The sequence below is a fragment of the Peromyscus maniculatus genome, chromosome 5 (assembly GCF_049852395.1).
Source record: "Peromyscus maniculatus bairdii isolate BWxNUB_F1_BW_parent chromosome 5, HU_Pman_BW_mat_3.1, whole genome shotgun sequence".
In the NCBI taxonomy this organism is placed as follows: Eukaryota; Metazoa; Chordata; class Mammalia; order Rodentia; family Cricetidae; genus Peromyscus; species Peromyscus maniculatus.
In genome coordinates, this window is record NC_134856.1 from 2,936,345 (window position 1) to 3,080,523 (window position 144,179).

The following is a 144,179-nucleotide window of genomic DNA, read 5'->3' on the forward strand; positions in this document are numbered from 1 at the left end:
TGTCATGACATGTACACAGACATACATACATGCTCATATTAAAAATGGTAGCATATAAACATATACACACACTTTCTGCTGTATTTGGGGCAGACATATGTACTATGGGTTTTTTGAAAAATTATTATGATTGAAATTGTGAACTCTAGCACATTTTGCTATTCAGTTTCCAGGGCCTTGCTTCCTATTGAGCTTCCTTGACATCCTAACTAGCTGATGTTTCACCCATGTTTGCAAATGAGATGTTCAGCTGCAGGAGCATAACCACTGACCTTCCATTCCACATTGTACTCCAATTTTCTAGAGACAAAAAGGCAAGGAATTTGCAAATGTTGTAGCACCAATGAGTATCTTAACGACCATAATTATTATATGTTGATGCCCACTATCCTTTTTTATTCTTTTCTACGGGAGTAGATTTTACTGTATTTACTTTACTTTTTTAAGGAAAGAAATGGTGTTCCAGATAGAGTAGGAATCATAAGAATTCTGAATGCCAAATGGGATTCAAAATATCTGTGAATAATCTCAGCTTAATACGCTCCTAGCTCTGGCTTAGATAAGAAACCCCAGCCATAAAATTGTACAAGAAAATTGATGTAAAAGTTGTTCAAAATATAAAGCCTATATCTTTTGCATTTGTAAGCCTTTGATTACACTTACCCTAGTAATTTCCAAAGATGCAATCTATTTTTGAAAGTTGAAGATAATGTCTAAAGAAATGTCTGCAATAATAGAACTCTGAAAATTTGAACACCAAACATACCAAGTGCCTGCTTTGAGTTTTCTGTATGACTTACTCAACCCAATTCAACCTTGATTTCAGAACATATATTACCTATTATGAGCCATTCAAAGTGTTAAAGCTTCAAGAATATTAAAAAGGAGAACAAGGAAAAAGAAACCATGATAAATGAAGACCCCCCGTGGGAATAGAAAGAAGCAAAGTGCTAGAGAGGTCCCCAGAAATCCAGAAAGATACCTCCACAATAGACTATTGGCAACAGTCAAGAGATAGCCCGAAATGACTTACTCTGGTGATGGAATGGCCAAACACCCTAACTGTCTTGCTAGAACTCTCATCCAGTGACTGATGGAAGCAGATGCGGAGATCCACGGCCAGCCCCCAGGTAGAGCTCCAGGAGTCCAATTGGTGAGAAAGAGGAGGGATTTTATGAGCAAGAATTGTTGAGACCATGATTGGAAAAAGCACAGGGACTAATAGCCAAACTAGTGGAAACGCATGAACTATGAACCAAAGACTGAGGAGCCCCCAAATGGATCAGGCCCTCTGGATAAGTGAGACAGTTGAATAACTTGAACTGTTTGGGAGGCCCCCAGGCAGTGGGACTGGGACCTGTCCTTAGTGCATGAACTGGCTGTTTGGAACCTGGGGGCTATACAGGAACACTTTGCTCAGCCTGGGTGAAGGCAGGAGGGGACTGGTCATGCCTGGACTGAATTTACCAGGTTGAGCTGAATTCCCAGGGGAGTCCTTGCCCTGGAGGAGATGGGAATCGGAAGTGGGCTGGAAGTAGGGGGGGGGGGGCGGGAGGAGGGAGGACAGGGGAATCTGTGGCTGATATGTAAACTTAAATTAAAATAAAATAAAAATAAATAAATAGAAAATGTCTGTTCCCTTTTCCTATGAACGTCATCTCTTTTTTTAGTTTTATATATTTATTTTTTTATTTTTAAAAATTTATTTTATTTTTTTTCCTTTTATTTTATTTTACAGTACCATTCAGTTCTACATATCAGCCACGGATTCCCTTGTTCTCCCCCCTCCTGCCCCCTCCCCTTCCTCCCAGCCCACCCCTCATTCTCACCTCCTCCAGGGCAAAGCCTCCCCCGAAGACTGAGATCGACCTGGTAGACTCAGTCCAGGCAGGTCCAGTTCCCTCTTTCCAGACTGAGCCAAGCGTCCCTGCATAAGGCCGAGGTTTCAAAGAGCCAACTCATGCAATGAGCACAGGACCCGGTACCACTCCCTAGATGCCTCCCAAACAGATCAAGCTAATCAAATGTCTCACCTATTCAGAGGGCCTGATCCATTTGGGGGCCCCTCAGCCTTTGGTTCATAGTTCATGTGTTTCCATTCATTTGGCTATTTGTCCCTGTGCTTTATCCAACCTTGGTTTCAACAATTCTTGCTCTTATAAACCCTCCTCTTTCTTGCTAATTAAACTCCCGGAGGTGCACCCGGGGCCTAGCCGTGAATGTCATCTCTTAATGAGAAAATAAGAAAGGCATGTAGATTGCTGGTACTATAACCATTATGCCATCACCAGTCACATTTTCATACTACTACCCCCATGATAATTCTCCTTTAAAATATCGTGTTATCCTATATAGAAAAATACAGAACTTCACGGGTTTTTTTTTCATTTCTTTTGTCATTTTGTTCAAAATTCTGGAAAAATCTTTTAATGTACATAATATTTTAGAACAATGTTCATGTGTTATTATGACAACAAATGGGCGAAAGACATCGAGCACTGTTTGAAAGTTTACTGTGAAGATGGCACTGCATGACGAAAGTAGAGTAAAATGTAGTGTGGCCAGAACAAAGCATTGTACAAAGTCTGGAGCCTGGAGGCAGGAAAAGAGCACGAGGTACGAGGATGTGTTGGAAAGTTCTGAAAAAGAAACCCAGGCTGTCCTTGCTTGTTTCTAGGACCTTGAAGGTCTCACCTAAGCTCTCACTAAGAAATTAGTGTCAGAAAGCTTCTCTGTCCATTTCCCTGAATGACAGTAAAATGGAGTCTCATATCTGCAGGAATGGAGCAGAGAGGGACATCAGGAAAAACAGTGAAAGCTAAGATACCCAACATCATGTGTAAGATACTTTGATGAAAGCAGTTGAGTCTAATGGAAGGACTATGTTCCCTAGGAGAACATTTCTTTGTAGAGTTGGATAGAAAGGAGAATTGTCATGATTTCTGTTCTCATTCTCTGTTCTGTTATTTCTTTTTCAAACAAGAAATTGAAGCCAGAGGCTATTTTTAGTTCTGTGACTGAGAGTGAGTGATAAAGTGCATTAGAATGTTGGTAGGGCTGCAGGTGAGTTTATGTGGAACCTTCATATGGCCCCACACAGCTGACTTGGGGCTGGAGATTGGCAGCATTATTACTGGGACAAACACAATATTTCCTAAATCCTCTGGGGCTATAATTTCAAGCATAGCCACCACTAGACTATATAAATAGAAAGGACAAATCATGATGAGGAAGCCAAACTCTGCCATTGATTTCTTTCTGGTTTCAATACACAGGTTCAAGGGACAGCATGGGTGTTCCATCAAGTTTACAGCTACTCTCACAGCAGTTGATAGGCTCAGACAGTCTTGGAGTTTGTTGGCATCTTTTGGGTTGAATCTCTTTTACAGATCAGGCTGAAGAATTAAAAACTATAGTTAATTCTGCACATTTTTTTTAAATCTTAACAAGTCTTAAACCTAAGGTCACACTCACTCAGACCCAAGAAAAGCTTACCTTTTCCATAGTAGTTACATTGATATTTACAATGACTCACACTACCAAAAATGTAATTTAATCATATGTGTTTTAATTTATCATCATTTAATATTAAAGGAATCTATGCACAGTGAACAATATCCGTGTGTTACCTAAGTGAGACATTCAAGGGTTATGAGACTCACCTTAGTTTATACAACTTACAAAGACCCAAGCAAGTATTTGACCCCTGATCTCTATGTTGGCATAGCCTATGGGATTTTATTTTGTTTGTTTGTTTGTTTTGTTTTTACACAATACTGCCTTTTCATTATGAGCAACTTGGGTGTCTAATGCCAGGGCTTGTTGATCAATCTGAGTTCAGAAAGATGCTTGGAGAATATCCAATAAGAAAGCCAATGCTTTGTGAGGAAATCTAAAAACATTCTCTGTAAATGGTTTGTACATTATCAGTCAAATTATAATCACTTCACTCTTTAATTAATGTATCAACAAAGATTGAGAAGGAAGCACAGAAAATAAACATTCACAAAATGTGATCAATTAACAGTTAAGTTACTAAGTAAACCCCCCAAATAGCCTCCAAGATGTGAACTCTAGAGAAGTCTGTAGCATGAATCTTAAAAGGTCTTGTTAATAAAATCAAACCCAGGGCCTGGTATTGGGGTAAATGCTGGAAGATCAGAGAAGCAGAAAAAGCCACAGCTTCCTCACCTCACCAATTCCTCAGGTGATCCTGTTTCCTCAGACTGGATGCCTCAGTTGAACTGCTGCTCAAAAGCCTAAAAGCTTAACCAATCTATAGTTCCTCGACCTGACCTCATGCCTTAAATACCTTTTTGCCTCCTGCTATTACTTCCTGGGATTAAAGGCATGAATCACCATGCTCGGCTGTTTCCAGTGCGGCCTTGAAATTACAGAGATCCAGGCAGATCTCTGCCTCTGAAATGCTAGGATTAAAGGTGTGTGCTACCACTGCCTAAAGTCTATGTTTAATATTGTGGCTGTTCTGTTCTCTGACCCCAGATAAGTACATTAGAGTGCACAATATTTTGGGGAACACAATACCACCACAAAAGTCTATTACGTTTAGCCAGCCAGTAATTATAGAATGATAGGATTCCTTTATTAGTGAGCTATGTTTTTCTAGGAAATTTTATATAAGGTAAGAAGGATAAAGAAGGAAAAATTAAGCCTTCTTGCTTTCCAGTGAAGGATATTTAGACACACAAATATAGAAAACATGAACTGCGAAGTGGTCCCATATTTCCAAATAATTTTGTTAAGAGAAAATATTCCTCAAAACAAATGATGATGGAGTGAGCTCTTAAGTTTTTCAGAGAATCGCTTGAAGCCAAACTCAGGGAAGATTTTTAGTCAAATCCTAAGGAATAAATCAGATGTCAATCAGGATAGAAAGAATAAAGCTCAGAAATAGACAATGCCCATCATTTAGCAGTGAAGTAGACTGGGCCACGCTACTGGCAAAGGCAACAGTGGGCTGGCAGACAGGCCTTTGGCAGAGTTAGAGAGAATGAGATTTTGAGCTCCTGGTATTTTGCAAAGGATTCCTGAAGCAAGCCCCAAGATCTGCCCCCAGGGTGTACTCTCAAAAGTCTTCACAGCACACAGTGAACTTGAAGCATAACAGCTCTCCCTGGATAATGGACACTCTTAGAAGTCAAAGCCTCCTAGCACCTCCTCAATAATGGCATGCATATAAGACATCAAGAAACTCTCTTCTTAGAGTTTACGGTCAAGCTAAACTTGAAGTAATCATCATATGCTAATTGTCATGAGCACAATTAGTGAATAAATGAGCAGAAATAGAAAGAACCCTGGGACTGCTCTCTCTCTCTCTCTCTCTCTCTCTCTCTCTCTCTCTCTCTCTCTCTCTCTCTCTCTCTCTCTGTGTGTGTGAAAAGGTCTAATAATAATATCCCCCTATACTTAAAGAGATGCTGCATGTAGTAATAAACAATGCAATATTTCTTGAAGAATAAGAAGTAGAATGTAAACATGCAAGGACACCCCTAAGTTTCAATTAACTCACAGTAATGGCAAATCATTCTACTCTGGAATCTGGGGTGATAGTATTAATAGCAACACTTAGAGGTAAGGCAATAGAAAGCCAGTTGTGAGTTCCCATTTGGTACCAAGTGTTGTGTGATGTACTCCACATCCAGTGTGTGAATTTCTCAGTTCACACACTGGATTCAGATCAGGTACTACTATAAGCCCTTTTTACTGATGTAATCATAGGTTGAATGTCTTTACAAAGTCACTTACTGTAGTATATACTGAATCCAGACATCCATCCCATTCAAGCTAACATCAAATTTTGAGAGAGGCTGAAGATTAGACAAGGCAAATATTAGGAGCATTCCCTTTTATCTCCCCTGTTAAATAGTAGAATAGACAGGGGTTGTGTAAAAATTCTGTTTCTGTAGTCTAGGTGAATTCTGTCCTCTATTATTATTTGTGGAAGATGTGTATTATTATTATTTGTGGAAGATGTGTATTATGTTCATTAAATCTTCCAGAACTTATAAAGTGGGCAGCTGTAAGGGAAAACACTGAGTTGAGTAAATAGTGACTACTTTAAGATATTGCCATTACCAAGGCAGGTGTGATTGTCTTCCCCATTCCTCCTTGATTGCCAGAGGTAAGTCATGTGCACACCGAAGACAGGTTTTACTATAGGATCCACACTGGAGATGAGATGTATGTTCATTTTTGTTAAGTCAAATGTCTTGCAGCCGTTTGAGGGAGACAGAAGTTGCATATGAGAAGTGACTGTTGAACACTAATAATCATCAAACAGTCCTCCCCATCCAAACCTGAGACTAAGTTGATTAGCAACTAATGCAGTTCCTAGAGGTTATATGAATCCTGCAGAGAAAGATGGGGGTTCTTCTTCCTTTCTGACCTCATCATGACATCTTGAATACCTTCAGCTGATCACCTAGACAAAGAATTAAGAAACACATGTACACATATTCCACAGTAGGTTTACAGGTTTGCTCTTTGGCTTTCTGTAGAATCCAAGAGTTAATATTCCAGAAAATGTGGGCACATATTCAAATTAAAATACGTCCCCTGGATGAATTTTAGCTGTAGAGATTTGGACTGATCCTTCCTTCTGTTGGAGAAGATGAAGGAAACTTCCCAAAAATGGCTTTAAAAGTTTGATATTTTGACCTTGAAAATTGCAATGAATTGTTTTGCATTTTATCTTAATAAGAAAGAAAAATACCCTAAAGTTTATATTTCTTCCATACTCACCCACAGCAGGGACTCATAAATGCCTGCTAATGAAATTAAAGAGAACTATGTGCTTAGGCACTATTAGCCTCAAGCACTGAAAAATAATTAAATTAAATACTTAATGAGAAGCTTAAAAAAAAACTTAGTTCTGAAAGATTTGGGCTATGGAAACATTTTTGACCTTACCATATCAGACTCACTTGAACAGAAACTTTTGCAGTGTGTTTCCTCAACAAATATGATGCAATGAAAGACAAAGGGTTTGGAGGATTTAACAGCACCATTCACTTGTGCACATTCTGTTTTTATGTCCTTGCAGTGTTATCCCAGAAAGCATGGTGAACAGCGAAAGTAAGCCTTCTTCATTTTGTCCTAATGACTATTTGGCAATATTTTGAGAGCAGTATCAATTTATTAACTATTAGAATCTATATTTGTAAGTATGCTTTCTGTGTTCCCTTGGGATTTAAGATAGTTCTGTAAATTCCATAGGAAAATGTTTGTCTCTTTACAGAAGTCCTCCAACATCAGTTTCAACCCTCAGCTTTAGTACAGTTCCTGATGATCATTGTACTCTGTATTTCCCAAATAACAAGAGTGAAGGTGGTACACAAGAGCAGCATGTTACTGGCCCATTTGGTTTTTAAAAAATTGCATTGTTTACTCATGGAGACAAAACTTAGACAAAATTCTAAAGGATTGGAAGGTCTGGAACAATGGGTGCATAGCATACTCTTGCATGGCTCAGACACCTGAAACAGGAGTAAATAGTGTAGAACGGGGCACATTTTCCTATGTGTCACAGTCTCTACTGCTCTTGATTGCCTCCTCTCTAGTACATTTTCTACTTTACAGTATATATTTGGTCACTAGAGGCATTTGAGTATGTCCCTCCTTCTTGCTCTTATTTATAGTCCCCTTTGGCCTACTTTTTGCTTTTCTCTTTCCTATCTGTTGTAAATAATTTTGTAACCTCTTTCAAAACTTCCTTTTTGTGTATGTGTGTGTGTGTGTTTTATACAGTTATCTTTAGCCCATGGATAGCATTTAATATGCCCTTACCTGCCTTTGGTCATTCTGTGAATATTCCGTGACTATAAACCATATGTCTGCTATCCCAGCAAACACTAGGACTTTAGGGGTAGGTGAAATTGGTCGATCTATCAATATTTGGTGCACCATTTGATTACATTCTGTTGAAGTGCCAAGATAGGCATATAGGTGTGAATTCAAATGGATGGATCTAGCTGTGCCCTTCCTTGATAATTGAGTTATTTCAGGAAAAGGTAGGTTTTTATGAAATTTCCTCAATGGAGTCCAGTGTGCTTGTTTACTGGCTCTGGGTGATGAGATGGGAGGTATTCTGATGAATCTCACATTTACTGGTAAATATTTATATATGGTGAGTGTTCATCACATTCTCTTTTCTGTCACAGTGAATCCTCTGATGACTTAGATCCTATAATAAGATCAACCTGGACAGACTCCCATAAAAACCATGATCAGCATGATTGAGAGGGGCAATACAATTTGATAATTTTTTAAAAAAATTGTTCTTCTTTAATATAATACATTCTTACTGCAGCCTCCTCTCATTCCACACCTTCCAGCTTCCTCTGTTTCCATTTAGAAAAGAAGAATACTCCCAGTGATATCAATCAGACACAGCATAACAAAATGCAGTAAGATTAGGAACAAAACCTAATATCAAGGCTGGACAAGGCAACCTAGTTGGAGGAAAAGGATCCCAAGGTCAGGAAAAAAGGGTCAGAGACAGCCTCACTCCTACTGTTAGGAGTCCCACAAAAAACCCAAGCTAAACAATCACATTACATATGTAGAGGACCTAGCAGAAACCCATACAAGCTCCATGATTGTCATGTTAGTCTCTGTGAGTCCATAAGACTCCTGCTCTAGTTGATACTGTGGGCCATGTTCTCCTAGTGCAGTGGACCGTCCTCGCTCCAACAGTCCTTCCCCACTCTCTTCTGTGAGGCTCCCCAAGCTCCACCTAATGTTTGGCTCTGGGCATGTATATTTGCTCCCATCAGCTGCTGCTGGAAGTCTCTCTGATGACGGGTAGGCTCTGGTATACAAGTATAGTCGAATATTTTTAGGAATCATTTTGTTGACTTTTTTTTTTGTTTATTTGTCAGTATTGTTTGGTTCTACCCTAGGTCTCCGAGTCATCCAGTTTCGGTGTCTGGCATGGGTTCCCTCTTGTGGCTTGGGATTCATGTTAGGCCAGTCATTGGTTTAAAGTCTTGAGAATTTAGTTCTCCATGGCACTTCCCAATCTTAGTTGACTGCTATATTTAGTGCTTTTCCAACTACATGCAAAGAGAAGAAATGTCTTACAAAATACAAATAATCTAAACAAAACCACATTTTAGGATTATAAATTTACTTTTTCAATAACTATACTTCAGCAATTAAAAGTAGGTTTAATTTAAGGAGTCCTTATTTTGTTACATATCACTCAGAGGCATCTAAAGTGAATTGTTAGGACTTTATTTAATGAAAAATATTATATTTGCAGAATTGTTCATTTTAAGAGCTATTTATCTCATTGCTGTAGTTAAATAATTGACAAAAGGAGAGAGGGTGGTTTTATCCTACAGTTTGAGGATACAGTCTGTGCTGGTAGGAAAAGCATGGAGAAGGAGATCGGGGCTGCTAATCACATTGTGTCTATAGTCAGGAAGAAGAGGATGCTTGCTGATCAGCGAATTTTCTTCTTCTGATTCAGTCTAGAGACCTAGCCCATAGAATGGTTGTACTTGCTTGGAGATGTAACAATTTGGGTCTTCCTGTTTCAGTTAACCTAATCTAGAAATTCACAAGCATGTCTAGACATTTATTTGCACATAATTTTAAATAGCATCGATTTAATAGTATTAGCCATTATTCCCCTTAATGCTAAAGATACAGAAATTACTCCTCATGGTTAAAACATTTTCTTTCATGTTTATTTTTGGGCTAAGTTCCTAGGAAAGAAAATAAGCACAGAGAATTATATTAATTATAAGTCAACTTTTTAAGTCCAATGAGCCAAGTTTTTACTCCCATAAAGATTAAAAGACAAGTAATTCTCAACAATCAAAGCTTAATGAAATCTACTCTTTACCCCTCCCTCAACAATGTTAACCTTGTCTAGCACTTCCTCTAGACTTCCTGAACAGAGGATGTCATTACTCATTTTGTTCCTTTATGTAAACAGAATCCTTATTAATGTACTCCTTGTTTTAAAAGATCCTTCCTTCAGTAGCTGTTTATAAAATTGATTCACTTTGACTTGTACAGCTAGAATTCCTTTAGTTATTCACAGATCCCACACAACTTGCAGAACAGACTTTACTAGGATGGTGAAGAAGTTACAAAAGTTAGACAGATGGACACACAGACAGAAGAGCTGGTGTTGCTGGGCAGTGGTGGTGGCCGGGCAGTGGTGGTGCATGTCTTTATTCCCAGCACTTGGGAGGCAGACCCAGGCAGATCTCTATGAGTTCGAAGCCAGCCTGGTCTACAGAGTGAGATCCAGGACAGGCACCAAAACTACACAGTGAAAACCTATCTCAAAAAAAAAAAAAAAGAAAAGAAAAGAAAAGAAAAAGAAAATGAAAATGAAACAAATTCTGTCATTGGGAAGACTGAGTTCTCCAATGGAGAAACATCAGCATCACAGAAGCTTAGTATATTTAATATAGAGAGTTAACAAAGAACCAGAGAACCTTGTTGTAAATAAACAAGGAGGTGGGGTTAATATTATACAGTGGGAATGGGAGTCAGGTTTATCTAATCTTGTTAGAAGTGGTCTTTGTAGAGTATCAGTATTCATGCAGAAAATTATGGCAGACATTTAATACCTATACTGTCAGTATCTACATACAGACCAGAGGAAGGCATTGTCATTTTCCTCTGAGCTCCACCCTAGGGGGAAGGATTTGCCATTCCTTCATGTGTCTGAGGCTCTGAGGTCTTTGACATACCCATACCCATGCCAATAGTACAAATTCACTCAGGACTTCATTCACTCAAGACCCTCTGCTCCCTTTAAGTCTTCTTATTGTATTTCATACTAGTGTGTACATAGTCCATATTTCATTTTTATGTATTATTGCTGATAGATATTTAGGTTATTATTAGCTATTACTACCAAAATTGTGTTCCTGTGAACATTTTGAAATGTATTTTTATTTAGTAATTTTGATGAATTTTTTTATAGGTACTTTTCAGTGTGCAATGAATCCTTCAGGAAAAGAGTATAAGGCATTCTACATTAGAACATATCACAAATCGGTTTTAAAAGTCATGTTTCCATATTATATTCCTGCATAAGACTATTAGTTACAACGTCTTTTATTATGGACTACTCCCTTTCCATATTTTCTTCCTTCCCTCCCTTCTCATGGTGGTTTGAATGAGATGTTCCCCATTGTCTCTTGAATTTCAGCACTTAGTCCCCAGTTGGTAGTGCTGTTTGGTTCCAATAAGAGGTGTGGCCTCATTGGAGGAAGTATGTCACTGGGGGTGGGATTTGAGGTTTTAAAAGTTCATGCAATTCCAAGTTCACTCTCTGCTTCCTGTATGTGGTTCAATATTTGACCCCTCAACCTCCTGCTTTTACTTCTCTGTCATGGACTCCTGTCCCTCTGGAACCATAAGGCCAAATATACCACTTCTTTTATAAACTGGCTTGTCATGGTGTTTAATGGCAGCAATCAAAAAGCAACTAGCATACCCCCCTTTACTACTCCACTATGCTCCTCTCTCTTTATTTTGGTCCATCTCTTTCCCCTTCCTTCCTTCTGTATCTCCTATTGCTTTAGGTATTCCATAGTATTACATTATCTTTTATTATTTCTGTATCATTGATTATTAATGAATTTAAGAAACTATACCCTTTGCTCATTTATACATACTCTTTATGTTCTTACTAATTTTAAAGAAATACTTATATGTTGTCAGTAAGAGTCCCTCATTTTATACATATATGTATATATATATATATATATATATATATATACATATACCTTTACAAATATATATCTCTATCTATATAAAGGAAAATATTAAACAGATTACCCTTTCTATGCTTTCTCCAATATTAGTGGGGTAGTAGAAATGTTAATTTCTCCCTTTCCTCTTGTAAACAAATATAGAGAGAATTTTTCATGAGTGAGAACCATTTTATAACTCTACTCATTTGTTTCTTTATGTGGTTAAAGTTTTAATGTCCTATTTAAGTAAACCTTAGTTTTCCCAGAAGCCTAAGATATGCTTTTGTTTTTTAACTTCACTCCATCTCTTAAGGTTGGATCACATCCAGCAATACCATTTTTTACATATGCATCTCTGGGGAGCACTTTTGAGGCAAGATATAATGTTAGGTTTGCCTATATCTAGACCATAGGCCTATTTATTAATCACCACAGGGTTGAATATTATGTCATTCTAATCTTTCTATTATGTGTGTGATGGTCATCTTTAATTGTCAAGCTGACACAGCTAGGCTCAACTAGGAAGTGAATCTTAATGAAAAACTATCTACATTGGGCTCATGCATAGGTAGGCTTGGGAGGGAATTGTTTAGATAAAGGTTATTTATATGGGAAGACTGAGACAAATGTGGGCAGTGCTGTTTCCTAAGCAGGGGTTCCTGAACTGCATAAAAGTAGAGAAATGAAACAGGACACAAGCAATCAAGTGAGCATGTATGTGTCCATTTATCTTTGTTCCTGGCTGTGGAAATGATGGGACTTGCTACTTCAAATTCTTGTCTCTGAACTTCATCTGGGATAATTTAGTTCTGTTTTTGCTTATACTTGCTGTAGTTTAATACGCTTATGTCATATTTGCAATTTACATATTTACAAGGATTCCACATGGACAATAATAATACCACTAAGCTGACAAACATCACCCACAGATCAGCTTTGGACTACAAACTGCTCAGAACAATTTCGAGATAGCTAGCTGGGATGATCCAGTTTCACAGACTACTTGAACAAGGACTTGAGATAAGCCCTAACCTTTGATATTATGCAGAGACTGGACAACAAATCAAATAGCTACCTTTCCTTGAACTTGACAATTTACCCAAGATCTTTCTTTTTAGAATCCCCTAAAAATGCCTTCACCTAGAACCAGCAGAAAACAATTTTAAGAACATGATGCCCACATTCCCAAAGAGGTGGTGTGGAGCAGCAGGTGGTTTTTGGTCTTTCAATGGGTTTGGGGTTTGGGATAATTTTTATTGTTTAGGAGGGTTAGTTACAAGTTGTTGTTATTGTTAGTGGTTAGGAAAGGGGCTATACAAAGGAGATCAGATTTAAGGTTCTTGTTTGAAAAAAATAAAATAGAAATGATAGAATAGAAGGTGTATTATTGAATCTACTCTGAAAAGTAAAGATACAGATACAAAATAGATAAAAAGAAATAGATTATTGAATCTACCTCCAAAAGACAATGACTAGTTTTAAATACTTTACATTGGGTTGGATTTTTATATATTGTATACAAATATATATATATATATATATATACACACAAATATATAATACAAATATACATATATATAAAACAAATATATAATACAAATATACATATTTATATATATATACAGAGAGAGAGAGAGATTGATATTGTTAGCAAATGCTGTACCTGTATTTCTAATCTTGTTCAGGATATTGTACTGACACAGTTCATTTAACAATGTAATGTAATTTGCTAATCCTTAAATGTTATTATTACCAACTATTAGGATATAAAGAAATGAATGTTAGTAGTTAGACATTACAATGGAACTTGTTATATTAGGTAAGTTTTCAAGGCTGAGCAGAGATATTTTAGATAGACAGGTCATCTTCAAACCTGTAGATGTAACCAATCGTCTTTTTAAAATAAGAAACACAGAGCCAATGTAAAAAAGAAAGCCGAGAGGTCAGAGCTCAGAGATAAAATCTTACCTCCTGCAGTGCTCCTAGCTTCCCCGAGAGAGAGAGGTATTTCCTGTGTCTCTGTTTAAATAATCTTTCTGTTCTGCCTTCTCATTGGTTGTAAACCCAACCACATGACTGCCTCATCACTGCCTGTAAGTACCGCCCTCCAGGTCTTAAAGGCGTATGTCTCCAATACTGGCTGTATCCCTGAACACACAGAAATCTACCTAGCTCTTCTAACCACCACGCTCTTACTATGGCTCTAATAGCTCTGACCCCAGGGCAACTTTATTTATTAACATAAAATTAAAATTACACTTCAGTACAAATAAAATATCACCATATTTCCCCTTTTCTATTTTAATAAAAAGAAAAAAGGCAAAAGGTTATAACTAACAAAAGAAAAACTATATACAAAAGTACAATAACTATATACAATATATACAAGTAACAAATACCTAAACGATGTCTAGTCCATTTGTATTTGACAAATCAGAGAAAATAATTCCCTTATCTATCCTATTTTAGTAAGTCCAAAATGTATCTAATTCACTTTCTATCCTAATTAATCTTCAACTATAACTAACTAATCTTCAACTCCCTCAGAGACCCAAGAAGGAAATAATATTAGCTAACAAAAATAAAAACAGGAAGTGAACAAAAGCAACTTCCAAAAATTTTGTGAGTCGACAGAAACAGCCAGCTGCCTGGACAGTCACCTGAGGTTTCTCTGCAGTGTTGGGGCATCATCTTCAGCCTATAGGCTTAGCGTATCTGACAGACTCATTTGTGAAGTAGGTTGTACACAAGGTCAACAGTTCAACCTCACACTGGGTGAGAGCAGTCCATGTACCAGAAACACCTGAATTCCACTAGTGTCATGTCATGATTCAGGATTTTAAATTCTGGAAATTGTTGATGGTTTTTGAATTCAGCTGTCCATTCTTCTTGGCTGTGTATATATGGCTTCATCTAAGCATCCCCTTCTCCACATCCCTCTATTAAATGCCAGTCTACTATTGAGAGGCGTGAGCTTTCAGTTGCTGTTCCATTGCACAACAGAAGCCATCGGCCCACTGCCTGTTCAGCTGCCTTCGAAGAAAAGGACACTGTACCTTTTCCAGATTGTGAAGGCGACTTCAGGGATGGTGCCATATTGTCCTGGCCTCAGAAGATGCCTTTTGATAAAGCCATAACCACACTTGTTTTGGCAGGAATTGGTAGTCCTTTGTTTCATGTTCTGTCTGTCCATTTTTTCTGTTGATTTGAGGATACTTTGTTATCCAGTGGCTAACTTTTGCCACAATGAAAATTAACTCCATATGCAGTTTCTTCAATGCCCATATTTTCTCTGAAGTAGATTGGTACTGCCAGGAGCCGACATGTCTCAAAAAAGAAAAATTTCTAAGTTATTAAAACATTTTAAATGCCATATTCTGTAGATCTCTGAAGGGTTTGAAGATGACCTGTCTAAAATACATCTGCTCAATTTTTAAAACATATCTAATATGACTACAATTTCTATTGTAATGTCTAACTACTAACTTTCATTTCTTTATATCCTAATAATTGGTAATAATGTAAAGTATTTAAAACTAGTAATTATCTTTTTCTTTTCTTTCTTTCTTTTTTTTTTAAGCAAGAACCTTAAATCTAATCTCCTTTGCCTTTTTCCTAACCCTTGACAACAACTTGTAACCAACCCCCCTAAACAATGAAAATTATCCCAGACCCAAAACCCATTAAAAGAACCAAAAAACCACCCGCCCCACACCACTTCTTTGGCAATGTGGGTGTCATATTCTTAAAATTGCTTCCTGCTGGGTATGGGCGAAGTTATCTTTATCCTGAAAGAAAATTTTTTAGGTTAATTGTCAAATTCTAGGAAAGATAACTATATCCTTCATTATTATCCAGTCTATGTATAAAGCCAAAGTTCAGGGTTTATCTCAAGTCCTTATTCAAGTAGTCTTGGAGACTGGATCATCTCAGCTAGTCATCTCAAAATTGCTCTGAGCACCTTGTAGTTCAAAGCTGATCTGTAGATGATGTTTGTCAGTTCAGTGATATTATTATTGTCCACGTGGAATTGTTGTTGTTGTTGTGGTGGGGCCCCATTTTCTTCCTGGAGACTTCAGTTGATGTTAGGCCTGGCCATGATTTCCTGCAGAAAACTGATAAGAGACTCGAACACAAAGACATATATATGCAGCTAATTGAAGCCTTTTTTTCTAGAATTAGTTAGTACTCTATATGACCATTCCTATCTTAACAAAGTTTAAAATGTATATGTATCTATTAATCTTGTAAATTTTGATATAAAATTTATACTTTAAGAAAAGTTTAAAGAATCAGAATAGAATCAAAGAGTTGAGATTAGTAATAGAATAGTCCCTTAATTAATTTGGCTTTTGTCTTGTCCCATAGCAGAAAATGGCTCTTTCTGGCATGATACAGGGAGTTTGCATTTTCCTTTTAACAACATGCTTGAGTTTGAAGAAGGAGAGAGCCATTTTCCAACTCCAAAGTCAGCTTTAAATTTTAATTGAACTGGGACTATTAGAAAACCAATAGTGTTAAATCTTTAGAGAAAAGCAGAAACAAACATTTAAGAAGACATAAATTTTTTTTTTTTTTTTTTTTTTTTTTTAGATTATATATACCCATACGCCGTTTCACTTTGTTTCCTGGGATAGATGATTTGTCCCTTTTCTTCAGTTGTCTCATTTGTCTTGTGTTCTTCAGATTCCTTAACCTTCATTCTCCTAAAAGACAAAAACAAAAACCTTCCCCCAAGACTAATTTTGGGGATGTTCCTTTTTGGCAAGTTATTATCTGATTAAATGAAAAGACATGTGTTACTGGTACAAGTTAGTTTAAATTGGATGTTCATGCTGGTTGATGAACTATCACCTCCTCTAATTAAGAGGTTTCTCTTGTTCAAATCGAACCTTTATCAATTTTGATGGTACCCACAGCTTATCTTCTCCTGTAGAAACAAAAGCAAAACCTCGTCCCCAACGTAATACATACCCTGGCTTCCATTCTGAGGTCAGCACATCCTTAAAGTATATAGGCTGATTTAATTCTGTAGTTTTTTCTATTACCCCATGTCTCTCTGCAGCTGTTGTTCCTTTCTCATTGGCATTCAGAAAATTCAAAGTTAATAGAGCATTATGCAATCTATTTCTGGGGGTTTTTGTTACTCCTTTCTGTTTATTTAGCATATCCTTTAGAGTTCTGTTTGACCTTTCTATAACTGCTTGACCTGTAGGATTATGAGGTATACCTGTAATATGCTTTATATTGTAATAAGCAAAAAAACTGTTTCATTTTAACAGAGACATATGATGGAGCATTGTCAGTTTTGATTTGTGCAGGTATACCCATAATGGCCATAACTTCTAGCAAATGAGTGATTACAGAATCAGCTTTTTCAGAACTCAGAGCAGTTGCCCATTGAAATCCTGAATAAGTATCGATAGTGTGGTGTACATATTTCAGTTTTCCAAATTCTGCAAAGTGAAACACGTCCATCTGCCAGATTTCATTCCTCTGAGTACCCTTTGGGTTACATCCTGCTGGTAATGGTGTTTGATTATAGAAGGAACAAGTAGGACATTTCTTTACTATTTCTTTGGCTTGTTGCCAGGTTATGGAAAATCCTTTTTTAAACCTTTACTATTGACGTGATGTTTTTTATGAAAGTCTGAGGCCTCCAGCACATTTCCTATCAATAATTTATCAATCTCATCATTGCCTTGTGCTAAAGGGCCTGGCAGACCAGTATGAGATCGGATGTGAGTTATATATAAAGGATGACTCCTTTTCCTGATTGTATCTTGTAATTGAATAAATAGTGAAGTTAATTCTGAAGCATCAGGGATAAATTCTGCAGTCTCAATATGTAACACCACTCTTTCAGCATACTGAGAGTCAGTTACTATGTTGAGAGGTTCTGAAAAATCCATTAATACCAACAGAATAGCATACAATTCTGATTTTTGCACTGAATTATAAGGACTTTGTACCACTTTACTTAAATTTTCTGATTTGTAACCTGCCTTTCCTTGTTTATTGGCATCTGTATAAAATGTACGAACTAGAGATATGGGTTTTTGCCGTACAATTCGAGGCAAGATCCAATCAGCTCTCTTTATAAAATCAATTCTGTTGCTTTTGGGATATTTGCTGTTAATTTCTCCCAAAAAATTACTGCAAGCTCTTTGCCAAGGTTCACTTTCTGTCCATAATTTTTCAATGTCCTCCTTAGTTAAAGGTACAACAATTTCTGCTGGGTCTATTCCTGCTAATTGACGAAGTCTCAATTTTCCTTTCCAAATCAAGTCAGAGATTTTTTCCCCATAAGTTTTTAATTTTTTATTTGGTTTATTTGGTAAAAATATCCATTCCAATATAATATCTTCCCTCTGCATTAATATTCCAGTAGGGGAATGCCTAGAAGGTAAAATAACCAAAATGCAATCCAGCTTTGGATCAATACGATCCACGTGCCCTTCATGTACTTTCTTTTCTACCAAGGCCAATTCTTTCTCAGCTTCAGGTGATAATTCTCTTGGACTATTTAAGTCCTTGTCACCTTCTAAGGTTTTGAACAAATTAGTCAGTTCATCATTTTTTACCCCAACAATAGTTCGTAGATGAGAAATATCTCCAAATAATCTTTGAAAGTCATTAAGAGTCTGTAGTCTATCTCTCCGAATTTGCACCTTTTGGGGTCTAATTTTTTGTAGCTCTATTTTATATCCTAAATAATTAATAGAATCTCCTCTTTGTATTTTTTCAGGAGCAATTTGTAATCCCCAGCAAGGCAAAATTTTCTTTACTTCTTCAAACATTCTTTCTAAAGTATCTGCATTTGAGTCAGCTAGTAAAATATCATCCATATAATGATAAATTATAGATTTAGGAAATTTTTTACGTATCACTTCCAATGGCTGTTGTACAAAATATTGGCACAGAGTTGGGCTATTTAACATTCCCTGTGGGAGGACCCTCCATTGAAATCTTTTAACCGGTTGAGAATTATTATAAGTAGGCACTGTGAAAGCAAATCTTTCTTTGTCTTTTTCTTGTAAGGGTATTGAAAAGAAACAGTCTTTTAAATCAATAACTATGAGAGGCCATCCTTTTGGTAACAGAGTAGGCAAAGGAATTCCAGATTGTAGAGAGCCCATCGGCTGAATTACTTTGTTAATTGCTCTAAGGTCTGTTACCATTCTCCATTTACCAGATTTCTTTTTAATAACAAATACAGGAGAATTCCAAGGGCTGGTTGACTGTTCAATATGCTGAGCATTTAACTGTTCTTCTACCAGCTCTTCTAAAGCCTGGAGTTTCTCTGTTGTTAAAGGCCATTGATGAACCCATACAGGCTTGTCTGTTAACCATTTTAAAGGTAGAGCTGTTGGTATTTTTGGAGGATTATCAGTTGTTGTGCCCTGTTCCTGTATAATATGGATGGCTGGTGACCACTCAAAATAATGCCTTCTAATATTTCTCTCAGAAACATGTGCTAGTTTATGATTTGTTTCTGAGATTGGAGGGATTTTAATCTGAGTATTCCATTGTTGCAACAAGTCTCGACCCCACAGGTTCATAGCTATGTTAGCGACATATGGTTTTAATTTTCCTCTCTGTCCTTCTGGACCTATACATTCCAGCCATCTTGCACTCTGTTTCACTCCAGATAATGTCCCAATTCCTAACAGTTGAACGTTTACCTCCTGAAGAGGCCAAGCTGGATGCCAAAATTCTGGTGCAATTATGGTAATGTCCGCACCTGTGTCTACCAGACCAGACAACAAAACACCATTTATTTTTATCGTTAATTTTGGTCTCTGTTCATTAATAGAAGTTTGCCAAAAAATTTTCTTTATGTTTTCTCCTGAATTTTCTATTCTCTCTTTTTCATCATCCTGACCAGCATGATTTATTCCAATAGTCATTTGGTTATTTAATCGCTCAGAGCAGGGATTTCCTCTACAGCTGCAGGAAAGGTTTGAACTGGTTTTGCTATGGGGGCCTGCATGAGGCCCCTCCGGGAGTTTCCCGAAAACTGAGGCAAAGGATTACCCTGTCTGTCCTTTGTTGATCTACATTCGTTGGTCCAGTGTTTTCCCTTACCACACCTTCTGCATACTCCAGAAGGAAGGGGCCTTCTGTTGTCATTGTTCCTTGAAGAAACATTGCTTCTAGGAATGACCTGTTTACAGTCCCTTTTAAAATGTCCTTGCTGTCCACACCCAAAACATCTAACACTCCTCAAACCTTTTGAAATTACTTCTCCTACCCACGTATCATGCTCATCAACCTCAACATTAATTGTTTCTCTAATCCAATCTTCCAAAGGTGCAGATCTTGCCCTTAACGGCCTGATTATTCTTTTACATGCTGCATTTGCATTCTCAAATGCCAAAGCTTCAATTATTGCCTTACTAGCTTCTGATCCTGAGACCATTCTGTTTACTGCTGAAGCCAGTCTTTCTAAAAAATCTGTGAAAGATTCTTTTGGGCCTTGCATAACCTTTGTGAATGACTCAGGTTTTTTTCCTGGTTCATCAACTCTGTCCCATGCATTCAAGGCTGCCATTCGACATAAAATTACGGTTTGAACATCATATAAACATTGTGTTTGTATTGAAGCATATTGGCCTTCTCCAATAAGCTGATCCTGACAAACTTGTATTCCTTTATCCCTCCATTGTGTTTCTACGTTTCTAGCTTCCTCCTTAAACCACGTTAGAAATTGAATTCTCTGGCTGGGTTCCAGAACAGCTTGTGCAAGGTCCCGCCAGTCCTGTGGTATAATCCTATTATATGTTGACCAAGAGTTTAACATTTGCTTTACATATGGGGAATGCATGCCATAAGATACTATTGCCTCCTTAAACCTTTTAAAATCCATCAGTTCAATTGGAGCCCAGATATTTTGTGTAGCCATTTGATCAGGCATCTGCTGTACGGTTACAGGATAAATTAAGGATGACTGTGTGAAAACAGGCTTTCTTTCTGTAACCTTATGATCCAAACTTGAACCAACTTCACTGTTAAAATTAACAGGTTTTTCTAAAGCTGTTATCCTGGCACTTAAATCGACTATCTTTTTGAATAGTAAAATGAGAATAAGCATGGTGATAAACTGCATAATTCCCATAATACTAATCTTTTCATATAGTTGTTCCATTGTCAGACTGCCTAAAATTTCAAAAACCCAATTTTCTTCCAATGTACACAGAAAACCCATTTTTTCCTTTATGACTTACCAAATCTGCGTAGAACAGTAGAAATCCGAGCGAATTTCAAAAGAGCCACCTAGTGTCCTAGGTGTGAATCCAGAGAGAGAGAGAGAGAGAGAGAGAGAGAGAGAGAGAGAGAGAGAGAGAGAAACAGAGAGACAGAGAGAAAGCAAGAAAGAAAGCGAAAATGAAAGTGAAAGTGAAAGCGAAGGGGTAGCCGGCTAAAGCTTAAAGCCAGCCACTTGTTCCCTCTTGAGCCGAGTCAAGGCTTGGCTTTACAGGCAGGGGCCCTGTTTAGCAGGGCAGGCCTGAGCTGTTTGTAGCACTGGCTTTAAGCAAGCAGCTCACAGTCCAGCCTGAGCCCAAGCAGACCTGGGCTGGGGCTAGGGAGCCGGCTGCTCCGGCTAGGGAGCCAGCCCCAAGCAGTTTTTAATGGATTCTTGTCACGTTGGGTGCCAGATGTAGATGTAACCAATCGTCTTTTTAAAATAAGAAACACAGAGCCAATGTAAAAAAGAAAGCCGAGAGGTCAGAGCTCAGAGATAAAATCTTACCTCCTGCAGTGCTCCTAGCTTCCCCGAGAGAGAGAGGTATTTCCTGTGTCTCTGTTTAAATAATCTTTCTGTTCTGCCTTCTCATTGGTTGTAAACCCAACCACATGACTGCCTCATCACTGCCTGTAAGTACCGCCCTCCAGGTCTTAAAGGCGTATGTCTCCAATACTGGCTGTATCCCTGAACACACAGAAATCTACCTAGCTCTTCTAACCACCACGCTCTTACTATGGCTCTAATAGCTCTGACCCCAGGGCAACTTTATTTATTAACATAAAATTAAAATTACACTTCAGTACAAATAAAATATCACCATACAAACCTTCAGAAATCTACAGAATATTGCATTTAAAATGTTTTAATAAATTAGATTTTTTTATAACTATGAGACATGCCATCTCCTGTTAGTAAAAATCTACTTAAGAGAAGATATGGGCATTGAAGAAACTACATATGGAGTTAACTTTCATTGTGGCAAATTTAGCCACTGGGCAACAATGTGCCCTCGAATAGACTGCTGACAGTATGCTATCCTAAATGGACAGACAGGACACAAAGGCCTACTGATCATTTCCAAGACAAGTGTGATGTGGCTTTAGCTACAGGCGTCCTCTGAGGCCAGGACAATATGGCACCATCGCTGATGAGGCTTTGCAATCCAGAAAAGGTACAGTGCCCTTTTCTTTGAAGGCAAGGGAACAGGCAATGGACTGATGGCTTCTGCTATGCAGTGGAACATTAGTTGAAACAGTTATTCTTGAAAGAGTAACTAGATTGATGGAGTCTATCCTCTCAATGATAGACTGCCATTTAAAACAAGAGATGGAGCCCCCCACAAGCCAAGAAAAATGGACAGCCCAATTCTGAAAACATCAGCAATTTCCAGAATTTAAAATCCTGAATCCTAGCAGGACACTGGTGGAAGTCAGGTTTATCTGGTGCATGGACTATTCTCTCCAAATGTGAGGTTGAACTGTAGGCTGTGTGTACATCCTACTTCACAAATGAGTCTGTCAGACACACTAAGCCCATAGGCTGAAGATGATGCCCCAACATTTCAGAGAAACCTTTCTGTCAACTCACTAAAGAGTTGTAAAGTGTATAAATGTGAAAGAACTTATAAGATAGTTTTCTGTTAGTAATGTAAGTTAGGATAGAAAGTGATTCAGGTACATTTTGGACTTACCAAAACAGGATAATAATAGAATATTTTCTCTGAGTTTGTCAAATGCAAATGGACTAGACATTGTTGAGGCATTTATTGCTTATATATATTGTATATAGTTATTGTACTTATTATATATAGTTTTTCTTATATTAGTTATAACCTTTTTTCTTTTTTATTAGAATAGAAAGGGGAAATGCAGTGATATTTTATTTGTGCTGAAATGTGACATTTTATTTGTATGTTAATAAATAAAGTTTGCCTGGAGATCAGAGGTCATAGTGAGTCATAAACAGAAGTCAGGCGATGGTGGCACATGTCCTTAATCCAATCACATGGCAGGCAGAGTTTCTATGTGGTCAAGAACACAGCCAAGTGTGGTGACACACACCTTTAATCCCAGTCCCAACCACAGAGACCTGGAGGTCTGTATAGACAGGCGGTGGTGAGGAAGTGAAGTGGCTGGGTTTAGAGGCAATGAAAAGGCAGAACAGGAAGGCAATAAAAGCTCAGGTCAGACAGGAAGATGCTCTCTCTTGGAAAGCTCCAGTGTGGTGGTAAGCTAAAGTTAGTAAGTGGCTATTCGCTATTTCTCTGATCTCTTTGGCTATTACTCCTGTATTTGGCTCTGTGTTTCTTATTTAATAAGACTGTTTAGAGATTCATCTATAAATGGTGCAAACTCTAAGATGGCAGTTTGAGTTTGAGGAATAGGCAATGTTTTTAAAGTTTCAAGCCTTAGCAAAAGAATTGTTTCGCCCATAACCCAGCTCAATTTACTAAGCTTATGAGTGATAGACATTTGCAAAGTTACACTTAGTCTGTCTTTGTCTTCTTTTTTGTCTATGCATACTTATCCCTTACTTATAATTAATGGGGGCTAATTATAGTCATAGTGCTGGTGTAGTTAGGATTTCTTTCATGATACCAAACTAGTGCTCTTTATTAGCCTCCATAATTCAAGTTAAAAAGATTATTTTAATGTTCCAGTGACTTTTCTGGTGAACCAAAAAAAAAGTAAGAAAAATACAAATAATTTTAGCTGGATTGAATAAAAATGTACTTAATGTTGAAAAAAGAAAGAATTGAATGAAGGGAAAGGAAAGGAATAGTATCCATTGGGAATAATTGTAAACCAGCAAGTCCATGGGAATTAAAAGAGCTAAACTCAACAGCCATCTCTTTCTAACACAGTCATGAAGAACTGCTTTATCTTTCACTCGGACAAAGACTTCCTGAAGGAAGCCTAAATATTTACTTTCCCATTTTGAGCATTTGAACTCATCTGACATTTTCTAGAAGCCTCAGAGCATCCATTTAAACCCAACTGCTCACTTCTGCCTTTTAATTTCTATACATTGTAATTTAACACTAGAGTTACTTTTCTGATGTGTTTGGTATGAATAAATTACATTCTACAAATGTTTTAAGCGTTCAATAGGCTCTAACCAGTCATCATTTATCCATGAGTACCCTTTAGAAAAGAACAAAATGATCTTCATTTTTCTGATTTGCACAATTTAAGTCTCAAAAATGTGCAGTTATGTAAGTGCAAGATTAAGGACTTCTCTCCTCGAGTTTCCAATCCTGCTGTGGGATTATAAACTCCCATACTCTTCTGAAGTTTCTCTCTACACCAGGGCCTTATAACTGACTGCAAGATTGAATGCTATATTCCTTTTTCTTTTTATATACGTTTGAATCATGGGAGTCCATTAGAAAAATGCAGTTTCGCTGAAATTAGGAGAACATACGCCCTTTGTTCAACATCCAATATTACATTTCCAATTCACATATAATTGCTTATACAATTTTCCATCTCCCACAACCCAAATAAAAAAGGTTTTATATTCTATAGCCGTAAATTTCTAAAGACAACGTCAAAACATTCAGCAGAACAGAACTTTCTTATCGCTCCCGGCAGACTCTCTGCTCCAACATGGCAGTGGGAGAGAGAGGCTTAATTATAACAGCTCCCCATAACAAAGCCTATGTCATTACCACATGTTGCAAAGTTAGTAGAAAGGGAAAACATGGATCTTGTTTCTTTCTGCTTATATTTTCAAGATGTTTAGGAAGGGAGTTGTTCTAGTGGGCAGCATTTTGGCCTTTGGGGCAATCCTTGGCCATCACCAAATTTACATTTGAATAAACAAAACCCATCCTGGGTGTGCCTCTATTAGGCTGTTCTGTAGACCTCAGGTCTTACTTTAAGTCAAGACATATGTGTGAATAGAAAAGAGAGTAGGGTTTTCCTGTTATTTTCAATGTAATAGTGAAAGCATGAGAAGAGGAGAAAGAAAATTATTATCCTTTTTTTTTCATCAGTTTCTTGGGAGAAATATGGTGCTAGTGATCATAAAAAAAGTGCTGATGCCCAGGCTTGTCAAAATATGTAAAATACACAAGAGGAAAGAAAGCCAGTATATCCACAGACCTGTGAGTCTAGCTATGAGAAAGGATGAAATGGCAGGAAGATTACGTATTCACAGGCATCATGAGCTACAGAGTAGGTTGAAATCCACCCAAGCCAATTAAAGAGACTCACTCAAAAATAAAACTAAAGGAGGTAATTTTCTTGGATTGGCTATAACTCAATGGCAGGGTATTTATTTAGAGTAGTCAAGGTTCTAGGTTCAATCCCAGGTATAAGATGGGGGAGAAGGGAAGTAGACAGGGAGGGAAGGAACACTGGGGACAGCCAGTGAGAGGGCAGAGGACTGGGATGAAAGGGGGAAGGGGGCAAGGGAAAGATAAAGAGTGATTGATTGATAACAACTCACAATGGAATTTAAGACTCAAGCTGGTGTTATATGGATCGAGATTTAGCCCTACCATAGTGTGACATAATAGCAATTCCTCTAGCTACACCATAGTTATTATATAAAATGGGTCGAAGGGCACCAAGAACGTTATTCAGTTGGTAAAGTGTTTATCACATAAGCATGAGGGTCTCAGTGTGAATTCTGAACCATTCTGTAAAATTCAGGCATAGTGCTCCATCTCTGCAACCGCACCACTTGTTGAGAGTCAGATCCCTGAAACTCACTGGCCAGCCAGACTATCTGAGTTGATGAGCTCCTGCTTCAGTATGGTTCTTAATATTGCCACTTGACCAAAGTTCAGGGAAACTAGCTCTGAGCATGTTGTGAGGGATAACCTTGGTGAGGTTGATCTCTGGCCATTGCTGTAAGGAATTATCTCCATTAGGTTAACAGAGGTGGAAAGATCCACCTAATGTTGTTGGCACCATTCCCAGGGTATGGATCCTGGGCTGCATAAAAATGAAGTTAGCTGGGCTGAGACATTCATCACACTCTACTTCCTGACTGCAGATTCAATGTGATCAGATGGTTCCTCAAAATCCTGCCACCATTCCTTTACCACTGTACCTTTCAACTGTGACTCAGAAACAACCTTTTCTAACTGACGTTGTTTTGTCAGAGTATTTTATCACAGCAATTAAAAAAGTAACTGAGACACCTGTCTCAAAAAATAAGGAAGAAACTATCAAGGAAGACAGATATGGACCTCTGACTCCCACATGCACACCTACATACGTACATGTGTTCAATAATATTTCCCGCAAAGATTGAAACATTCCATACTACAGGAAGCCTCTTAAGCAGGAAGGTAAACAGGGACATGACAAAAAGATGAGAAGGCATGATTGCATGGCCCTAGTTATAGCTAGCAAGGCATGCAACAGAGGTTGAGCAGCCTGAGGGGGAAACATCCACGGAGGAAATTCTGATATATTTGCCCTTTTCTTTCTGGTATGTGTTAATGTGCCTTTGTGTTATGATGATGAGTTCATGATTCTTGCTGTGAGTAGCAAGACAAGCAACAAAGCCTGAGTCATTAATATGTGCTGGGGTAGAGATGGTTTGCCCATCCGTGGCACTGTGAATGGATAGGCAATAGCTGTGATTACAGCCACAGTGCCAACCCAGAGACACTATGACCCAGGGAGCCACCAGGTTCAGTGGGAGAGACCAGGGTCATAATTGTTCATCTTTGGCCCTCAGTAGGTCTGAGAAGATTAATTCTGGGTCACTATATTCATCAAGAGTAGAGGAATAAAGGAAGACTCCTAGAAGAGTTCTAAGATGGGTGTAAATGTAGTGACTCAGAGAGAAGACACTGTCACATTACAGGGAGCTAATTAAGTTAGCACCTCCTAGGCATGCTTTGTACCCAACCTTGATATGTGGAGGAAGCACTTGCTACAAATATGGAACCTTTCCATGCTGTTTTAGACCTTGTTAATGTTCAACTTTAGTATCTTAGGTATAAACCTCTGGGATCAACTGAGACTACTAAGAACAGATGACAATAGACTTTCAGAGTACTTCGCCAAGATTTTCTTTGTTATGGGTTTCTGTTTCAGGATGTTACCTTGTCTGCTCATCCTCTGGAAAAGGTTTTCTTCTACTACCAAATGCTAATCCCTGAGTGGTTTGCAGGTTTGGAAAACCAGGAGAGAGACAACTAGGTACAATGCTACTTCCACCAACCTTTCAGTCTAAATGGGGTTGACTTAGTTAAAAGAAAAAAATGGGTTATCAGAACCATAGATACAGAGTGTAAATCCAAAAGGTACCCTACATAGGTGTACATTATTGAATGAAAATCCCAGTGCCAGGAGAGGGCTGCCTTCTGGTGAGTTGTTGACCAAGGAAGTCCCTAAGGCCCCACAAATCATTAAAGCTATTTCTACTGCTGTTGCTGTTGGTTGTATGTCAGGACTAGATGGCAAGACCCTACTGCTGCAGACACTACATGTACATGCTTTGGCAAAAGGATTTAGAGAAATTAAGCTGGGACAGTAGTAGAGAATAACACACTGGTGTCTGGCTTTTGTATTGCCAGAGAGGCCATGCAGGATGCTAATGGAAAATTACCATAGCATTCCTGGTTGGCTATAGACCCTGTGTGCTGGAATATGGCACACAAAGGATGTGCCTGCTTGCGCAATAGTGACTTGGCTATCAAGGGTAAGACCAACAGCCTTCTGATTGTACTTGGTCCACTACACAAGGAGAGTTTACATCTGGCACTGTAAGTCAAGACAAATCTTTGTGGCTTGGAAGGTCATAGGTCTCAATGGGAAAACAGCTTCTATTGTTTCACTAGATGTGTCTGCCAAATGGCCTTCTAAACATGTGTGTTTATGCCCATAGATCACTGTTGTTATCACCACAAGTGAAGTTCCTGAGAACAAGTGATGGTTACAGTAACATGGAGGCCTATTTCTTAGCTATAGGATGGACATCCACAATAACCCCCTTCAAGGCTCAGGAGTTGTTGTATAAGAGGAGGCAGAAAGAATGTAAGAGCCAGAGGAAAATGTAGAATGTTGTGTAACAGATTCCTTTGAGATTAAATTATTCCATCTTGCAGGAAGCTGCTTAAGCAGGAACACAAAATACTCAGAATAGCTTCCGAAGTCTTTGAAACTGACCAGATTCACTAGCCACATTCTCTGCCCCATCTTCTGCCAGACTAAGCTTCAAAAGCTGACAGTCACCCTTGGTGACTTGCAGGCTAAGCTGCAAAGAAAACTTTCAGACCAGCTAAGCAGCCAAGAGGACCCAGAATATCAACTTGTAAAGAAGACTCTTAGACAAACAAAGCTGCATTGAAGACTCAGATATGACTGCCTGGAAAAAATCAGAAAGCAGCTGAGCTGCCTGGAAGAGGTTTAGACTCACTGAGGCACATGGAAACGACACTCCCCGACCTGCTGAGCTGCTTGCAGGCTGTGCAGTGTGCTCCAGATTCCCACTTTGTGAGCTGTCACCCATGCTGGAGTGGGCTTTGGTGATGCAGCTGTTTTTGAGTCATTGCAGCTCCTGTAAGTGACCTTTCACCCATAAAAGCAATAAAAGTCATTGGTTCACCAAGTTGGACTTTGATGGTATCTCTGCTTTAGTCCGTTGTGGGTCTCTGTCTGGGGTGAGCAGACATGTATGTCTTGTGTCTCCCAGGATAAGTTTTATCACACAAAATGCACAAGTAAAACACACACACACACACACACACACACACACACACACACACACACACACACTGAATGACTGAATACGGTATAGGGCCTGAGTTGGTGCAATATTCCTGTAAACTCAGAACTTGAGAAGCTGGAGGATCATGAGCTGGAGTCCAGTTTTGGCTACAAAGCAATATCTTTCCTCAAAATAAAAATGAAGATTAGAAAAGGGAAAATGATAGAAATGGGAAAGCAGAATCATGATTCTGTCTCTGGGTTCCTTTTAACTATATTCTGGGTACTAATGAAATAGTCCCTAGAACAAGTTGGACTCTGCTTGGAAATCAGAAATGGAAGTTGAGCTGGACTAGCAGACAGGATCTTGTGGACAACATCTGCAAGAGGAAAGACTGGGTGAGAAAACAAAGGAAGTTGGGAAACAGTCAATCCTAGAGAAAGTTTCACTTTCAGTTTTCTGTAAAGATGTGCTTGGTTAAAAAAAACAAACAAACAAACAAACAAACAAAAAAACAGATCAAGTCTTTAACCTAGTTGATAGCCAAGGTTAATAATGAATAAAACAGATTATAAATCTACTAGCATAAGATCTACCAAGCTTATTGCCTTCATCCCTCAACTGTACCTGATTTGGGTTTTCTAAAAGTGTGCTGACAACCACAGCACCACAGGCCACCAACATCACTGCCCATGTTTAAAAGCGTTAGTGTCATTGCACATCCAACCAAACAATAATACTTTTGGGGACCTTCTAAGAGGCAAGTTCTACATCAAACCTCTTTTTGATTAAAGTGGCTCCTTTACTGATCTTTCAGCATTTACCCTGATATCTGGCTCCCAGTTTTTATTATTAAGGCCAATTAAGATTCATGCTACACTTGACTTGTCCTGAGGACAGTGTACATAAGGACATTATTTGGGAGAGCCATGCTTGCTGGGAACACCTGCTCTCCCTACTAGGGGACTTAGGATAAATCTCTTTGTTCAGCCTCCTTAAGAGAGTGACATATATTAACTGGAGCTGTAAAATTAAAGAATTTAAGTTTCCTATACTCAATAGAAGTTGTTAAACATTGGTATTATTTGGTACCTCTATATCATGCCCACCCTAAAATATATGTTTTTTATTGTTACATCAAAGGTATCAAGAAAGTGTTGGCTACAGGAAGTGGCTGAAGACGGACACAGAATGTGGCCCAATTCTTCCTTATTCCTAAGTTCAGAAAAAGACATAGCTAAAACATCATACATTTAGCTTGGCTCTAGCTAATTTTGTGACCCTTTTGGAAATCATATTCCATTCTTGTTGCCACTTTTCCCCTTCCCTATAAAGTTCCAGGTCTCAATTGGGTAATAAGAATGTTTCTTCAGACTCTAGAGTGTGAGGAGTGAAAAACCGAGAGTTTTTTTTTTTCCCCAAGAGCAACTGGCAGAGATTTTAGGGTTTCAAGACTCAGGTAAATTGGAGCAGTGACCTGGAGGTATAAAGGGAAGCTCCAGGTGTGTTACATCCATTGCACAGGATGGAAACTGTAGTTTCAAGGATACCAACAGCAGTGTTCTGTTTGTTATTTTAGTATCTCATGAATTTTTTTTTGGCCAGTGTATTTGCCAAGCCTCAGAAATATTTATGTCATTCTTTGTTCTATTCCAGAACCAAAGCCTTAGATTCTAAAACAACATATGCAGATTTTTTTCATACTGGGGCTTGATAAACAACAGGTTATGCTAATAATAATCATTATGGGGATTTTTTTTATGATAAAAGTATATCCATGCCAAATTCTCTAGGCACCTACGAATGCCAAACTGAATATATTGCCTAATAAAAGGGCAGCCTAGCTCCATAAATCTCAAGCATACTGAAGAAAAATTTTCTATAACCACCACCACTACATAATAAATAAAGCAACTATTCACCCATGTAAAACAGGGAAAATTCTGGGTTTAAAAAGCACCAGCATTTGTATCTGAGGACTTTAAGGCAGAAGCCAAAAGCTTAGGAAAATGTATGCACTGGAATGGTCTACTATTCCCTCAAAAGTTTAACTAAACTTTCCCTTAGGTTGAAGAGTAGAGAAGATAGCCATTGACAACTTTACAGTTGTTGATTCATATAGAACTGGGTATATCCTCCACGGTTCCACATATTCCTTCAATTTTACTGGCTGGATAAATCAGTCATAATTTTATATTTTCAGAGACTTCTGTGTATGCGCCTCTTTCTTGGTCTTATGTCCTATGTAAAGTTGAAGTTTGCTCCCTCCGTGCGATGTTAACTTGTGAATCTCAGCTTGACTTTTCTCCATTCCCTCTAGTAACTCTGATACAAGAGTCAAATTCTTTTACAATTAATTTGGTCTTAGAAGTCAACATGCCAGTTCTCCTCATAGCCCAGTTTACAGATCCAGATTTGTCCCCACCATTGCTAGATAAGAAACTAAAACAAGCAGGATTGCATAATTAATACCACCATATAGGAAATCTCTTTTGTTCATTGTGGTATGAATGCTGAGTTTGTGGTTTATAATTTTTGTTAGTATGACAAATACTTGATTAAAACAATTCAGGAGAAAGAGTCCCTTTAGCTGTTGCTTTACGAGGTTTCTGTGTATGATTAGTGGTTCTATTGTGTTTGAGTTCTGTGAGGCAGACCATTCTAGCAAGTAACATGTGTTAGGGTAGAGCGTCAAGTCAAAGGCAAGCCATGAGCAGGGAGAAAGGCCCAGATGTATCCTCAGAAGCATGGCTTACTGAGCAACTTACTCTCTCTATTCAGGATTTACTTACAAACAACAAATCCAAATATTAACTAATTCATACAATAACCCACAGATGAAGTTAGTTTAATTGATTAGATCTACTAGGCTTTTAACCACTAATTCTTTGGAGATAATACTTAATATTCAGACATTAAATAGCATGTATCTCAGCTCAAGGTACTGTAAGGAAAATGTCCTTCTATTCTTGTAGTTATGGAGGATGACTTTTAAGATCAGGGACATTCTTAGAAAGGCCCTCTTTTAGATGTCAGAATATCTATCCCTTTATTGTATTTTAGACTGGTGGATAGAAGAAAGAGAAAGCCAACACTCTTCTAGGTCCTGTATAAGCAGGAATACCATTCACCAGCTTCACTCACAATGAGACCAAGAGTAGACTAATGTGAAGGCCTTTAATGATCCAAGTTTACATCATCATATCATATTTATGTCCTCAACTGAGAAGACAGAGGATTCCAACTGTTTAAACTGTCATATTCATACAAAAGAAACATTAAGAGGAGAAGAGGGAGATGACTTACTGGTTTTCTTTCTTCACCATGAAGATTCAGCCTTCTCATTAAGGAAAAAATTCTCTCAAAACTTATTTTGATATGTTTATTTCAAAACTTAGTCACTGGCAAGTTATCTGATACTGTTTGAATTACATTGGATCAAATCTGTTACATGGGATTCAGGATGTTAATAAAATAAATAGCACATTATCTTTGTTTACACTCTTGTTAAGTCTTCTTATACCATTTCTTCCTTGGAGGAAGGATTTCCTATTCTCTTGTCCTCTGTACTTTATTATTTTTACTTGTCATAAGATGATGATGTATGATATGCTTCAATTTCCTCTTGGGTTTTTTGCCTAGCATACAATAGGAACCCAACCCCTGCCATTACTGGCCACATCATACATTTTATTGTCAGTATAAAGAGGACAGAAAAAAATACTTTGTGTATTATCTGATATTCCATTTCTCCTGATCACTGAAGGTGTATTTTATTTTGTATTTTTAAACTGTTTATACATAATTCTCATTATCTATGAGAATGTATTTTAAACTAGGCATGGTAGTACACATCTATATCCCAGAACTTGGAAAGGATGTATGTATGTATGTATGTACTTGTATATATGTACTTGTATGTATGTATGTATGTGTGTATATATATGCATCAGAGACTGGCCTTCAAATTTAGATCTTGCATAGACATACATACATACATACATACATACATATTTTTTCAGGCAGGATGATCACAATTTCAAGGTCAGCCTCAGCTATATGTATGCATATATGTATACTTTTTCAAGATCATTCTGTACTACAAAATACCTTGTTCACAAAAGTCATAAAAGGAAACTATCTTGACAATAAAAAACATGTTTTTCATCTTTTTAGACAAATAGTAGGATTCTAAAGTAAATAAATTAGGGAAAGATTGCATGATGTAAAGTCAACAAAACTTTAAATTTATGATATCGTTTACTTCTCTAGAGGCAGTGGGACCTGAAAGAATGAAACCATAAATAAAGCAGAATAAAGTCTCATGCAGTAGTCAACTTTATTCAGCTTTATTCAGAACATCAGACAATTTATACTCTCAGGATTAACAGAACAACTAAAAGCTCTAGAACAAAAAGAAGCAAACTCACCCGGGGGGAATAGACAGCAGGAAATAATCAAATTGAGAGCTGAAAGCAATAAAATAGAAGCAAAGAAAACAATACAAAGAATCAATGAAACAAGAGTTGTTTCTTTGAGAAAATAAACAAGATAGACAAGACCATATCCAAACTAACCAAAAGTCAGAGAGAACATCCAACTTAACAAAATCAGAAATGAAAAGGGAGACATAAGAACAGGCAAGGAGGAAATTCAGAGAATCATCAGGCCATACTTCAAAAACTTGTACTCAAAAAAATTGGAAAATCTAAAAGGAATGGACAATTTTCTGGATGAGGCTATAGTTACCCTGATACACACAAAGATGCCACAAAGAAAGAGAATTACAGGTATAAATTACAAAGTCCAAACCTTGTATTCCAGTTCTACCAGCTTGGTTTTACCTCCTACAAGGTTCCACAGCATCGAAGAAGAGCACCCACATCGAAGGAATGATTATAAAAACCATAACACTTAGGGATGAACATCATGAGAAACCACAGTTGACATTTTAACTTTCTTGTTTATAATTCTGTATCAGCACAGGAGGCACTTCTAATTTTCAGGGATAATATTATATTTAACCTCCAGGTCTGTCAATTACAATTTATGAATGCTCTTGAATTTCTATCTACACTTCAATGATTGGTAAATGAGTGTCAACACTAACTTTTCTTGGGATGGGAGACATAGGTGATTAGTATGAAAGCCAAATTACTAAAAATATAAATTATCTTTAGCCACAAACTTAAGTCGTAAACTCACCAGTGATGCCTTTAAGTCAAGACAAAATTTGTGATGACATTTTTAGTGCCCTAGTGACTTTCTAAAACATCTTTTAGTGTTGAGCTATGAGAGACAAGTTTCAAGATTCAGATTATGCTGTCATAGCTAAATCTAATCTTCTGTAGATTTGTGAATACATTAATGTGCATCAATATGATGGTTTGGCTGTACAAAGTTTTTCTTTAAATTCATTTATATCTTGGCTATGTGAATTAGGTATCCAACACTCTCATACAGATATGACCAGAAAACACCCACACCCACAGACATACATACACACACAAGGAAAACACACCATTTTGATTATATTTATAAATTTCATATCTGTCATGTTGAAGAAAATTAAATATAAAGACTATATGTGTAATATATATCTTTAGATGTAGATGTAACCAACCCTCTTATTAAAATAAGAAACACAGAACCAATGTAAAAGAGAAAGCCGAGAGGTCAGAGCTCAGAGCTAAAATCTTACCTCCTGCAGTGCTCCTAGCTTCCCCAATAGAGAGCTACTTCCTGTGTGTCTGTCTTTAAATAGTCTTTCTGAAGTGAGTCCCAGGAAAGGCACAAAGCTACACAGAGAAACTCTGTCTCGAAAAACCAAAATAAATAAATAAATAAATAAATAAATAAATAAATAAATAAATAAATAAATAAATAAATAGTCTTTCTGTTCTGCCTTCTCATTGGTTGTAAACCCAAACACATGACTGCCTCGTCACTGCCTGTAAGTACCACCCTCCAGGTCTTAAAGGCGTATGTCTCCAATGCTGGCTGTATCCCTGAACACACAGAGATCTACCTAGCTCTTCTACCAAGTGCTGGGATTAAAGGCGTGCACCACTACCACCACGATCTTGCTATGGCTCTAATAGCTCTGACCCCCTGCGCAACTTTATTTATTAACATACAATGAAAATCACATTTCAGTACAAATAAAATACCACCATATTTAGATGCCACAAAATAGACATAATTGAGCAATGGCCATGTGTACTGTGCAGTAACAAATTATTTTTAATATCAATCTCAAGTTTAATCATTGTGCAGATTGAAGTACGATTTGAGGATGGAGTTGGATATAATCTCTATATACTGTAATCCAACAGATCATAACAATGGCAGCAGAACACCAAAGAAGGTGTTTCATTTCTTATCATTAGAGAAGTGTTTATAGTATACAGTTAACCTTAAATAGGACACTCATTTTGTCTATCCACTTATCATCTGGTCAATTATTTTTCTAGCAAGAATAACCTGTTTCTAGAGGCACTTTTCCCTTGTGAGTATGATATAGACAACTCCAGTTTAATTGTTAGAAGTAAATTACATAGCAATGCCAACCAGGCTCCTGGGGCTTGTTTGAGGGATTTGGGACCAGCCAAGAGTCACTGAGTATTCTTGTATAGACTATTTTTGCTATAGGTTGTAGTGGTGACATTTTCTGTTCATATTACTAATCAGAGAATATTACAGAGAATATTGGTGTTCAGTTGCTGACGAGCAGAGAGTCAGTATGTAGAAATTTTTCCTTATAATGAAAAGAGCACAGAAGAAAACCAAGAAAAAGAAATCTAATAAAAGCTATTTTATCAAATATATAAATAACGATAATATACTGATTCAAATCTGAACTCATATTCATCTGGACCCTTTAATTAAAGTGTATACAAATTATTTCCAATTAATTTGCTATATTACAGCAAAAGACAGTAATTTGCATCTGTGGCAAATTTTATAACTCTATGTGCATATATGTATGTGGATATTTATGCACATACACTTGTATCACACATTTTCTGAATAGGAATTGTGTTTGGGAACATTGTATTAGAGTTGAATAATTGATCTTTACAGAGACAAAAGATGTTACTGGAACTCATACATAAAATAATATGAAGTTCCATTGTCAAATATTAAGCTGATAGTTTTAGAATGAATAAAAGTATCTTGAATATTTTACTACAGGTTATATAAAATCAAAAGGGTTTTTTCCTTGAAAGTAGATATTCAACTTGATGAATCAATAATAGCTAATGAATATACTTAGCTACCAGTGTGTCAGTGTGTGTCATTCAAAAAGAAAAAGTGATCACTGATGAAATCTTGGGTTAGTAGCTGATGTATTAAGGAAATACAGGCAACTGACAAGCTTATCAGAAACTCCTGTTACAAGCAAAATACACTGCTTTGTGAGGAGAGATATTGTTCCACTGGTGACCCCCTTAAGCCTCAGTGTATCCTAGAAGTATTCTGTAAGAAAGGAGTGCTCTTTATGATTCATTAAAGACTATATATTGTGTGGTCATCAAGAAACCACAAAACCCACTCATTATGAAGGCCATGCTCCTCACCATGTAGACTCTCTCAACTCTAAAGGAAGGTATGTATGTACTTAGTTGTCATTAATTATACTTTGATTGTTATGTGGATGTAGATCATTTTGTGAAGAATTGAGCAGTTTTCCTTTTTCCCTAGACATATAGTTGCTTGTATTTCATTTGTATTAAGAATATCTGTTTCTTTACCACAAAACAGCAGCCTAATTATGACTTGGAAATAAGTCTGTATATTAGATACACATAAATACTAAAGAAAAATATGTTTAAATTAGATATGACCAGGGTAAACACCATGGTACTATACTCAAATTACATATCTTGTTCTTTTTGTGTGTTTGTGTGTGTGTGTGTGTGTGTGTGTGTGTGTGTGTGTGTGTGTGTTTTCATGTCTACATGTTGAGTCTAGAATTCATTGTGGTATGTCTTCCACTGTCAGCATCTAGTGTATCATTGAGAAATGTTCTCTCACTGAAACTGAAGCTCCTTGTTTCAGTGAGGCTGGCTGCCTAGTAGGACCCCGGAATTCTCCTGTCTCCTAGTGCCTCAAATGTGGGGTTTAATTATGTGCTCTTCGATTTAAGCATTTTACATGTGTTCTGAGGATCTGAACTCAATTCCCCAAGCTGTGTAACAAGCACTTTATTCAGTAGAGCCCTCCCCCAAACCTAAAGTTATACCATGATTTTTGAAAAAAATCAAGGTTATGAAGGGCTTGGATGAGGTTATCATTTCTTTGTTGTTGTGCTTTACTGAATGAAATCAGAGCTGTTATCAGAAGTGAAGGAATAATCTTTACACAGAATGCAAAAGTGCATTTGGGTAATGTGTTTTCTGGGTATTTTGCAAATATTGTTTTTCTCTTTCTCTCTCTGCTTCTTTTGTATATGTGTTAGGAATCACCTATACATTGATTTGCTTGAGAACTCACTAAAATATTTTGTGTATCTATAATAGGTGACTGATTTCACTGATTTGTAGTTAACTATTAATTGTACAAAATATAACTGCAATAATTCATCTTAACTTGATGACATCACATTGAAAGCATGACTTAAAACTTTCTAATCCATACTTCTGACATTTTTTGATATAAAAAGTACATAACCTTATATTGCAAATTCTGTAACCAATTGTTCTTATTATTTAGTTTTTTCCTTTTAACCATCATAACAAACTTCTAAGTAGATGATTTACACACTGTTGTAATACTTGAGAATTTTGTGTTTGTATTCAGTTTACTCACTCAGTTTACTAGTAATATTTCCTCTTTTCAGATTACTAATCACTGGTTTTTGTTTGTTCAGTTGGAAAAAAAAACTTGACTTTTCTGTTTTTTAAACAGATCTGGTAGTGATATGCAAGGAGCATCTTCACAACTTACTTGGGATATTTTTTATCTGTTTTGTTTCTAAGGATGACTTTACCAGGTAAGCTATTCTTGGTCCACAGTTTCAATTCACTCTTTCTCAATTTCAATCTTTCTATCCACTCTCCCCTGGTCTACAAAGCTTCTACTGAGATGTCTGCTCCCCTCATTAATATCCACTTTTGTGAATTACTTGTCTCATTGCTGTAGTGAAATAAATATCATGGCATAGGGCATGAATCTGAACCACAGTTGTTATGCCTAATGTAATAATTGATGACCTGGTGCTTAGGAAGGCATAAAACCTGGAACGATGTGAGCCTATTTGGTTCTCTGTTGTGATGTGGGCCCACTCGTTTTGTGTGTTCTGCCTTAAAGTGAATCTGAAGACTGGGAGTGATGATTTATATCATTGAGAGTGCGGAGAATCAAGGCCTACATGGTAAGTTGTGGCTGGATACAGACAATCTACTAAAGTCAAGGACACATTTGGGGGTTCAATTTAAAAAATCTAGTGGTTGTTTCCCCTCACCTATTATCCAAGTATGTGTTTTTCTACCTTGGTACTGTCTGGTACTGGGAGAAATGTAGAGTGAGTAGGATCTGTGTCTTCTCTTATTTTGTGATTCATTTGGGTAATATAATCTCTCACTTGATTTCTTTAATTATTGTAAAATCTACTTTTTTGTGCATGGATAGTTGTGTATATTCATGTCTCTGTGAAAAGATGAGTCCTGGAAAGTCCTACCATTTTGCTAATATCTGACTTGAAGTTAAATTAACTGTCAACATTTTTTTGGGGGCGGGGGTTGAGACAGGGTTTCTCTGTGTAACTTTGCGCCTTTCCTAGAACTCACTCTGTAGCCCAGATTGGCCACGAACTCACAAAGATCTGCCTGGCTCTGTCTCCCGAGTGCTGGGATTAAAGGTGTTCACCACCACTGCCCGCCCTAAACTGTCAACATTTTAAAGAGGTCTTTTACTTGACTATTTCTACCATGGAGCTCTTGATGTGAAAATAATCAAATAAAATTGATCATTTAGTTCTTATCAAATATTGATGTCAAGAGAAGTACATTAACAGCAATTAAATATAACTTCATGTCCTGAGAAAAATTTGCAGCCACAGCAGTACCTGGTGAATAATAGGAACTCTAAATATTTGGGAATGAAAGTAAGATACAAGAGAGAGCTGTTGCAAATAAAGACTGTGATATTAAATTCTGAAAATGTTTGATGTATTCATAAAGTCAGGTTTTATCTTTTCTCACCATCATAAAGACAGAGCTGCAGCCCCAGGTGCTAGACAGAATTATCATCACTCTTTGCACATTCAAGCAGAGACCTGGAGCCATTTAAATGTGAATGATGGCGTGCACATATCTACTTCAACAAAAGTTCCTTAATGTTTTTCAAAGATCTAGAAAAAAACATCACATCAGAAAAGTGATTGGAAAAATAAGTCATTAAAAATAATCCAGAAATAGAGGGTTTGAAATATGTCATGTGTTATTAGGACCCTTGAAAATAAACAAAATATAATAAACCTTCATACTCACGATGTATAGAAAATTGTAGTCACTATCAAGCGGTTTTTAATCAGAGGTTTAAGAGTATATTTAGTAGCAAATGACATAGGTGTGAAGGAGGCAGTGAGGTTGAGAGCACTAGTGTGTAATGAGAAAGTACCATGGCATGAAACACACAGAAGTTGTCAGAAATGACTCTCAGGTTATGCCAGGGAGACTTCTTGCATCAACCTCTGACCCTGCCCAGCCAATTTGAAGGAGGCAAGAGACTGTATATTTAGCCTCTGTTCTGTGCCTTGTCATTTCCTTCTTGTTGTTAAGACCTCACTTAACCTTGGGTTCTCATTCACTGGACTCCTTGAGGATAAGTAGCAGAGGAAACAAACCTACTATAGGTACCAAGGATTCTAGGCAGCAACTGTAGGCTGGGCATCTGTTTGATAGTGAATCTCAGAGGGAAGCCAGAAAGCAGAAATATTCATCTACAGAAAATATTAAACAATGAAAATATTTTCATATGTTTGTTAACTCTTATTTCATAGTCCATTGCGAGCCTTAGAGACAGGCAGAGATAATCCCAATGCTAGAGTTCACAAAAATCAAGGTAAACAATCACTTTTTGCTTGATTTAATCTCCTTAGCCCGATATTGTTGGAGAAGTAATCCTGTGGGCATTCCTGCTATTTCTCCATCCTTCTCATGGGGAACACAAAGCATGTGACACTAAAGAACAGGATAGAGCCATAGTTCTACTAATGAAAGTATCAAACTTGTACAAAGATAAGGGTGCAAATATTCTTCTGAAATTCAAATTCTTCTACACAAACACGCTGAGGTCCTGGCCTCTTTACTCTTAGGTTTAATTTACCTACCTTCTGCCAAACTTTTATGTCAAAAACAAGTTACTCTACATTTAACACATATGTATGTCTGCAAGTTTGTACAGGAGTGCTCATAGGAAGGCCAGAGGAGGATTTCAGCATCTTCCTCTTACTCTCTGCACTTAAACTTTGGAAAGGGTAACTCAGTAAACCTGGAGCTTCTCCTTTTTAATGAGGCTGGTGGCTAGCAAGGCTAAGGAAGGTCCTCTTCTTTCCAAATCTTTCCACCAGTGTTGGGGGTGTAGGCATATATGGCTTTTAATGTAGGTTCTGGGGATCCAAACAGGTTTTCATGATTGTGCAGCAAGCACTCTTATTCATTTGAACTGTCTCCCAAGCCCACAAGATATATTTATTCTCTCCTTTTAAACCTCCATTTTAAATTATTCTCTCAAATTGTAATTGATTGATTGCTCAGGGTTTGTCAGATGGTAGCTTTATGAATGAGCCAAAATAAAAACCAGATCTATAATAAGAGGGATGGATGTCTCCTTCATGTGGTAGTGGCCCTTCTACACTTTGCAGTATTTTTTTTATACCACTTACTGTACTAAATGAAGTCTCACAAATGAACTGTGCTCAGAGGAATTGGCAGAAATGGAACTAAAAATGTACTGTTTATATATGTATAATTGAAGAACCAGTTCCCAGTAAAGAAAATGAACATTAGAATGCGGGGCAAAATTGAATTAATTGGTAAAAGCAAAGCTTCTATCATTTTAAGACAACTCTGAAAATGTTTTTATTCAAGTAGATGAAATTTATAATGTAAAGAACAGATATGCATTCAGCTTTTAAAATATTACAATACACAATGAACTCTTGTCTCCAGGTGGTACAAAGACTTGTGAAAATTTCTGAATATAATATTAAATTTGTAATAGGAGTCCGTAAAATATGTCCTCTGCTAAATTCTTTTGACTGGGACTGTTTCTTCTGTCATCTATCTATCTATCTATCTATCTATCTATCTATCTATCTATCTATCTATCTATCTATAGTCATCTATCTATAATCTATTATCTATCATCTATACATCACATATCACCTATTATTTGTTTATCAACTGTCTATAAATCTAATGTCCCTAGCATCTAACTATTTACTCTCTCTACCTCAATAAATCAGGGTTCATTATTTCTAACAGACTGTGTATCTTGAACATTTTAATATTTGACATAATGAATTTATTGTTGTTATTGTTGTTTCTGCTAATCTCTGCTTTATAGGAAACATAGATCCACAATATGAGACCTGGGGAGGTTTAATTTTCTGCTTTACTTTTTTTAATGAAAAATCTCCATTTAGAAGTATTGAAAAGAAAATTTAATTTCTAAAATTATGTTGTGGAAATACACTCTGATAAATAATTGTTACAAGCAAAATTATAGCTTGATGGAGAATTTATAAATTACTTCATTAAAACAATCATGAGTGGGAGACATTAGTATTATGAGTCTAATAATTTCCAAAAGCTACTGCAGAGTCATCTTCATGATTATCAATAATATATTAGTACCTATTTAAGTACATAGAAGGATATCACTCTTCAATTGTTACATAAAAGATATATTTGTGGAAAAGCAAGACAGAAAGAATACCATTTTCAAAGATGTAAGTGATAATTCTATATAACAATGAATGCTCTAACTTTCAAAAACCTTATTCATAGTCTTTGATTCCTTTGGAAGGTGAAGGCATGCTTTTACTGTACCTGAAGTCAAGTGTGTCTTTTAATTGCAAATATTATGTTCATTTCCATATGCTCATAATTTCAAATGTGGTGAATAGCAGGCATTCTGCAAGATTTACTGGAGTGTTATTTCCTGTAGGCACTCATTAGGTGATGTTTTAATGTGATGAATGTATCTCTAGTTGGTATTATTTACATAGGCACCTGGTTCCTATCTTAGGGACTCAGTAGAGGGACAGGGAGAGTGAGGCTTCTCTATAGGTACCTTTAACATTTTCCCCAGAAGAGGGACAAGGTTGATGTCATGCAATTTTTGCCAAGGGTTTGCCATGGCATCACTGACTGTCATAGTCCCTTCTATTTTCTGAGACTATAGTTCTGTATCCTCACAACTTTATCTTAATACCACCTGTGATACATGTACAAGGGTTAAAAAAAGAACAACTGAATAAAAGAACAACATGTAACCCAAATTTAGACTGAGGATTTGTTGATTTTGTTTGTTGGGTCAGGATAGAATGGAAGTAGAAGTCTCCAAAAATATGGAGATAATCTTTTCCTCTTTAAATGTTGGCTGTATGCTCAGTCAAATGGGCCCTGTGGATAAAACTAAAATTAAAAAAAAAAATAAAAAGATGTTCTTAAATAGATTTTGTTCTTGAAAATGTTTTGGCTCATTCATAATATAAGGCATGTCCCACTTTAGATATCTATTAAAATTATTTAAATGTTGTTAATCTGGATAGCTAGCTTTCCCATAAGCCATTTGGCAAACTTACATTAGTTACTTTTCGTGGTGATGTGACGAAAACACTGAAGTCAAGTTAAGAAAAGAAGAGTTTATTTGAGGTCACAGTTTGCAGAGGCAATAAACCATGTAAAGACGATATGGTGCCAGGAGTGTGAACTACGTGGTCACAGTGTATCCACTATCAGGAAGCAGGGAATGATGAATGCTGGTACTCAGATCATTTCTCCTTTTAATGTAGCCCAGGATTCTGGCAGATAAAATGGCTTGTATTCACATTTAAGATGGATATTCCTACCTCAGTTAGCTCCATCTAGAAAATCCTATAAACATCCCCTGAGATTATTTCCTTTGTCAGGTTGAACACCAGTATTAACCATTATTAGACTTAAGGCAAAATCAAGAATAGCAATAATAATATCAGTGCTTGTACATGCTTAAGTCTTCAAAGTGCTATTTAGTTCTCATTTATTTTAACCGGTGCTTAACTCATATCAAAGTGATATAACTGTTTGATAGGAGGGTTATGGTTTGGCTGGGAAGAGACAAAAACAAGAATAAAGATGGAACCCTGGGAAGCTCAAATTCTTCTGACTGGTAAATGTGCATTGAAGAGTAGTTTAGGATTAATATAAGACAACCATATTATATCATAAAAGTTTAGTTTAGCTTCCAGAAGCAACCTCTCTCATGATCATGCGATCCACAAACCCTTGAACTTGTGCTTTTCTACTATTTAGTACACTCTACCCCAAAAGACAACCCAATTTGTAACTTTAGGGACTTTCTTCTGTTCATTCCTGTTTTAAGAGAGAACTATGTAATTTGTCTATTTTAATATACCAAATAACCTTAATATATAGTGGCATAAAACAACACAGTTCTTGTTGGTTATGATGCCGAGTGTTGGCTAGGTGGTTCTTCTCAATGTAATATTGGCTAAGGTTACTCATATGATTCATTTAGCTGAAAAAATTAGACCTAAATCATTTAAAATGGCCTCACTTGCAGTCTGGCCTCCTTGGTTCTGGTGTTTGGCTGAATGGTCATGATTTTCTCCCTATAGCCTCTTACTGGCTGTGTGGTGCCTCCTTATTAAGTAGCTTATATGCTAATTATCTCATAAGAAAACAAAAAGTGATGCTAAACGTATCTCTGAAGGTCTAGTCACAGATTTGGTATAATGGTATTTCTGTCATATTTTATTTGGCCTTTCAGGCCAAGGAAAATGGACACAAGGATTTGATAGACAGATCTACAGATACCTATAGCTTTTACATTATGCACTGTTGCCTTTTGACATAATTGGCCACACTCCAATTAGTGGAACTGCTCAGAAAATATAAATTTAGCATCATGGAAAGAATGACTATATCCTATTCAGCGAACTGATGAAATATTAGGTATATATCCAGAATACTGATGAAGAAACTTGATTCTATAGGGTCTAGATAATGATCTTGGGAGAAAGATAAAAAAATTGACTATAAGAATATAAGTTTAGAAAATTCATGTATGAATCTATTTAAGCAGGTTTCACCATGCAGGTCTCCTGAGAAATTTTGCTAACCTAATGTTTATTGTTAATATCAAGGTAATAGATATATGCTACAGTGTTCTCAAAAGGATGATTATTTATACATGTTATATGTATATGTATATATATATATAATAAAATTATATTATATAACATCCATTGTATATAACATATAGTATATATGTTAAGTATATTTATGCATGTATGTTAATGACATGTCCTCAGAGATTTCATAGAAGCAAAGAAAAAAATAGTGGACCAGATGTAATGGTATCCTGCATGAAATGCCCATTTATAGAATTGGAACACCAACTCATTATTTCCAGGTTGCTGGTGTAAGTGACCATTTCTCAAGAGGCTCAGACACATGGCATGGAAGTAGCAAAGCTATCCTAGGTCCAATTACAAAATGAAGCAATGTCCAATATTTTCATATTCTAAACCCTTTTGTTTCCCAGTTGCTCTTAAGATCTGTATTGTGTTACTCTCATAATTTCTTTTCCTATTGGTATGATAAAATACTCTGACAAAAAGAACTTAAGGGAGACAGGCTTTATTCTAGCTCACAGTTCAAAAGTACTTTATAACCTGATTTAGATAAGGTAGTGGGGGTTTAAAGCAGGTGGTCATGTTGCATCCTTAATCAGGAAGCAGAAAACAGGAATGCATGCTAATGTTCAGCTCACTTTCTCCCCTACCTAGAGGTAGAACAGAGGACAGTGAAGAGGAAACATGAGAAACCTACTGTGGAGAATCACAGAATTATTCAATTTCTAAACTCTATACAGTTACACTTGGGCAGAAACTTTTCATTAATTTGGCTTATTGACACTTAATGATATGCAAATTTTATAACAATGAAATTCTCTGACCTTGATTTTATTTTCTAGAATGTAAGCTATAATTCCATAAAAGGTGTTTTCAAAGTGTTCAGTATCAAAATACTTTATTACATTTTCAATCAACCATATATCTAACTTTGTTTACTAAACAAATTGTTCATTAATAGCTCATCTGCTTTTTATACCTATTAATCCGAACCATGTCCTTCCACCAGAATACCACAACAACATGTACTATTCATAATGACTTCATATCATTTGAACCATAAAATGGAGAGATTTTTGTTTTTTTCACTTAATTTTTATAGTCCAATTAAGAGTAGATTAAAATATATAATACAACTAAATTTGTGCAGCAGAAGTATCTATTATCTACAAGGGTGGTTCTCATTCTTGCAGAGGAATCAACTGAAGATCGTTGACTACAAAAATGCCGGACCATCAACGCAGTGCATGTAAATCTGCATCTCTGTAATAGGCCTGGACTCTATTTATTTATGACCCCAATATCATTCTCAGTTGCGATTGCATGTTGAGAATTATACCCCCTGTATTACTAAACTTATCAAACCATAGAGATGAGAAACATTGTGGGGAGGTGTGTAATATACATTTTACTGGTAATTTGTCATGATCTCTTTGAGCTCAATGAGAAGATGACTCTGGAAACAGGGTTTCCCCACCCTACATTTCAGAGCCAAAACATCCAACTGTGTGTCAAGTGTCTTCCAAGAAACATAGCATCCCTAGAGTGAAAACCTTTTGCCCTTGAGGAAGGCTAGAGGTAAACTATTTCCAACAGATCTTGTTCTTGCCTAGGCCATGATATAAAAGTGCCTGCTGTAAGAAGGAGGAGCTGGAAGTGCAGCCAGGAGTGTCTTCTCCAGGGAGTGAAAGCTCAGTCCGGGATGCCCGGTGACTGACACCTTCCCAAGTAGGTTTCTGCTGGATCCTGTGAGTGCCTGAATTGATGTCCTTTTCTTTATCCCTTTAAGGTTTCCCTTTATTTGGACAATTTACTCAATGTGACACTCTGCTATTTTTGAATCTTTCGCTTTTATCAGGAACTTCAGCTAACTGCCCCAATGGGTTCTCCAGCTTGTTTCTATCACATGTTTTAAGCCCGCTGATTTCACAGTGTTACCTTTCTGCTATCATTTGTGTTTTCACTAGGAAACTTCACCTGAGGAGACATGTTACTCTGACAGAGAACCTCTTGGTCAATTGAATATTCCATCTGACTGTTTTGGTTTCTCAAATTTTCCCAGTCATGTTCTTTTGCATGATTATAAGTGTCCAATCCAAAACTCTCCCATCTTTCTTTTGATGGCTGTTTTATTCTTTAAGTCATCCTTGTTGTATATTTTACAAACTCACTTAATACCAAAAGCATGGATAGATAGGCCATCATCCTCACAGAACAAGGTAGAATTTAAAGTATAATATAGAAAGTGAGTATATTACTTAATAATTAAAAAAAATCAATCAGTGTCATTGCACGTATTGAAAGGAAAGATTTTGGATTTTAGTTTATTGCATTTTCAATGCCCTCTGGAAGGTATTTTTCAGGGCAATTGTGTGGGGTATAAATGGACATTATAATTTAGGATTAGAGTAGGAATCCATAAGAAGTTTGCCAGCTACAATATGAATTTGACTTCATCTCTATAACTTTGAGTTTATTCCCCTCTATTCCAATAAAAAATAATTTGTGTTATGAGCTTCAATATGCATTAAATAATGAAAGGGAAGCCATTTGTGTATTCTTGGTACACAGTTGGTACTCAATAAATACTGAAAAATCTAGGATCATTAATTTGAATTCCCTCTCCATCCCTCTCCACAACTCTTGAAATGGATAGCCCAATAAGCTTCAAGTTAAACAAAGTAGTGTAAACAGAAAACTGGCTATAATTACATGCCTGAGATCATTATGTCATGTTTAACAAGCATGCAGTGACTCAGCCTGCCCTACCAAATGTTATTAGTTAAATGTCCTGACAAATATTGCTGGAGAAACATCTTAGAGAAATGTATTTCTGGCCTTCTTCATGGAGCATTTGCAGAATTTGTCCTAAAAATTAACACTTGCTCCAATGGCTCCCCATAACGTTGGGCTAGCAAGGTATTAGTGATCTTCCTATTTGCATTGAATTCATACCTGAAGGAAAAACTCAGGCTGAGGAACACCGTACAAAAGCTATTAATACTACATAAAATACTACATAACTATAATGTCATTCAGTTTGCTTTTCAATTTTTGCTTTACAGTATAGAAAATAATTTCAATATTTTGAAGTTAAATCTCTTGGTTTTACACTAATTTGTTTTGTTGTTTAAAGAATAACAAATTCTTGCCTGTGCTGGATTTAATATTTGCCAACATTTGTGTCTTAGTTTAAATATCTTTTTTTGTGGTTAATTTTTGAGATTGTCTTTTAATTACATTTCTCCATTCCCTTTCTTCCATCCAAACCCTCCCAAATACATCTGCTTGCTCCTTTTCGAATTCATGCTCTCTTTTTTCATTAATTGATATTGCATGCATATATGTATCTGAATATGCATAATATAACCCGTTCTTTTAAAATTTATATTTAGAAATTCAAACTAATATATAATAGACTGCAATATATAGTATATATATTATAGTGTATATATACTATATTCATAGTATATATGCTATATATAATGTATATATAACAATTTTAAGGTTGGTAGTATGAAATTTTAGCTTACAGGGCTCAATTAGTAAAGTACTTTTCAGCAATATCATAATGACCTGAGTCCCATGACCAGACCCTAAGTAAAAATGCCAGGCATGGTTCCACATTCTTGTGATCTCAGCTCTGTAGAGGCTGACATATCCAGTACACTGGAGCTTGCTGGCCAGCCAGTCTAGCCTAGTTAATGAGCTCCTGGCCAGTCAGAGACAATGTCTCAAAGGAGGTAAATATTACTCATAAGGATGACAGGGTTGTTCTTTGAATTACACATGCACATGAACACAAGTGTACACAGACCTATATTAGTGCACACAGACCTGCACACATGTGCACACATACATGCACACACACACGTACACAAACACACACACACACACCAAGCATGCATATATACACATAAAAAAGAAAAAAATTAATATGTGAGTAATTTTTAATCATTTCTATCAATGCAGTAAGGGTAAACTTATTAACATAATATGAAATCAGAATTATATAAAGGAGAACACAAAATTGCCTTGGGACTCTTACACTGACCCCTTCTCAAGTCTACCGCAGTCATACTATCTCCTCTATTGGCTCTGAGGAAATGTGTCCACCAATTCCAGAAACATCTGAACAGTTCTCTACCCTGCCACCGAGACACCTAAGATGTGAAATATTAAGATTATGCCCAATTTTATAATTGGCCAATAGGCCAAATGTATTTTCATAAGCAAGATCTATCTCCCATCCTTTTATTTAGAAGAAATTTGTTTCTCATTTTAACAAATTTAGATCTGGTAGCCAGCAGGGACATCTCTAGTGAGCTGCACTTCAAATCTCTAAACACATTTCTACACATCACTTACTTCTCATACATTATATCAGGATTGCTAATATGTATGTCCATTCATTTATATAAAGTTTTTTTAAATATGGTAGAATTCAAGTTTGTTCCTTGAACATAGGACCGGGCTCAAAAACAGTAGATGAATGGATGAATGCAATTTGAATACACTGTGTTCACTACTCTCAGCTTTTGCTTCTTGTTTTAGTTACATCACATCTTTCAGAATGAAATTCCATCCTCATGAATGTGCTGTACAGAGTGGCTTAGGATAGAGCATTTTAGATAAATATATAGCATTATAGTTGTGAGAGTGCTATCATACTTGTCTGTGTGGAACAATTTCTGTTCTCTTAAACTATATACTGGAGAATTTACATAAGAATTGTTTCAAATCCATAAAACTATTTACCACTGCTGTGAAGAGAAAACAAAATCAATTTCCCTCCAAAAGTTTGTGAGTGGTTGAGCTAGGGCTTTAGTTAATTCACCCCAAGGGGGTCTATGTGATATACCTTCATAGCTGCTCTGTCTCTTTCAAACTACAATACTTGCACCTTAATCATATGTATCCAGACATTATGATAAAATAGAAAAGTTGGAGGCCTTTAGTGTCATATCATTCATTTGAATAAAATACTCTGAAAAATTACTCAAAAGTTCATTTCCCTCATTAGCCATTTCTTTTCAATTTTTTATGAGTCAAAACTTTTTTTGTATTTTATTTTGTCAAATATAAGAAACAAATAAAAAAAGCTTGTTGCTAGTATTCTTCGTTGTGAACGGATTGATTATTCTAATTCTGAGAAGAGAAATTGGAAAAATGTTTTATTAGCATTATCATTCAACATCAGAAATTTGACCAAATAATATTTTTATATGCTAGTGAAAACTATTTTAATCATTTATTCTGAGTATGGATAGTATACCATAAAGAAACACATTTTACAAATAAACATAAATTGTATGTATATATGCACACATATGCAAAAATATATGTACATCTCCATGCTGAGTAATGTATGCATATGTGGATAATATAATCTGTTATTGTGATAATATATTCCTGAAAAAAGTAGCTTAAAGGAGAAAGGATTTGAATTTCAATTATATGGCACAGTCTATCATGGTAGGGAAGGAAGTGCAGGAATTTGAGATGCCTGAAAATGTTGAATGCTGGTACTTAGTTCATTTTCTTCTTTTAATTCAGTCTAGGACTCCAGCCCATGGAATGGTGTTGCCTACCATTAAGGTTGATCCTTCTGCCTCAATAGACTTAATCTACATAATCCTTCAAAAGCATGTCCAGGGCTAACTAACTTAGCTTATACTTAAAGGCATACCAGTGGCTTGTCTCCCAGGAGAATCTAATTCCATAAAATTGAAATATATATATTCTTTTTTTTTTTTTTTTTTAAAAGATTTTTACTTTATTTTTGGCGCATTGGTATTTTACCTGCATGCAAGTCTGTGTGAGGGAGTTACAGACAGTTGTGAGCTGCTATGTAGGTGCTGGGAATTGAACCTGGGTCCTCTGGAAGAGCAGCCAGTGCTCTTAACCATTGAGCCATCTCTCCGGGGGGCGAAATATATATATTCTTATGCATAAAATGATTATTTAGTTCAGAAGAATGATGAATGCCACCTTTGAAACCTGAATGGAAACTCCCAAGCCACCATCATCAACTATTTCTTGAACCTTTTCCAAGAAACACTTGAATGGACCAATTTGAAGTAATTGCTGCCATTGGAGTAATAACAACAATTGCCCAAGAGTGATGGCAGCTGATGGTGTTTTAAATAATTTCTCAACATACTTACTATGTATAAACAAAATCATTATAGTGGTAAGTGTAGTTTCACAAGCAATTCGTAGAGCCAGGAATGTGCCTGTTTTTTTTTTGTTGTTGTTGTTGTTGTGGTGGAATATTATTTTAAGATACATTATATTCATTAATGCTGTGGAGTATTTGTTTAATAATGCAAAGATATACTGCATTATTTTATGTTGCATTTGTTTAACTCTATAAAACTGTGTTACTTTGCCTGCCTAAAATACCTGAATGATCTAATAAAGAGCTGAACTTCCAATAGCTAGGCAGGAGAGAGAAATAGGTGGGGATGGCATGCAGAGACAATAAATAGGAGGATAAATATAGAGAAGAGATTGAGGAGGCAGAAAAAGGGAGGAGAAGAGAATGCCATTGGCCAGCCATTCAGCCACACAGCCAGCGGTGGAATAAGAAAGAAATAAGGATATATGGAATAAAGAAAGGTACAAAGCCCAGAGGCAAAGTGTAGTTAAAGAGAGATGGGATAATTTAATTTAGAAACCTAGCTAGAAACAAGCCAACTGAAGACTGAGCTTCAAAAGAATAAGCCTCCATGTATTTATTTGGAAACTGGGTGGCAGGCCCCTAAAGGGTTAAAAAAAAAAAACCTACACTTCCAGATTAGTTTGAGACAAACTGCATTATTCTGGTTAAACGGAGTCATTTTTTTTTCCTGATTGATATGCGTGTCCCTAATTTTTTCTTTCTCTTCTTTTTGTTTATTCTTCTTTCATACAATACTCCCCAACCATGGCCACTTCCTCCTCTCCTCCAGGTCTACTCCCATATCCTGTCTCTCCCAGATCCACTGCTCCTTTGTTTCCCTTCAAAAAACAGCAGTCCTCCCAGGGTTGTCAACTGAACACGGCAGATCAAGATGCAATAAGACTAGGCACAAACCCTCACATCAAGGCTGGATGCGGTAAGTCAGTAGGAGGAAGAGTCCCAAGAGAAGCAAAAGTGTCAGAGACACCCCACTCCCCTGTTAGGCATCCCACAAAACACCAAGCTAAACAACTACAATGTATATTCAGCGGACTTAGTGCAGACCTATGCAGGCTCTGTGATTGCCACTTCAGTTTCTGTGAGCCCTTATGAGCCCTGCTTAGTTGATGCCACTTTGTGTGCTACAATCCTTCCTTCTCCTCATCTATGGGGTTCCCTGAGCTCTGCCTAATATTGGGCTGGGGACTCTGCATCTGCTCCGGTCAGCTAGGCTTCCTCCAGCATCCCCTAATTTTGTCCCAACTTACCGTGCTCCACTTGATCCTGCTACCACACAGCAGCTTTCTTTAACAATCAGAAATTAGCCCCAGTACTCAGAACTCGGTGTTATCTGGATACTTCTTGCCTCTCTTCCGCATTCACATGGCACCTTCAAGATGGGCTTCATGTACTGTCGTGGAAGCCCACAGAGGTTTTCTAGTAAGACCTGAGCTTGCTTCACCCAGCAGGGTTGCATTAGAGGATTATTTGACCACCTGTGTGGTTATCAGTGCTTGGAAGGGGCTGCACTTGGCTGTGCTAGGAAAGGTCTTTTGCTCTTCGTTTCCTATAAAGGGCCCTCTAGAAGACACAGGAGGGGCTGGTGGATATTGATCCAGGCCCTCTGGAGACTATCCTGTGTTTCTATCTGTTTCTCTCCCCTCTGTCTTTCTACCTAATATCTCTTCTTTTTTTTTTTTTTTTTTTTTTTTTTGGTTTTTCGAGACAGGGTTTCTTTGTGTAGCTTTGCGCCTTTCCTGGAACTCACTTGGTAGACCAGGCTGGCCTCGAACTCACAGAGATCCGCCTGGCTCTGCCTCCCGAGTGCTGGGATTAAAGGCGTGCGCCACCACCGCCCGGCTCTACCTAATATCTCTTATCCCTCTCTCCTCAAGAGTACCCTAGGATAAAAGTAGGGGCGGGCTCCCACACAGTGTGAACAAGTTGTCCTGAATTTTTTCCTCAACTTTAGAGATGACTATGAAAAGTCACCAATAAAGCCCTTTTGCTGTCATTTAAAGTTGTGGAAATGTGGTGCAAGGGAAGTTAATGAACCGTCCCCAAATAAGAGTCATTCTTCTGTAAGAGACAAGTCAAATCTGTGTAGTTAAGCTTCCAATTTAAGACTTTGAAAGTGAAAATTAAAATATTATTGCAGTGGAAATAAAATGTGTGCATGGCAGTTATACAACTCTGTATCACCTGAAGAAGTTTAAGAAGGAAAGAGAGGTCACATTTGTTTTAACATTTTCATTTCAGTACAAAAAGCCCCCTTTCATATTAAAATTTATGGTTGCCTCCTGACCACAAAACATGGGATAAGTTCACATATTCTAAATAAGTAATCCATGTGTTTAAAAGATTGAGGGAAATGATAAGTCTCTTACCTTAAAACCATGTGATGGAGGCAACATCTATTTCTTGCCCTTGAAAAGATTGCTGGACTTAATGTAATGATACAAGTAGCATTGATACATACAAGTATTGAATGATGTAACCTATTTGCTTCTAAAGTTTCTAGGGTTTCCTGGTTGACCTCAACAGATAAACTGAGATGATAGTCTTAGTTCAGAAATGATCTGAATGTAGATTTACAGTCTACGTGTACAGCTGGCTAAGTGAGATCACTTTCACAGTTCTGCATGTATCCCATTGGCTCCCCATTAGTCACTGAACTCTTAAAACTGGTATTGTAACATTATCACAATGTTTTGTGCCAATTTTATAAACTTTACAGTGCAATATGTGTTCCTTTTCTGAGGCAAACCAAAGGTATATTTCTCAAGGTTCTGCTGCTATCAGCAGCGTTGGTGGAGGATTTTTTATACATTTGTAATAAATAGAAATAAACCAGAAAAAAAGAAGAAAAAAAGTGGTGGAGGAAAAAGTGAACAATGCAAGAATACTCAAAAGGGCTGAGAGTTGCAAACACCAAGAATGGCTTTGCATAGTAAATAGAATAGAACAGCTCTGAACTATAGCTTACTTTTCCTGGTTTGGTCTGACAGAATGATTGAATGCTTTTGTACAAAAATCAGAGCCTTAAAAACAAGGATTTGGTGAGATTGTAAAATGGTGTGCCACTTTGGCAAAACAGTTTGGTGGTTGGTCAAAATGCAAAACATTGTTACTCTGTTACTCAACAATTCTACCCTTAGGGATATATCCTCAAACTACTGAAAATGTGCACCTATGAAACATGTACATGAAGGTTTACAGCAGTGTGTTGCTAATAGTAAAAAAGGTAAAACAATTCAAATAGCTATGAAATACTGGAGAGAAATAAAATGTGGCTTATTCATACAATAGAATATTATTAAGACATAAAAATGAATGAGAAACTGACAGATTAAATGACTTTGGTGAACCTTCATAATTTCATTTGTAGATCTTTCCATTTCTAATTTATAAATACATTTGGGGTTATAAATTATAAATGTACTGTCTCCTGTCAACATTGTATACTTCTATTTGATAATTTCTGTGTCAAACATTATATGGAATTGTTTCCAAGTATTTTCTGTATTAACTGTGAATGAATAGAACAAAATAAATTGCCTGTGACCTTAAAACAAGGGATGACCTTCATGTCAGAGCTACTCAGGCCAACTTCTTTCTTCATTCTTGCAGACCTGTGCAGACGCCATGGTATTTAACTTTCTATACCTCTCTAACACTTTTTTTTTTTTTAAATTTGGGTATATGTGCTTATGTATTTGGGCCTCATTCTTAAGTCCAGAGCTGAGCATGCTAACATCTAAAGTCCCTGGAATCGCTTCCCTTTGCAGGACTTATCTTTGCCAGTGCTAAATGTGCCCAGTATCTGTTTTCTAATGCTCTACATAAGTGAACATTTGGACTTAGCTCAACTATGGGAAGTATTTTCCTCACCTAATTATAATGGCTTGACTATCTACAATGATATCATTACTGAGCAGCCATATTGTTTCTTACTTCATTGAACATATTGGGTTTTTTAAAAACTATATTTGATAGAGAAAATAGAATCTTAAATAAAAGAAAGAAGATTTTTTAAAATTTTTGATTTTTGTTTTATGTGTTTTGATGTTGGCCCATATGCACACATTCATACCATGTTTGTGCCTGGTAGCCATAGTGGCCAGAAGAGTGTTATACATCCCCTGGAACTGGAGTTACTGAAGGTTGTGAGCATCCTCAGTGCTAAAGAATAAATCTGTTCTATATAAGATCTTTTAAACACTGAGCCATCACAACAGCCCCAGGAAAGGGGATTACAAGGACACTTGGTGAAAACAGACCATTGAGTAGTCATTTTCACACACACACACACACACACACACACACACACACACACACACACACACACTCATCTGACAACTGTCTGGTGTTCGATGTTAGGTGCAAGATGAGAAGCAGCATGTCCAACTTCTGACATCTAACCTATGATAAACTGTGAATTAAGGACCAATTCCTGGATAAAGTAATTAGGAAACGCCTTATTACTCTATGGGGAAAATAACATTATATAAACCCAGTGATTTTTCAGTTTTTCCATTTAAGATTTGAGTCCTTGGACATTCCTTTAAAATTTGGTCATAAAATAGAAAGGAGTGTGTACTTTCTCAGAGATATGAATTCCCACATTTCCTCGTGTCTTCATAGGTATTTTGACAGAAAGATGGGAAGTGTACTCATCAAAGGCAATCATAAGACAACTTTACAACTCTTTTTTGATAAAGGATGGGCAGAAGAATATTCTAGGCTTAGCTTCAGAGCACTTTATTTCCCTCTTATGTATGCCACTCCATGTCAGCCTAAGAGTTTAGGTAAAATTAATGTGTTCTCTATACCAAGCCTAAATGACTTAATTTTGAATATATAGACATTTTCAATGATTAAATATTAGTATGTAAAAATTGAAGGGCCTCTCAGGAATGAGAGAGGTCCCAACCCTCTTTTATGTTTTGTCTAAGGCAAAATTTAGAAGGTTTTAATAGACTTCAGAAGGGCTAGAAATCTCCATATATACTGTCTAGCTAGGCCTGATTTATTGTTAAGTTTCCTGTGGAAATTTTATGTGATACTTTATTGTCCCTGGTGGGGATTTGTTAACTCTTGATTGGGTAATGTAAATTTAGGCAAAATTAAGCACAAAAAAAGCTGAAATTCATTTATTTTAATAAGGAGAATTAAAGTTTTGATGACCTGTATTTTCTTTTGCAAATAAACTAGTCCACCAGATAACTTCTTAAAATATTTGGAAGGAACTGAAGCAGACAAAATAAGTGTAATTCTTTAACCTCTGGCTTATTCATAAAAGTTCTGAGGTGGAACAGGAGTCAAGTATCAGTTGGAATAACCCCTATTTCTCATTTTGTGACTCATAGGAAAAACAGTTGGGAGATGTATTAATTTCTTCCCTTCCTTGGGATTTAGTTCTTTCTGCTCCAAATGACTTACTATACTTATAATCCTCATAAAAATGAATTTAGATTTCCTAGCCACAGAAAAATTAGTAATATATGTGTACTGGACACTGCATGTTCTACTTTAATATTGTCATCCTTTATATCTCCCACAAAGATTTCTGATTTAATATTGCAGTCTCTTGCAGTAAAATGAAGTTATGTGATTCATAGTAAAGAATTTTTGAAAGAGATCAGAAACATTTATGAGTTAAATATGACACTGAGAGAAAGTGAACTGTAACAAAGAGGAAATAATCGCCATTCCAGATTTCTTGCTGGAGTTAGCTGAAGACAGATTTACAGGTGAGGAAAATAGAAAGGGGAGTAGATAAATTGTTGGTTCAAAGGTGAAATACCTGACAAATAAACTTAGGATGTGTTCCTTTACAATGCTGTTGGAACATTGAAGTGACCGTATTATCAATTTGTGCTATAGTTCCAGAACCTCATAGACAATCTGAGGATGTATGTAAAGAATTTGGGACAGTATGCTGAACAATTTACTAAAAACTCCAGCTATTGAGATTAAAAAATACATAATTATTTCTTGCTAACATCCTGGTACACTAATGTCTATATAGATAAATTGTGTGTTTTTGACAAATTTGTGAATAAAACATGGATGATCAGTAATTCAATTTAAAGAGATACAATTAAAAATAGAATTATATTATGATGAATATAGTCATGTTTTAAAACAAATAGTTCATGACTTTATCATTACATATATTCTTGCAATTTTTTCTTTACATTTTACAAGTCCATTAAAAATTGTATGGTGTGTGTGTGTGTGTGTGTGTGTGTGTGTGTGTGTGTGTGTGTGTGTGAAGGAGTGTACATTTGATATTGTTCATATATGCAGGTCAGAGAACAATTTGTGGGAAGTCAGTTATATCTTTCTATCATTTGTGTCATTGTGATCAAAGTTATGGTTGGCTTTTATGATAGGGACCCTTTATTTGCTGAGTCATCTTTCTCACATCTTCAGTTCTTTTAAAGGTTTCAACTCTTCATATTTTTGGATGATTGTATCAATAAGATCTTGCCACAATGCTGCTTAAAAATTATGCCAGAAGTCATCATCATAAAAGAATAATTAATATATTAGTTCTCATTTGTCTTCTTGTTGGTTGGTGCTCAATTGGCCTAACTGGCTAAAAGTGGGTTGGGCATCAGGCTGAGTTTATAGCCAATTTCCTTTTGTCTTTCATCCTCTTGGGAACAGCACCTAAATTTCTTCCAACAGAGATATGAGAGGAAAAGTCAAGCACCAACACTCTCAGAACAGAAATAGGAGGGCCAAAGCTCAGCACCTACTCACTTCAAAGTAGTGTCATGAAAGGTAAAGCCTTATCCTCATGCACATTTCAACTCTGCTAGCTTAATGTCACTTGAAAACTGTTATAAAGCTAAATTAAAAAGGCAGGGTTAGAGAACCATGTTCCCTGTGTAAAACCTTATTTCACTTGTGAAAATTAGCACCTAAAGCTATGGGGCTTCTCAAAATTTAAGTCTTTAACTTACATAGTATCTATCCTTAAGTCCACTGTGTCATTTCTAAGGGGCATCAACTTCTACATCAGACAAATGAGCTCTGTACACATTAGAGGTTTTTAATTTACATGAATTCTAGGCTGGGGTAGCAGAAAGCATTATATGCTTCAAACACTTCCTACCAATAAATTACTGAATGTTCTCAAAGTCCTCTGTGCCCTTCTCTTCTTCACACTTGTTCCATCCTCTCTTTCTAGTCTACTCAATCTATCATTTGTTCTTTCTGGTATTAGAATCTGAGTTGTATACAGATTCAAGTCATACCCTACTGAAATACATCTGCGGGGTTTGGTTTGTTTCTTTTTTGCTGTCTACCTACTACACAGTACCTTTTTCATGTTACACTCCTGCAAAACGTAGTTTAATAATTTTCTTAATGTAGCAAGATCTATTGAGTCATTCTAAATACTAGATGTATTACCATATGAAAAGGTGATATGGTACACAAAAACAGGATGCCCTTTAGCTATTGTATAACTTTAATCTAATGAAGTTAAAGAGAAAATATATTTTTAAAAAAAATCTAAAATGCATGTTAGAATTATTAAGTAATAAAGATTTAAAGATCATGATTTAGTAGACAAGAATGGGAAGTCATACTTAAGGTTGTACAGGCGAGGTCTTCCTGAGGATATGACATTGAATTTATACTTGAATAATAAGAAAATGGTACAGATGCAAATATTAGTGGGAATAAAATTCTAGGGAGATTACAAGTCTGGTTCTAAAATAGTATAGAAGCCTTCAAGTAGCAAGAGCAACCTTAGGCTGATAAAACATACAGCCAATCAGTATGGCTGAAACATGAAAATACAAATACCAGTAGATCAATAAATAATATTTTAAAAATCCAGGCAACCATTTAGAATCTGAGACAAAGACACAAAATTGGGATTCATTTTAAAAAGTAGAATATTTTTTGAGAGTCAAGATCTCATATTTTTTTCAGACTATGCTTCATTCTGCTTTGGAAGACTGACTACTAACTAATGAAGAGGTATTGATTTCTTGAGCTTGAAAATAATGGTAGTTAATACCTCTATGAAACCATCTAGATGATACAGGATGATGGCTTCCCAACCTTTAACAGTGACTTTGTGTGTGTGTGTGTGTGTGTGTGTGTATTCTACTAAATTAAATATGTCACTACTGTTCTCCCCAAATTTGTCATGCCAAGCAATCCATTCTCACTGAAACTACATTGGACTTTTTATAATTCAGCTATCGCTGATTCCTTTTATTATTTTACGTTTATCTTTCTCTCCTCAGGATTTCTTAATTTAATTTAATTTAATTTAATTTCCTGGGTATTATCACACTAGCCCATAATATCTTATTTTATTTTCTCTAGCCTATATCAAATATCGCATAATTTCTTTTATCCTTTTCTATGCAAAACGCAGGCATCTTTATTATATTTTAATATATAACTTATAACTTCAAAGTTTAATTCTTGTAACAATGACCCCTTACAACTATCTAGTTTGACATTAAAACTGCACAGATGAAGAAATTCTACATGGGACTAGATATCATAGCAACAGTTGTGTTCAGAACTTATGCAGTAGTGATATGTCAAGGGTAACATTCTTCTTCTGAATGCCTTTGTCTCATTTTATTCACTATTTTGTGTGAGTTCGTGTATAGGCATTGAGCACAGGTGCCACAGAGAATGTATAATAATCAGAAGACAACTTTTGAGAATCAATTCTTGCCTTCTATAATGCGGCCCTAGAGTTTGAATTCATGGCACCAGGCATGGCAGAAAGTGTTTATTCCGATTAGGCCATTTTGGCAACATGATGTCTTACATTACCCTGGCATTCAGACAATTATATTTTATGTTTTGTTTACTTATATAATTTTCTCCCTGAAATTTGTTGAGGTATCATCTTATTATATCTTCTTTGTTGGATTTTATTTTCTATTTTAATTAAAAACATTAAGGAAAATATGGGTTTTGGCATTGAGAGATCTAAACTCAGATTCTAGTTGCATGCTTAGCATCTTTGAAATGAGTTATTATTTAATATCGCTAGATCCTTAACTTTCTATACTATAAAATAGTACATACTGGTTTCTCTTCAAACATCATGAGACATTATGATAATTATAATGTGTAGATATTTATTTTATAATGTTTTGGACATTCAAAAGCCTCAGATATGATTGGATTTTCTTTGCTTTATTGTGGAGTCTACTCAAGGTTTGGGCTCCCATTAGGAGCTGCCACATGCCGTGAGGACAAAAACAGGAAAAATGTAATTGCTTATGAATTTCTATACCAAAGATTTTTGTTTGTTTGTTTTTCCATTTGCAACACCCTACTGTGACTCTCTTGATTTTCTGAAATGTCCTTCTTAATCAAAGTGCTTCATGGGCTGCAATTTTGCAAGCTGAAGTGGATTAAAATTGGTTTTGTCAGAGAATTTCATGACACCCTCAACCCCCACCTGGAAATAATTGGAGACACCCTGGGGTATCACAGGCCGATTTCAGGAATCACCACTCTCTATGCTTCCTTGCTGGTGTGTTTATGAAAACTAAATTGACAGCAGCAGTTCATTAAGAGAGTGTGATTGAGTGCGCACAGTTTGCTTACAAACTTGCAAGGCCTTGGGGAACCTCGGAAAACTGCCTTCCTTCTTCCATGAAAATTGAGACCTAAAGGTCAAAGTTGAATGCATGTGCACATTTGTGTTTAATAAAAGGGAATTCTAAATAAGACTTTCCAGATATCTGATCCAATAAAGGATTTGTCAATATCAGATAGATATGGCAGGTTTGACAACTTCTCACGTAGTTTCTAAAAATAAGAAATCTACATCCTCTCTCCATGTCTTCTGCCAGCAGACTGTGCATGATTTAAAAGAAGAAAGAAAGCAGACAGGATAAAGGAGGGGGGAAGGGGCATTAAGGAAATCTTCCTGCCAGCTTTACTGAATGTTTACTGAGTACTCATGGTTTAAGGGTGAAACTCCTCATTCATCTCAAATTTCTCAAAGTTGGGCAAAGAAAGCAACAGCAGAGCTTGGGATGGATCGCTGCCCATTATGGACTTGAGGGAAATTTATGTACGGAAGTTTGCCATCACCTACAAAGGGCAAAGGCACATGATCTTTATGAAGTACCTGTGACAGTCTTATTCGATACATTTGTACAATGTCATTGCCTTCCTCAGATGTGCATTTAAAAATGCATTGTCTTACTTGGCACAGCATGTCAGGGATGGCATTGAGAAGAATTATCCCAACTTCTTTGGGTATTTCAAGGATATTCTATGGCTATGTTCGTGCTCATTAGCAATTGATCTGCACAGCAATTTTTCAGCCCAGAGGGCTTCCACCAAGGAGGGATCTCATTAAGAAGCCCACTGACATTTCCTCCCCTCTCCTTTTCATGTCTTTGCTCCTTCCTGTGAGATGCATGTTCTCCTCTTTATCTGCCTCCTTAGGCCAGGGGCTCAAACTTAGGAATGTCGGCAACACTGGAAAAGTAAATTCAGGGAAAGCGGCCTCCTTTGAATACTACAGGGACCCTATCAGTCTTAATTATAGAAAATGTCTCAGTCAGGTATCTTGTCCTTAAACTAGGATAATGGGTCAAGTGCCAGAGCTTCAGGGTCCTCCCCTCTTGTGTTATCTGAAATGCCTTTGATCTTTATATTTTTTTCCTTCCATCTTAGCTGTGAGGAGTTTCATGAAAGTCAGAGAATGTGAACAAAATTTGATTGGAAAATTTCAAATATTGCATCTAATTAATGTGATGGAATAGTTTATATAACAATATTACCAAATGAATTTAAAAGAGGAAGGATTTAATTGGCTTATAATTTCCTGTTAATAACTATCATTGCAAGTAAGCAAAGGCAAGGAAATGAAGTATGTAGTCAAATCACAGTTAAAATCAAATGGATAGAGAGGTGGGGGGATTGGTTCATATGTTCTCATATCTTATCCTTGTTTGCTTGTGCTCACTCAATTTCTGCTAGGGAATGATGCTACCCACAGTGAGCTAGATCATGCCATACCAGCTGACTTAATGGAGATTGTCTCCTATAGACATAGCTACAGGACAGCCCAATGTAGACAACCCATCATGGAGACTCTTTTTCCAGGTGATGCTATTTTTGTCAAATTGGCAAATAAGGCTAACCATTATCTTAGAACCTATTTCATGCTATAGCTTGCGGCCTTTCTATCGTACTTGACCACCAGAGAGTAATGGTTCAATGAATATTTTTAAACATGAGGAAATGTTATCACCAGTATTTTCTAAATATAAAGATCCTTGTTATCTAGGGAAAAATCCTATGTACAGGCCAGCTTCTGAGAAATCACAATGTAAATTGTGGAGTACATTTTTCACACTGGTAATGACTGTTCTAGATCAAATCCTGTCCTCTCTCTAAGGAGAAATCATTTTGATTAAGCTTACATTAACAATAAAGTCTGAATTGGTCTTTATCTGATATGTCTATTGTTGATTTGTTTATTACTTTGTGTCCACTAATATTGGTCTTCTTTCTCATTATTAAAAAAAAAATCATTGTTTGAATTTCATTCCTAGTGTCCCAGATCTTGCTTACAAATCAGTATTACCATAAAAAATATCCAAGTTAAAATAGATTTAGAGATTTAAAAAAATCATGTATGAAGAGGATTGGAATTCAGGTTGTGGGTGATTTGTTCTTTGCAAGGTTATATAACTTATATTACATAAAAATCAACATGCATGCAGATTACAGCAGGGCAACCAGGAAGGGAGATCTCGGGCAAGGTATAGACTTTTCCTATTCCGCTAGGAAGTTCTAATCAAAGCGATTTATAGATAATGATCCACTCAAGACTTAATGTCGCCCTGCAAGGCCTTTGTATACTGATGATGATTTTGGTTTGTGTCCATCTCACTTTACACAGTGTATCAAAGGAACATGCCCAAAAACTAGGGTATGCTAACTTTTACTCACCTATTCAAAAGATTACCAGAGCAACTTCATGTTGCCATATGTCTTCTGTTACATGAGTTACATGACCTTAAGTTATGCATATCACAACAAATTTAACTTTAACTCCTTTTTTTTTCTATCACCTTCACCTGTGGTATTATATTTTTCTGAAAATCGCTCTTGTCTTTGAATAGACTGAACTCATGATATCCCTTGGAACCAACTTGTTAATACTGTGCCTTGCCATCATTTGAAACTACGTGCTTAGGGACAACCATTTGGTATTGAATGACCTATTGGTATTCTGTTCCCTGGGGAAGACAATTTCTCCTCCATTCAGCATTCTTAGCTGCCTGTACTTCTTTTTGTAGGGTTGAGATCTTGTGAGTTTTTTTCTCATCAACTTCAACCTGTCTAATGGTGTCCTACTTGTTCAGCTCATATGACTCAGTCATGATGGTGAGACTTAATGGGTACAGGTTTTTACATTTCTGGAAAACAAAGTCTCACAGTGAACTCCATAATCTTCTTGGTCATCTTTCTGCCCCTTTCTTGAAGTGCCCCTTAAGCCTAAGGTGCAGGAGTTGTTTTGCAGGTGTATCCTTGGGTACTGTGCCACATAGATCTGCAATTTGATTGATTATATTTTTCTGCAGTGAGCTCCATTAAATAAACAAGGGGTTTATTTAATGAGGTGTAAAGACTACTATCTGTGGGCATACATATAAGTAACATTATGTAGATTGAGAAGGTTATATTTAGGGATATATATGTACATACATATATATTCAATAATGGTTCATTAAAAAAGACACAATGAATTTGAAAGAAAGCAAGGAGAGGCATATGGGAGGGTTTGGAGAGAGGCATGTGGAGGGAGAAATGTGATTACATTGTGTTCTCAAAACAAAAACAATGTACTCAATCTACTACCTTACTGTGTGCTAAATGTTTTAATTTAACTTGTGATTATAGAAACAATGTAACCAACCTTACTGTTGTGGAGTATTACTTTAACTACACAAAGTTGTGTTATATTCGTTTAATGTTGTAAGGATTTATGTTTAATTATGTAAAGATGTGCTGCATTTGTTCCACCTTGCCTAAGGCACCTGATGGGTCTAATAAAAAGCTGAATGTTCAATAGCTAGGCAGGAAAGAGATAGGTGGGGCTAGCAGGTAGAGAGAATAAATAGGAGGAGGAATCTAGGCTTGGGAGAATGAATCATGAGCGAAGAAAGGAGGAGAGAACAAAGAGAAAGAGAGGGACATGCCCAGGGCCAGTCAGGCAGCTATACAGCCAGCCGGAGAGGAGAAGAAGTAAAAGTAAGCTATATTGACAAAAAGAAAGGAAAAAGCCCCTAGGCCAAATGTAGATTAAGAGAAACAGGTTAATTTAAGTGAAAAGAGCTAGCCAGAAATGAGCCTAAGCTAGGCTGGGCATTCATAATTAATAATAAGTATCTATGTCATGATTTGTGAGCTAGTTGGTGTCCCAAAAGAAAAAGCCTGATATACCTTACTGTGCCAAAGTAATCAGCTTTTTTACAACCTGAGTCATATGCATAACTTTACTCTTAAAATGTTCTCTTCCATGCCTGTGGCCCAAATTAATTCATGTGTATATGTGTGTGTGTGTGTGTGTGTGTGTGTGTGTGTGTGTATGTGTTTTGTGTAATCACTTGATGAAACCAGCAAACAGATTTAATTCAACCTTAAAAAGAAATGTCCCATAAATGTTGGAATCAACCCATAGATATGGGTAGATAACACATGTATGTGGTTTTGGGGTGCTCTTCTGATGCAGTTCAGGTCAGATAAGTAACTTTTTCCCTTGTAAAACTCTACTAAAGATTTCTCTTAATTTTTTTCTCATTTCATGTCCCAGGGAAGAGGGAATACAGGAGTGAGTAGACTGGGATTGCTGGGAACAGTAGTAGGAGAGATCATCTGGGGTGGAGAGGGAGAGAGTGTAGGGAGAGACTACATTTTCAACTATTGGCACACCCCGTTTTAGTCATTCAGAATGCATATTTTGTATTTTTGGTTGTTTTTCCAGCCTCTAATGGCTGAGCCATCTCTTGGCAAAGGGAGGGATGGAGAGAGAGAGAGAGAGAGAGAGAGAGAGAGAGAGAGAGAGAGAGAGAGAGAGAGAACATAGGAAGAGATAGCTAGAATTGTGGGCAATTTGGGGAGCATTGTGGAAACCTAGTGCACTGATAACTTTCCTAGAATCTGAGTCCTAGTGAGGACTTGTAAGTAATGGCAGATACCAATTTTGAACTTTTGTACCTATACAAGGCTTCCATTTGGTTACATTTGGTTGAGTTGTTGCCTGAGGGGAATGCTCTGGAGATCCCTAAATACCTCAGGCTGATGTGAAGACAGATTGCTCTCTAAAAACTGACATCTGGCGCCCCATTTCTGAGGACAACTCCCATACAGCTCATTGAAGGAAGAGAGGTTGAGTTGGGGAGGGCTTAGAGCCTTCACCTGTACGGTGGCCTAGTCTCTTTGGTCATGTGCAGGCCACAGAAAGAGAAACCTGGACACTCAGGAACTGATAAAGCTTATAAACACCTTCAAAAAAATAAGGGATAATTGGGATGTCTTTTTTTCGTTCCTTAATGTGACATCAACAGGGAACCCAGCACTTTTCAAAAGTTATCTTATAATAGCAATATCAACATTGCCTAGAAATTTCTTTAAAAACAAAAACAGAAACAAAAATATAGGATTCTATCTAGCTCAACTACACCCAAGACATGAGTTCAACCCATGAGAACCATATTTTATCTTATCCTCCAAGTATTGCAGTATATGCTGACTGATGAGAACAGACCTGGATTATCTACTGTGCTCCGTCAGTAACACTATCTACCACCTGAAAATTCCATCAACATCTTTTCTCTTCTCCAAATCTCTCCAAGTTTTCCTTGTGTGTGTGTGTGTGTGTGTGTGTGTGTGTGTGTGTGTGTGTGTGTGTGTGTGTGTGTAATAATTGATCCCTAACAAGACTTTTTAAGTGATTTGATTCCATTTGCAATATTTTAAGTACTTAAAAAACTGTTACTTTGCCGGGCAGTGATGGCACATGTATTTAATCCCAGCACTAGGGAGGAAAAGGCAGGCAGATCTCTGTGAGTTTGAAGTCAGTCTGGTCAACATAGTGAATTCCAGGATAGGATAGCCAGGTCTGTTTCACTGAGAAACTCTGTTTTGGAAAACCAATACATACATACATACATACATACATACATACATACATACATACATACATATGAACTGCAGCAGTTCTGGGACATGCCATTAATCCCAGCACTCTGGAGGCAGAGGCTAGTGGATCTCAGAGTTCAAGGCCAACCATAGTCTACAGAGTGAGTTCCATTACAGCCACAGCTACATAGAGAAAATCTATCTCTGTCTGTCCCTGTCTATCCCTGTCTATTCCTCTCTCTCTGTCTCTCTCTCTCTCTCTCACGATCATACAGAACGAGAGAGAAAATGAAAAGAAGAAGAAGGAGGAGGAGGAGGAGTAGAAGAAGAAGAACAAAAAATGTGAATAAATTATATGAATAGACCTTACAGTCATCCCTAAAAACCCTTTCATATACTTTCCCAACCCACAACCATTTCTCTAGTGTAAATGAACATCTCCATTATTTTTAGAGGAATTGCTTTCTTGTACACTTTAGTTTTATGACCCACACAGGTATGTGTCCAGGTTGATTTTGTTAACTTGACAAAGCTAGAGTAATCTGACAAATGGAACCTTAATTGAGAAGATATAGCTACAAGACTGTTGTAAGCAACTCTGTAGGCATTTCTGAGATTAACAATTGATGGTGCAGGATCCAGCCCATTGTGGGCAGCAACATCCTCATGCAGGTGGTCTGGTGTGTATAAGAAAGCTAGTGGCACACTGGCCTGGGAATCATCCAGAGAGCAAGCTGGTAAGCAACCTTCCTAAATAATTTTCCGTTCATGCCTCCAGGTTCCCATCTTGAATTCCTGCCTTGATTTCCCTCAGTGATGGACTGTTACCTGAAAGTATAAAGTGAAATAAGCCCTTTCCTACTCAAGTTGTTTGTGGTTATAGTCTTTACTTAGGAATCATAACCTAAAACAGCATCTCTCTGACCTACAATTTATTTTTGACATTTATTTTTTGTAATTTTACATGTTCATTAAACATTCATTTAATGTAAAGTGTTCTCCACCTTTTTTGTTACAATTTCTAGGACTACACATGCAGAATATTTGACTTATAATGCAGTCTGGCTTTTTCTGTTCATATATCCATACAGCTCCGCACATTTAACTGTCTTTTGAAATTATCATCAACAAAATAATCATATGGGCTCACCATAGTGGGTGGAAACACTGAACATTGGGATTGTAACGTGTCTTGGCATAATTTTAATAGTCTTCATTCATTTGGGGTCATAGCAAATCGTGAGTGATGTTCTATTGTGTCCTATACGTCCTTTGTACCCAAGGAACTCTTACCTATTTTTCTAAAAGGCCTCACTTCTAGTTTCTATTTTTAAATTTTTTTTCAAGATTCTAATTTAGTGCTAAGACCACTCATTGATATTCTGACTATTATGAAAAGAAATTTCAGTCATAGCAAAATGGTCATAGTTGGTCATCAGAGTTTTTGAAATAAACAGGTTATGAGATAATAAAATAGACTGATGGACCAATGAGATGTCTTAGAAAAGTGGAAGCTTGCTGCTAAACCTGAAGTCAATCCCTGAGAACCACATTGCAGAATGTGAGAACAGATTCCTGAGAGGTTTTTCTCTCTTCCACACACACACTTTGGTGTGCATGTGTGTGTGTTTGTGTGTGTGTGTGTGTGTGTGTGTGTGTGTAATACAAACACACATGCTCACAATAAACATGTAAGAAAATAAATAAAAACTGAAGTTAAGTTAGTATATGTATATGTGTATATATAAATACTTAATATATGTTGGCATACTTAAGGGAGCAAATGTAAAACTCATAGTTTTTATATCTGGCAAAATTTTCTTTTTCAATAAAAAGAATACAGACAACCCGTCATGTCATCCAGAGCAAACAGCTCAGTAAGTTCAGTGTCCATTTGACTTTTCCTCAGGAATCTATTGAATAATAAGCCTCAGACTAAACAGACCAGAAGGAATCAACTTAAGCTGGATGGAGAAGCAGATGATGAAGAATGAAAGACTTAAAAACAGAATGTGTAGCAGAGGATGAGTCATGTGTACGTATACTTAGTTACATGCAGGGCATATTTGGAAAGTAATCATAGTAGGAATTATTTGGACAGTGGTTTGTAACCTTCTCAGTGCTATGAGCCTGTAATACAGTTGTGGTAACCCCAGATTGCAAAATTACTTGGTTGTTACTTCATAATGGCAACTTTGCTTCTGTTATGAAGAGTAATATAAATATCTGATATACAGGTTACCTGACATATGATCCCCAGAGCATAGGGACCCATAGGTTGAGAAGTACTGGTTTAGAACCTCTGGGAGAATGTGGAATGCATAAAAATGGAGTGTAAGCACCTGAAGTTATACTTACATTGATGTCCCAAGACTATTGTATGCAATGTAAATAAGACCAACAAATGTTCACAGTATCATCTAAATCTATAATCCCTTTGTTTTTGTTACTTTGGGTAAGAAAGTAAAAAAAAATTAATTGTAATAATAAAGTACTTTTATAGATGTTCTATAATCTATACACTGCAGCCAATGACATGAAATTTTGAGCTACTTGAGCTTAATTTGTTGCTTTAGTACATCACTTTTCCCCAAAACCCACAGAGGGATTTTCTTTACTAAATATCTTTAAATGAGCACACAAAGTGATAGGTTCTCTGGTAGTCTGTCTTCTACTTGATCTACTCTCCTGATAAGGCTTTCCCCTAAGTTTTCTAGCTTTTCAATTCCATATCTATTTCAGCTCATGTTTTTATTATTATTTCTATCTCTTTATTGAATTCAATTTTCCAGTTCTATATTGTCTTCATAATCTCATTTGTATGTACCTGATTTCTTGGACATTACTCAGAAGTTTATTGCTTTCCTCTTTTAGTTCATTGTGATATTTATCCAGGTCTCTTTTAGACTCTAAATTATTTGACAAAATTTATGACTGTCCTTGTAACTTCTGGGCATTGGGATTCATATAGGTAATTTTCATAGGACATTTGGTAGAGATGCATATTTTGGACTTGTATATTGTTTTAATGTGAGATATGACTTGGGAATGTGGCTTTCATTGGTTTTATGTCTGGTATAATATTCTGTCCTGTTTCAGGATGGGCCAGTTTTGGAGTTTTAAAAACAGAGGTAGGCCTGGGAATGAGAGCATGGTTCTGGCAGGTGAGGTCTTGGGGCTCTCTAGGGAAACAAGTAGGAGTTGCATGTTTAGAACTAGGCTTGAGTCTTTGATGATGGTGCAGGAGGTCTGGGATCTGGGGCAGGGGACTTCAGTGAAGACTAGTTACATGAGCTGTGCATTTACACTTAGCCATGTAGTGCATGGACATTCATGTCTGGGATTGAACTTTCCAGGCAATACCTGTGTGTGAGGTGTGGGTCCAGAGCTGGGTATACAAGTATGGAGATGACACAGGAGGGACTGAATTCATGCATTCTCCTCTGCCACTTTCTACAGTTTCTTGTTAAGTATTCTAATTCCCATCATAAAAAATGAGACCTCTAACCCATTGGCTATAATAATCCTTTAATATACACAATGTTTTCATGTTCATCCTTTATCAATGAGAGGACATAATCTGTTATTTGTTAACTCCTTCAAATGCATCATCCATTTTCTTTTGTATCCTTCATACTTTTAGACAAGGATGACTAAATACAGTTGTGGTTAAGTTATTATCTCTACATATTATGAGATGAGACAACTGGAGTCATTGAATGAGGCTAACAGTCTTTTCTGCTCCCTCTTCCACAATGAACACTGTCCCTTAATTATGGCATCTGTTTGTACATGAACTTCTGGAACCAGGCTCCACAACTGCATTTTGATTGTTGGCCATGTTCTGTAACTGTGTCCATCTATTGCACAGATAACTTTCTTTGATAGAGTGTGAAGGTTACAGTTATCTGTGGGGATAAGAACAAATATTTAGAATGTAGTTATGGATTCTGTTGGTTTATTTATAAGTGTCAGTTATTGGTTCTCCTCCAAGGTCTATGACTTCTCTAGTCCTAGGTAGTTGGCCAGGTTTCCAGTGCTGGCATGCTTTCCCTCTTATTGAGTTGTCCTTATGTTCCGTCAGAGAGCTGTCGGTTACTACTGTACTTTTAGGGTTATTGTGCCATGTGGGAAGTTACTGTGGTTCATGGCTGTCATAAATTAGTAGGACTCTTGTCTGCCTCCCTCCTTTGTAACCATGTATGGAGCTTTCTGGTGCCATGAAAACTATTTTTTTTTTTTGAGACAGGGTTTCTTTGTGTAGCTTTGCGCCTTTCCTGGAACTCACTTTGTAGACCAGGCTGGCCTCGAACTCACAGAGATCCGCCTGCCTCTGCCTCCTGAGTGCTGGGATTAAAGTTTTTAAAGATGCATTCAAATCAGTTCCATCCAGGGGACTTCTAGGCACTGTCTGAAAAAGCCAGTGTCTTCAGCAATAGAAACTTACTTATCTTCCAACTGTGGAGCCAAAGAGAGGCAATAGCAATAGTCATTAATGTTTAGGGATTCTCAACAGAGGGCTTTCCATGCCTGGTGTTGGGGTTTTTGTACGATAGTCTGTGGCTCTTTAAGGGACCATTGTCAGTCCAAATAAGCAAATTTCATTTAAACTGGGATCATTGTGGAAAAGGGGAAGAAAGATAATAAGAGCCAGAGGAACATGTTCATAAAGTCTCATCAACCTGACTCCCTGAATATGTGATGAACAAGAACAATAATAAATAGAGTAATGTGATAGGAAAGTCCAGAGGGTCTCAGCCCTACACAAAGAGTAACAGTCGAAGATTGCAGAGAGTGGGACAAATCGTCTTCTCCAATGATCAGTATGAAAACTTTACATTCAAATAATATTATACAGATGTAACAATTTGTATTTATGCATTTAGCAATATGTTTGTACATACAAATACATATAAATGTATATATGTAAGAAAAATTAAAGAAAAGGTAGGAGCCATTACTTTGGTAAAGAGCAAGGAGGGATATATTGGAGGGAATGGGAAGGAGGAAAATGAAGGGGGACATGACATAATTATAATCTAAAAAAAAACCCAAGACATAATTTTTTAAAATAAATGAAAAAATTGAAAACAAACGCTATGCTCACTGAATCAACTTGCAGTCTAAATGAGCATGTAGGACTGCTGCATCTTGGTAGGATACTTCTCTATTTATATGCCCAGTGCTGAAAATGTCAAAATTCCAAAATACTCTCCCTCCCCCTTTTTTTTCTAAGTGAAGTCAATTACTGTGTCACCATGTAAATTGTTACTTAGTTGTAAAAGTTACTTTCAAGATACCAAGTTCAGCCCCTTATTTGCATGGACAAAAGTACTCACTGCCTTCCTTTTACCACAGGCCTCTATCCACGCTTAATTTCAAATTTAATTTTTGTTTGTTTGTTTGTTTTTTAGATTTTTCTAGACAGAGTTACTTTGTGGAGCCCTAGCTGTCATGGAACTAGTTCTGCAGGCCAGGCTATTCTTGATCTCACAGAGATATACCTGCCTCTGCCTCCCAAGTGCTGGGATTAGGGGTGTGTGCCACCACGCCTGTCTCCAAATTTAATTTTTAATCCCACCCACCTCTAAGTAACCAAGGACTTTGTTTCCACAGTTCCATTCTTTTTCCTCTACATGACTTCCTACTCTTTTTAGCCAACAAGTTAAATCTATGACTTGCTTATTAAAGAAAGAACAGAATTCAAAGTCTTCCCATTCTATTAATCCAGTGTTCATTTAGCTGTCTCCTTGTCCTACTTTCTTTTATAAGAATATGTAAAGTGGAAAATTGAATGTGATAAGTAGTTGTCTCCATTTTCTCCCCTTGATGACTCTCAGATTTGCCTGAAGCAGGATGGATTCCTTAATGTCTCCCCAAAAATAGCCTTCTCAGAATCAATGATGATCTTTACCATGAAAAAACAAATGCAAGTTCTCAATATCTGTATTTCTTAATTTTCACATGCACTGGGCAGAGCCAATCATTTTTAAATCTAGGCACTGTTTTGAGTTGCTTAGGAGTCACAACAAAGTATACCCCTTTTTGTTTTTATAGCATGAATCTTAAATGGTCTTCTTCTTATTTTTATATTAGTATTATTTTATTATTATTAACAAAAACAAACCCAGAGCCAGGCATTGGGGTGAATTCTGAAAGATCAGAAAGTAGAACAAGCCACAGCCAACCTCACCTCGCCAGTTCCTCAGTTGATCCTGTTTCCTCAGACTGGAAGCCTCTGAGTCCTTATCTGAATGGATCCCAGCTGAATTGTTGCTAAAAGTCTAAAAGCTTAAAAGTCCTCTAGTTCCTGGTCCTCATGCTTTATATACTTTTCTTCTTCCTGCCATTACTTCCTAAAATTAAAGGCCTGTGTTTTCCCCAAGCAAGACATGAGATCTCAAGCGTTGGGATTGAAGGTGTGTGTCACCATGCCTGGCTGTTTCCAGTGTGGCCTTGAACTCATAGAAATCCAGATGGATCTCTGCCTCCAGAATGTTAGGATTAAAAGTGTGTGCCACCACTGTCTAACCTCTATTATTAATATAGTGGCTGTTCCGTTCTCTGACTTCCAGATAAGTTTATTGGAGTGAACAATATATCAACCACATACTTTATCAATTTTTTATTATTATCTTCATAATCATTATTATTGTTTTCTTTTTGCTTCATACCTCTAAGCATTGTGGATCTTAAGACTTTGGCAAAAGAAATTTTCTGTATTTGTGATGAAAGAATGTGGTGATGTTTTGTTTGTGCTCTAACAAATAAGCTTGCCTGAAGATCAGAGTGTGGAGCTAGCCACGAGTTAACCATAGAGGCAAGGGAGTAGTGGCACACACCTTTAATCCCAGCACTAGGGAGGTGGAGGCAGGAAGTGATATGGCTTGGTGGAGAGAGGAACACAAGACAGGCAGGGCAGAGATAGGAGCTCAGCCCCTTTCAGGCTGAGGAGTTGATGAGGTAAGAGGTGGTTGTGGTTTGATCCTTTGTCTCTCTGATCTTTCACCATTAACCTTGATATGGGGATTGGGGTTTTTATTATCAGGACCAATTAGGATTCCTGCTACAAAGGAACCTCAACTTTTAACAACTCAAGTACAATTTAGAATTATCCCTTGCCATAGATAGTTTTCCTTCCTCTGTATTCCTGTGGAGAGTTGCTAAACCTTCAAGAGTGGAGAAGCCCTTAAATTCTCTGTAAGGTCCTCTGACTAACAATTGAAACTGGGGAAATTCTCCTTCATCTATTTTGATTGGGGCACAGTTTATGGGATGTAGTAGGTAATGAAGAAAAATTAGGTATTAAAACATGGATTTGTATGCTTTTTATATGGCAGTTCAATTTCAGTTGAAGAGGAATGCTTTCATAGGAAGCCTTTATAAGGAATTTAATAATATTTGGGCCTGAGTAGTAAAATTTCCTGTAAGCAAAGAATAATAGGTCATGAACACTGTTGGACCCCAAAATTTAGGGTCTCAAGTGGGCGCCCCAAGAACCCAGACTCCAGTCCAGTTGATGCAACAGCAAGAGGTTTTTATTAAACTTCTATAAAGAAGGGCAAACTCTGCTCCTAAGAGCAAGAGCCACATCTTACTGCAGCCCCATGGGGCCTTTTAAAGGAAAAAAACCACAAAAGCCATAAGATTACAATTCCCATACAATTTCGTTTCACAAGATCATGGTCTGGGTACAGAGTGATCACAGAGGGGGCACAGTTACGTCAACAGGTACATTCTTCCTGAAACCTCAAACGGGGATATCAGGGCGGGAGTGGAGTTTACACAAAGGTCACGGTGGTCCTTCCTGGAACACCTGCAACTATCCCAGTCCCAGTTGAGCATATCTCTTAAAAGAAATCTTTTTACAATGTTATGTGGTTGCAGGGGAGATTGAACAATGGCTCAGTCAGGTTGTCCTTGGAACTAGATTTTTAGTTTATCATTTACTGGTGCTTGAAGTTTCTCCTTTCTTGAGGCTTGGGGGTATAAGCCTGAAGGGCTAGGGTCTTTCAAACACAACATTATACTCTGTGCCACACATAATCTATTGTATTCATAGGGAATTTGATATTCAATCATATGAGATTTATATATTGATACTTTTATATGAGTAAATATTAAATGACAAAGAGCAAGACATGCAGAACCATTAGCTTAAATAAATACAAATGTGGCCAATGTGGTCATATATACCTTTAATTCCAGCACATAGGAGGCAGGGTTGGCAAAAGGAATTTGTATAATGAACTTCATTTCCTCAACTTTAGGTAATAAGATGCAGTAATATTTGATCTGTTTATGGTGTGTAAGTTGTGGTTTTTCTGGTGAGGTTGCTGTAGTAAAGTATAACAATCTCAGTGGTTTGGACAACAGACATATATTGTCTGTATCTTGAATGGCAGAATCTTGGAGTTGGCAGGATCACGTTTCATCTAAAGGTGAGAGGAAACTGTTTTCTAGAGTGCTCTCCCAGTCCATGGAAATTTCTAAGATCATGGTAGTGTAACTCCAGTTTTTGCATGACATTTTCCTGGGTGGTATATCTTCATAAGGACATCAATCATGTTGGATTTGGAGGCTATTTTACTCCAAGATGAACTCACTTGAAAATAACTAAAAATATCTAGCATGCTCCTATTTCCTGATAGAGTTCAGTTTTCAGTCAAAGAACTTATGGGGACACATTCAACCCAGAATATTTTACCAAACCAAAACTATTTTATATCTCACACAAATTCCAATTCAAATTCACACACACAAAAAAAAAAACCCTCTACGTTTTTACCTTGTGTTCAGAAATCATATCTGCCATGGAACAGAGGAAGAAAGCCCTAAGGCCTTATGGATTCCTTCTTTCCTTCACTGGCACAAATCATGGGTGAAAGACAGAGTATGTACTTCTGTACACAATGCAGACAGCATTGATTGCTCTTGGATAGGATCTGCAGGGTAGAGAGAAGCCAAAGCCAAACATGGAGGTGTAGGCAGCACCTCTTTATTTCTATGGCTGATACTCAAAATAGCCTACGTTTTCCTGTCTGGTAGCATTTGCCAAAGTTAGGCCAAGAGAAGTCAAAGTAATTTAGATTCAATCTTCTCTCAGAAATGAAATGAACAGAAGTTTTATTAAAAGGAAATGAAGAGGAAATTGAACTTTCTTATTTCATTGTGCAATTGAGATGACAAAAAACAATATTCGTGAATAGAAGTTTGAAAGATTGTTATTTATGTGCTTCCTCCCACCCTGAATTCACCTAAACCCTACTTGCTCTTTTCAAAATAGGGCCTCAGGTCATCTTTCTTCTTATGAGCCAACTCATGGAAAAAGCAAATGTAGTTAGGGCTAATGTGCTCTTTATTAATATTTTTAAGTAATTTTGTCACATTTTCTAATTTATAATAAAGTTCTAGATAGTGAAAGAAAGAGTTAAAGTTATCATTTATTTGATATCTTTATCAGTTACTAAGTAAGTACACTAATGTTGGCCTTTTCAATATTTTCCTGAGATGAGCATATTAGAACACTGCTGTAACAAAGGAAGTCATGACAGGATTAGGTGAAGCATGCCTTAGCATAGTTTCTTCCAGAGAAAGCAGAACATATATATATATATATATATTTTAATGATATCATCTGTTCCATTCAATGCAGAGATAGTGTGATGGAATTAAAAGTCCCTAGGTATTGGGATTTCTTTTATTGTTTATTATATAATAAAACATGGGCAGAAATATAAAGATGAGAACCTGAGATGAACACAAGACTGACACATATTGCCACTATTCACTTCCAGGCTTGAAAAGGCCTGAACAGATTTTCCGGCCCACCTCCTCTTCCCCAGAGGCCTCTTTCTTAAGTTGGAGGAATTTTATGATCCATATGATCCATATGACCAGCTGAATGTGAACCCTGCCTCTTGAACCAAAGCCTGCATCCAATTGGACATTGGGCCATAACATAAATAATAAGATTCCCATAACACTTACTGACCATTTCATTAAAAAATAGATTTTATTTCATTTCAAAATGTTGACTATGATAGATTGGGACCTGAAAGGAGGAGTTTATGATGTCTTTTAGAGATTCCTTAACATGACTTCATGAAGGTGTGATAAGGAGATGGCAAACAATGAAGGAGAGGGAGGGCAGTGAAAAATGTCAGAAGGCAAACTTACATATGGATGTTGGACACTGCTTTCCCTTGGAAATCCATCTGAAACTGATAGGTCCCTCTTGTTCTTTTATACAATGACCTTATAATAATGGTTAGCCAATGGGGAAGTGGGGTTTTATCAGGTGAGAATAAAATAAAATCTACAAATTTTCCAGGTTTATTGCTGTGGCATGGAGAAGAGAGTTTATACTGCTTATAATTCAAGACTACTTTCCCTTATTGAGGGGAAATCAAGGGTGAAACTCAAGCAACTAGTTACATGCCATCCACAGTCAAGAGCAGAGAGAAATAAACGCTGCATATTATTTACTTCTTTCATAAATCTTTCACCTGTCCCATATAGTTCAGGACTCTCTGCCTAAGGAATGATGTTGCCAATTTGGGATGAGTCTTCCTAAATCAATTAACAATTAAGAGAATCTCCCACAGATCTGTCCAAAATCCAATAGGATAATGACAATTATTGAATTGAGACTCTCTTCCCAAGTGATTCTAAGTTGTTACAAGTTGACATTTAAACTTCCTGAGGCATAGCGTAGTCTTTTTTAATTGATGGCAGTGCTAACAACTGATGAACTGAGATTCTGTAAATACAGACAATGAGGCTGAGATCTGAGGGGAAATGATTATGAACTAGTGATCTGTATTAGTTATGACTGTAGAAGGCTATTTGGGAGTCAGCACATATCTTTGACCTTTTCCATTGCAGTTCATCATATTGTCAACTCTCTGTCCTTTTTATTGTCATAGTCTATCCACGAGCTCTGTATCTATAATAACAAAGTAGTTTCCCAAGGTGAAAGAATGGATTCTTTGAGAGAGAGGAAGCAAGGAGGCTAATATTTATTGTAGAGTTTTGACAGGTGACATTTCTGGCTTTGAAACTACTTAACATAGTTCTTTCCTGTAAAGAAGTTATCCCAGAAGTGGCTTTTAAAGTTCAAGTTAGATCTAGGAAACAGGTATTGTCCTGCATTGAATCAGGGAGTCCTGAGGTCTAAAGTCGAACAACTTTTTGCCCTTGTATACAACAGATGTGAGAGCTGATATTGAGTCATAGGCAGAGAAGGGATCTATGTGCTTAGGTAGCAGAAGTCCTAGAATTTGGAGCTGGGAATATTCTTAAATTTTATCAAATTCATACCATTAATTTGATTGCTGGAATTTAAACATGAGGAGAGTACTTTGAATCGAAAGTTAATAGTTATTACTGGAAAATAGTATTCTGTGGATAATTAAGTTTAGGAAATGCTGCTTAGACAAAGTTAAGAAGATATGTTTGCTGCAGGGTTTTTTTTCAGTCTTTAATATGATAATGTACAGAATTGCTCTCCAAAAAGGGAATACATTAAGAAACACTTCCTCCATATTTGATTTGCTGTGCATGATTTTTTACAAATATAATCTCTCTGGCAAAATATAAGAATAAAACTGCAATAATGAGACATTTCTTCCTTCCTTTTCATTTTCTTCTCAGCATTTTTGTTAGCACAGATATATCACCAGCAAATTTTTCTCACTCTTTATATGTCAATGTCAGCGATTCAAATATCAGGTCAAAAAATAGTTTTCTTAGGGATAATCTTTCTGCTGCTACTTATCTGGTCTTTGATTTCTTGGTCCAAGTTATTCTGTTGGAGTTTGAGTGTCACTGAAAATGCAATGTTCAATCTAGTCCACTTTATTGCTCTCTGGCTTGAAATCTATGCACTTTGTATACATGATCTTCCCAATGCACTCATTCATTGATTCTGTTCTATACTGAGGTGGTTTGGCAGTTCAGCAAAACTAACCTGAAGATAATGATTAGAGCCTTCATAAATTACTTCTCACACTGAAAATCTGTTTTCTGTCTATACCACTGGAGGGATAGAATTTCAGAAATGAATTTGACTACACTTGCTGTGGATGGAACCTCTTTTGCACAATTATCAGATGCTTCACAATTACTAAAACTGAAATCTAATAAATAAACAAATACATATGCTGGACATGTGTGATAACATCAGACTGATTTATAAAAGGGTGTTGAGAAAGGGGTTTAGTGGATGTAGTGTCTGCTGTGAAAGCATGAGAATCTAAGTCTGGATCTCTAGTACCTATGTAAAGTCTAGGCAGAGCAACATGCATTTGTAACCATAGCAATGTGTATGTATGTTGGGGGCCATGGATTGGATAGAGAGACAGAGATATCCCTACAGATCACTGGCCAGCAAATGTAAAAGAATTGATAGGTTCCAGGTTCAGTGAGAGACTTTCAAAAAATAAGGTGGAAAGTAATTGAGGTAAATACAGGAAGTGAAATTCTGGCAACCAAGTGCAACTTCGCATGCAGCAAGAGGTATATCACACACACACACACACACACACACACACACACACACACACACACACACAGCACTACAATTTTTCATCAACACAGGCAGGCTTATGTTTCTTACAGAAGACAACCAATGGAAACAGATGATCTGATATTTGCAGTTAAGAAAATATAAAGGAGGCATACCATAAAGTTGATGTTACTCCCATATAATAGTTGGTTTGTCTGATTGCTTTGGGAGTAGAAAATTGCTGCAGACCTGGACTTTATGACTTGCTCACTTAGTTACTTTGTTCTTGAACCATGGAAAGCATTAAGTTTAAGCTGAAATTAAAATTCAGTGAAGATCAGTTCTCTAGGGTATGAAATCAACATCACAGCATCAGAATGACTGAGTGGATCTCACCATATTGACCTATCAAAGTTACCAATTAACAAAAAATTCCTGAGGAGAGCAAGTGGAAAGGAACTACTGGTAACAAAATGGAAAAGTTTTGCAGAAAAAGGAGTTAGGGGACAATGAAAATGATTTCCTTTGTTACATAATTGAACATATTCTTGCTGGGATCATTGCTTGAGTAGTTGTCCATAATACTTTGTATTACATGGAAGCTTTTACTCATGGGATGCTAGAATATATCAATGTCAACAGAGATTTTCAAATGAATTTCCTGGATGGGGTTTTGACACTGTTTGCAGAACTGAAATGGAGCAGAGAACTTTTTCATTTGTTAAGCATGTTGGCTGCGATACAAATACCACCAGGGCTTACAAGGGTCTGCTTGGATTTTATAAAACAATACAATTATGTGATAGCTTTAGAAGTTATTGAAGTGATGGACTTAATATGATATTAGTTCCTTGATCTTGTCATTGTTTTGGAATGTTGTGTTGCAAATCCAAAAGTGAGTAAGTTGAACATTAGGCAGATATGTATGGTTTGAGACAAGATAGACTTAAGCCTCAGGGGTATGCTTAATTTTACTTAAGTCAGGTACACATATTAAAATAAAGTGATGGATTAAAACATTAGCTATACATTCAAAGATACAGTTTTATTTTAAAACCTCAGAATATACTTAATATCATTTATAATAACCCTGTCAATAATATGCTTTTTGGTGAATTCTTATCCTGTGAGCCTTCCATTAAACAAACAATGTTAAAGGAATCAGTATGTAAAATACCTTGAAAATCCATATGTCTATTAAGCTTTTAAATTTGCAATGTGAGTAAAAGTTTTCATTTTATGAGTATATAAATGGACAAGCACGCCACAGAGCATAGGAGAAGTCAGCTTTCTCCAAGGAAGGAACATGGATTTGTTCCTTTCTAGGACATTTTATGAGGACGTGGTTTGAGATTTTTCTTAATTTTTTTTATCAGTAATAGGAACAAAACAAAGGGTTACATGCATACTAGGTAAGCATTCTACTATTAAGCCTTATCCCTTGATAGATTAGTCCATATACTCAGAGAGTTTTGCTTTTCAAGTGTGTACTTGGTATTTAGTATGAGTGGGCATTTTAGTATTGTCTGAGGTCTCTTTTTTTTTTGGATACAGGAGACAAATGTCCACACAGAACAGAGGCTAAAACATTGGAAGTATATGTGTCCTTACATGGCCCTTAGAGCTCCTGGCATAATTGCTGAGATGCTGATAGGAAAGCCCCATTTGTTCAAAGTTAGTGTTGTAAAATAAAGAAACACAAAAAATGAGACACCTGAGTCTTTGAATTATTAGCTTTATGGCCAATTTTACCCATCTACAAGGAGCCACAGTTTTCTTTATAGCAAACTCAGTGTTAACTCCATTCCGAGACAAACTAGCGAACATACCAAGTTTCCTAAAATGTTACCTTTTCTGGTCTTCTAAGTTTCCTGGAGTGGTATGACCCTGAAGGGATCTCTTTCCTGCAGTCTGAATTTTACCAATCCTACAAGATCATTTCCATGAGACAGGGGCTGTTTTGTTTATTTTTCTTTTTTCTTTTGTACTGAATACTCAATGGCCAAAAGATATCCTAACAGAATGAGCTACCCCTTCTCTTTCCATGTGGAACACCAGTGAATAACAGGGTCTTCTAACTCATCCTATCATTTTATTAGTCCAGACTTCATCTTCTTTCTGTATTCAGACAGAAATAGTATCCTTTCACTCATTTAAAATTGCATTAAAAATAATAGTACTCTAACAAAGGTACAAGAATTAATTTTTTCTACATTCTTGCACCAAAATTCCTTCTTTGATTTTTTTTACCAGTAACTAAAATCCAAATTACTAGCCTTCAAAGCATTATTATTGCTGAATATAAATGAAATGTATTCCTTTATTTCTATTATATTCATGAAACAATTGGTAGATGATAATACACACAAGCCATTGTGTAAGTGTGGAGGTCAGAAGACAACTAGTCAAAATCGGTTCTTTCCTTCCTCCAAGTGGATCCTGGAGAATTAAGCTCAGATCATCCAACTTGGCGTTTTTTAATTCTTAATTTATAGAGGAACATCCAGCTCACCATTGGTGATACTTTCCCTGGACAAATAGTTCTGGGAGATAAAAGAAATGAAATTGAACTAGAGCCGAAAATAATTCAGTTTGCATTCTTCCTCCATGCTTCCTGCTTCTTCTCCTGCTTAGATTCCTGCCCTTACTTCCTTCAATGATGGGCTGTGATCAGAATGTGTGTGTAATACAATAAAATCTTTCCTCCACAACTTCTTTCAGTCATGTTTTTTACCACAGCAACAGAAAAACAAACTAGACTCTGTATGACAGGGTACAGGGACAGATATGGTCAGAGAACTACATATGAATAAAATATTAATCACTGTGTATGAAAACTGGAAACACTCCCCAATGGCTCAGATGAGTGTCATTGGAATAATTTCTGCCTAATACTCTGGGGGAATATATATTATTTAAAAATCCCTGTGGAAGCTAGAAAGCCCAAATTTGTGTTGTGTAAGTTTTCAAATTTAGTGTGTTGGTATCATTACCACACTAAATTTGATACCACACTACTTAACAATATCTTATTCAAGAAGTAGTGGCAGACTTGAAGAAGAATGCAAACTTTATTCTTCAACTGTTCAATGGCAGCACATGGCACCAGAGGTGACAATGAAGACTATTCATTCTTCTCAATGGAATTTCAGTTCTGTCACTATACACCACATGAGGAAATGGTGTTCCCCTGCCAGAGAGCCAGCAGACAACAGAGGCAAATGAGCTGAAACTCTATACCAAGCACAGCAAATAAGCAGAGTGTATCTCATGTTCTCCCAGCCTTTCCTCTGCATTGTGGAATTGTTCATACCAATAGTAATGAAATGGTATTCAAGATTATATTGGCTTATAAAGAGATGTAGACACTGAAAATTACATCCATTAAACTTTGTGTATGTAACCATCAACATAAAAATAAAAATAAATTTAATAGTGCATAAAATGAAGATGGTAATAGAGTGATGGACTTAATTACATTGATGTATTTTGAATAAGAATAAAAACTGAAAGAAATACTTTCCCCAGCAAAAACTCTATAAGGTTGACAAAGATTCGCTCACAGAATGCAGAACTGAAGTAACTTAAGTTCTGTTTCTATGTCTAGAATGATAACAATGCTTTTATTTTATTCTCACTGTTCATACTCAGAAAAACAAAGTGCCATTTGGCTAGAATACCAATTATATTGAACAAGAGCAAAGATGATTGTGAGCTTGTGAGCTCACTGTCTAAACAAATGCACATAGCTCAGTTCATAGAAGGGAAGTTTGCTGCATAACCCAGTTCACCAAATTAAATTCTGTATCAATATAATGTTCATAAAAAGTGATAAAATGCCTTATTTAAGTGTTTGTGTCTAATGATTAAACTTTCACAATAACTGCAACAATTGCTTAGCACTTAGAAAAATGTTAGGCTTTTTAATAGAACAATTTCATAATTGGTATTGACTAGAACTGCATGTGTTTGGTGACAAAAAGCATACTAATATGCCACTGTTTTACACAGGTTTAAATTCTCCACAGACAGCACAGTTTTTACTGCGAGGACTACTGTATCATGCTTGGTACATTAATGATAGTACTCCCAAATACTGAGTTATAAAAGTAAAATGAAAGAGAAAACAATAGCGATAGGAATGAAAATAAAATCTCTACTCTTTATTGCTATAATTGAATTTTGCTTATTTTTAAACAAGGATTATAACTAAAATGTTATTTAAGAATGGCCAGTGTTTATACCATTAATGCATTCAAATGGTCATTACATGTTTTGGAAAGAGTGTAGTGATGCAAATTATTTCAAACTTATATTAAATAAATTAACATCAATGGATATCGATTGTGGTGGTTTAAGAATGACTCTCATAGGTTGATACAGTTAAATGCTTAGATACCAAGAAGTGGAACACGTTGACAGGATTAGGATAATTTGCGGGTGTGATCTTGTTGGAGGAAGAGTGTTGCTGGGGGTGGGCTTTAAGGTTTCCAAAGCCCATGCCTGGCCCAGTCTCTCTTTCTCTGTTGGTGGCTCAGGATGAGGCTCTCAGTTAGTTCTCCAGCACCATGCATACCTGCAGCCATGTCCTTTACTATGATGATAATGGACTAAACCTCTGCAATTATAAGCAAGCCCCAGTTAAATTTCTTCTTTCAAGAGGTGTCTTAGTCCTTCTGTCTCTTCACAGAAACAGAACAATGACTAAGAAAGCTGTTGGTACCAAGGAAGAAGGCATTGTGGTGACAGGCCTGACCATGCTGTTTGCTGGAGAAATATTGAAGATGTTGTGACTTTGTACTAGAAAAGCAGTTGGACACTTTAAGATGAGCTTCATAGGCCATCCTTGTAGGAGCATGGGAAACAGAAATTTCAACCATTGGGACCCAGATTAAGAAGTTTAAGAGTAGAAGTAAGTGGTCTAGAGACCATTCTTACGAAGTTTTATCAAATATTGTGCCTACTTTTTCCCCTTGTCCTAAAAATCTGCCTGAAGCTGAAATAAATAGTTTTAAAATAATGGGGTTGGCAGAACAGACTTCAAGACAGAGTAGTATTGACTCTGCTCTGTGATTATTAGTAAAAACTTTTCTCTAGCTCTATAGTGTAAAGTAGCAAGCTGAAAAGAGAGAGATATAAAATGTACAATTTGAAGAGGGAAGGAGCATTAGGAAGTAAAATGGAATTAAGTCCAGTGCTCAAGTAGATGAGATAAAAAAAAGTTTAAAGAAAACATGATATGAGAGGAAATAAAGGGAGTGGTGACCTCTGGTCAAGACCCCATCTAGCTAAGCCTTCAGATTTTGAAAAGCAATGAAGAGAACTCAGCCAACAGAAAGCTGGCCCAGATGCCACTGAAAGAGAGGGCCAACAAACACCCTAATACCGGGTGGAGCTCCAGAAGTCTAATTAGTGAGAAAGAGGAGGGTTTATATGAGCGAGAATTGTTGAAACCAAGGTTGGATAAAGCACAGGGACAAATAACCAAACGAATGGAAACACATGAACTATGAACCAAAGGCTGAGAGCCCCCCAACTGGATCAGGCCCTCTGAATAGGTGAGACAGTTGATTGACTTGATCTGTTTGGGAGGCGTCTAGGCAGTGGTACCAGGTCCTGGGCTCGCTGCATGAGATAGCTGTTTGAAACCCGGGACTTGTACAGGGAAGCTTGACTCAATCTGAGAGGAGGGGACTGGACCTGCCTGGACTGAGTCTATCAGGTTGATCTCAGTCCTCGAGGGAGACCTTGATCTGGAGGTGGTGGGAATGGGGGTTGGCTGGGAGGAAGGGGAGGGGGTAGGAAAGGGGAGAACAAGGGAATCTGTGGCTGTTATGTAGAACTGAATAGTATTGTAGAATAATAAAAAAAAGAAAAAGAAAAAGAAGAAGGGGAAAAAAAAGAAAAAAGAAAGAGAGGGCCAGGTTCCAACTCCCTCAAGCAGCAGAACTTGGCAACTTCCACCACATGATTCTGGCTTTTGGGGTCAAGAATGCAAGAAAGGAATTGAAGAATCTTCCTCAATGGATAAGGAAATCAACTGAGGCCAGTTGTGTATGAGGGGTGTCCCTACACGCATGCCCAGAGAAGCTATTGCGTGAAGCTGTGAAGGTGAAACCTGGGTTGTTCTGAAGGCCCCAAGATGTTGGAGATGCAAGAGTCATGGGATACCTGCCAAACAGAGCTACAGACCATTTTGGGAACAAGCCCAAGAGAGTGAAGTTTTTTGCAGTCGAATGTTGTGGAGCCAAGTCCCTAAGAACCACTCAACAAAATCAGTCTAAATTTAAGAATCTCTATGAAGCCAGCCTGCGACTACCAGGAAAGAAACAGTTTTCACAGAGCAGTCTACTGCTTTTTGCATGGGAACTTTTAAAGAAAAAAATATATATCCTGGTTGGCATTTGCAGGGAGAAGTAGAGCAAGCAGTTTAACAAAAGCAAAAAGTGGCAGGTACAACAAAGGCCACATGAATGCCCAGGACCTAGACTGCAATTTGTGGCTATGATGGCACTCGAGGGCCATGTTGCCACCAGGGCCATGTGAACATGAGTGACGTTGTCTGCCCCAGGGCTGCTGCAGAGTGCCATGTCTGGGTCCATGGCACTACCATAGACAGGGTCTGTGTTGACTCCACGGCTCATGAAACCACTGAAGGCAATGTTAATGCCAGGGGTCTGTGCTGCCCATGAGGGCCATGTTAGTGTCTGAGGGTCTCTCTGCTATGGGGTCATGACAATCCAAGAGGCCTTTTCTGCCTCCTGGGTCCATGGTGACATCCAACCCCTGCTTGCTGCTGAGGACCAGGTCTGAGTCCATGGTCCTATCACAGCTGGGGTCTATATTGAAATCTGTGGCTAATGGTATTCCCAATTGCCAAACAGATTCCAGGGATCTACATCCCAAACTGTGGCCATAGTGTGAGGGCTGTGCTGCCGCCAGGGCCATGATGATCTTGGTAGTCTGTGAAGCCATACAGGGCCATAGTGTCGTCTAGGCCTGGGTCATGTCTGGATCTGTGGCCCAACAGCATCCAGGGTCTGGGCTTAAGTTGAACATAACCATGGCTCATGTTACCACAGGGGGTCATAGGAGCCATGCCTGTTGAAACCCAAGGGCCATGCTGAGCCAGCCCTGTCCCTCACTGGTCCCAGGATAACTATCCCTTGCCCTTTCAGAATGAACACTGCAGCAGGAGACATAGCTTTGCCCCTCACTGTAGGTGTGGGAGCAGGGCCACAATGACCTGAGCCTAGGAAAGCTGGCTCTGCTCTAGCCTGAGGGGGCAGCCCTCAGTGGCTCAGTCTCATCAGTTCAGCTACCACTCACACACACACATCCTCGGCCTTGAGTTGATCCAGCCTAACATCTGTCCAATTATGGCCTGCTGGCTTGCAAGAAGGGATTGGCCCTCTAGAATGATAAGAGCAGAACTCCACGACTCAGGGTGGGATATCTGAGAGGAGTTTCAGTGAGGGTCCAGTGATTATGGTGTGCTAGAGGCCGTAAACCAGACCAATGACTCATTGCAACGAACATTTTGCAGGTGGGGCTGACCGGACAAAAGCATATATTGAGTGACACACTGACACTCCTGATGCCACTAAGATAATTGAAGAAGTGTTGAAAAGGTGGAAGATCAAGGTGCGTATTTTGTTTGTTGGTTTTTTGGTTTTATTTTGCTTTTAATTAACTTTGGGGACACATGCTGCAGGGATATGAGGTAGAGATGGAGGGGCTGGGAGGTGATTATGATTGGGGTGCATAATGTGAATTCCAAAGAGTCACTAAAAATTATGTTAAAAAAGTAGCAGTTAATGGGGAATTTTGACCTCAAGTCTCTGGGAGAGATTTGGGTAATTTTCTAAGAGACTTTGCCCTAGCAGGGAGTTTAAAAGGGAGATCAGCTCCAAGTCAACCTTAGATGACTGAAGGAGGGACATCATGGGGTAACTATGGCTCTGTCACACAATAAATCTGGAAGAAAGTGAAGTTGTGAAGAGTACTTTGACATTAGATATGGAGATGCAGAATACAGAGTTTACCCTACTGGTTTATATTCTTGCTTTGGTCCAGTATTTCCTCACTATGATCCCTTTTGGAATATCAATGTATATTATGTTCCATTATATGTTGGAAGTATGTAATATGCTTTTTTATTTTAAATTTACAAGGAGTTAATATTGAGAGAATACCATGAGTCTCAAGAGAGATTTTGGATATCAGACATTTAAACAGTTTTGAGATTGTTAAGGACTATAAGAACTTTGAAGGCAGACTAAATGCATTTATATTATGATATGACTATTGTCTGTGAGTGCCAGGAAGTGGAATGTAGTGGTTTGAATAAGAATACCCGCATAGGTTCATATGTTTGAATGTTTAGTTACCAGGGAGTAGTACTATTTGAGAAGCATTGGGAAACATGGCTTTGAGTAGGTATGACCTTTTGAGGAAGTGTGCCACTAAGGATGGGCTTTGAGGTTTCAAAAATCTCACATCAAGCCAATCTCTCTCTCTCTCTCTCTTTTCTCTCTCTCTCTCTCTCTCTCTCTCTCTCTCTCTCTCTCTCTCCTCTCTCTCTCTCTCTCTCTCTCTCTCTCTTTCTCTCTCTCTCCCTTTCTCTCTCTCCCCCTCTCTCTTCTCTCTCTCTCTCTCTCTCTCTCTCTCTCTCTCTCTCTCTCGCTCTCGCTCTCGCTCTCTCTCTCTCTCTCTCTCTCTCTGCTTGTGGATCAGGATGTATCAAGATGTAGTTTTCAACTGCCTCTCAAACATCATTTTGCCATGATCCCTGCCATGCTGATGATGAATAAAGCCTCTAACACTGCAAGCAATTCCCCAGTTCAATGATTTCTGTGATGAGAGTTGCTTTGGTCAAGTTGTCTCTCCACAGCAATAGAACAGTGACTATGATCCCCATTTAACTGTGAAAATAAAATAAAAAAGTTTTGAGAATAATTCTAAAAATATAATCTGAAATTTAGCAAAGAAACAGCACTGATAAACAGCAGTAAGGACTGATTTTTGTTTTTCTATATGCCAAATAGACTGCACTTAAAGTCCAGAAAATCAATAGTAGATCACATTTCTTATAATTTTCTTGATAACCTAGAGCAGACATATATGTATATACAACCAGAATAAAAGGAAGGAAATAAAACTTAGAGAAAGTATATATCACAAAAGAATTCTAATTTAAATACAAACTTGTATGAATAATTTTCTAATATTATACAATTGGATTTCACGTTTAACTGTTATTAAAATATTGCAATATACATACAACATACAATGCACATATATTCATCATCTATGAGTTGATAAATAGTTCTCCATGATATATTCACAGAAGGTGAACTATTAAATACATATATGCTACCATAAGTTTTCACATGGAAGTCCAAGTATTTCAATAAGTTTTAGAAAAGAAGTTGAATGAAAGACTTCATATTAATAACTCCTTGAGTGATTATGTTTCATTATAGAGGAACAATTTATAAAAAAATATACATCTTATTGTGGTGTTATTGTGTTCCCCAAAATATTGTGGACCCTAATAAACTTATCCGGGGTCAGAGACAGAATAGCCACTAGATACAGAGGCTAGAAAATGGTGGCACTCACACCTTTAATACTAGCACTCCAGAGGCAGAAATCCATTTGTTCAAGGATACAGCCAAGCATGGTGACTCCCGCCTTTAATCCCAGAAAGCGAGCCTCTTATCCCAGAGAGTGGTGGTAGAAAGCAGAAAGGTATATAAGGCATGAGGACCAGAACTATCAGCATTTGGCTGGTTAAGCATTTGGTTGGGTAACCTTTAGGTTTTGAACAGCACAGTTCAGCTGAGAGCCATTTGGTTATGAGGACACAGAGGCTTCCAGTCTGAGGAAACAAGATCAGCTGAGAAGTTGGCCAGGTAAGGTTAGCTGTGGCTTGTTCTGTCTCTCTGATCGTCCAGCGTTGACCCCAGTACCTGGCTCCAGGTTTGTTTTTATTAATAAGAACTTTTAAGATTCCTGTTACATCTTATACTGAGTTTATGTTTTTCTGTACCATTGGAGAAAGATAAGGAAACATTTCTAAGACTATGAAATGCATTACTGAATCTATTACAAAATGAAGCCAAACTCATGTCATTATAGAAATGGAATAAAATATCAAATCATGGAACAAGATAGAGGATGTGGAGATAGCTTAGGGGTTTGGAAAACTTGCTCCTCTTCCAAAGGTCTAGGTTCAATTTCTAGCATATACATAGTGGCTCCAATTCCAGGGGATCTGACACTTTTGAACTCTGAGAGTACCCAGCACAGATCTGATGCACACACACACACACACACACACACACACACACACACACACACACACTGTAGTGGGTAGCCATTCCAGCTTGGTTCTGGAAGTTCCAACCCCCATTGAGACTCTGACAACTGTCACGCCTACGAGGCAGGGCGAGGGGAGGCGCCGGGGGACCCGAGAGCTGGATGGGCCAGCGCTCTCTCTGGGCACTCTCTCGGTGCCGGGACGCTGACCGGTGCAGATTGACTGTGCAGAGCTCCGGAGAACACCGCTGGACTGCGTTACACCTTCCCCAGACCCTGCGACCTACCCATTACTTAATTTGTGAGTTACGCCATTAAATAAATATCCTTTTAACTACGTGGAGTGGCCAAAATAATTTCCCCAATACACACACACACACACACACACACACACACACACACACACACACACACACAGGAAGAACACTGATCCACATAAATAAAAGATAAAAAACTAATATGTTAGATAATATTCAAAAACAAAACCTAACCTACTAAGAACCTAAATCAAACAATGAACAAAGAAGTATCTGTAAGTACTCATAGAAAAAAAAATCAAAAGAAATCAACTGTAGTATAAAATCTTCTGCTAAGGCTCAGGGATCATGTGGAGGAAGTGGGAAGATGATAGGGGATTGAAAGAACCAGTGATAGTGGACAACTGCCAAGAAACAGTTTTTGCATTATGTATATTGCACGGGTTTGAATAAGATGTCTTCCTTAGTTTTGAGCATTTGAAAACATGTTCTTCAGTTGGTGGAATTGTTTGCAGAGCTTTCAAGTCCTCATTCCCAGTTGGTCCTCTCTGTTTCTGGCTTGTGGTTCTCGATGTGAGTTATCAGCTTGCTGTTCCAAAACTATGCCTGTTGTCTCTGCTCAACCATCATGGACTCTAACACTCTAAAATTTTAAGCTCAAATGAATAAATTCTTTTATAAATTCTCATGGTCATGGTGTTTCATCATAGCAAGAGAACAGTAATTTATATATGGGTGCATGAAATTTTTAAGTAAGAAATAAAAATGTAGCTAGAAGTTTCTCCAGTCCTGCCTGGCCCCGAGACTGGGACGAATCTCTCCCATCCACATCCTGTAGCTACTTGGTCCTAAGTAAACACATAGAGGCTTATATTTTTACAAATTCTGTGACCTATGGCTCAGGTTTCTTAGTAGCTAGCTCTTATAACTTAACCCATATTTAATAATCTATGCACTGCTATGTGTTCCATGGCTTTACCTGTGTCCCATCACATGTTGCTTCTTGGACAATGGGTTGGTGTTTCCTCTCACTCTCCTTTCTCCTCTCACTATCTCTCTTGAATATTCCCACCTGGCTCCATCCTGCCCTGCCATAGGCCAATGCAGGATTATTTATTAGCCAATAGAAGCAGAACATACTCACAGCATACAGAAAGATATCCCATAGCATAATATCTTAAATCATATCAAATCATAAAATTGAAGAAAATTAAAACAGGTTGATATTTAAAATAATATGTAAGTAAAAATGCATCAAAAATATGTCACATACAAAAATATAAATATAAATATCAATGATAATCATTCAAGATGATAGAAAATAGTCTAAGTACAGAAAAAAGTGAATGTAAATGGAAACACTTAATGAAGTTAAAATGACAATACCAAGCCCAAACTAGTAGTTAATTTGATAAGTCCACAAACAGAGAGAGAAAAAAATGTAAAGTAGGCACTAAAGATAGATAATAAAATATCTACAAAAAATGAACACAAACAAATTAAGGACAGACATTACCAGGTCCTTAAAGGTGTCTTTCTTAGTCTGAGAGGGTTTTCTGATGCCATTGGCTCTGGTTTAAATTATCATTTATTGTTTGCAGACTATCCAATTTAAGACATTAAGGGCCTTGCATCTGGCTCTTCTGTTACCTTTGACCTCCCTGTGCTTCCTGCCATTAACAAACTCATTCCAGACTCTAAAGAGGGAAGAAGGAATGGCACTAGTTTCTATGATGTTAACACTTGGAACATTTGTTGCCATTACAGTGGGTAGAAAATGGAATGTTAACTATTAATATTTTGTCATGATCTAAGTTCCCTTAAGTCCTCGTCTCTGACCCCTTCTGCCACTTACTGTGGGTATACAGAATCATCTTATAAAATTCTCACATATACTAGTTTTTGCCTCTTTAAATAAGAAAACTCTGTTTTTTTTGCTGCAGTTACAGGTGTGTTTGTTACATCAGAACTGGAGTATTTTTGTCTAAAGAAATAAATATTCTACCAATAGCCAGTAGAAAATTCCTGTCAATAGATGTCTACCCACTTTTAATATTCCATGTGCCAAATGAACTCTGAACTAAATTTATAGATAGTATTTCATATACTTTGCTTAGTCAAAATGAAAAAAAATATGTAACATATTAAGTACAATAAATAATAAAATGATAAGAAGTGAGACTTACAAAAAGAAAAAACCATTATGAGAAATCTAACAAATATTTATCTTAGTATTTTAACAGTTTTATTAATTCTTTAAGAATTTCACAGAAGTATACAAAGTATTCTGATCATATTAACCAACATTCCTCCTTAGAATCCCTCCCACATTCGGTCCCATTCTAAGTCCACTCACAATTTTGTTTCCTCTTTTTTATTTTATAAACCACTAAGTCCATTTTGTGCTGCCATTAAATTGTAGCGTACTGGACCATCCACAGAGTACGCTGAACATATCAGGGGGTTCATAGACCCTTAAAGAAAATTATTAACCAGCCTCAGCCACCAGGGAAATGCAAATTACACTACTTTTAGGTTTCATCTTACTCTCTTAAAATAAGCAAACAAAAGACTACCAACACCATAGAGGGTATCTGGATGCAGGTCCTTCATGTGCTGTTAGTGGGAGTGCAAACCACAGCCAGTATGGAAAACATTGTAATGGTTCCTCAATAAACTAGAAATAGATTGATCATGTGATGCAGTTATTCTACTCTTGGGCACACACCAAAGGCCTAGAATCCTACTCCAGAGTTTCTATCCACCCAAACAATTCTTTAGAAACCTCACACCATATTCAGATACCAGAAGCCAGTAGAAAGGGCTCAAGAGTGCAGACTGCAATCACTCATGTCCTCCTAGGTTTAGCATGCCTCTGTCCACCAGAGTGAGGGCATGGAAACAACCTAGATGACCATCAACTGATGAATGGATAACGAAAATGTAATACCTTGACATAATGAAATTTTATTCAGTTATGAAAAATTAAATTATGAAAATCTATTGATTAATACCCAGAAATAGAAAACTTTATACTGAGTGTGGTAACCCAGACCCGGAAATCAAATGTCAGATGTTCTCTCATTCAAATGTATACTTTTATAAATATTCTTCTGAAAAAATTTATAATATTATTTACTTTTATTTTTGGCTATTATAAAATTGTTATACATGCAACATACAATCGACATATATTCATCCTCTCTAATATTATCCTCGAGAATATAGTTACAGAATTTGAACTATTGGTACTATGAAATGAAATTTTTAGAATTTGAAATATATTGCTAAAATTTCTGTACTAGCCCTTAAAGCTGTCTAATTTGTATTCATTTTTGTAAAGTACACGTTTTCCATTGCATTGCAAACATATCAGTTTAAGAAACCAAATGTTCATTGGCCTATAAAGTTTGATAAACAAATATGATAGCAACAAAGAAACTTTAATTTGAGTACAAGTAAAATGTTGGATTTTTTAAATGACATGTATTTTTTAAAATCACTTACTTTCTTTGCTTTGTCTATTTTCTATTAATATGTTTAGCCTTTTATTCTAGCAGTGCACAGATATTTTATACTACTAACAGAAACAATTATTTAAATGTTAAAACTTTTACTCTGTTATTCTATTCACTATAAACATAATTCAGTGCATTTTAATTTCTTGTATTTTCGTGTGCTTTGGTACTTTTATTTTTATTTTTCCACTACTATTTTAAGCAATTCTAAACTTTTTTTTCTAATTTATTGAAAGTGCATTGCATACAATATTATTCTTCATCTCTTGTCTCTGTCTCTCTAGTGTTTGTGAAGGGAAGGATTTTTCTGTTTTTTTTTAACCTGCAAAAATTAGCTTTATTGGATTTTTTTAAGGGTCAAGTGTACTTTATTTTTGAAAATATTTTTATTTTATAATTAATTCAATTTTACATATCAGCCACAGATTCCCCTGTCCTCCCTCCTCCCACCCCCCAGCCTCCCTCCCAATCCAGTCTCCATTTCCACTTCTTCCAAGGCAAGGTCTCCCCTGGGGGGTCAGCACAGCCTGGTAGATTCAGTTGAGGCAGGTCCAGTCCCCTCCTGCCTACACCAAGTCTGAGCCAAGTGTCTCAGCATAGGCCCCAGGTTCCGAAAAGCCAGCTCATGCACCAAGGACAGGTCCCGAACCCACTGCCTGGGTATCTCCTAAACAGTTCAAGCTAATGAACTGTCCCACTTATCCAGAGGGCGGGGTCGTGTTCCATGGGGGCTTCTCAGCTATTGATTCACAGTTCATGTGTTTCCACTAATTTGGCTATTTGTCCCTGTGCTATATTGAAATCAGTTAGGCATTCACCTCATTTACTTTTCATTCTTTTGTTTTGGTAGTATTCATTTACCCAGTTTAATAAAGTACATATTTCAGTACAATGAGTGAGTTTATAGAAATGCATACAATTTTCAGAATGACTTCATTGCATTCAAATATAAACAGTACGCTTTCTATTTTATATATGATCCAGATATTGTTTTATGCCCAAATATGTTTCTTGAAAACCATTTTTAATCTCTTTGAGAGTTTGTGTAATGTTAAAATTATTTTAATGAAATGAAAGACTCTTAAATCTGTCATAGGTCTATCCATTTTATTTAATTCATTGTTAGGAAGATTTTTAGGCAGGATTTTGTGAGCTACAGGAAAAAGTTATGAACTCTGATTTTTTTTTTCTTTTTTGGTTTGGAAAAGTGAACTCAGCGCTCTTACAATTTTGTAATCCAGATGGAATGTTCTGGTATACTTCTAAAAATTATTAATGGTCATTATATATGATTTCATGGCCAAGAGTATGCATTTTAAGTCCATTTTACACTGATAGAGGTGCCCTGCTAAACTATTATTTTCCACTTCAAGTTACCTGGGAAGTTCTTATGTTCTGAGTGTCTGCATTTCTTTAGGTAAGCTCAGAAGTGCTGTGGAACAACCCTTTTCTACACTCTGAATATGTATTATTCTCATTGGTTAATAAAAAGCTGACAGGCCAGTAGTTGGGCAGACAGGTGGGAAAGCCAAATTGAGAATGCTGGGAAGAAGAAGGACAGAGTGAGGAGTTGCCAGTGGGATGTAGAGGGAGCAAGAGATGGAAGTGCTATGCTAATAAAGTTCCACCCTTTGGCAGAGCATAAACAAGGAATGTGTATTAACTGAAAATGTAAGAGATAGTTAGCATTAAGTCTGAACCGTCAGCCAAGCATTTATAACTCATATTCAGCCTCTGAATTAATTAATTTGGGACCAAGTGGTCCAGATAGGCAATGTCCTGCTACACAAACATATAAGAACATAAAGAAGGTTAATGATTATAGAGTTAAGTATGGGTGTTAATGGAAAAATAATTTGAAATGAAAATTGACAATATAAAAACTGAACTAACATAAGAAAAAAGAGTTTACATCATCTCATTGGCAATAAAGCGAGCTCAAATACCATCCCCTATCAGAGAACATGTTTCTTTCAAAGAGTTTCAAAGCAATATTTATAGTGTATTTCAAACCACAGACAGTGGACCACTCAGAAAATGCTAGATCATGGTACTTTTCCCTAAGAGTTGTCAAGATTTTGTCATGTTGCACATGCAGATTTGATGCCTCAAGTTAGTAATATATTGGCAGAAGCCATTATTTTATGATAATCATGCTGTGTGTTTTATGAGATGAAGACAGTAGCATTGGAAATTATTGATTTAAAATGTATAGATATGTTTTGCATATGCCAAGTACATAAAAGGCCTAAACTAACAACACTATTAATGCTAACATGAGTCATCAGCATCTTCTTACCTCACAGCTGTCATGTGTGGCTAGATGTTTGTATTTTTGGCAAGTCTACTACATTACTACACAGAAAAATTCTTGTTTCTATTGTAACATTTCTACATACATTTTTCATCCTTTAGTTTCATTCATGTCCTTAACCACTCATTCTGTTATTTTTTGTTATACCTATAATAAATAGGTATTTATTTAGTTGTATAAAAAAACTTTTTGTCTTATTAATTGTGTGGTAGTTTGAATAAAAATGGTCCCCAAAAAACCATAGCGAATGGCACGAGTAGGAGCACTGGCCTTGTCGGAGTAGGTATGGCTTTGTTGGAGGAAGCATGTCACTAAAATGCATGCTTGAGGGATCAACTTCGATCATCATATTTGGGTGCACATGCCTTTATCTGCTGAGCTGTCTTCCTGGCCCTGTTTAGTTATCTTTTTGAGACAGTTTCTTGCTGTATAATTCCAGTTATCACCAACTCTTTCTTTATAAATTTCTTGAGTGCTCAATTGCCATCATGTGGCACAATGGCCAGAATTATTTTATTTAATTATAAACTCAATTATTCAACAAATAGTTACTCAAAATCTCTTTCTCTTTAGTGTATTTTTATTAATTCTTCAAGACATTCATACAACATATTATGATCACATTCACCCACCACTCCTCTCATGTCTACATGTTCCCACCTCTCTCTGTATCATCACCTCTTTACTTCTTGTAGAAGACACTATCTTGCAGCAGATTCCTGGGTTTCCTGTCTCTTACATTCCTTCTTTATAATCTTCTGTGATATTCCTGACCCTTAGTTATAGGGATTATGTTGTAGGGAAATTCATTGAGTAAATGAAACACCCCATAGTTTCTTCCAGTTTAACTAGTCGTGGATTTCTAGAGTCACCTCTGCCTGAAGCAAAATGAGGTTTCATTGATGAGGGGTGAAAGCTACATTGGTATTTGGATAAGAAGATAAGCGTTTACACTGCACTTAGCAATCATGCTGAAATCTGTTTGCTCCAAATAGAAAAACACGTAAGGAAACCTTTGTTTACTTGGTACTTGTGATAAACACACTTGTTGCAGATGATATGGCAGTGAGTGTGAGCTTTGGGTAGACTTGGAGAAAGTATAAAAGATACTAATAACCATGAGATACTTCTTGGAAGAAATGAATTGAAAGCAAAGACGTAGAAATGAATAAAAGACAGTGTGTGTGTGTGTGTGTGTGTGTGTGTGTGTGTGTGTGTGTGTGTACGCACGCATGCATGCACGTGTGTGGAGATGTTGTGGCATTGAACACCATAGGAAGATGCAACTGCATGTACAAGGATGCTTTATCTCAGTTTTCCATATAAATAGAAGTAATAGGCCTGGCAGCTATGGAGCATGCCTTTAATCCCAGCACTCGGGAGGCAGAGCAAGACGACTTTCTGTAAGTTTGAGGCTCGTCTGGTCTACAAAGTGAGATCCAAGAAAGGCACCAAAACTACTTGGAGAAACCCTGTCTCAGAAAACCAAATAAATAAATAAATAGAAGCAATACAGGATTATCTCTTCATGTGGAAACAATCTCCCATTGCGTCTCACATTCTGTCTCTCACTATAAACTAAATAAACAGATAGAGATCAGATATAAATATGTAGCTATGTATGTGAGGCCACAAACAAAATAGTTTTAAATACTATATACAAGCAATGCAGAGTCAGTACAATTCATGTGAAAACTGATACAACTGCTAGATGGTAAATGGGTATGAGGCAGATAACAGATAAAGAATAGAAATTATGGGCTCAAGGATTATTCATATCCTGGGTGGCAAAGAGTTTCTTTGTACTATTCAGAATGTGGCAACTGAAATTTATAAAGTGTGTGTTTTTGTAATAGTTTTTCTATTTCACACTTTGAGAGTATAGTTTTTTATACATGATGATGAGTAACTAAAGCCGTGAAACCACAGAAAAGATGGAGAGTTTTGCATGTATACATCCTTAAGTAGCTATGCATATAGGTACACTATTATGTTTTAAGTAATTGACCTCTGCAGTTGCTCTGGGCTTAGTACAGACCAAATTCAGGCAAAAGATTATACAGCCTTAGACAGGCACAGCAGCGGAGACAAGCAGACGCAGGTAGGCCTGCAGCGGAGGCCCACAGAGGTAGACGGGCCCAGCAGTGGCAGCCGACAGGGATAGAGAAAATAGATTCATCAGTCAAAGAAAACACTAAAGACAAAAAAGTCGTAACACAAAACGTCCAGGAAATTTGGGACACCATGAAAAGACCAAACCTAAGAATAATAGGGATAGAAGAAGGAGAAGAATACCAACTCAAAGGCACAGAAAATATATTCAACAAAATCTTAGAAGAAAACTTTCCTAACCTAAAGAAAGAAATACCTATGAAGATACAAGAAGCTTACAGAACACCGAATAGGCTGGATCCAAAAAAAAAAGTCCCCTCGCCACATAATAATCAAAACACTAAACACACAGAACAAAGAAAAAATATTAAGAGCCGCAAAGGAAAAAGACCAAGTAACATATAAAGGCAAACCCATCAGAATAACACCAGACTACTCAATAGAGACTATGAAAGCTAGAAGATCATGGACAAACCTCATGCACACACTATGAGACCACGGATGCCACCCCAGACTATTATACCCAGCAAAACTCTCAATCACCATAGGCAGAGTAAACAAAATATTCCAGGATAAAACCAGATTTAATCAATACCTGTCCACAAACCCAGCCCTACAGAAAGCACTAGAAGGGAAAATTCAACCCAAAGAAGCTAACCACATCCATGAAAAATCAAGCAATACATAATACCACACCAACATACACCACAGAAGGACAACACAACACAACCAAAAAAAAATAACAGGAATTAACAATCACTGGTCATTAATATCCATCAATATCAATGGTCTCAACTCACCTATAAAAAGACACAGGCTAACAGAATGGATAAGAAAACAGGACCCATCCATTTGCTGCATACAAGAAACACACCTTAACTCCAAAGACAGACACTACCTCCGAGTAAAGGGCTGGGAAAAGGTTTTCCAAGCAAATGGACCTAAGAAACAAGCTGGTGTAGCTATCCTAATATCTAATAAAATAGACTTCAAACTAAAATCAATCAAAAGAGACCAGGATGGACATTACATATTCATCACGGGAAAAATCTACCAAGATGAAGTCTCGATTCTAAACATTTATGCTCCAAATGCAAAAGCACCCACATTCATAAAAGAAACACGACTAAAGTTTAAAATGCACATCAAACCCCACACATCAGTAGTGGGAGATTTTAACACACCACTCTCACCAAAAGATAGATCTACCAGACTGAAACTTAACAAAGAAATAAAGGATCTAACAGATGTTATGACTCAAATGGACCTAATAGATATCTACAGAATATTCCATCCTAACACAAAAGAATATACCTTCTTCTCAGCACCCCATGGAACCTTCTCAAAAATTGACCACATGCTTGGACACAAAACAAATCTCAACAGATACAAAAAAATTGGAATAACCTCCTGTATCTTATCAGACCACCATGCCTTAAAGTTAGACCTCAATAACAACAAAAATTATAGAAAACCCACAAACTCATGGAAACTGAATAATGCCCACCTGAAACATCAATGGGTCAAGGAAGAAATAAAGACAGAAATTAAAGACTTCCTAGAATTCAATGAAAATGAAAGTACAACATACCCAAACTTATGGGACACTATGAAAGCAGTGCTAAGAGGAAAATACATAGCTCTAAATGCACACATAAAGAAGATGGAGCAATCCCATACCAATGAATTAACAGCACAACTGAAAGCTCTAGAACAAAAAGAAACAAACTCACCAAGGAGAAATAGACGCCAGGAAATAATCAAATTGAGGGCTGAAATCAACGAAATAGAAAACAAGAGAACAATACAAAAAATCAATGAAACAAAGAGTTGGTTCTTTGAAAAAATCAACAAGATAGACAAACCACTAGCCAAATTAACCAAAAGGCAAAGAGAGAGCACCCAAATTCACAAAATCAGAAATGAAAAGGGAGACATAACAACAGACAACGAGGAAATCCAGAGAATCATCAGATCATACTTTAAAAACCTGTACTCCACAAAAAATGGAAAACCAGGAAGAAATGGACAATTTTCTGGATAAATATCACATACCAAAATTAAATCAAGACCAGATAAACCATTTAAATAGACCAATAACCCCTAAAGAAATAGAAATAGTCATCAAAAGTCTCCCAACCAAAAAAAGCCCAGGACCAGATGGTTTCAGTGCAGAATTCTACCAGACTTTCAAAGAAGAACTAATACCAATCCTCTTCAAAGTGTTCCACACAATAGAAACAGAAGGAACACTACCAAAGTCTTTTTATGAGGCTACAATTACCCTGATACCCAAACCACACAAAGATGCAACAAAGAAAGAGAACTACAGACCAATCTCCCTCATGAACATTGATGCAAAAATACTCAACAAAATATTGGCAAACCGAATCCAAGAATACATCAAAACAATCATCCATCACGACCAAGTAGGATTCATCCCAGGGATGCAAGGATGGTTCAACATACGAAAATCAGTCAATGTAATACACCATATAAACAAACTGAAAGACAAAAACCACATGATCATCTCCTTAGATGCTGAAAAAGCCTTTGACAAAATCCAACACCCCTTCATGATAAAGGTCTTAGAAAGATCAGGAATACAAGGAACATTTCTAAATATAATAAAAGCAATTTATAGCAAGCCAACAGCAAACATCAAATTAAATGGAGAAAAACTCAAAGAGATACCACTAAATTCAGGAACAAGACAAGGCTGTCCACTCTCCTCATATTTATTCAATATACTATTAGAAGTTCTAGCTAGAACAATAAGACAACAAAAGGAGATGAAAGGGATACAAATTGGCAAGGAAGAAGTCAAACTTTCACTATTTGCAGATGATATGATAGTATACATAAGTGACCCCAAAAACTCTACCAGGGAACTCCTACAGCTGATAAACTCCTTCAGTAAAGTGGCAGGATACAAGATCAACTCAAAAAAAATCAGTAGCCCTCCTATACACAAATGATAAAAGGGCTGAGAAAGAAGTCAGAGACACATCTCCCTTTACAATAGCCACAAATAATATAAAATACCTTGGGATAACACTAACTAAACAAGTGAAAGACCTTTTTGATAAGAACTTTAAATCTCTAAAGAAAGAAATTGAAGAAGATATCAGAAAATGGAAGGATCTCCCATGCTCATGGATAGGTAGGATTAACATAGTAAAAATGACAATCTTACCAAAAGCAATCTACAGATTCAATGCAATCCCCATCAAAATCCCAACACAATTCTTCACAGACTTGGAAAGAAAAATACTCAACTTTATATGAAAAAACAAAAGACCCAGGATAGCTAAAAGAATCCTATACGATAAAGCAACCCTTGGAGGCATCACCATCCCTGACCTCAAACTCTACTATAGAGCTATAGTAATAAAAACAGCTTGGTACTGGTATAAAAACCGACATATGGACCAATGGAATCGAATTGAAGACCCTGACATTAATCCATGCACATATGAACACCTGGTTTTTGACAAAGGAGCCAAAACTATACAATGGAACAAAGAAAGTATCTTCAACAAATGGTGCTGGCATAACTGGATGTCAATATGTAAAAGATTACAAATAGATCCATATCTGTCACCATGCACAAAACTCAAGTCCAAGTGGATCAAAGACCTAAACATAAATCCAGTTAAAATAAACTTAATAGAAAAGAAAATAGGAAGCACTCTTGAACGCATTGCCACCGGAGACCATTTCCTAAATAAAACACCAACAGCACAGACCCTGAGCACAACAATTAATAAATGGGACCTCTCGAAACTGAGAAGCTTTTGCAGGGAAAAGACACAGTCAATAAGACAAAAAGACAGCCAACAGATTGGGAAAAGATCTTCACCAACCCCACATCTGACAGAGGATTGATCTCCACAATATATAAAGAACTCAAGAAACTAGACATCAAAGTACTGAACAGTCCAATTAAAAAATGGGCTAAAGAGCTAAACAGAGAATTCACAAAACAAGAACTACAAATGGCTGAAAGACATTTAAAGAAATGCTCAACATCCTAATCATCAGAGAAATGCAAATCAAAATGACTCTGAGATACCACCTTACACCTGTTAGAATGGCTACGATCAAAAACACCAATGACAACCAATGTTGGAGAGGATGTGGAGCAAAGGGAACACTCCTCCACTGCTGGTGGGAATGTAAACTTGTACAACCACTGTGGAAATCAGTATGGCGGTTTCTCAGAAAATTAGGAATCGAACTACCTCAAGACCCAGCCATCCCACTCTTGGGCATATACCCAAGGAATGCTGATTCATACCATAAAGATACATCCTCAGCTATGTTCATAGCAGCACTATTTGTAATAGCCAGAACCTGGAAACAACCTAGATGCCCATCAACGGAAGAATGGATGAAAAAAATGTGGTACATATACACAATGGAGTACTACTCAGCAGAGAAAAACAATGAAAGCATGAAATTTTCAGGCAAATGGATGGAACTAGAAAAAATCATCCTGAATGAGGTAACCCAAACCCAGAAAGACAGTTATGGTATGTACTCACTCATTGGTGGATTCTAGATATAAAATAAAGAACAATCAGACCACAACCCATAGAACCATAGAGGCTATATATATATAGCATGGAGGTCCCTAGGATGACTGTGGCATATAATAAATTTCAGTTTTACTCAATTATTTAAAAAAATTAGCCAATTGAATGGAAACAACATGAACTATGAACCAAAGGCTGAGGGGCCCCCAGCTGGATCAGGCCCTCTGAATAGGTGAGACAGTTGATTGGCTTGATCAGTTTGGGAGGCAACTAGGCAGTGGGACCAAGTCCTGTGCTCATTGCATGAGTTGGCTGTTTGAAACCTGGAACTTATGCAGGGATACTTGGCTCAGTCTGGGAGGAAGGGACTGGACCTCCCTGGACTGAGTCTACCAAGTTGATCGCAGTCCTCGCGGGAGGACTTGTCCTGGAGGAGGTGAGAATGGAGAGTGGGCTGGGGGTAAGGGGAGGGTGTGGGAAGGGGGAGAATAGGGGAACCCATGGCTGATATGTAGAACTGAATGATATTGTAAAATAAAATATATATATATTTTACAAATATATATTACAAATATCAAACACATTAAAAATATATTCATGGAAAGATTTAGGTTAGTTTTCACAGACCAATTGAGCAAGATAGCCTAGGGTATCACTTTAAAAATTATCATTGAAATTATCAAGGCAGCAGGGCCTTCTGGGGTACTAAAGGGATCCAATTTCACTGGAGAAGAAAAACAAGTTCAGCTCTGACCCAGAGGAGCAGTCAACAGGAGTCCACACGGAGCTTTATTACAAAGTTAGCAGTTTCCTTCTAGTGTTAGCTATTTTAGTATTCTCCCTACCGCAGTAGAAGAGGAACAATGACACAAGCACAGAGCATTTTGCACGGACTCCTGTTCACTCCTTCAATTGGCCACACTCTGTTTTTTTCTTTAGAGAGGTATAATAATATCTGCCATGTTGATCCATGGAGTTGCATCTAGATGTACCTATGCATCAGTAGCCCCACAATAAAAATTGGGTGCTTTTGAATGTCTGTAATTCTAATTATTAAGACTGAAATGGCAGTTAGGGTATTGTTGTCTTGGAAGTACAGTGGAAATGTGGAGGTGGGTTGGTGGGGGAAGGCTGGGGGTGGGAGGAGGGAGGAGAGGGGGACCTGTGGTTGGTATGTAAAATGAATAGAAAATTTCTCAATAATAAAAAATATAACAATAATACAAAAAATATCAGCTTTAACTTAAAAATAAAAAAGAATGAAATGAACTTTCAAACCATTCTACAAGTTTGCAGGAGTTTATTTTTTATTATTATTCTTGAAAGATTTACATCATGCACCTCAACCACAATCCCTTCCCAGTCCTTCTTTGTCTGCCCACTTCTTGTGGCCTCCCCCACCCAAAAAAAAAAAGACATACAAAATTTAAGCAAACAAGGGGAAAACGTCCACTTTTTGTTATCTATGTACTCGCTGGAGCATGGTCAAATTTCTGTCCCCTTAAATAAAACTGAGTCCTTCCCCTTCCACACCTCCACCAGAGACCATCAATTTTAGAGAACTACTCTTGGCATCTGTCACACTTTTAAAGCGTTCTCTTCCATGACTAATGGTCTATGCCGTTTCTTTTTCAGGGAGGTGGGAGTAGGGGAAGGGAAGTTGCAGAAGCCTTCCATGGGCTTGCCTCTCAACTGTCTCTCTGCAGTCACCAACATCACAGGAAGACTAGCCTCCTTGCAAGGACTCAGACATCACCATGGCCTCAGGTGCAGAAGGCGATATTTTTAATCATCTCTGAATTCTTTTCTACTTATCCCAGTCAGTTACTACTAGCCTGTTCCATTTTCTATTTAAATACCATGCTTCAAATTGACTTAATGAGCCTATGGGATTTTTGAGCAGTAAATATCTACTATGTGCATTATTTAAACTCAGTTGCATCATTGGCTGTTTTATGTTCATCTGACCATGTTCACCAAGATCATTACAGATGATATGATGAATAATCTAATGATTTCTATAAAGGCCAATTTCTCATGCTCAATAAATCACTCCAATCATTCTTATATACTAACATAGTTTGCCGCTTATTGTCCTCAATAATCATTGATATGATAGAATATCCCAAATAATTTCTGTAAAGGAGTATGGTGGTTTGAATAGGTATGACCCCCATAGACTCATGTATTTGAATGCTCGACACATAGCGAGTGGCACTATTATCAGGTAATGGCCTTTTTGGCATAGGTGTGGTCTTTTTGGAGGAAGTGTGTCACTCTGGGGGCTGGCTTTGTGATCTCCTATGCTCAAGCTGTGCCCAGTGACACAGTTCACTTCTTGTTGTCTGTAGATCAAGGCATAGAATTCTCAAATACTTCTCCAGCACCCCAACTGCCTGCATGCTGGCTGGCTTGTTTCCTGCTATGCTAATAGATTAAACCACTGAAACTGAAAGCCAGCCTCAATTAAATATTCTCTTTTATAAAAGTTGCCATGGTCATGGTGTCCCTTCACAGCAGTAGAAACCATAAGTAAGACAAGGGTATTTTGATTTAATGGAGTAGATATATTTCAGTAATGCTCATGTCAAAACAAGATACCAAGATTCAACTGTTTCAATGATGTTGAGAAGAATGTTCTTCAGGGATGCAGCACTTATACTTTTACTTTACCCATGGACCTCTGTACCTTGAGCATCTGACATAGGGCTAGTATGTTTAATGGCATTTAATGCAATACTTTATCTCAATCTATTTGAATTTAAATGCAAATATCTATGTGTGACTAGTCATTTCTATATTGCAGTATACATATTTAATCCCACCAACCCTGGGCCAAATACCTTGGAGAATAGGAGAGAATTCTGCTAATGTCTCATTTCCAATGGGAAATCTAATTACATGGGGACTGGATGCTTCCTTTTCACGATCAATCATCTGACACCAAATTAAAGGTTCCAAATGTATTTTGTAATTTGTGTTGGCTGTGTTCTCAAGTCTTCCCTTCAGAGAGAAATTCTGAGTGTCTGAATGTATGGGGTGGGACTAGAATTTCTGACTGTGCTCTTGGTTGCACATAGATGTGTCATAGATCATTGGATAATTTATATGGAACTAAAGATTGAAAGAGAAGAGAGAAAAGTCAAATATCTGCTCATAGAATTGTACCATGTTATGAACATTTAAAAACTTGGCAGTGTTTTGGACCTCAGACTCTTGGCTGTCATGTTGATTGTAGCACATGGATAAATGTGTCCTGGCCAGAATTGAGTTCAAGGAGAGCACAAGTAAATGATAAAATATTGTTGGTGGTCTACGTGGACATAAAAAAAAGGGCCTCCTTTTCTTTTCATTTTTTGAAAACTTTCTTTTTTAATTAAAAAAATTTCTATTCATTTTACATACCAACCACAGATCCCCCTCTCCTCTCTCCTCCCTTCTCCAGTTTCCCAGACTTCCTCCCCAACCCATCCCTCATTCTTACCTCTTCCAAGGCAAGGCCTCCTATCAGGAGTCAGCAGAGCCTGGTACATTGAGTAGAGGCGGGTCCAAGCCTCTCCCTGCTGCACCAAGGCTGCACAAGGTGTCTCACCATAGACATTGGGCTCCAAAAAGCCAGCTCATGCACCATGGATGGATCCAATCCCACTGCCAGGGGGCCCCTAAACAGTTGAAGCTAAGCAACTGATTGCCTGTCCAGGGGGCCTAGTGGAAACCCATGAACTGTGGACCAATAGCTCTGGAGCCCCAGTGGGACTAGATTAGGCCCTTTATTTTCAAAGGGAGAAAAAAGAAAAAGAATATAGAGTTATGCTTGTGAATCTTTTTATCAGAAAGTAATGTTCAGAGATAGATAAATGACTATCTAATTTTAGTTATATCTAAGCATTTTTTCAGTGTCTGTAACTGTATTGAATATCTGTAATAAATATTTATAATCCTGAAATATTTAGGAATATTGGCCATGTTCTTCACATCTTTACACTTGATTCTGAATCCTTACTTCTGCTTACAGGAAGGGGCCACACTTATGTGGTAGGAAAGCCAATAAAATAAATACTTATTTTATTTTTTTGAAATTTTAAAAGTCAGTCTCACAATAGTGTTTTCCTATCACTAGTATATATAAGGGCATTTTGAAGCATTTGCATGGAAGGAAGGAGGAATAAAGAGAGGAGATAAGAAAAGGAGGAAGGAGAGAATCAAGATAGAGATGGTTAAGTTAGGAAGAAAAATAGGATGAAAGAGGAGGAGGAAAGAGGAAAGGAAACAGGAGAGGAAGAAGAAAGCTGACTGCTAGGAAGGGCACATTGCCCCACTCTTTCACATTATACTGCTAAAATTAAGATTGGCTTTGACACTTGGAATTACACATATATTTAAAGAAAATTATCAAATTGTTGAAGGCACTGTACCACCTATTTGTCATTGCCCATTTCAGTTTTCAGATGTTGGTATGGTTGATGATAGAGATGAATACATTAACTTAAATACATGCTCTTGAAATCCAAGGAACAGAAGCTCACAACATTTACTTCTCATTTGACAGCAGTAGTTTTTTTGATCACTTATTCTGCAATTCCACTGAACCTGGAGTATGGTTAAGGCACAGGAAAAAAAAAACACTATTAGAATAACCCTAAAAATTAGTGCCACTTTATACTGGTTTCTCTACATGACTCCAACATATCTGATGGAAAACCAATTGCCTCTTCTTTATATCACAAATCACAGGCTCTCATTCTGAAGACAAGGAAATGGAAAGCATTTATTTGGCATTTTTAATTTCTTATTTTTTTTGAGGGTATGAAGATATGGCAGATATCTTGGGTTTCCTTCTGTTTGGTTTCCCAATCACAAACAAATTTCTTTTCTTCTATGTATTTGTCAAAGCCATGCTTAAAAATGTTAAAAATGAGTCTAAGGCTGCACATTTTTCAGTATACATGCAAACATGTTAATCTCTTCTGCAACAAAAAAGGAGAAATTCCCAGAAAGGAAAATAGCAAACAAACAAACAACCCAGGAACCTGGAAAGCTAATTATGCAACATAAGCCCCTGAGGGATAGGAGTAGGACTATTCAGAAGAGTGAGGTGGCCAAATTTAACACACAGGAATTCTGCCATCCATCCATCCATCTGCCCATCCGTGGTGTGTGTGTGTGTGTGTGTGTGTGTGTGTGTGTGTGTGTGTGTGTTCTATGTCTTCTGACCTGCACACTGATATACTTTGGCAGAAAAGATGTGAAGAGAGTTGGTTAATGAAATGGAAGATAGAGTTGCAGATATGCCAGAAGAGGTAAAAATTTATCAAAAAATAAGAAATATTTGAATAGGTCTATATTTGTTCATGTATGTGTCTTTTATGCCCAGATGCTAAGTAATTAACCTGTTAGAAATCTGAATGATCATGGACCAAACTAAGTAAGCATGAGACTCATATCTTATTGAGAGGAAACAAATTATTTTCAGCTCAAGATGCTTTGACTTACAATATATCAAATTTTCCAATGTGAAAGAGATGCATAGTCCAGCGATGTTGTACTTCAAAGTTTGAATTTTGATGTTTGTTGGATTTCAGAAAAGTCATGCTACATGATACCTTGTTGAGTTGCTGGGCAGTAACAGTAAGTCCCACCTCTTCTTCAGTTCTGCAGTCATGTGCAGAGAACAACACTCCATCGTGTTCTGTGTTGCTAAGCATTAGGTGTATTGGCTGCTTCTGGACTGATGTTATTTTTACTTCTGTCAGGACATGACACTTTCATAAGCTAAAGAACATCTGTATATATGACAATAAACTTTTCTTAAATGTCAATTGTATACCAGACTGCTACCTAATATCTTTCATATTTTCTCTTCTAAAATTTCAGTGTTTGGCTCATTCATTCAGAAATACATATGAAGATAGCCTCCATGGAAATATATCCTGGTGGAACCACTCAACCACTCATTTTCCTCATAAAAAGACAGACATAGTGGGAAAGTTAATGTTTCATCTGAGAATAACGTTGTTACCATGAGGGGAGAATTTGATTGATATGGCATGACATTTGAGTGAAATAAATGACACATACACAATTCTCAATTTGGAGAATGCATACTATGGGAATATAATAGTTTTATATCTTAGCTATAACAGAATAATTAAGGGATATTTAATAGCAAATTTAAATTATACTTTTATACTTCATCACCCTGTTACATTCCATTTGTTTGTTTATTGATTTTTTTTTTTTTGGTGTGCAATACAGAATTTATTTTGGAGTAGTCTTGGCTCCAAGTTGAGCTCTTTCTGCATTAGTATCCGGAGTCCTGTGGTCACAGATGAATGTCACTATGCCTTACCTGGATATTTGACTTAAATTTGCTTTGGCTTCTGAGACTTTTCTATATGATAATATATTATATGCTAGATTCTTGAGTTATGTAGCATCTAATTCAGAAAACTAGTAAACTTATCTCCGACTGAAGATGTTTTTATATATAGAAAACCATAGACACCACCAAAAAGTTGCTAGAATGAATGAATTCATTGAAATTGTAAAATACAAAATCAGTGCACATTGCTCTGGGATATGATTTTATTTTGAGAAACACCGAATCAGTATTTCAGTGTCAAATATTAATTTGAGTGACAAGGGAGAATCATGTGAACATATTTTCTCTCTTTTGTTGTCTGTTCAGGTTTCTGACAATGCTATCAATAAGAAGAACCCCTAATTAGACTCGCAGCGCTCCACCTGGGGCCTAGCTGTGGATGTCTGCATCCAGATTCCTCAGTCCTTGGATGAGGTTTCTGGCCCAACTATTAGGGTGTTTGGCCATCCCATCACTTAGTGAGAAAGAGGAGGGTTTATATGAGCGAGAATTGTTGAAACCAAGGTTGGATAAAGCACAGGGACAAATAGCCAAATGAATGGAAACACATGAACTATGAACCAAAGGCTGAGGGGCCCCCAACTGGTTCAGGCCCTCTGAATAGGTGAGACAGTCGATTGGGTTGATCTGTTTGGGAGGCATCTAGGCAGTGGTACCAGGTCCTGGGCTCATTGCATGAGTTAGCTGTTTGAAACCTGGGACTTATGCAGGGATGCTTGGCTCAATCTGGGAGGAGGGGACTGGATCTGCCTGGACTGAGTCTATCAGGTCGATCCCAGTCCTCGGGTGAGACCTTGATCTGGAGGAGGTGGGAATGGGGGGTGTGCTGGGGGGAAGGGGAGGGGGCAGGAAGGGAGAGAACAAGCAAATCTGTGGCTATTATATAGAACTGAATAGTATTGTAAAATAAAAAAAATAAAAATAAAAATAAAAAATAAATTAAAAAAAGAACCCCACCTTCTCGATTCATTTCTTCTTCAACAGTTTATCTCACCTCCTAAGGTCCTTCTCAGATAATTGAGTAAATCACTACATGCTACACCACTTGTCTGCAAAATAGTAGTTCAATGTCATCTCTAAGACTCATCTTTGACAATAAGAAACTCCAATAATTTCTGCAAACACACAGGAGATTGTTCTTCTTTGGAGTCCTCCATATGATGTGTCTAATCTATAGGAAGCCCTGTGCCATTTAACTTCCCATCACACTCCATTCATCACTACAAAAGTCTAAAGAACAAAGACTAGCATGGTTTTTTTTATTAAGAAATTTTATATTACAATCATAGGTTCCCTCCCTTCCCTCCTCCCACCCCTCCAGGCTTTCCCTATCCACTCACCTCCCACTCACTCTATCATGCTTTTTTATTGACGGCTATCTGTCTATACAGCTAGTTTTGGAACCTGACTGATTTTAGCATCAGTGTTTAAGAAATAATGCCTGAATAATGCAAATTATTGGGAATCTCCAAATCAGGGCTCACATCAGTATAAGGCAAATTTAAAGCATTACCAGGCTTCAGGGCATTAATTTCAGACTTGCATGAAAAATATGGTATGAATGGTGTATGGAAGTTTATGTTTTAGCCTGTATTCTATCACACATATCAACTAGCATACTAACTCTGATATAGCACCAATCTTTTGGTTACTTTGTGTTTTTGAGGGATGTTTGCTGTGGGATGGTCTGTATGTCAAATCTGTTGCTCTGGTTGGTCAATAAATAAAACACTGATTGGCCAGTGGCCAGGCAGGAAGTAGGTGGGACAAGGAGAGAGAAAAATTCTGGGAAGCAGAAGGCTGAGGCAGAGAGACACTGCAGCCACTGCCAGGACAAGCAGCATGTGAAGATGCTGGTAAGCCACCAGCCACGTGGCAAGGTATAGATTTATAGAAATGGGTTAATTTAAGATAAAAGAACAGTTAACAAGAAGCCTGCCACAGCCATACAGTTTGTAAGCAATATAAGTCTCTGTGTTTACTTGGTTGGGTCTGAGCAGCTGTGGGACTGGTGGGTGACAGAGATTTGTCCTGACTGTGGGCAAGGCCGGAAAACTCTAGCTACAAATGGCGCCCAACGTGTTGGCAAGAGTTTCCACCTAAAACCTGAGAAAAAAGATTCTAAAACGGAACTAAAAACAGCTTCCTAATTGTCTCTCTCAAATGAGCTGCAGCCTGCCGGTTTGAGCTACTGGCGGGTTCCTGGAGTGTGCACTAGACCTGCAGTATGGCAGGAATGAGGCCTCTGCAAGTGGCACATTAAGCTGCGTGGTGGATTTAGCCTTTGCTAGTACAAAACAAAAAAAGAGGTTTCTGGGCTACATGCTGCTTTGATAAGAAGCATAGACCCACTATTTCTGAGAGTTGATGGCTCCCAGAGCTGGCAGAAAACGTACCACTGCCATGTTGGGAAGCTGAAGTGGGTGGAGCCAGCAGCCACAGTGCCATTTCAGGCTTAAAAGGCTGCAGTTTAAAGCAATAGGCTCAAGGTAATATAAAAAAATAAGCCACATAAAGATGGCTACCACACAGAGAATCTGGATTATGTTCTCTTTGATATTTGTAACTGAAGAAAAATATTTGATTGCAAAAGCTGTTGAGTTATGCCAAAATGTGTATTTTAAAGGTACCTTAACTTCAAAATTTGGATGTAAGGATATGTTGCTTTGGAAAGGAGGCTCTGCTTTTGTTTCCACAGAAAGTCAAAGGCTATGGATTTGTTCCAGATTAAGATACATCAGGTTTGACCAGCCAAGACCCCCTGAAAGGTCTCCGATGACACCATGGCCCTGATGATCCAACATCCAGAATCATTTCAAGGCAACTGGCTCAGACAATACGGTCTCACGGACTACTCCATGATCCTAAAATTTTCTTTGTGTCCCCATAAGATACAGCGCCCCCCTCCAGCAGGAAGTAGTAAGAGAAGCTACACCCAAATTCCCAAATATACCAAGCTGGCTTTGGAGATGTGTAAAAGTTAAAACCTTCCTTTTTAAAAAAAGAAAAGGGGAAGTGCTGTGGGATGGTCTGTATGTCAAATCTGTTGCTCTGATTGGTCAATAAATAAAGCACTGATTGGCCAGTGGCCAGGCAGGAAGTAGGTGGGACAAGGAGAGAGGAGAATTCTGGGAAGCAGAAGGCTGAGGCAGAGAGACACTGCAGCCACTGCCAGGACAAGCAGCATGTGAAGATGCTGGTAAGCCACCAGCCACGTGGCAAGGTATAGATTTATAGAAATGGGTTAATTTAAGATAAAAGAACAGTTAACAAGAAGCCTGCCACGGCCATACAGTTTATAAGTGATATAAGCATCTGAGTGATTATTTTATAAGTGGATTGCGGGACTGCGGGGCTTGGGGAACCTGGAGAGAAGCTCTCCAGCAACAGAAGTTCATTATGTTTACTCTCTTGACTTGAGGAAGTGCTTTTGATCTTTATCCTACCTGATTCTTTCCATCATATATGAACCTAGTCTCATAGTGTTAACTTTTCTGCTAAGACACTCCTATAGTATAAAAAGAAAAGTAAACACAAAATTTTAAATACACCTACTGTGTATAACTGATGATTTTTGAAATAAATATCTAAACTCCAGGATCATTTTTAAATATGTAGGAAATTTGTGTGCATGTGCATGTGTGTGTGAAAACAAATACCTCCATTTCTTCTCTTGAAAATAATTTCACATCACTATTCAAGATAAAACTATAATTACAATTTCTTTGGAAACACAGGGACATTTTAAGGGAAAAAGAAATAAAATGACTTATGTAAAACACCTGTTTTTGTTTTAATGTACAAGTCTTGCTCTTAGTATGGATGGTACCATCCTTATATAAATTTTTATTAAAATTACTTTTAGAAGGCATTATTGGAAATAATATTTTGTTTTTATTCATTTATACATTCATTTAGACAACAATCCTGCATGCTTATGAATCCTGGGTTATTGTAGTAACTGGTAAGTCTAAATAAAGAAATAAAAAGTTGGATATTTCCATAAGTGGATGATGAAAGACAGTGGAAATGAGCAGATATGTTAGGATAATAATCAAAGTCATCATTACAGTTGAATTAATGCTGCAGGGGAAAAGGTCACATGAATTACTAGGATATATAAAGCATGGTATCCACATCTTAATATCTTTAAAATTGCATTTAAAATGATGACAAGGAGGCCATGCTTTATGAAGAGTGTGGTCAAATCTCACTAATCTGACAGAATGGATCCTAGAAAGTCCCAGAAAAGGAATAAATTTGGTTGATTTGAGAAGCAGAGGGAGGACCAGTATGGAGGAATAAAGTGAGTGAGACATTATAGATAGACTTGAGTGATGCTGAGCAGTGAAACAGGCTACAGATTGATTATAATGTGAAACTTACCATTTTATAATTTTATTCTTATTTTATAACTTTATTCAATATCAGGACCCCCCCCCAAACAGAATACATGTTAAAGTAGAAAATAAAATTAAATTAAATCATAACAAAATCTTAAATTTAAGATATCTTGAATCATAGAAAATATATCATCCACAGGCAAAGGCTGCCAGAAGACCAGGTAGATTGCCTTCAGATCTGTGTCAGTTTCTGTTACCACAGACACAATTCTCAGAGTAGACCATAACACTAAAACAGAGTACTGGGGAAAGAGTCCTCTCCTTTCTTTCCATGTCCCTGCAGAACGGTCAGACCATCTCCTCCTGACCTCTCGTACCCCCAGCCTCCAACATTAGCAAGCACTTCCCCATGAACACACCAGCCAACTAGTCTAGTAAAACAGGAAACACTTATGCAACACTCTTGGATAATTCAGAGAGGAACCAAAAATCAAGGAGCCAAATGCTGACCCAACCAAGACAAACCCATTAGCACCAAGACCTACAATTACCCCAAACTCAGATGCCTAGACATTAGCATAAGAACATGATCAATAACAACCAGGACAATATGTCTCCACCAGACCCTAATTATCCTACTGTAGATGTAAGCAACCGTCTTATTAAATAAGAAACACAGAACTAATGCAAAGAAGAAAGCCAAGAGGTCAGAGCTAAGAGCTAAAACCTTACCCTTCCTCCTGCGGTAGTCCTACCTCTCTAAACCAGAGCTACTTCCTGTGTTAAAGTCTTTTATATAGAGTTTCTGTTCTGCCTTCTCATTGGTTGTAAACCCAACCACATGACTGCCTCATCAAGGCCTGTCTGTATAGACCTCCAGGTTTTCTATGTTTGGTATTGAAATTTAAAAGCATGTGTATCCAATACTGGCTGTATCCCTGAACACACAGAGACTTACCTAGTTCTGCCTACCAATTGCTGGGATTACAAGCATATGCCACCACTGCCCTGCTTTCCTATGTCTTGCTAATAGCTCTGACCCCCGGGCAACTTTATTTATTAATGTACAAATAACACTTTAATACAAATAAAATATCGCCATATCCTACCAAAGCAGGTCTTGAAAAGTCCAGTACAGATGAAACACAAGAGAAAAAAAAAGACCTTAAAACTGACTATATAAAAATGATAGAGGTCAGCCGGGCAGTGGTGGCACATGCCTTTAATCCCAGCACTCAGGAGGCAGAGCCAGGCGGATCTCTGTGAGTTCAAGTCTAGCCTGGGCTATCAAGTGAGTCCCAGGAAAGGCGCAAAGCTACACAGAGAAACCCTGTCTCGAAAAACCAAAAAAAAAAAAAAAAAAAAAAAAAAAAGATAGAGGTACTTAAAGAGGAAATGAATTAATAACTTAAAGAAATCCATGAAAACACAAAAAATTGGAGAGAAGGAATAAATTCTACAAAGAAAATCAGGAGAGCACAAACAGTTGAAGGAAAAAAAACTGTTCAAGACTGAAAAATGAAAATAGAATGATTAAAAAGTGAAAAATTTAGGAAAGCAAATAAGATACACAGAGAAAACTTCAATAAATGAATACAAGAGGTGTAAGAGAGATTCTCAAGCATTGAATAAAATAGAAGAATATATAAGTCAAAGAAAGTATTAAATCTAAATATATCCTGGAAAAAACAACCAGGAAACAACACTATGAAAAGATCAAACCTAAAAATTAGAGGGATAGAGGAAGGAGAAGAATATCAGCTCAAAGGCCCAGAAAGTATTTTCAACAAAATTGTAGAAGAAAAATTTCCTAATCTAAAGAAGGAGATGCGTATAAATGTACAAAAAGCATACAGAATACCAAAGAGATAGGGCCAGAAAAGAATGTCCTCATCCACATGATAATCAAAACTGTACACATATAGAACAAAGAAAAAATGTTAAAAGCAACGAGAGAAAAAGGCTAAGGAACATATAGAGGCAGACCTACTGGAATTATACTTGACTTCTCAAAGGAGATTCAAAAAGTTAGAAGACTTGGACAGATGTAATGCAGACTCTAAGGGACTACAGATACCAGTTCAGATACCATACTCGACAAAATTTTCAATCACCATAAGTGGAGAAAATAAGTTATTTCATGAAAAAATAAAATTGAAACAATATCTATCTAAAAGTCCAGCCCTACAGAAGGTGCTAAAAAGAAAAATAATCCAAACCAAGGTTAAGTATAAACCTGAAAACACAGGAAATAAATAATCTCACATCAACAAAACCAAGAGGAGAAGCACACATGAGCGCGCGCGCGTGCGCGCGCGCGCACACACACACACACACACACACACACACACACACACACACACACACACACACACACACACACAAACACACCATCCCCCCAGCACCATGAACATCAACAAAATAACAGGAATTAACAACCATTGTTCATTAATCTCTCAATATTAGTGGCCTTAATTACACAAAAAGACACAGTTTAACAAAATGGAGGCCGGGCGGTGGTGGCGCACGCCTTTAGTCCCAGCACTCGGGAGGCAGAGCCAGGTGGATCTTTGTGAGTTCAAGGCCAGCCTGGGCTACAAAGAGAGTCCCAGGAAAGGCACAAAGATACACAAAGAAACCCTGTCTCAAAAAACAAAAAAACAAAAAAACAAAATGGATACAAAAACAGGACCCATCCTTTTGCTGCAAACAAGAAACACACTTCAACAGCAAGGGTAGACATTTCCTTAAGGTAAAAGGTTGGCAAAAGATATTCTAAGCAAATGGCCCTACAGAGCAAGATAGCACAAAATTAATCAAAACAGATGGGGAAGGACACTACATATTCACTGAAGGAGAAATCCACCAAGATGACATTTCAATTCTTTACAGCTATATGCCAAATACAAGAATGCCCACTTTTGTAAATAAACAAACAAACAAAAAAAGCCAAACCAAAACAACAACAACAAAACACTATTATACATTGATTCTTGCACACTGTTAGTGGGAGACATCAATGACTGACCATCACCAATGGATTTGTCAGCCAAACAAAAAGTAAACAGAGAAATGCTGGAGCTAACTAACTTTATAAAACAAATCACCCTAACAGATATTTAAAGAACATTTCACTCAAATACAAAACAATGTATCTTTTTCTCAGCACCTCTAAAATTTAACACATACATAGACACAAAGAAAGTTTCAAAAGTACAAAAAAAAAATGTAATACCCCCTACATCCTATTAGACCACCATTAACACTGGATATCAACAACAGAAAGTTTACAAAGTCATGGAAATTGAACAACTCTCTACTGAATGACTACTGGGTCAAGAAAGAAATAATGAAAGAAGCTGGGCAGTGGTGGTGCATGCCTTTAATCCCAGCACTCGGGAGGCAGAGGCAGGTGGATCTCTGTGAGTTCGAGGCCAGCCTGGACTACAGAGTGAGTTCCAGGAAAGGTGCAAAGCTACACAGAGAAACCCTGTCTCAGAAAAATTAATTAATTAATTAAAGACTTTCTAAAATTCAATGAAAATTAATACACAACATACCCAAATGTATGGGACACAATGAGAGTGATGCTAAGAGAAAATTTCATAGCACTCAGTGCCTGAATAAAAAATTAGAGAAATCTCATACCAGCAATCTAACAGGATACCTGAAACTATATAACAAAGAGAAGTAAGCACACCCAAGAGAAGATAGCAAGAAATTACCAAATTGAGGGCTGAAATCAATAATATAGAAACAAAGAGAACAATACATAGAAACAATATAACAAAGAGTTGGTTCATGGTAGAAATCAAGAAGATAAACAAACACTTGTCCAAACCAACTAAAAGGCAGAGAGGCCGGGCAGTGGTGGCGCACACCTTTAATCCCAGCACTCGGGAGGCAGAGGCAGGCAGATCTCTGTGAGTTCGAGGCCAGCCTGGGCTACCAAGTGAGTTCCAGGAAAGGTGCAAAGCTACACAGAGAAACCCTGTCTTGAAAAAAACAAAAAACAAAACAAAACAAAACAAAACAAAAGGCAGAGAGAATATACAAATTAAAGAAATCAAAACAGAAAATTAGGACATAATAACAGACACTGAGGAAATCCAGAAACCATAAAAAAACATATGTTAAAAACCTGTACTCCACAAAATTGGAAAATATAAAATAAATGAATAATTTTCTCCAAAGATACTTTATACCAAGGTTAAATCAAGAGCTGAAATACAATTTAAATAGACCTATAACACCTAGTAAAATAGAAGCAGTCATTAAAAAATTTCCCAACCAAAAGTGCCCAGGGCCTGATGATTGTAGTACAGAATTATACAAGACTTTCAAAGAAGAAATAACACCAATATTCTTCAAAGTATTCCACAAAATATAAACAGAAAGATCCTTGTCCAATTCATGTTATGAGGTCACAATAACCCGATACCCAAATCACATAAAGTCTCAGCAAGGAAAAAAAAACTAATTTCCCTCATGACTATAGATTTGAAAATACTCTATAAAATACTTACAAACAAAATTCATGAGCATATCAAAAAGGTCATCCACAATGATCAAATAGGCTTCATCCCACATATACTGGAATGGCTCAACAGACAAAAATCAGTCATATAAATGATCTGAAAAAAAAAAAAAACGATGATTATCTCACTAGATGCCAAAAAAAAAAGCCTTTGACAAAATTCAACACCCCTTCATGATAAAACCCCTGGAGTGATTGTGAATAATATTAGAGCAATATAAACCTAATAAAGGCAATTTACAGCAAGCCTATAGCCAACATCAAATTAAATGGAGGGAAAGTGAAAGCAATCCCACTAAAATCAGGTACAAGACAAGGCTGTCCACTTTCCCCATATCTATCCAATATAGTACTTGAAATTTTAGCTAGAGCAATAAGACAGCTGGAGGAGATCAATGGGATACAAATTGGAAGGGGTTGGAAATATGGCTCAGTGTTTAAGAGCACTGACTTCTCTTTCAGAGGCCCTGACTTCAATTCCCAGCAGCTACATGGCAGCTCAAAACTTCATGAAACTGAAAAGTTTCTGTAAGGCAAGAACACTGTTAACAGAAAAAAAAAGCAGCCTATGGAATAGGAAAAGATTTTTAATTTCCTTATACCAAACCCAGACAAATGTGATACACCTTAGTGAGAGAAAAAATGAGCCAAGGCTTCCATAGACACTTCTCCCAGGAATACATACAAACTGCCAGCAAACACATAAAACTATGAAAAACATCACTTGTCTTCATCACAAAAATAAAAAACACTATGAGATTAACTAATAACTATTGGGATGTCCAAACTCAATGGCATGAGTAAATTCTCAAATATGTGAAAATTTTAAATTCCTGTGTACTGTTCTTATCAAAGCAAATCGACAAGTATGAAACAGCATGAGAATTGCCCAAAAATTAACAATAAGGGGCTGGAGAGTTTGCTCAGTAGTTAAGGATTCTTGTTCTTATAGAGGAGTTAGGTTCAGTTCCCAGTACCCATATGAAAGCTCACAACAATTTGTAATTCAATTTCCAGGGATTCGATTGCCTTCTTCTGACCTCAACACTTTCAACGCACTATTCACAATAACCAAGATGTAGAAACAACATAATTCCCATTATCAGATGGATGAAGGAAAAGAAATATGACACGTTTCATAAAATGGAATCTTATCCTTCCTTAAAAACATGTAAATCCTATAATATGTGGCCACAAAATGACTGTTGTGTACTACAGAGGTGAAATAAGCCAGCTATAAGAACACAAATACTGTATAATTCAAACAACCAGAAATGGCTAAACTTACAGAAGTGGGAGTGGAGTAAATCATACACAGTTCCACGTTACACCCCATTCTGAGAACTTAAAGGCATTAAGAATCTCAAATATTACTCAAAGGTTAGGACTTGTCACAACAATCCCTCACTTCAGAAGGGAATTCCAGGACACTTGTCTGTGGCAGCTCTTTGATGATGAAGAGTTTCAGTGTAAATGGGTTGGACAACTGCTGTGGTCCCTTAATTCTTCCTTCCTTAAAAGTTATTGATCAGGATCAACAGATGGTAGTTTTGGCAGTAATGTAGTATTAGAGAAAAACACCCACAAATGTAGAAAGTTGGAAGGATTTTTAAAATTACAAAGAAACTTGAGGCTTCACCGTATATATTTTTTGAATGTCATTTTCTCATTCTATTTGGTAGATTAAGCTGAACAACAACATTCAGTTCTCTCTTGATAACAATTACAGCTTCTAATTATTTAGAAATCTGTTGTAAACAAGCATGAGGATTGCTTTTTTCCCCGCATTGATTTTTTCTGGATGGACCCCTTGACCCATGATTGTCAAATGGGATTTCTCATCAAGTATTTTAAAGAGTCTTCACCCAATTTCTGGTTTTGAGGATACCAGATGGATTATTTGATAGTTATCTTCTCACAATATTATCATCGATGATGTATACTTCTGGTAGATAGTTCTTTGAATATTTTGCATTCAACTATCAAGAATCCTGATTATCAATACAAATATTTATTCAACATTTATTTAGTAAATATTTGGGGAAATACTCCTTATAGGAATAGAGTTGGAGATAATTATATACAGACCAACTAACACATGCAATCTTCACTTATGTGGGGAAAATTAAATATATAATATCAAAACAAGGTAATAATGGTAGGTTCTTAGGGACAAGGAAGTGGGATAACTGTGTTTGACCCTGAGAAGTACAAAGATTCTGCACTACTATGCAGATCTATGGGATCTAAGGCTGATTTGAATTATAGTGCATTCTAGTCTTTCTTGACTCCTGAAACGGGGATAGATTCCTCTGCCTGGGAATCTGTTTTTCCAGGGCTGCTCTTTATACATAGCCTATGCTCAGTACCATGCACTAAGCAAATCTGCATTCTGCTGTAGACAATATTTTCTGCCTCTATTTTACTCTGTATTCTCATTTTTAATTTTTGAGGTTTCCTTCAATGCTCTCATCTTCTGCTTCAGGTCACATGACATATCTCCCCTTTTTGTGTGAATTTTGTAAGCATATATAAGATTTCAGAGTTGAAAAGATTGGATAAATAGGTTAGGCTTACCTAGGAAGAGAAATAAAGTTTGTATTTTTAAAACTAATCTTGAAATTCCATGAGTTTAGAAAGATATAATATCAGAATCATAAGTAAAATAAAATGTTTAAAAGTGCTCTCATTTGTACATAATTTTGTTCTTGCAAATCATATTTTTCTATTGAAATTTCATACATGTGACATTATAAATTAAAAAATGAAAAGAAAATAATAAATTTAGGAAATGTTATTTTTAATAAGTGCTAATAATTAACTCATTTGGGTACAAAATATCCTTGCTTTATATAAAACACTAATTTGTTAAGGAAATTTTGCCCATCCTCAACTATATAATTGGAGAACAAATTTGAAGATTAACATTTGTATTTAATGTATATGGTTTACGCAGGTATGCTCATGTGTCTGGGGGAGTGCACATACACTTATGACTGAGTGCATGTGCAGAGAAGGACCTCACGTTGCATCTCTGTTCTGCCTTATTTCCTTGAAGCAAAGTCTCTCACTAAACCTGGAGATCACAGTCACCTCTTGCTGGCTACACTAGTCAACAGCAAGCTCTGGTCATTCTCCTGACTCTTGCTCCTCACTCCTCATGGAGTTACAGGAACTTGAGGTCATGCAAGGATTTTTACATAGGTGCTGTGAATCTGAGCTCAGAGCTTCATGCTTGCACAGCCAGGGCCCTTACCCACTAAGCCACAGATATGAGTATCAAGATTTTCACAACACACAGGTACACATAAAAGCACACAAACATATCTCTATAGGCTGATTAATTATATTAAATTTGAATGGAAAATGAGAGACAGAAAAGGAAATTTGAATTGTTTCTATCATGTATTAATTAAAAAATAAACATATGTAAATGTATTTGATCTCACTAAATATCATTACCTGTTTGCATAGTATTATGGTGTGTGTGTATGTGTGTGTGTGTGTGTGTGTGTGTGTGTGTGTGTTTCACAGGTTAATGAATACACACATGTTTGGATTAGCATTGAAACACTACTATCTGTTCTATTTATACTTTTAATGAGGTATATGTATGCCTGTATATTTCCAAGTAAGTGTAGGTGCCTGTGTAGGGCAGAGAGGTTCAGGCGCCCTGAAGCTGGAATTACAGGCAGGTGTGAGCTGCCAGACATTGGTGGTGGGAAAAAAACTTTGGTCCTCTAAAAAACAGTACATGTTTTTGCCCATCAAAGATATCACTTCGTGCCCTGAAAAGCTTTCTTTAGTTTATCTTTGGAGACCCTGAGCAAAATTGTCCAAAACTGTCTGATTAGATCATATTTCTCTTTATCATTTCCTATTATCTCTCATACTCACTCACTTTAATTACAGATTGTGTTCCCTCACACTTTGCCAATTGTTTCATAATTTTTTGATTTAATTATATGATATTTTATGATTTAGCTACATATTATTCACTTTTAAAAAGATTTATTTTTAATTGTAGTAATGTATATATGATGTATGTATATGTCTTTAGGTGGGAACCTCAGTGTCACCTCAGTGGAATAAGAATCAGTTTATTCTGGGGCCAAATTTGTAATCATGGCATGGAAATAGAGATTTAGTTTACTCCCAGTTCCATGTTCCAATGTAGTGACAGTTTCTTTTGCATAGCAAAAGAAAGTGCACAGTTCTAAATCTGGACATGTTACATGCACTAATGGATTCATCCTTGAGAGGGCCAAGGCAAAATGTGCAGGCCTTGCTCCAGGCTTCAGGTGCTGTCTGAGGACAACTGTCACTTTTTAGTTGGTGGACTAAGAAGTCAGTTCCTACATTCCAAAAGGACAAGTGTGAAGGGAAAACAGAGACTAGGAAAAACAAAACCTGCACCGAGATTAACATGAAAGAAGATTGTAAACATACAATCAATGACAACCAGTGCAATATGACACCACAGAGGCCGCTATACTATGTCAGCAAGACATGAACATTCCAACACAGCTGAAACACAAGGAAACAACCTAAAAATAACTTTGTGCAGATGATAGAGGTCCTTAAAGAAGAAATAAAATATCCCTTAAAGAATTGGAGGAAATGGAAAACAAACAAACAAACAAAAACTGGGCTAAAAAACAAAACAAAACCAGAAAAAAAACAAGAAAAAACAAACAAACACCTGACAGAAACAAATAAAACTCTTCACGACATGAAAAATAGAAATAGAAGCAAAGCAAAACAAACAAACAAACAAAAAACACAAACTGAGGAAATTCTGGAAATGGAAAACCTGGCTAAGCAAACAGGAAATACAGAAGCAACATCACCAACAAAATAAAAAAGATGGGAGGGAAAATCTCAGGCATTGAAGATACAAGAGAATATCTAAATTCATGTGTCAAAGAAAATGTTAGAGGAAAAAAAAAAAGACAAAAAAAAATCCTAACAGAAAACATCCAGGAAATCTGGGATACTAGAAAAAGACCCAATCTAAGAATGATAGGAATTTAAGAAGGAGAAGAATCTCAATACAATACTCTGAAAATATATTTTTAAAAAACACAGAAGAAAATCCTCCTAGCCTAGAGAAGGGCGTACCTATAAAGGGACAAGAGGCTTATAGAACACACAATATACTGGTTCAGAAAAGAAACTTCCTATGTCATATAGTAATCAAAATGCTAAACATACAGGACAAAGAAAGAACACTAAAAGCGGCAAGAAAGAAAAAATGCCAAGTAATGCATAAAGGCAGACTTGTAAGAATTACACCCAACTTCTCAACTGAGACTCTAAAAGACAGAAGGTCCTGGACCAATGGCTCGCAAACTCTAAGAGAGTATGGATGACAATCTAGACTAATATGCCTAGCAACATTTTCAATCATCATCCATGGAGAAAACAAGATATTTGATGTGAAATTCAAATTTAAACCGTATCTATCCACAAATCCAGCCATACAGAAGGCACAAGAAGAAAAATTCCAACCCATGATAGTTAACTATACCCACATAAACACAGGTAATAGATAGTCTCACACAAGCAAAACCCAAAGAAGTGAAACACATGCACATGTACATGCATACACACACAGAGCTACCACCACCACCACCACATAATAACAGGAATTAACAATCAGTGTTCATTAATAGCTCTCACTACCAATGGACTCAAATCACCAATAAAAAGACATAGGCTAAGAGAATGAAGACAAAAAAGGGTCTATCCTTTTGCTGTATTGAAGAAACACACCTCAATATCAAAGAAGCTTATTATCTCAGAATAAAGAGTTGTATAAAGGTTTTCCAATGAAATGGACCTACCAAACAAGCTGATATAGCTATCCAAATATTGAACAAAATATGTTTCAAACAAAAATTAATAAAAAGAGATAGAGAAGGAAATTTCATACTCAACGAGGGAAAAATCCATCAGAATGACATCTCAATTCTGAACATTTATGACCCAAATGCAAGGGTACCCACATTTGTAAAAGAAAGATTACTAAAGCTTAAAACACAAATGAGCTCTCACATTTATACTGGGAGACTTCAATACTCCACTCTCATCAATGTACAGGTCAAATTGACAGAAACTAAAAAGAGAAATAATGGAAGTAACAGACATTCTGACTCAAATAGACCTAACAAATATCTACAGAACATGTCACCCAAACATAAAAGAATATAACTTCTCAGCACCTCATGAAACCTTCTGAAATAATCCCCTCTATCCTATGAGGTCACCAAGGATTAAAGTTGGATTTCAATTACAACAGATCACAAAAAGCCTCAAAACTCATGAAAATACCTGAGAGGTTCTAGAACAAAAAGAAGAAAATACAACCAAGAGAAGTAGAAGGACAGAAAACAACTAAACTCAGGGTTGAAATCAATAAAATAGAAACAAATGTAACAATACAAAGTATTAATGAAATGAAGAGTTGGTTCTTTGAGAAAATGAATAAAATAGACAATCCCTTATCCAAAGTAACTAAAAGGCAGGGAGAGAAAATATCCAAATAACAAAATTAGAAATGAAAAGAGGGACATAACAACAGAAACCAAGGAAATCCAAAGAATCATTACATCATACTTCAAAAACCTTCACTCCATGAAACTGGAAAATATAAAAGAAATGAGCAAAATTTTTGATAGATACCCTTAACAAAGTTAAATCAAGATCAGATATACAATTTGAATAGATGCATAACCACCAAATATACAGAAGCAGTCATTAAAAGTCCCTTAAACAAAAAACAAAAAGCCCAGGGCCAGATGATTTTAGCACAGAATTCTGCCAGGCCATCGAAGAAAAACTAATACTAATATTCCTCAAATTCTTTCACAACATAGGAACAAAAAGAAGAGTGACAAATTCATTTTCTGAGGCCACAGTGACCCTGATATCCAAACCACATAAAGACTCAATAAAGGGAGAACTCAGACCAATTTCCTTCATGAACATACTCAATAAAATACCACAAAACTGAATCACTGAATCCAAGAACACATCAGAAACATCATCCAACATGATCAAGTAGGCTTCATCCCAGATATGCAGGGATTGTTCAACATACAAAAATCTATGGATGTAATCCACCATAAAAACAAAGTGAAAAAAGAAAACACACTATCATTTCACTAAATGCTGAAAAAGCCTTTGAGAAAATCTAGCACCCATTCATGATAAAAATCTTGGAGAGATCAGGCATGGAGATAAACATAATAAAGGCAATATACAACAAACTTATAGTCAACATCAAACTAAATGAAGAGGAAAATCAAAGTGATTTTACTAAAATCAGGTAGAAGACAAGGATGTCCACTTTCTCCATATTTATTCAACATAGTACTTGAAGTTCTAGCTAGAGGAATAAGACAACTTAAGGAGATCAGTGGTTTACACATTGGAAGGAAAGAAGTTAAATTATCAATATTTTGCAGATGATATGATAGTATACATAAGGAACCAAAAAAAAAATCCACCAGGGAACTCCTATAACTCAATTAACTAAAAAAAAAAAAAAAAAAAATGGTTACCCCTCCTATATACAAAAGAGATAAACTGGATAGGAAAGAAATCAGGAAAAACAACTGCTGTAGATATTGTTCTTTATAAATAAAATGCTGACTTTACAGTAGCCAGGCAGGAAGTGTAGGAAGGACAAGCAGAGAAGAAAATTCTGGAAACAGGAAAGCTGAGTCAGGAAATACTGCCAGCTGCTGCCATGAGTAAGATACTGGTAAGTCATGAGCCATGTGGCAAGGTATAGATTTATAGAAATGGGTTAATTTAAGATAGAAGAACTACATAACAAGAAGCCTGCCATGACAATACAGTTTGTAAATAATATAAGTTTCTGTGTGTTTACTCAGTTGGGTCTGAGTAGCTGTAGGACTGGCAGGTGAGAGAAATTTGTCCTGACCTTGGGCCAGGCAGGACCAGGAAAACTCTAGCTACAAACAACATCCTTTATAGTAACCACAAATAGTTTAAAATATCTTGGAGAAATTCTAACCAAGCAAGTAAAAGCCCTATATGACAAGAGCTTTAAGTCTTTTAATAAAGAAATTGAAGAAGATATCAGAAAATAGAAAGATTTCCTATGCCCAGGGAGTAGCAGGATTAACATTTTAAAAATGGCCATCTTACCAAAGCAGTCTAGAGATCTGATGCAATTCCCCATGAAAATTCCATCACAATTCTTTATAGAACTTGATAGAACAATACTCAAGTCCATATGAAAAAAAACAGGATAGTTAATAAATCCTGTATAATAAATGAACTTCTGGAGGTACCACTGTCCCTGATTTCAAGCTGTGCTACAGAGCTGTATTAATAAAAACTGCATGGTATTGTCATAAAAACAGACATGCTGATCAATTGAACTAAGTGGAAGACCCAGAAATAAACCCACACACCTATGGTCACCTGATTTTTTACAAAGAATCCAGAATATACAGTGGATGAAAAGAAAGTATCTTTAACAAATGGTACTGGTCTGACTTGGTGTCAGTATGTAGAAGAATGCAAACAGATCCATATCTATCACTCTGCCCAAAAATCAAGTCCAAGTAGATCAAAGACCTCAACATAAAACCAGATATCCTGAACCTGATAGAAGAGAAAGTGGGGAATAGCCTTGAACACACTGGCACAGGAAACAACTTCCTGAAGAGAACACCAATAGCACAGGCACTATGGGAAGTTATGAAACTAAAAAGTTTCTATAAAGCAAAAGACACTGTAAATATAACAAAAACACAGCCCACAGAATGGGAAAAGATCTTCATCAAAATCACATCTAACAGAGGGCTAATATCCAAAATATATAAAGAGGTCACCAAATCAGGCAATTTAAAAATGAACTACATATCTCAACAGAGAATTCTGAACAGAAAAATCTCAATGGCTGAGATTCACTTTAAAATAATGTTCAACATCCTTAGACATCAGGGAAATGTAAATTAAAATGACTCTGAGATTTCATTTTACACATGTCAAAACTGCTAAGATCAAAAAGAAAACAAACACACAAACAAACAAACAAACAAACAAACAAACAAACAAACAAAAACCTGAAATGACAACTCATGCTGGAGAGAATGTGGAGTAAGGGGAACACTCCTCCACTGCTAGTGGGAGTGTAAATTTGTACATCCACTTTAGAAATCAATATGGCTACTTTTCAGAGAATTTGGATCCAATATACCTCAAGACCCAGTTATAGCACTCCTGAGCATTTACCTGAAGGGCTCTCCATCATACCACAAGGACACTTGTTCAAATATGTTTATAGCAGCTTTATTCGTAATAACCAAAAACTGGAAACAATCTAGATGTCCCTCCACCAAATAATGGATAAAGAAAATGTGGTACATTTACATAATGGTGTACTACTCAGCTTTTAAAAACAATGACATCAACAAATTTCCAAGCAAATGGATGGAACTATAAAAGATAATTCTGTGTGAGTTAACCCAGACACAATAAGACAAACATAGTATATACTCACTCATAAAGTGAGTATTAGTGGTGAAGTAAAGGAAAGCATGGTATAACCCAGAGACCCAGTGAAGTTAATTAAGAAGTAGGGCTTAAGGGATGGATGCATGAATCTAATTCTGAAGGGAAATTAGAATGGGCATTGTAGGTGGAAGGAGGGAGGGGCCTCAAAGAGGGCATGGGGATGGGAACAGGAGGGGTCAGGTAGGGGAAAATGAAGGAAGAGAGGACCTGGGAGGACAACTGGCATCTGGGGGCATCTCTAGGATAAGCTAGAAACCTAGAGCAATGGAAACTCTGAGTAATCTATGGGGGTGACCCTAGCTAAGACTCTTAGTAATGAGGGAAAAGGAACATGAACCAGCCATCTCCTGTAACCAGGCAAGACTTCCAGGGGACAGACTGTGACAATGACCCAGCCACAAACTCTTCAACCTACAATTTGTCCTGCCTACAAGATGTGCTGGGGTAAAGATGGCACAGAAATTATAGGAGTGACCAATTAATGACTGACACACCTGGAGAGCCACACCTTGAGAAGGAGCTCACCCTAAGGGCCAGGAGCCAGAGGTGAGATTTTCCAGAGACCTAAAGACAAAAAAGATGGCAATGAAATAGTTCCTAACAGTATGAGGATATGCTCATACACTGATGCCTAGCCCAACTGTCAACAGAGAGGCTTCACCCAGCAACTAATGGAAACAGATGCAGAGACCCACAGCTACATATTAGGTGGATCTTGGAGAATCCTGTAAAAGAGGCAAGGAAGGACTGTCACCAGTAGGTTCAAGGGTACCACAAGAAAACCCACAGAATCAGCTGACCTTGGCTCATAGGGACTCACAGGGACTGAACTGACAACCAGGGAACCTGCAGAGAACTGCTCCAGGTCCTCTGCAATTATGTTATAGTTGTGCAACTTGGTCTTCACGTGAGGTTTCTAACAATGGGAGTAGGGGCTGTCTCTGACTGTGTTGCCTTTTGGGGGATCCTTTCTTCCTACCTGATTTCTTTATCCAGCCTTGATAGAAGAGGAAGTGCCTAGTCTCACTGCAACTTGTTATACCATGGCTAGCTAATATCCATGTAAGCCTGCCTGTATCTGAAAAGAAAGAATGGAGGAATGAATGGGACATGGGTGGGGGGAGTTGGGATGGGAAGATGGAAAACTTTGCTTGGGATGCAAAAAAAAAATAGAAAAGAAAGAAGAAATTGGCATCAAAGATAAAATGACAGCAGCCCAAGTTTCATAGAGCAGAAATATGGAAAAGTGGGATTTAAATCCAGATCTGGTTGGCAGTTTGCTCATAATCTTGCCACCCCTCTTACGTACCGGGTCAGTCTGTTTCTCCAAGCACTTCTGACATCCTAGGTGTTGTGAAATTTCTAGATACATTACTCTGCTGGAAATCATTGAAAACCAAAACATAACTACAACAAGAATACCTCCATAAAAATAAAAATATTGTGACCTCCCTGATGTAATCTTTGATTCTTGGTTTTGTGTTTTGCATTTAGTCTTTGAGTTCTTACTCTTTGTATTATTTTTATTTGATAAGATGGCATGAAAGATTCGTATTTCCACTAAGTTGATGCAGTCCAGCATACACATCCACCCTTTGTTCTTAAGGAACACATATTTGACCTTTACAGATAAACTGAATGTGAGGCAATGGAAGATGGTGTCCTCCTTTTTATCTCCCATGAACAATCTACGGTTATACGTGTTTCTATTATTTTTTTTCCAGGTTGGGTGTTGAGGACAGCAAAGTGGAGCTCCTGTCCCATTGCATTGGTGCCCTGACAGTGTAAACATTTGTTTACAAAAAAATGCCCTCTACGTTTTCCTGTCTTTGCTTTCAGAAAGATCCACTGCCATAGGTAATGGGCTCCAGAAAGCCAGCTAATTTTGCCAGGGATAGATCCTGATCTTACTGTCAGGGGTCCTTCAAACAGACCAAGCTACACAACTGTCTTCCATATGCAGAGGGTCTAGACCAGTCTCACATAGGTTCCACAGCTGTTAGTCTAAAGCTGGTGTGTAGCTAGAGTTTTCCTGCCTTGCCCACAGTCAGGACAAATCTTTGTCACCCGCCAGTCCCACAGCCGCTCAGACCCAACCATGTAAACACAGAGACTTATATTGCATACAAACTGTATGGCCGTGGCAGGCTTCTTGCTAACTGTTCTTATAGCTTAAATTAATCCATTTCCATAAATCTGTACCTTGCCACGTGGCTGGTGGCTTACCGGCGTCTTCACATGCTTCTGGTCATGGCGGTGGCTGGCAGTGTCTCTCCGCCTCAGCATTCCACTTCCCAGAATTCCCCTCTCTCCTTGTCCCACCTACTTCCTGCCTGGCCACTGGCCAATCAGTGTTTTATTTATTGACCATTCAGAACAATTTGACATACAGACCATCCCACAGCACTTCCCCTTTTCTTTTTATAAAAAGGAAGGTTTTAACTTTTACACATCTCCAAAGCCAGCTTGGTATATTTGGGAATTTGGGCATAGCTTCTCTTACTACTTCCTGCTGGAGGGGGGCGCTGTATCTATGGGGACACAAAGAAAATTTTAGGATCATGGAATAGTCCCTGAGGCTGTATCGTCTGAGCCAGTTGCCTTGAAAGGATTCTGGATGTTGGATCATCTGGGCCATGGTGTCATCGGAGACCTTTCAGGTGGTCTTGGCTGGTCAAACCTGATGAATCTTAATCTGGAACAAATCCATTGCCTCTGGCTTTCTGTAGAAACAAAAGCAGAGCCTCTTTTCCAAAGCAACAAGGTACTTTGACCTTGTGTGCATCCTACTTCACAAATGAGTCTGTCAGATACACAAAGCCTATAGGCTGAAGATGATGACCCAACACTGCGGAAACCTCAGGTGACTGTCCAGGCAGCTGGCTGTTTCTGTCAACTCACAAATTTTTTGGAAGTTGCTTGCACGCACTTCCTGTTTTTATTTTTGTTAGCTAATATTATTCCCTTCTTGGGTCTCTGAGGGAGTTGAAGATTAGTTAGTTTTGGTTGAAGATTAGTTAGTTATAGTTGAAAATTAATTAGGATAGAAAGTGCATTAGATACATCTTGGATTTACCGAAATAGGATAGATAATGGAATTATTTTCTCTGATTTGTCAAATACCTGCTTAGGTATTTATTACTTGTATATATTGTATATAGTTATTGTACTTTTGTATATAATTTTTCTTATGTTAGTTATAACCTTTTGCTTTTTTTTTCTTTTATTAAAATAGAAAAGGGGAAATGTGGTGGTATTCTAATTGTACTGAAATGTGATTTTGATTCTACGTTAATAAATAAAGTTGCCGGCGGGTCAGAGCTATTAGAGCCATAGACAGAGCATGGCGGTGGTAGCACACGCCTTTAATCCCATAGATCTCTGTGTGTTCAGGGATACAGCCAGCATTGGAGACATATGCCTTTAAGACCTGGGGGGGGGGGTGGCTGTACATACAGATAGTGACGAGGCAGTCACGTGTTTGGGTTTACAACCAATGAGAAGGCAGAATGACTATGAAACGACTTATGCACAGGGAAATAGCTCTCTTTCAGGAAGCTGAGACCACAGCAGGCGGAAGGGTGAGATTTTAGCTCTGAGCTCTGACCTCTTGGCTTTCTCTTTTACATTGGTTCTGTGTTTCTTATTTAATAAGACGGTTGGTTACTCCTACATCGGTGAGTTCCTACAACCTTGGTTCAGTTGTCTCTGTGGATTTCCCCATAATGGTCTTGACCCCCTCTTACTCATATCATCCCTCCTCCCTCTCTCTCTTCCACTGGATGCCTTGCTCATCCTTGATGTGTGTTGGGGAGGTGTTGGTCTTGCCTCAACTAAATGTACCAGGCCATGGGAGGCCTTACCCTTTCAGAATAGGGATGGGGGTGGAGCAGGAGTTTGGAGGAGCAGGAAGAGGGATGAGAGGGGTATCTGTTGTTGGTATGTAAAGCAAATCCATTTTTTCAATGAAAAAGATCTATAGAGAAAAGAACATCATAGCAGAAATGGAGCAATTATGTAAACTAAAGAAGTACAACCTTGACAGTAGACTTCAAGGAAAAGAACAAAACTGGACTCAAGGCAACAAAGGAACAGCTTCCCAAAGGGAATTCTTCCAATACTGGTTTTGTAATGTTCCTTCTTACAAGTGGCCTTACAGCCTCCAGATATTCAATTTTGTAAGTAACTTTAGTTTTTTTCCTGTGAAATTCCTCTTTATTTTTATGGAAAATTATTTGTACATTCTGTAAATGCATTGCATTTCCATTATTCATTCAACAGTTGGTGGATACCTAACCTGTTTCTATTTTATGTCTACTATGATTATACAGCAATGAATATGGACAAACATGTAACTCTCTGGTATGTATGATATGAAGTTTTTGGGTATATGCTTAACAGCTGGATCACGTTGTAGATCTTTTTTTAGTTCATCCATTCTATTTTTTAAAAGCATATATTTTATTTAAGCATATGTGTATGAGAGACATAAATCTTAAATATAAAGCATAGCAATCACAACAACAACAATAATAAAAAAACTTGAATTCAATGATATAAAGGAATATGTAATGTTAACCATAACATACTCAGAATCTGTATTTTTGAGATAAATTTTTGTGTAGTATTTATATTTATGTAACTAAAAGGCTATGTGTGGATAACCATTGCCATAGTACACATGCTAAAAATGGAAGGTTGTTGAGATGTATATGACAAAAAATAAGGGGAGCTTGAGAGATTGTAATTTCTGTTGAAATTATCTAAACTGCCTGAGATTTTCCAGATTATATTCTGTGTATGTAAAAATAGAGTTATCATGTTATAAGTTTGAGCATATATATATATGTATATATATTTAAATTTCAATAACATATTAAAAATTAATGGCATTGTTATAGGAATATCTTATGAAAATAAAGATATTATATATTTATTTTAAACATAACTTTAAGCTTATCAAGTTCAAATAGATAGATTATATAGATCAATTTTGTGAGAAAATAATGTATTTTCAATAAAAGGAAAAATAGTGTTGAGACCCTGTGATATTTCCCCTTTCTGTCTTAGCAAACCTATTGATATTGTTCTAGTTCAGGTCTTATTGAGACAGCCACATTGAGACTTTAAGCACGTAGATTTCCTTACATTTCTAGAAGACACAGTCTCATAACAGACCTCATGGTCCTCTGGCTCTTAACAATCTTTCCTTCCCTGTTTGGTGATGTTCTCTAAGTGTAAGAGTTGTGTTGTAGATATGCCGTTGGGCTAGCTATACACATGCAAGTCATTTTACTTGACAGAACAAGTTGCATTTATATCATTAGGAATATATAAAGATATATGAACAATTAAAGAAACAGAGGTCTAGAATTTGAGAGACAGCAAGTGGATGGTATACATGTAAAGGAATAGAGGTAGGAAAGAAGAGGGGAAAATGATGTAATTGTCTTTAATTTTAAAAATTAAAAATAATATTAGTATAAAAAAAGAAGAAAAACTCTCTATTTCAGCCCCTTGAAAGTGCCAAAATAACCACAGATCACTCAAGAAATGAGAAACATTCAAGTAATTAAATAATTAAAGAATTTTATGGAGATAGTCTTATCTCTCATGGTAATCATTAATATGCAAAATAAATCCAAGATAAACTTCAGAGCAGAGGACAAGATAGTAAAGAGCAGTGTAACTAGATATCATCAAATCACATACTTAGGATCCTTCCTTTTTACGTTGGAGTTGAAATATTCTTTATCTCTGTGTACTTACTATTGAAAATAATTCTAAAATTGATTCACTTCTATTTATAGCTGTTACTGTATATGTAATGATATCAATCAGATTCTATTAAGGAGAAAGTAAAAATAATCACTAGAAATTAATTATATTTAGACTTAATCTCAGCTTCCTGCAAATTGAATGTGGATACACACACACACACACACACACATACACACACACACACACACACACACACACACACACACACACACACACTTACTTTCTAGGGGCCTTCACTAATGGCAATTATTGAGTAGGCACTGCAAGTTGTGTCCCCTCATCTAGGAATTATAACACTAGAGGTAGGAAAGAAAGAGCCAAACTTCAGGAGTTGGTTGGGGGAAAGAGACAGAATAACCATAATAGTAACAGTTGGTGCTGTAAAACAGGCTCTTAGAAGCCACTTTTGCTGAAAATCACTAACTCATTTTGGCCCACAAGGTTACTAAAAGCAGGGTCAAACCTGACATTTCTGTCTCTATATTACATTCAACTATCCTTATTATTTGGGCTGAAGGTGCAGACATGAGTCACTGTCCTTAACCTTTCCCCTTGAGGCACGTTGGATTTAGAGAATATTGGAACCTCACAGATTAAATCTCACCACCAGACTAGACAATTGGCCATGATGTTAGGGTGCACCATGCAGAAGAATTATAATCTCAGAAGCACTACCTATCTTCTCAACCAGTAAGGATGTCTTATGGACATCGTGCAGGAGAAAATGATGGACAGGAGTCCACTTTGAAGAGAACTGCTTGTTCCTTTTGTTCCCTCCTCACAATTCTTCCCATATTTAAATTTAAATTTCATGCAAAACAAATGCTTGGTTCAGAGTCCTTGTTCAAATTACCTATTCCCCTTTCTAGTGCTGCTCTAGTGAAAGAATCTTTTTTTTTTTTTTTCATTTGTTACTCATCTTTTTACCTGACATGTCAGCTTTGTTTTGGAGAGGGGGCTTCCAGAGCCAAGACATTGTCCCTAAATTCTATACATTGAACTATCTATATGAAAGAATTTATTATATAACTTCTTTCAACTGAATTCAATGGGCAGTGTAATGTATTCATACAAATTTGAGAGAATTTGTATTTTTAAATACAGAAGGAGTTGAATTAATACCATCATTAATCACTCATTTCTTAAGCTAGCCCTGAGCTCTCCCAAGGTATCTAACTGACTATTCTTAACAAATGGTATGAAGGTCTAAGAAATCATATTGCTGGAAAAACATGTTTTGAAATTTTTTGAAAAAGATTTAAAATAGCTTGTATCCAGTTGTCTAAGGAAAATGATGATGCTGACTTTGTGGGGGGAAGACTCTGAACGTTTTATGTCTCCAATAAAGTTATCTGTATCCTTCTTGCCAAGAGAAACTCCACCATACGGCAATGTATCACTGTTTTGAGTTTTTCTTCAAGCACAGAGTGTAAGGGGTGGATGAACATTCTTCTGGATTAAATTCAACATTATAGCTCTTACAAAATTGACCATAACTAAGAAACATGGAGAGTATTTGAGGCCATAAACTTGAGGAAGAATTTGCTGAGCAATGGCAGTAGTTACTGCTTATGCAACCAGCATCTGTGTGAAAAATTGGATAAAGATAAAAGCTACAGAAAATAGGAGAGTTTCGAGTTTATGATGACAGGGAGTTGAATGCATTGCCAACATCACAGTCCCACTTGTAAGAAACTTAAAGGATCCAGGAGAACAGCATCTCTTTGAATAACAAATGGTTGAGATGGTTAAGAAAAAAATGAAGGACACGATAGCCAAGCTTTATTTCTTTACTTTTAAAAGCATGGTGCCAGGCTGGAGAGATGGATCAGTAGTTAAGAGTACTTCTTTTTCTGCCAGAAAACACTTGTTCAATCCCCAGAGGCCGCATTAGGTAGCTCATGTCTGCCAGCCACCCCTACTCCAGGGAGATCTGACACAGTCTTCTACCAGCACATTACACATATAGCAGGCCCTCAAAGAAACACATATACTCACATGTGAATAAAAACTAAAATTGAAATGTATAATAAAAACAAATAAGTGGAGAGGATTTTAGTAGCAAAATTAACTTGAAATTTTTTGCCAGATAGATCTGTTCTGAAATACAATTTTAACTATATAGCCTTAGAGGAAATGTTCCAGAACGAATGATTCCAAAACTTCTCATCTACAATGTTCTTAGCAGTAAAATGAAGATGAACATGTTCTATGAAGATTTTCCACAAGTTTTAGGTAAGCCAAACAATGAAATCTAGGTGGCAGGTCATGAGTTTTAGTCAGTATTTTCTTCAGTCCATTTACATTAGGGATGAAACATATTTTTAAATGTTAAACTAAGGAATCAATTAATATCTTCACCCAACATGTTTCTCTTTCCTAATCTCTACAAGCAATATGATTTTACATTTGAAACCACTTAATGAAGTGATAAGACTGAAGACTTTTCTGACCTATCTATTGTCCTTGCATATTGGCAGGTTGGCCACCAGACCCTTAGGTCACATTCAGATATTTTAATGAAAGATTTAAATGGATGAGTCAGAAGTTATTACTAAATTCAATGCTCTTGAATATCTGTTTTCCTGATCAGAGATTTATATAGCTTTCATCCTTGAAACTAAGACCAGAAAAAGAAAACACACAACTTTACCTTCTTAACATCACTGGAATTTTAAAGAAACCAGTTAGTTTGAAGTTGTGTCATTGTTTTATCGTTTTATTTGTTTAGGTTTTCACCTATGTATTTGTAATTTCTTCCTGTCTTTATTACAGTTTTATAGATAAGGAAATTGTATCCAAAATTTGTACATGGACACACAATGATAACTGGTCTTCTGGTCTGTTGTCTAACATACCTTCTATAAAAGAAGATAGTGCATTCCCTTCTATGATCTCTGCTATGTCACTATCACATCCTTCCAGAAGGGTGTGACGATTTGAGGCATTTATTGAGTACAATCATATGATATTCTGTGTGTATATTATCCCATATAACTCTGTTCCTTTCAAGGAGTTATATTTTTTAGGTACCAAAGCTGCCCAGGAAATTTTTATCATCTCAAGAAAAGTTGAAAGAGCAGCTTTGATTTTCATTCAATATCTCATTTATATTTATTTTGTCAGTTATAAAATGGTTTGAAGCATTTGAGCTATGTAAATCTCAGTTCTAAGAATTCTGATAGAAAATAGCTTCCTAAGCATCTTAACAAAGCCAACAAAGACAAACTATTCCCTTTAGTTTGATCTTTCAGAATCCAGAAAATCAGTGTAGTGTCTCATTCCCAGGAACATTTAATCAAAAAGGAAGATTCATATCAAGTTTAGGCTTTTCTCTTTTAAACATATCTCATGAGATGTGTAGGTCAGACATTCTTATCTCTATAGAGAAAGAAGCTGATTCCATTCACCTTATCAAAGTTGAAGAGTATTGAGGTAAGACGTGCACCTGCAAACTCAGCCCTTGGGAATCAGAGGAAAGACAGTGCAGAGTGGGAGGCTAACCTGGGCTACATAGCTTGATTGTGTAACAAAAAATACGTATTGCATAATGAATTGTGTGTGTGTGTGTATGTGTGTGTGTGTGTGTGTGTGTGCGCATGCATGCATGCATGTGTGTGCTGGATGGGGTAAGTAGGAAGCCAATCAAATACTCCTTTTCATCTCATTAAGCCCTTTCCATTTCTCTTCTTTCCCCTGATTTCATGTTATTATGCTGCAGTGATGTAAAAAAAAAACAAGAAAATCTCCACTTATCATAACAAAGACATAGAACTTATGATGCCTTTACCTATGTATATCTCCCTCATTTCAAAACCTAATTCAAAAGCAAAAAAAATCTACTACATTTTTGAGTTTTTTGTAAGGGAATTTTGAAGTTTTGTAAAATTTCACTGCTAGATCTTTTGTTTCACAACAAAAGGAAAATATAATAGTAGATGTTTGGACACTGATGCTAAGGATATATTGACACATTCAATGAAAAGGAGAATCAAAATAAACTATGGTTGTTTTTGAATCGGATTTGTGAGAAAACTCAAGTTGTGACATGTTGCTTATATGGAAGAACAAAATCCTGAAGTTAAGAAAAGCCATGTTGATACAATGGATTTTTAGCAGAGTTGACAGCAGCCAAAAGTGTAACTGTGGGGATGACAAATTATTTGTAACTTGACATAAGAAATCAGGAGCCCAAGTGGCATTTTTACAAAATAAGGCTCAAAGATTAGTCAGCCATATAAGTAAATCCCCTCAGCAAACAACACAGGAGACTGGAAGAACATGGTCTCTGAATAAGACAAGTCTAGATCTGCATGACACATTTATTACTGTCAAAGTGCATGGAATTGAATGAAGCATGATTTCATTTCCAGTACAAACTACAACATCAGCTTCACCAGCATTGAGTTCAGATTGTATGAGTCCAACATAACAACCACCATAGCCACCATCATACCCTCTAGCTAATCTTCATTATCAGCTCCTGCCAGTGACCACAAGGCTTGTACTCATGTCCTGCATGGGAAATATAAATTCACCCCATTCATGTATTGAAGAAAACCATTTTTTTCCTTTTTTATGTTTTATTTTTAAATAATTTTTAATTTAAATTATGATTACATCACTTCCCCATTCCCTTTCCAAACTCAGAGTAGTCTCCTTAAACTCTTCAAAACTCCTTGCTACTCTCAAGTTGATAAACTCTGTTTCTTTAATTATTATTGTTACACACACTCACATATATCCACAAATATAAAAATACAGCATGCAGAGCCAGTTTTTGTTCTTTGTGTGTATATGTTTTCAGGCCCGAGTGTTCTGCACTGGACAACCAATAAAGGTCTCATAAAGGAAAGGTTAATTCTCCTTATCCCAGGAGTCATTAATTGCCTGTAGCTCTTTGTGTAGAGGTAAGACTCTGTGAAATTGTATCCCTTCCATGTTAGCATGTTCATTGATATTGTCACTGTTCTGGTCTTGTTTATGCAGTTATTTCTAGGAGAGACTGCTTCATAGAAGATGTCCAGGTATTCTCATTTTTACATTATTTCTGCCTCCTTTTCTTCACTGTTACTGGATTCTTAGATATAGAAGCTGTACATGATGTAGGTGTATAGGTTTGGACTGGGATCCTCAGGGTCCATGTATAGGGTATCCTCTACAGGGTATTCATCTGTTATTTTTAGCCATGGATATCCTAGAACTCACCATGTGGACCAAAATGGTCATGAACTCACAGATATCTGCCTACCTCTGACCTACAAGTGTAAATCCTAGGATTAAGAATGTGCACCAGGATTTTGAGATTTTAGATCTTTATTGATAAATATGTATCTCAATAAATGTGTTTATAAAACCTTAATGAATTTTTATTATATCCTAAGTAGAAGTTGTAGCCAAAATGACTTTTTTTTCTCTTAATTAAAGTGTTTGTCAGGCAGGAAATGCAGTTAGCATGAATTCCTGCAATTGATAGCTAATACCATATAGATCAGGCATGTAGACACAAGCATATAACTGAAGGGATCTGAAGATAAAGGCAAGAGAATCTCAAGTTCAAGGTTATCCATAGATGGTTAGTAAGTTACAAGCCAGCCTAGTATACCTAAGACTCAGTCTCAATAAAATAAAAACACAAATAAATGGTTTATTATAAACCATCTTTATCATAATCATTCTGATTCTCATTTGAAACCTTTTACATTCTTCAATAAAAGTGCACAAAGATTTCATAAGAATTTGATCCTCCCATTCCATATTATTTTAGTTCCCTCTTCTTTCTGGTGGCCAGTGTTTTCTTCTATTGACATGCATGCATGATTGTGTATGGACCACTATAAAATTCAGAAATCTTCGTTTGCGTCTGTGTGCACAGAGATGACTAAGGCATGATTTATGCCTTGAGAAAATGTTGAGAGAAACAGCATTCTAAACTTACATAGCATAAATGAGAAAATATTTCATTACATAGTAGTACTAGCTAAGTTCCCCAGGCTATCTCCCCTCCATATAGTTGGCAAAGCCTTGAGGAAAGCAAGTTTTTGTACCAGTGGCTGAATGCCTTCTCCTTCACTGTCATTCTTTCCTTTCTTTAAAAATAAAGTTTATTTCCTAGGAATTACAAAGTAAAGATGTGCAGGAAATAAGAGCCAAGGCCACAAATAGGTCCCCAAAGTCTCCCCAAATTCTCATAAATTCTCTTCCTTTCTCTTTTTCTTTTCTTCATTTTCTGTCACTTTCCATTTCCCTCTTCTTTATTTTTCCTTCCTTTCCTGTATTTTCACAACCCTTTCCCCTCCTTCTCCCACTTTTTCATTCCTTTTGTAAAATCCTTTTGATTTTTTCTGTGACTTGACACTTGAGAATGAAGGCATGAGGTGTTCTCTTCTTTGTAAGAAGAGCACTCCTTCAAAGCCTATCCTCTCCTTCCTCTCTGAAATATACTCATTTGCTGGTGATGCTGTGAATGTGTTGCCCTGATTGATTGATAAATAAAATGCTGATTGGCCAGTAGCCAGGCAGGAAGTATGGCTTAGGTGGGATAATGAGAGAGGAGAATTCTGGGAAATGGAAGGCTGAGTCAGGAGATGCTGCCAGCTGCCACCATCAGAAACAAGATGTAATGTACTGGTAAGCCACGAGCCACATGGCATCTTATAGATTAAGAGAAATGGGTTAATTTAAGATATAAGAACTAGATAGCAAGAAGGGTGAGCCATTAAGCCAAACAGTTTAAATAATATAAGTGTCTGTGTGTTTATCTGAGTCTGAGTGGCTGTCAGCCTGGGTGGGAATGGAGATAGCTCCAGCTACACTCATTCTTCCTGGTTATCTCTCTTTCTCTTCTCAGAGTATGCCTAGACAGAAGATTCACATAAGCTTTCTGTTTTTGAATGTATAAGGGCTTATTCTCACTAAATACTATCAACAGTTTGCATTTGAGGTCAATATAGTCATAAGTGTAAGAGAAGAGACAAAGTGATTATGTTAGTGATGGGAATATGAGTTCACATCTACAACCCAAGCACTTGAGAGGCTGGGGCAACAAGATCATACAGTAAAGCCCATGCTGAGCTATATAGTAAGATCAGATTGCCAACCCCCACTCCATACAAAAGCAGACACATACAAAACAACTCAGAAAAATGTAACTATTTTTTTTTCCTCTGGGGATGGCTTGTCAATATATAGAAAACTGTTTTGTAGTTTTCTTTCTCCAAGTCTTGTTACAGATATTTATGGGGCTCTCTCTATTCCTTTATATAATTTAAGTGCATCCCGATTTATTTATCCCATAAAGAATATAAAAGTATTACTTATAGCCGGGCAGTGGTGGCGCATGCCTTTAATCCCAGCACTCGGGAGGCAGAGCCAGGTGGATCTCTGTGAGTTTGAGGCCAGCCTGGGCTACCAAGTGAGTTCCAGGAAAAGGCACAAAGCTAAACAGAGAAACCCTGTCTCAAAAAACCAAAAAAAATAAAATAAAATAAAAAGTATTACTTATAAACTGAGTTTCATTTAGAGCAGTGGTTCTCAACCTGTGGATCATTACCCTTTGGGGTACAAATAGTCCTTTCCTTGGGGTCACTAAGGCCATCTGTATATCAGATATTTAGATTAAAATTCATAACAGTAGCAAAATTACAGTTATAAGTAGCAATAAAAATAATTTTATGATTAGGGGTCAACACAACTTGAGGAACTATATTAAGGGGTTGCAGCATTAGGAAGCTTGAGAACCACTGATTTAGAGTATAGGTAACAACTATTTAATGTATAACTTGTCCTTGCTTTTCATCAACCTTCCTACCAGATCGAACTATATTTATTTTAGAACAAGCATAAATGCACAACTATTTTTTAACTATATATGTGTATTCTATTGCTGTGGCATGAAGATTTTGATATAGCATAATTAGGGCACTTATCTGATAAAAATATGTTAAATAAGAAACATATAACTTTAATTCATGAATTAATTCACAACCAAATGTATTATTTCAGTACCTAAAATGGATATAAGATCGAGTGTTATTTTTTTCACTTTTTTGACAGCTGATTCTTACCATTATGGTTTCTGAAATAAGTGTAGAGAATATTACGGATGTTAGAATTCTGAAAAAGAAGTTACTACTGCATGTGGCATTATGTGAGCTGTAGAGAGCCTAATTTATTCCCTCACACATGTACAGCAAACATTTTCCTTGCTGATTCATCTCCACAGCCTTCCACTATGAAATTTAACCACAAAGTATCTGGGACAGATAGCAAAACGTATCACGAGAGGAGTACCATAGTCATTAACAGTGAAGCCAGTATGGCAAGATAATTATTCCAATAGTCAATCTCCTTCCAGTTGACTTTACTAAGAATGTGAACATTTCTTTGAAATCTTAAAAAAAAGTTAGGAACATGCATGAGAAAAGAGAATCCTTACCATCTGTGCACATTTATATTGTCCATAAATAGCATATTGTAACTTTGCCAAAATTATTTCCTATTTTTTATTTATTTGTAGCTTTTACAAAATCTCTTTCACAGCACTGACAGTAAATCTGAAATTCAACAGCAGAAGATAATGAGTATAGCCTTCCAGTGTTTTGTAATTGCCTTCTTAGCTCACTAAGAAGCTTCATCCTCAGTTCATCTTCACCCTTTCTATGCTTTTTGGTAAACTGAGATATTTTAATTACTCTGGATATGCACAACCAGCTTGTCCTGTATCTATTGAGAATGAGGTATCTTCCCTTCTAATATTGGTCACCAAGGAAAGAAACAACGTTTTTCTGACTACCTGAGTATAATATTGGGCACCAAATGATACAGTCATTTCTGTTCCAGAGGAAGGATTAAGCACACAAACTCAGAAGTTCTCCTTCTGCAGGTGTTTAAAAAAATGGGCAGTATGACATTTCTTTCTATCTTTTTTTTCTTTTTTTGGCTAACATATAATTGCCTCAATTCCTCATATCATGAATGTGAAATATTGCCTTGTAATTCTTACATTAACATGTCTTATTGCTGAACTAACATTCAAATACTTCTTCAAGTATGTGGTAGAGAGTGTGGCATTAGCAGGTTAAATTAAAATGCAATTAAAAAGGTAATAATTCTCATTCTGACAGGAGCAGTGTAATAGAGATGGTACTGAATGAGGGCATTAATTTTTAACAGAATTCTGAAAATGAAAGACTCCTATTTCTCCTGCAGTCCTCCTGTATTACCACATTGCTAAACATTGCTTTAGCTTTCCACTTTAATAGTTGCAAACTCTGAGGTCTGACATGAAATAGGCTATTTCATCTGAGATGGTTTAAGCTGGCCTAAGGAGTGACAGGAGAATACAGTGAACAGCCAGTGCTAATGACAGCATACCATTTTTATATACTAAAGGCCAGGCAGTGAATTTCAATTATGGAGTGTCAGGAGGCCCAAATACAGGTGCCCGATAACAAGTCAGGAGCTCACTGTTCCTGTAAAGCTTCTGTAGAATTTCAATAAAGCTCTTAGCCCTTAGCACCATCTTTTTATGTTTTTTTTCTTTGCCAGAAGCCAAGATATGTAATCTTTTCTGAACAGTTCCATCTATAGCGCCCTTCAGCCATCATGTTGAAATAGCTAAATGAAGCATGCCTCTCTAACATATGGGCTTCCCCTGTGGCTCATCTTCCAGTGCATTTGGGAGTGACATAGAGAGGAGACATCGATTTTCATCTGTACCATTTAAATGGAGTTTTCTAAAAGTGTATTATTAGTTCAGCACAGAAAAGACATCATGATGACCTGATAAGGCCATTTTCCTGCCAAATATTTGAGCAGGTTGGAGGCAAAATGTAGTTTTAAGGGACCACACAACTCATTTTAAATAAGTCTTCATGTGAAGATTTGTACTTCAAAAAGTAGTAAATATCGAATTCTAGCAAGTTCACTTCTGGTAATGTCTGGTGGAATGGCTAAAACACGCAAAATGAGAATGAAGATTGTATTCCATCCTTTCATGTTAAATAAATGATAAATAATAAATGGTTGAGTTCACCATCTAATTCATCTGTTTTGTTTGTTTGTTTGTTTGTTTTAGCTGTGTCCACCCACCTTGCAAGCAACTTCTAATTTTCTTTCTCAAACAGACTTCATCCATGGTGTATTCAGCTAACTTGTTGGCAGCCCTTTTTAGATGCTGAGGCCAAAACAACTCATTGTTTTTAAGTTTTTCCATTTTGTGTTAATAACTTACAAAGTACCCAGCAGAAAATTCTGTTAACCATAGATTTAAAAGGTGGCAAGAACCAACAGTTCACTCCATTCCCACTGTCACCATTTTAATGCCACATCGTGGACTGAGATGAATGGATTTCTACTAGCCACTCATGTACTTCCCCTGACTCACTGATAATCCCAACTTTCAAAATATCAAAGTGGGTAATTACTGCATTACTTATAAAATTGTATTGTTCTTTGATACAATACACCTTACTAACTTACTGTAAAAGTAAAATACTTCAAGAAAACTCCCCAGGTCCTTCATTACCTGATCTTTCTCATTTATAGCTCTGACTACACCTTCTGGGCTTACCCTTCCATCCATGTTTTTCCAGATGATAACATCTGTCTACTTTTCTGGCAAACTGCACTGTTTCCACCTATTACTTTTAATTCATTCATTTTTTCAATATTCCACTCTCTTCTTGTACTGTCACCTTTTAAATGGGATCTAATGACTAGATTTTTACTCTATAAAAATGAGAATCTGTCTTAAACATTTCCCATCATAATCAAAACCTATATTAGTTCCATATTTTACCATCTATTGCTTAATATATATTTTAAAGTATATTATTTTAAATATATATTATAAAAATATATTATTATATATGAAAAATATATTTTAAAGTTCTTTTCTTTTGATATTTATTTCCTCCTCAGTTGTTTCCTTTTATTAGAATGCAGAAGCACATGTGTTGTGTTTCATGCCATAGAGCAAGCAGGGTTGTGAGTCCTCTTCAAAATCACTTCAATGAATGAAATAGGCAGCATTTTTCATTTGACAATTTAACTTTCTAGAAACAGATCTATCCCTCAAGTCACCTAGGCTAGTTGTTGCATCACTGTGACAAAATACCTGATAAAGTAAACATAAAGACAAAATTTCAGTTCATTGTTTCAGAGGTGTCGGCTGACTCCATTGATTTTGGGCTTTGGTGTCACACTGCAAAGTGCATGTGATAAAACAGAACTGATCACCTCATGGTTGGTAACACAGAAGAAAAAGCTAGAATGAGAACAAGGTATACTTTTCAAGGCATGCCACATATGAGCTGCTTTTCCAACTATGTTTTAGCTCTCAGTTTCAAACAACTCCCAAAATTTTCATCAAATTATGAATCTATCAATAGAGCACCTCATTATCTAGTCACTACTAAAGTTACATTTCTAAACATCACATTGTGTATCATGCTTTCAGCACATGAATACTGGGGGACATCCCTAACATTCAAAGTATAGCAACAGCTAAGGTCAAGATAGTCATTATTACTGTTGCATAGATTATGAATATTCAATCAGAGTGCTTTCTTAGAATGAGATTCATGGAAGGGTTGGTGCTTTAGTAAGTGTCTGAATGGGAGAGGAGTCAACTTATAAAGGGCCTTATAATTATTGGAATGGTGTCTTCCAAATGTCTTACACGTTAGTAAAATATATTTTATAGTAAAAAGCAGCCCTAATTAGAAGCCTCTAAAATCTTCCTTGCCTCATCTGCCATCCTTACCAATAGAGTATAGCTTACATTACAAGATGGAACTAGAGATGACAGGGGTGATCAAGTTAATCACCACCCTTAAAGATCCAGGGTATCCATTACTGATTGTCTTATTACCTCTTCATTATTTTGACACACTGGCTCTTACCAACATTTTAATTCAGCAATGACCAAGGATAAAGCACCAAATAGGACCTCTATCCCAGTGTGAAGTAGAAATACGTCATATCTCCTTTATTGAGTGTGTTTTTTTTTTCTGTACCAAATATTTTTAAAGTATTAAAAAATGTTTTCTTTAATGAATCCAACCTTCCACACTCACAATCTTATTCCAATCTGGGGAGATTTCTGCCTCTTCAAAGCACATGCAGGTGGAGGAGGGAAGAAAGATCAGCAGAAGGTTTTAAGTTGTACTACAGAGGATGCAAGACACATACTAATGTTTAGATTTGTGACTTTATCATTTTAGTAATGTCTTTGGTGTTATGATATGTGGAGCACACTGAGCTATCCACTTGATTTTAAAACCCCAACTGGTGTGTCTTTTACTATCTGTGGAAAAGGAGAAAACACGTTCATTCCACTCCTCTCGAGTGTATTCTAGGGGACACAGAAAGCTGCCCACTTTGAGAGGGATCCAGAAAAGTTCTCAGTCTGAGTAATACATGTTTGGGGGGTCAGAAGACAGAATTCATCTGAACTTGTTTAACTGACAGACTCAGTGGTAAGAAGTACACAGCATGAAGTTCAGGGTAATCTCCATCCTGTAGACTATAACCCACAGAGATGGCATAAGCGACCAAAGAAGGATGAGCGACCAAATATCCAGCATGACCCACTGTGACCCACCTGGTAAAGACGGGAAGAGCCAAAAGCGATTCAAT